General features: G+C 32.1%; 2 protein-coding genes and 1 pseudogene across 4 annotated transcripts; 1 reads left to right on the forward strand and 2 right to left on the reverse strand.

The window, feature by feature from the left end:
• Positions 1-7457: 7457 nt before the first annotated feature.
• On the reverse strand, positions 7458-74658 carry LOC139870753 (uncharacterized; annotated as a pseudogene).
• A 25689-nt stretch (positions 74659-100347) lies between these two features.
• On the forward strand, positions 100348-101447 carry LOC139870754 (uncharacterized). The gene is made up of 3 exons (XM_071858533.1): positions 100348-100523; positions 100643-100789; positions 100880-101447. Exons 1-3 carry the CDS (start codon positions 100348-100350, stop codon positions 101445-101447), a joined length of 891 nt encoding a protein of 296 aa, XP_071714634.1.
• A 5092-nt stretch (positions 101448-106539) lies between these two features.
• On the reverse strand, positions 106540-109674 carry LOC139873137 (DNA-directed RNA polymerase V subunit 5C-like). 3 transcript variants are annotated; one of them, XM_071861071.1, is made up of 8 exons: positions 109374-109674; positions 109160-109247; positions 108543-108719; positions 107824-107917; positions 107383-107570; positions 107086-107168; positions 106925-106985; positions 106540-106841 (listed from the first exon to the last, which is right to left on the reverse strand). In XM_071861071.1, the coding sequence occupies exons 1-5, from the start codon at positions 109391-109393 to the stop codon at positions 107554-107556; spliced, it is 396 nt and encodes a 131-aa protein (XP_071717172.1). In that variant the 5' UTR covers positions 109394-109674; the 3' UTR covers positions 106540-106841; positions 106925-106985; positions 107086-107168; positions 107383-107553. The 3 variants fall into 3 exon arrangements, with proteins under 3 accessions (XP_071717172.1, XP_071717171.1, XP_071717170.1); XM_071861070.1 differs by having other exon boundaries at positions 107687-107917; XM_071861069.1 differs by having other exon boundaries at positions 107383-107917.
• Between the last annotated feature and the right edge of the window lie 34505 nt (positions 109675-144179).

Raw genomic sequence — 144179 nt, forward strand, 5'->3', positions numbered from 1 at the left:
TCACTGCCTGCAAACCTTTGGAATTTGATTGAACCAAAGGACCAATTGGATTGAAACGGTGGACCGAGAAAGTCGAATCGGTGTTTGCCATAAGTAAGTGTACTGAAGAGGACAAAGTGAAGTACGCTACGCATAAATTCACAGGTATTGCGTTAACATGGTGGAATACCTATCTAGAGCAAGTGGGATAAGATGCTGCTTACGCGCTACCGTGGTCAGCATTCAAGCACTTGATGAACGAGAAGTACCGTCCCAGAACCGAGGTCAATAAGCTCAAGTCAGAACTTAGAGGGTTACGAACACAGGGATTCGATATTACTTTGTACGAAAGACGATTCACCGAATTGTGCCTATTGTGTCCAAGAGCGTTCGAAGATGAGGAAGAGAAGATCGACGCATTTGTGAAAGGGTTACCGGAGAGAATCCAAGAAGATATAAGTTCACACGAGCCTGCCTCCATACAAAAGGCATGTAGAATGGCTCACAAACTAGTGAACCAAATTGAGGGAAGAATTAAAGAACAGGCGGCCGAAGAGGCCAACGTGAAGCTAGTCAAAAGAAAGTGGGAGGAAAACGGTGATAAGAGTCACCAATAAAACAACAACTATCCCAACAATCGCAACGTCAATTGCAACTACAACAAACGGCACAACAACAACAACAACAACAACAACTACTACAACAATCATCCCAACAACAATAACAACCGCAACAACAACGACAATCAGAAGCATCTATGCCAAAGGTGTGAAAAGTATCACTCGGGGTTCTGCACCAAATTTTGCAATAAGTGTAAAAGAAATGGTCATAGCGCGGCGAAGTGTGAGGTCTACGGACCAGGGGTTAACAGAACGAAAGGAACAAATGGTGTCGGAATGAGTAATGGTGGAGCAAGTAGTGTCGGAGAAAGTTATGCCAATGTAGTTTGTTATAAATGTGGAAAACCGGGCCACATTATTAGAAATTGCCCGAACCAGGAGAACCCGAATGGACAAGGCCGCGAAAGAGTTTTCAATATTAACGCGGCAGAGGTACAGGAAGACTCGAAACTTTTTACGGGTACGTTTCTTATTGACAATAAATCTGCTTACGTTTTATTTGATTTGGGTGCGGATAGAAGCTATATGAGTAGAGATTTTTGTGCTAAATTAAGTTGACCATTGACGCCGTTGGATAGTAAATTTTTACTCGAATTAGCAAACGGTAAATTAATTTCAGCAGATTATATATGCCGGAATCGAGAAATTAAACTGGGTAGCGAAATATTTAAGATTGATTTGATACCAGTAGAGTTAGGGAGTTTTGATGTAATAGTTGTAGTGACCCGAACTTTTCCATGTTTATATATATATTAAATGAAATTGTTATTTACATGATTAAGTGTTTCCAACATGTTAAGCAATCAAACTTGTTAAGACTTGATTAATTGAAATAGGTTTCATATAGACAATTGACCACCCAAGTTGACCGGTGATTCACGAATGTTAAAACTTGTAAAAACTATACGATGACATATATATGGTTATATATATAGTTAACATGATTTTATTATAAGTATGTATCTCATTAGGTATTTTAACAATGAGTTATATACATAAAAATGAGACTATTAATTTAAGAAACTCGAAAACGATATATATATAACGATTATCGTTATAACAACGTCTTACTAGGTACATATGAATCATATTAAGATATTGATACACTTCGTTAATTATGTTAAATGATAAGTAAATATATTATTAAGTGTATTAACAATGAAATACATATGTAAAAATAAGACTACTAACTTAATGATTTCGAAACGAGACATATATGTAACGATTATCGTTGTAACGACATTTAACTGTATATATATCATACTAAGATATATTATATATCATAATATCATGATAATATAACAATTTAACATCTCATTTGCTATAATAAACAATGGGTTAACAACATTCAACAAGATCGTTAACCTAAAGGTTTCAAAACAACATTTACATGTAACGACTAACGATGACTTAACGACTCAGTTAAAATGTATATACATGTAGTGTTTTAATAGGTATTCATACACTTTTGAAAGACTTCAATACACTTATCAAAATACTTCTACTTAACAAAAATGCTTACAATTACATCCTCGTTCAGTTTCATCAACAATTCTACTCGTATGCACCCGTATTCATACTCGTACAATACACAGCTTTTAGATGTATGTACTATTAGTATATACACTCCAATGATCAGCTCTTAGCAGCCCATGTGAGTCACCTAACACATGTGGGAACCATCATTTGGCAACTAGCATGAAATATCTCATAAAATTACAAAAATATGAGTAATCATTCATGACTTATTTACATGAAAACAAAATTACATATCCTTTATATCTAATCCATACACCAACGACCAAAAACACCTACAAACACTTTCATTATTCAATTTTCTTCATCTAATTGATCTCTCTCAAGTTCTATCTTCAAGTTCTAAGTGTTCTTCATAAATTCCAAAAGTTCTAGTTTCATAAAATCAAGAATACTTCCAAGATTGCAAGTTTACTTCTAAGTTTTCTAAATCCATTCCAATTAATCATCCAAGATCAAGAAACCTTTGTTACTTACAGTATGTTATCTTTCTAATACAAGGTAATAATCATATTCAAACTTTAATTCAGTTTCTATAACTATAACAATCTTATTTCGAGAGGAAATCTTACTTGAAATTATTTTCGTGTCATGATTCTACTTTAAGAACTTTCAAGCCATCCAAGGATCCTTTGAAGCTAGATCTATTTTTCTCATTTCCAGTAGGTTTATCCAAGGAACTTGAGGTAGTAATGATGTTCATAACATCATTCGATTCATACATATAAAGCTATCTTATTCGAAGGTTTAAACTTGTAATCACTAGAACATAGTTTAGTTAATTCTAAACTTGTTCGCAAATAAAAGTTAATTCTTCTAACTTGACTTTTAAAATCAACTAAACACATGTTCTATATCTATATTATATGCTAACTTAATGATTTAAAACCTGAAAACACGAAAAACACCGTAAAACCGGATTTACGCCGTCGTAGTAACACCGCGAGCTGTTTTGGGTTAGTTAATTAAAAACTATGATAAACTTTGATTTAAAAGTTGTTATTCTGGGAAAATGATTTTTATTATGAACATGAAACTATATCCAAAAATTATGGTTAAACTCAAAGTGGAAGTATGTTTTCTAAAATGGTCATCTAGACATCGTTCTTTCGACTTAAATGACTACCTTTACAAAAACGACTTGTAACAGAAAAAGTATTGGTTTATAGTCGGAAATATAAGTTACAAGTTGTTTTTGTAAAGGTAGTCATTTCAGTCGAAAGAACGACGTCTAGATGACCATTTTGGAAAACATACTTCCACTTTGAGTTTAACCATAATTTTTGGATATAGTTTCATGTTCATAATAAAAATCATTTTCCCAGAATAACAACTTTTAAATCAAAGTTTATCATAGTTTTTAATTAACTAACCCAAAACAGCCCGCGGTGTTACTACGACGGCGTATATCCGATTTTATGGTGTTTTTCGTGTTTTCAGGTTTTAAATCATTAAGTTAGCATATCATACAGATATAGAACATGTGTTAAGTTGATTTTAAAAGTCAAGTTAGAAGGATTAACTTTTGTTTATGAACAAGTTTAGAATTAACTAAACTATGTTCTAGTGATTACATGTTCAAATCTTCGAATAAGATAGTTTTATATGTATGAATCGAATGATGTTATGAACATCATTACTACCTCAAGTTTAGTAGGTAAACCTACTGGAAGTGACAAGAAATGATCTAGCTTCAAAGGATCTTGGATGGCTTGAAAGTTCTTGAAGTAGAATCATGACACGAAAACAAGTTCAAGTAAGATTTCCACTCGAAATAAGATTGTTATAGTTATAGAAATTGAATTAAAGTTTGAATATGAGTATTACCTTGTATTAGAAAGATATCTTACTGTAAATAAGAAAGATTTCTTGAGGTTGGGTGATCACTCTACAAGATTGGAAGTAAGCTAGCAAACTTGGAAGTATTCTTGATTTTATGAAACTAGAACTTGTAGAATTTATGAAGAACACTTAGAACTTGAAGATAGAACTTGAGAGAGATCAATTAGATGAATAAAATTGAAGAATGAAAGTGTTTATAGGTGTTTTTGGTCGTTGGTATATGGATTAGATATAAAGGATGTGTAATTTTGTTTATATGTAAATAAGTCATGAATGATTACTCATATTTTTGTAATTTTATGAGATATTTCATGCTAGTTGCCAAATGATGGTTCCCACATGTGTTATGTGACTCAAATGGGCTGCTAAGAGCTGATAATTGGAGTGTATATACCAATAGTACATACATCTAAAAGCTGTGTATTGTACGAGTACGAATACGGGTGTATACGAGTAGAATTGTTGATGAAACTGAACGAGGATGTAATTGTAAGCATTTTTGTTAAGTAGAAGTATTTTGATAAGTGTCTTGAAGTTTTTCAAAAGTGTATGAATACATATTAAAACACTACATGTATATACATTTTAACTGAGTCGTTAAGTCATCGTTAGTCGTTACATGTAAATGTTGATTTGGAACCTTTAAGTTAACGATCTTGTTAAATGTTGTTAACCCATTGTTTATTAAATCAAATGAGATGTTAAATTATTACATTATCATGATATCATGATGTATTAATATATCTTAATATGATATATATACATTAAATGTCGTTACAACGATAATCGTTACATATATGTCTCGTTTCAAAATCATTAAGTTAGTAGTCTTGTTTTTACATATGTAGTTCATTGTTAATATACTTAATGATATGTTTACTTATCATAATATCATGTTAACTATATATATATATCCATATATATGTCATCATATAGTTTTTACAAGTTTTAACGTTCGTGAATCACCGGTCAACTTGGATGGTCAAATGTCTATATGAAACCTATTTCAATTAATCAAGTCTTAATAAGTTTGATTGCTTAACATGTTGGAAACACTTAATCATGTAAATAACAATTTCATTTAATATATATAAACATGGAAAAGTTCGGGTCACTACACTCGCAAGGTTCAACGTGGTCAGATAAAAACGCATCTTTTTCTGCCAACGTTTAAAGTCCACACAAGTGAACTTTTCAGGTTTCTCAGCATGAGAAACAACCGCATTAGGTAGCGGTGCAATAGTTCCACCATTATTTGGGGTAGCATCCGACTGAGACATTCTGAAAAAGAGAATTAATTTCAAAATAGAATTAGTAATCACGAATTCAGGCAGTGTAGCAAATCAAATTCCACATAACATTGTAACCTTCAAAATTTCACATAATTATTTATCCAAGATAAAGTTAATTGGGAATAAGTTAAACAGTATAGATCAAATATAATAACAACAGTCCAACACCACATTAATCTTATACAACCATGTTAGGCCAAAATATCTAGCATATGAATTAATCATAGATTCAAGATAAACATGATATAGTTCTACGCATATCATGTAATCATAAGTACACATATGTAAACATTATAACATAATATTTTATAAAATTGAGGCCACACACATGATAGTATGTTAACATGATCTATTACAACTTATTATATAATATAAACATGTTTAAAATTATAATATCATTAATCAGTAAGCAAATAACATGATAATATGAATTTTAAAATGCATCAGTTAACAAGCATGATTGTAATGTCATATTTTAACTTTAAGTAAAAGTTCTTATCATTATCTTTATCCTATACTCTTATAATTAAATGTAGACACGTGTTGTATGCCTAAAATATCTCATCACTATACAGCTCTAATTCAACGGAGCATATTAATCGCAAATTAAGCATGTTGTCTTTCATCAAAATTTCAAAAAAGCATCAATTATGTGGACCCCACTGTTATTTCATTCATAATTCCAAAATGCAATTTGCCTTTAATCATGCCACGAGCATACTCAACACAAGTTGAAGTACCCATCACATAGAAAATAAAGATTCTTAGCTACTTTCATTCAGAATATAACATCCAATTCACCCGCATATTGGGAATAAAAAGTTAGCAAAACAACACAATTCAATATAATTAGAGTAGCCTAATTGATCAATACACATAGGGGTCTTGGTCAGAATTTCAAGGCGAACATAACAGCAGAAACCGACGGCTAACGGTGGTGGCCAGTGATTATTGACAGCAAAAGACAGTAGTGAACGACGACCGGCGATAGTGAGATTATAAGCATATTAAACAAAAGATCTACCATTGAAGTTCTAAAAGTAGATGCATACACATATTCAACTCTACAAGCCTAATGGGTTGTTTTAAACCTCACTTCAACAACAAATAGGCAAGTTACATTACCTGTTTCAATTCAGTACGTAGATATCTATTTACCAAGTTAATACCAAGTCAGTTTTGCAGATAATCTTTTTAAGTTTGTAGGAATAATATACATACGAAACTGAAAATTACAAGTAACATACAAACATGTTGTGTATTATCATAATAACAAATAGAAAACATGGAAATAGATATGAAATATATAAGGATAAACATAAGCGTAAAACGATCAAACCGAATTGAAGGGTTGAACCGGGCTTGTGTTTGACACAATTCTCTTAAACAGATTCGACGTCTGTTCCCAGGGTACACCGGTTCGAAGCAGAGTGTACTGCCGGACGAGAGCACTTGCCTGAAAAAGAGATCGGAAGCGGGGTGACCGAAGTTGTAGAAGAAGAAGCAGGAAATCAAAGGTAAGAGGGTTATGATTTTTGTTTATGTGTTAGTTGATGCTTATTCTAAATACCAAAGTATGGTATTTATAGTGCAAACACAATCTAAATTGATAACAAAAGATTTACAAAATCACAAGTCAAATCTTTTAGGATCTTAATAAGAAAAGAAAAGATTGACAAAATCTAAGAGAAGATTTACAAAAAATCTTTGATTGATAAATTAAATCTTTTCTTACTTTGCACTTAAACTAACAACTTTGAGACGCGATATTTCATTCACCCTTAACCCATTTTGGATACGCTTTAGTTCGTTTTTAAAGCTCTCCTTAGTGGCTATAAAACCCACTACATAGTCGTTAATATATATCACTTTATTATATATTAATTTGTGTCCAAAAAATTGATGGAACATACTTTCCATCCAAATTTTCCAACAATTTCCCCTAAATCAAAGTTCATCATCCTATAGTTTCTCACTGATGTTACCTTTCCATCTCAGTTTCTAGTACCAAGAATCTCTTGTCTATATATAATAATTACTATTAACTATTAAAAAAGATAATTAGAGTTACTTAATTGCCTCTTCGGAGACCTCCTTCCATGATTCACTGGTGGTAACGGTTGGTCTACTTTTACGGAAATGAAAGTCATTGCATGGAAGATTCACATCTAATCCTTAACCTTCGTCCTTATCTTTTCCATGTTTCTCTAAACCATCCGTTTTCGATTTCACTGCTGGAAGTGGTGTTCGATCCACAAGAAGATCGGTCAACTTGTTTCCGAACATTAGTCTTGTCTAAATCTTGAAGCTCAGCAGCCACTTGCATTTTTTCATTAGTGTCATTACCTGGACATAGTTTGGTATTTGACCTTATATCTTCTGACGACGAAGACAGCTGATCTTGACTCTTTTCTGCATCAAGCTTCTCTTGTTGTGATTCAAGAGCCTTCTCTCTTTCATTATCGGCTACTGTTAATGTTTCTTATTTATCGGTGAAAATAGACCATTAGAAGAAGAATAACCTGGGTTAAAAGGACAACAAACAGGAATCAGACCATGAGCTGCCCACCACGCAGTTGCAGCTGCTACAGCAGCACCTGCAATGGCTGCCACCATGCTAGGATTCTCAAGTTCTCGTGAAAAGGAATCTCCAGAAAAAGCTTGCGTATTTGCTACTACATGCCAGAACGTAGCTGCAAACTTTGCTGCAGCATGGGCAGCGGGATTTTGTAGTAGAGATGACACGACGAGGCTAGAGATTGTCGACGAAGTATCTGTTGCAGGGACGGAGCTTAATGATTAACATAAAGGGGCCGAAATAAGTCAAGCAAAACATATAGTTCATATATACAAATAAAGTATCCATAAAGTTAAAAATCATCAAATATCATTAAATCCAAGTTAACTAATAAAATATTAAAATAAGATTAAAAATACCACTGGAAAATAAAAGTGCATATAAATTGAATTAGTACAATAAAAGTAGGATTTCTCAATAGTAAAAAAATTTTAATGTTGTGCAAGACTAGAGGAAGCTAGAGTGGAATTCTTTTTAGGATATTAAAACCCAAGTATCTCAAAACCTCAAGCCTCAAAGTCGGTAGCTTAATCAGAGGGGCTCAATAGTAGAATTTTTATATCCAGTTTCAAGAAACAGTAAGATTATCATAAGAACAAAAGTTTTGGGGGTGGCCGGAACCCCCTCATGTCTTAACTATCCTCCGTCCTTGATCTGTTGGAAAAATTGGTTAAAAAGTGTTCACCAACTTTGGACACTACTTAATATATGATATGAGTAGTCAATATTAATGATGATTTAGTGGGTTTTGTAGTGCTTTATAACGAACTAAAGTGTGTCCAAAACGGAATAAAGATAATGAGATATCGAGTCTCAAAGTTGTGCGTTTCGTGCAAATTCTAAAGGGCTTTTAAGTTGTCCCACATCGAAAGTGGGAACAAACCAAGGGGATTGATATCCACTATAAATAAAGCCTTTGGAGTTTAGATAAGCATGCTATATGATATGAGTTTCTTTTCAGCTGCAACAAGGTTTCCCCATTTCGGTTACTTTTCAAGCAAGTGTTAAAGTCCGACAGTACGCTACTTCGGACCGGTGTACTCTAGGAACAGACGAAGAATCTGCTTAAGGGAACAAGTCTGGTTCAACCCGGTCGTTTTAATTTTCAGTTAATAATCCCGATCGTTTTAATTTTCTGTTAATAATCTAATTATTTGTTATGTATGCTTATAGTTAGATTATCATGATTGGTGTGATATGTTTACTTATTTCAGTTTCGTATATATTTTACCTACCTGATACGCTTTTAATCGGCTTACTTATCAAACTTGCTTAAACAGATCATATACTGTTCGTAGCCGAATAAATACTTGAATTGTTTATTGTTACACTTCGTTTACATTAAAAGAATGTATAATATTGTATCAATATATCAATATAAAATTATGTGATGACCATTGTGTTTATAATATTGTACTATGCATACATAATTTCTGGATGGGAGATGATCTCAACACACCACTTTTTGATCAATGTACACGTAATTACCTATTTTACTCTTAATTATACTTACAATAATAATATAAGTTAACTCTCTATGGACATAACTGTGATTTTATGAGATAAAAGTGTACATGGATCAAAAAGTCGTTTGTGAGAATCATCTCCCTTTGTAGATACCTTTAAGTTGTTATTATATTATATAACTAGCTTAAGGCCTGCGATTTCGTGGGCACTTTTGTATGGGCATTATCGAAATTGTGATGGTTCCAGTTAAGTAGCTTTATATATAATAATGTTCGTTTGATTACAAAGTAAAAGAAAATATTATAATAATTTTATATATCGAATTGTCCCAATAATAAAACAGTAACTATTATGACCCGATGATTAATATGGATGATGCTTACCAGCATTGATGTTTCTACCAAGAAGCTTGTCCAACTTGTTAAGTGACTACTTCGTAATCATTACAAAAACCACAAGATTAATATATACAAATTACATATACTTCAATATCTGCAGTTTGAGCCTATTGAGGCGACAACAATCGTCGATTTATTGGCGACTTGACTGACTCTTAGAGCCTAATTTAAATTCCAGGCAGGATTTAAAACCCATGAAAATTTGATTCTACTATTTTCATGGCGTCAATTATTATTATTTTTATTTTAGTATTTTTATTTTTAAAAAAAAAATTCCTACTTAAAGGCCGGAGGTCCTCTCGGAAGCAATCTCTTTATCCGTCGAATAAAGAGAGGGGTGACTTTCGCTACTCTTGAGAGTGTTTCACTCTGGGTGGAAAAATAATATAACAACCCTCATTTTTCCATTCTGTAATGACTAAAATACCCTTAGGGTTTTCATTTGTCCCTCTGTGTATTCGATTTAGGGTTATTATCCGCTTACGATTAATGAACTATAATTAATACTCGTATTAAATGATCCTAATTATTACTCTAACCCTAACCCTAAATTTTAAATATAAACCTTAAACCCTAATTCTAATAATACTATTATAATTATTAAATGTAAATATTATGTATTAATTTGTAGGTAATATATATAAAATGTAAATGAATATGTAATTATTTGTATATATATAAAATGTATAAGTTTTGTGCAAAATTATTAAAAGTTATAAAATGTATATATGTATATATATATATATGTATATATATATATATATATATATATATATATATATATATATATATATAAATCGATATATATATATATATATATATATATATATATATATATATATATATATATATATATATATATATATATATATATATGTAAAATAATAAAAAGATAGCAAAATATATATACTTCTAGAGTATTCCATAATATTTAAATATATATATATATATATATATATATATATATATATATATATATATATATATATATATATATATATATATATATATATATATATATATATATATGGAGTCGATCGAATAAAAAAAAAGGGGGAATTAAGTTGTATTTGATTTAAAAAGGGAATGTGTATTTTCTTGGAGTCCAAGTTTTTTAAGCTTATAAATACCCCCATATGTTTTCATAATTTCTCATTCACAAATTGGGAGCTCCTTCAAAACCCTAATATATTTGTAAGATTTTCTTTTCTTTTTATTTTCTTTATTTTTTTGATTTTTTTCTTTCTTTTTATTTCGGTCAGCAGAAACTCAAACTAAAATAAATAAAATTATTCTAAAATACATGATAATTAGCTATATGATTAATAAAGTTTATAAAAAAAATAATTTTTCAGATTTATGAATCGATTTACTAATTTTTGTAAAATTGTTTGTGTTCTATTCGGCCGATGGATAAATAAATATGTAATAAATATATAACGAGTTTTATAAATTATATATTGCGCATGATAATTACTAATAAGTAATATAAGATCTAGAAAAAATAATGTTACTAATTATTAATTTGTTTTTATATTTTTAATTAATTAAAAACAGTTTATTAAGTATATATGTATACGGTATATGTAATTATTTATAAAAAATAGGAAAAAGGCTATATGAATTATATAATTATTTTTCCATTAAAGTGGAGTATCAAACTTAATTATTTAGGTCAGTACATAGATTAATATTGCTTTTGTAAATCGAAAATCAATAAAAATTGGAATAAATAGAAAACGAATATAATAAAAATATATCTACTTATGAAAACTTTTATTATTAATATTCTAAGGTAAAAAATATTTTTATATATTATTTTGGTCGGTAGAATAATTATTTTCATTATTATGTATTCGGTGTATATATATATATATATATATATATATATATATATATATATATATATATATATATATATATATATATATATATATATATATATATATATATGTATAAAGAATTGGATTTAAATAATTTAAACACATAAAAATTATAAAAATAATTTTTACAGAATGTATTTAGTTTATAAAAGTTATTAGAGTTGAAAATTTGAATTATATATTATTATAGATATTTAATCTATATTTACTTATTATTCGGATATGATAAATATAAATAAAAGGATAGAAATTGTGTAAAACATCAAAAATAATAATAAACTTATAAAAACTGTTTAGAACGGTGTTAGGGCTTATAAAAATAATTTTTGAAATTATTGGAATATTATTTATAATTAAATACGAATTATCTAGTAATTAATCTTGTAAAAGGGATAAAATTCATAATAAATATATAGAATAATAATAAAAATATATATAAAATTTTTCTAAGTTTAATAAACTTGTAGGAATTTGTACAAATTATAAAATTATATTTTTGGATCGAATTTATATTTATTCCATAATTAAACTTGTATTAGATGTAAACCGGAAATAAATAAGGAAATAAATACATAAATAAATATTAAATAAGATAAAATCTTATCTAAAGTTTTTATATGATTATCTTACCTATTTTGATGAGTAGAAAAATAAGGGATATTATTTTTAAAGTAATTTAGATATTTACTTAATTTAAAAGTGATTAAAGATAATAATATAATTATAAATTATAAATAAATAAATAAATATAATAATTATATTTAATTATTAATAGAATACTTTGGTTATTATATAATAATTATAAATTTATAATACTAACTATAGTAATACATTATAGGGTAATTATTAATACTTTTATTATAAGTATGATTTAAATAAATATTGAGTCATTAATAAACAAATATGATATAATATATAATAACATAGGTTATGACTTAAATTTAACGTGAAGGTTATATAGATAATGTGCCCTATATACGAACCTCACCGCTACTTACGGCCTAGGGTGGTCCTTGTTACCTTATGGGAACCGTTTGTAGATCTCGAATGCCAAGACTTAGATTCTGGTCAAGAGTCCTGAGCGTCTGGTAACAACAGATCATCAGAGTGACTTATCTGATAGCAATGAAGTTTGAGTAAAGGTGTACAATATAACGACCCATCAAAATCGCCATTGACGGCGCCGTTAACTTAGGTCCCGTTAAGTGGTCATAGTCCCTAAATGAGACGCGTTTGACCAAAATTATGTCGCATTCATTTGAAACGTATATGACTTGCAAAGTTTTAAGTTACCAAACAGTTCGAAAATAAGTTTACAAAACTATCAAGTATAATTGAAATAACTTGCGACATAATATAAGTTGAAAATCACGATTTGCTATAAAAATCGTAAGTATATATGCTTTAAGTTTGAATCCAAAGGTACTATCACTAGCGTATGCATGTATGCTTGACCCCAAGCAAGTAATCAAAGTGTGCGGAAGCATGTATCAAGTAGCCAAGTATGAACCTGAGAAACATATAGAAAACTGTCAACGAAAAACGTTGGTGAAATCATAGGTGTATTTGTAAACGTTGTTTTGAACCACAAGATTTAGTATTTCCATAAAGTTGATTATCCAAATCGTTTGCATTCTAAAAGTACGTTCGGGAGCACCCAATTATCAAGAATTAACTGTTTTGTACCCTGCTACGTAGTGTTAGAACATACACTATACCCGAAAATATATTCCATCCGCTAACGGTAGCGAACCGTCCGAATGAGGGCGCGTCAAGCCCGAATGGATCCACACAACATAAGTTCACGTTTACACCCTACAAGTGTAACTAATGATAATTGAATTGAGGCTTTTTGTTCGAACTCACTGTGGAATGTTTGTTTTCGTACTTGTGTTTAAAGCATAAAAGTATGATACGTATTCTCATCCCATGATTTAAAAGTATAAAAGTTGTTGAAAAGATGGGACTATGATCTCACCGTAGTTGCATGCCAAAGTACTTGTAATTAAACGTTGTGCAATGAAAGTTGTTTAGTTTTGACCTAAACAAGTAAGTTATATCAATACCGGGTAAGACACAAGGTCGGTCGAAATGTGTTCAATTAGTCCTATGGCTCGTTACGACTCGATTATATAGCATGTGAATGGACCCGTTCATATACATTATAAACGATTCACAGTAGTTGATTACATCGCGAGGTATTTGACCTCTATATGATACATTTTACAAACATTGTATTCGTTTTTAAAAGATAAACTTTCTTTACATCGAAAATTGACAGGCATGCATACCATTTCATAATATCCATTATCCAATTATAAATTGACTTAATAGTAATCTTTTATGAACTCAATGACTCGAATGCAACGTTCTTCGAAATATGCCATGAAAAACTCCAAGTAATATCTTTAAAACAAGCAAATGCACAGCGGAAGATTTCTTTTATACCTGAGAATAAACATGCTTTAAAGTGTCAACCAAAAGGTTGGTGAGTTCATTGGTTTATCATAATCATTCATTTTCATCATTTTAATAGATCACAAGATTTTCATTTCCATTTCTCATAAAAATACGTCCCATGCATAGAGACAAAAATAATCATTCATATGGATTGAACACCTGGTAACCGACATTAACAAGATGCATATAGAATATCCCCATCATTCCGGGACACCCATCGGACATGATAAATTTCGAAGTACTAAAGCATTCCAAATTCCAGAATGGGGCTTGTTGGGTCCAATAGATCTATCTTTAGAATTTGCGTCAATTAGGGGCGCGCTAATTCTCAAAATTAGTGATGTTCCTTAATTCTTAGATTACCAGGCTAAAAGGGGCATATTCGGCTTCGATCCATTCAACCATATAATGTAGTTTCGATTACTTGTGTCTATTTCGTAAAACATTTATAAAAGCACACGTATTCTCAGTCCCAAAAATATATATTGCAAAAGCATTTAAAAAGGGAGCAAATGAAACTCACCATACTGTATTTCATAGTAAAAATACATATAACGTCATTGAACAAGTGCAAGATTGGCCTCGAATTTACGAACCTAAATTAATTATGTATATATATGTGTTGGTCAATATTTGTCTAACAAATTAGGTCAAGTCATAGTGTACCACAATCCCAATGCTCAAAACTAATATGCAAAAGTCAACAAAAGTCAATTTGACTCAAACTGATTTCTAAAATTATACATGATTATAATATAGTTTAAATAGCGTCATTTTATATTTTTAAGTTTTTTTAAAAGATTTATTAGAGTAAATAATATAATTCATTTATTAATAAATAAAACTTTATATAAAAACATACTTTTATATATCTTAAGTAATAAAATTTATAAAGTTCATTTAATATCATAAAAAAAAATATTATGATAGGTTTTATTAAAGTAATTATATTATTTGTATTACATATTTATTTGATAAAATAACATTGATAATAATAATAAGTAAAAGTTGTATTATTTTGTAATAATAATTATTATTATTCTATTAATAAAAATATCAATATTTTATTTACTCAAATTGATATTATGATAAAATGATAATTCTAATTATGATAACTTTAATATTTACGATACTTTTTAATATTAACTTTAAAATAATAATTTTATTTAAAATGATAATAATAATGATATTTCATAATAAAATGACATTTCTATTAAAATGATAATTTTTGTTAAAATGATAGTTTTAATATTATCAATACTTTTAGTAATAATAGTAATGATAAAAAATAATAAGAATAATAATTTGATCTAAATTCATATCTTACAATATTTTAATTTCATCATGATACTCATACTCATTATTTCCTAATTGATTCATTTAATAGTTTTTAATCGTCTTTTATGTCACGTTCATTTTAATGATAATAATAGTAATCATAATAATTAAGTGTTACTTATATTAGTTTTAATTATAATAATACTAATAATAATAAATATTATGATAATATTAATACTAATAACTATTTTAATAATAATGATAATACTAATTATAACTTTAATGATAATAACGATAGTAATAATAATGAAATAACAATTTTTAATGATAATACTTTTTATGGATAATGATAATAATAATAATAATAATAATAATAATAATAATAATAATAATAATAATAATAATAATAATAATAATAATAATAATAATAATAATAATAATAATAATTATGTAAAAACTAGAACGATGATAATAACGACGATAATAATAATCATTTTTATTAATAATACCAAATTTCAATTGACTATAACTTCTAATTCGTTCATCGAAATCATTCGATATCTAAATGAAAAGTTCTTAATTTTTCGTTAGCTTTCCAACAACATGCATATCTTATACCTTATCTCAATCGCATATGTAACTAATTCAAGATTCAACATAACCTATCTAACGACAATATCAAAAGTACAAGCATGCATAATCCTATATTCTCGAGCACTAGTTAGGGATACACTATTAATGTGTAAAAATTAAATTATAAGCGCTTACGTATCAATATTGAGATTCAATATTGCAGGAAAGGTACGTAGACGCAACGGAGATGATAAACACTAAATTGACCTCACGAGCATACCCATGAACCATACCCATCACCTCCATAGCTATAACCCATAATTTCCTTAGTCATATCCCACTCGTAAAACTCATTTTTAAAATTAATCAATCAACACTTCGTCGTAGTATTTTATGTATAAATACTAATAATATCGCTCCTAATACTACTAATAATAATCATATGATTAATAATAATAATAATTAATATATATATATATATATATATATATATATATATATATATATATATATATATATATATATATATATATATATATATATATATATATATATATATTTGAGAGAGATCGAGAGATTTTGTGAATGTACACTGAACCGAACTCGACTGATTTATAGCAACTTTTCCCACCAACTACACCATGCGATTGCATGGGTTTAGTGTGGTTAGACCATGCGATCGCATGGCACACCTATCCAGCTCATATCCAGCTTACTAAGGCTGCCGACACACGAATTATAAATATAATTATATAATATATATTTAACCTATAATTATTTATATAATATATTATATTTACGAGCATGGTAAAAATGTAATTTTTGTTCCAAAGTCTCGTATGTTGTCTCTCGACTCATGTCCCACTTTCGGTTTTTCGAATGACGTTTCGTACGCTGAGAAAACTAGCCTTTTACATTTAGTGACTCGTACCCTTATCAAAATATAGTCTTAAATCATTAATAAACAATATTACACAAAGTATAACTTATGCATTTGAGTGTTGTGGTCATTTGCTTCTATAAATCAAAGTCTCGTTTGTTTATTAAAATACGTTTAATAATATTGAAACGTTTTAAATTAACATGTTTGTAAAATATATATATATTCTTACTTAAGAATATAATTTTGTATATCTTATATATAATTGAAATATCTATCTAATTATATTTCAAAGTTCAAAATATTTATGTAATAGAAAATATTATATCGTATCACGTTTTACGTTTTTGAAACAATATATATATATATATATATATATATATATATATATATATATATATATATATATATATATATATATATATATATATATATATATATATATATATATATATATATATATATATAATTTATGATACAAAGCTTTAATTAAGTTTCTTAAAACTTATGAACAATTTATCTTATAAAACGTTTTACTAATAAAGTTCTTTAAAAATTGTTTTTGTTCGTTTGAAACAATATTAAATAAATATGAAAACTTTGTTTTCCAAATTAAGTATATTTAAGAATCATTTTACTAAAAATATTATATTAGAAGAAGTTGTTATATCGTAAAACATTTTAGAGAAGTAAGATTAAATATACTTTTCATAGGTTTCAAGTTTTTAATGTTTGTTGGTGCAACGTGATATAAAGTCCAAAGGTTAGACAAACATACGAAATCACCTTAATGTAAAATGTCGTTACCCAATGTCTAAGTTATTTACATTTCACATTCCAACTTTAAAATGATAGTCATAATAGTTATCTTATTAACATCACGAGGAAAATGTTGTAAGGAATGAATTGAAAATCAAATAGGAATCCTCACTAACTCTTGTCTAGTTCTCGTTAGTTGACACTTTGTTCTTATTTGTAAAATCACTTTACCATTTTCCGAATATGGTTAAAAAGGAAAAGTTTTCTAAATCAAAGTGGACCTCCTAATAGGGACTCGTAATCATAATTCAATGTATCTGATAATTCAATCATTTGATATTATCTTTTAATTCCGTCGATAATTATTTTAAATATATTTTAAAACAACAACGTTCATGTAAAGTATTATACGTCTAATACTTGTTAACGTTTTCAAGTTATAATATATACATATATACATATATAATCATATCCGTTCCTATAATGGTTTGTGAATCTTTGGAATTTGGTCGAGGTTAAATGAATATATGAACACAGTTTAAAATTCTTGAGATTCAACTTACAAACTTTGCTTATCGTGTCGGGAATATATAAAGATTAAAGTTTAAATTTGGTCGGAAATTTCTGAGTTGTCACAGTAGCTACCCGTTAAAGAAATTTCGTCCCGAAATTTGATTGGGATGGTCATGGCTGACAATAAGTATGTTTTCATGACGCATATAAGCTGAAGATTAGGGTTTTATCATCATTGAGTAATATGGATAAAATCATTTAATTTTGTGAAGAGTACGAGTGAAGCTATTACCAAAAGAGTGAAATGAGTAGGTATAGATTGTCATATCTTTTGACGTAGATAGAATTGATTTCCAAGTTCAAGAGATTTGGAGAAAATCTTCGTAATAGTATTTGATTCTTCGATAATCAAGGGAATTAGGATCTGCTTTAAATGTGATCATCTGTTTTGATTTCTTTATCGGATATTTTACTATAAATCCACCTCCTTCGTTTCCTTTTAACTCACACCTTCCATTATTTCTAACTCATACTTTAAAGCACTAATCCAGTTCTGCTTCTTGATATATTCCTAACCTTCATATCGGTCATTCTTCTTTTTCATCTACCACCGGAAGAATCTATTTACTTTTACTATACACTTGGTTTTATAGTGTTTTTAGTTCTCCCGTGTCTTTATATTGCTATATGTATTGATATATACGGTTTATAATTTCTGGGTGGTTGTTGGGTTTTATATCTTTACTTATATTTCGATGTCCCTGCTTCTGTCTCCCATAATCAAAATCATCTCTAGTTAATGCTTTCTTTTATTTGCTGCGATTTATACCCCAATTTCTGTTTCGGAGCTTTGTCCTTTCGTTTCTTCTTCTTGCGAGTAAGTACCACTTATAATGGTCCATAATTTGCAGATATAAATTTCAGAATGAACATTGTTAATGTTCTAAGAAGGAAATGGTAATGGCACAATCTTGTTTTGTCAAATTACCAGAATATCCTGGAAAAGACCGAATCATCAAGAAAATATTTTCTTGATATTTTAGAGGTTAAATAGAATACAAAAGTCGTGTAACATGACACATGATGACGTTATGATCTGTGACTCATCACGTTCCATTTAGAAACTCAGCATGAATTACTGTAATATAATCACGTTGATCAAGTGTCATTATATTATACTAATTCATGCTTCAGCTCCCAACACTACTTCAAAAATATTCCTACTTTAAACTCGAATGTTTCAGAATTTAGAAACTAAAATAGTTTCTTTTATGATGTAATACGGATAGCGCGAAGAGGTAAATGATTTCAGATAAGAATAATTATGAAAATATCTTCAGAAATATGGAGGATATTTATAATGAAAGAAATGATGATATTTTAGGATTTCTAATATCAGAGGATGATGAAGAATATTGTTCGCAGGGGTTTATGATCAGGAGCAAGATATTTGTTAATGACTTCAGTAGATACTGAATCATTTGGATTCTTTGAATGTAGGTTTTGTCCTTGTGATTTGTCCACAGCCTCTTTCATACTTTGCTCAATCCGTTTTCCAGTTCCAAAACTTCTCTTTTTCTGCGCTTTGCCAGCACACTATTCATTATCATCAAACTTTTTACTGTTAAAGTTGTTTTATAATTTTTGCTGCTTCATCAACATTTCAAGAATTATTCCGCAATTCAGGGTGTTTTTCAGAAACTTCACATTCGAAGTATGTAAGCCTTGGAGATAGACGTTATATGTATAACTGTTGGCATCAACATCCTGCGAGATTTCAAAATACTGAATGCTAATTCCCAATGATTCGTATGGAAATTCTCGTTACAAGAGGCAGATGAGTAAATGATGGGGTTTTGATAAATATAATGACTTTTCGGAAAATCTCAGATCATTACGGTTGCTGATAAGTTTTTGCTAATGTGGCGAGATATGAAAGGTTCCCCGTTAACAATGGCAAAAGGGCAACATATATATCAAGATTATGATAAGGCTACTCCGAATGAAAAATCGAAGTTGTCTTGATGGAGCTGTGATAGAATTTTCTACTCTGAAAAGGAATTGCAAAGTTATTTTTGCTAATAAATGCCAAAGGATCTGACACAGATATGTGTTGAATTATGACTTTGGTTTTGAGAGCTTTTTAAGTACATAACTGTGGATAATATGTGGTTGAATCATCATCTCGATTGCTCATTATTTGAAGTGTCTTCAGAAATTTTCGAAGGGTTTGAACACAGATTGTAATCGTTAATATACATTTGATGTTCTAACACAGTTTTGAAGTCAAAGTATATCTTTGAAAGATGTAGGATTCTAAAAGTGATGGTATCGGTTATATCTCGAATTGAATTCTGAGGTTTCAAAATCAGAATATGTAATTAGGTTTGAATGAGTATGGTTGTTTTGATTTCTATAAAGGAATGTATATTATTGTGAAAGTAGGAAGTATAGTTGATAATTTACTTAATCTGATTCGAAGAATGTAACATATTAATTGTGAATATATATATATATATATATATATATATATATATATATATATATATATATATATATATATATATATATATATATATATATATATATATATATATCTCGGGTATTACCTACCCGTTAAAAAATTTCACAATTAATATTTTTGTACATAAAAATTTTATTACAGTCTTTATGAAAATATATATGTATATATTCTCCTTAGATGTAACATAGATTTTAATGAATTAATACTAAATTAAACTCATTCGATTTACGGTTGGAACTAGAATTGAATAATCCCTTGAAGGCTTTAGAGATTACATAAGTATTTCTTCAATAATATTGGAATTATGAATCAATACTTCGTTATTTGTTGAGGCGTGATGTTGGTTTTCGTTAAATTCTTGTGAACTTCGCAAAGTACGAATGATGTTATCTGAAAAGTTTCGGTTACATCGATGATGAAAGTGTAAAATCAAATATATACTAGATTTATTAGGAATTGGAATTTGTTGAATTGAGACAGAGATTGTAGTTAACGATGGTTAAGTTGTGGGCGAAGAACGTACATTATTGCATATTTGTAATATGAATTAACCGAGTAGTTAAGATTCACACACAATGGCTTAGCACGGAAAGATTTATTTTTTATTTCAATATATATATATATATATATATATATATATATATATATATATATATATATATATATATATATATATATATATATATATATATATATATATATATATATATATATAAAATATACATATAATTTCTTCAGCGGGAATGAGTTAATTCTTCATAACTCGTTAATACAATATACGCGTTATTGATTCGTAATGATGTCCACAGTGATTCTTGAACTGACGGAGTTTGTGATGTTACAGGTGTTGTAGATTCTGATGTTGACTGTACTGACGATGCTGGTGACGCTGACGGTACTGTTGATGTTGTTGGTAAAATAAGTTTAGCTTGTTAATCACACACCATTTTTGTCAGGGTTTCTACTCTTCCTTCTATCATTTTGGTTCGCTTAACTGATTTATGGTTAGGGCTAGATTAGATAATCTCTAAGACTTTAGAGATTACATAATCTCCGCGAAATGTTTCTCCAATGAAGTTATGAATTAATACTTCGTCAGTCATCGTTGTTGGTACTCCTTGGTATCTATGGTGCGTATGACGTTGATGCTCGTGGGACAGATTGTGAAGTTGAGGTTTACGACGCTGTTGTAGTTGGAGGTGGTAATGGTACTGTTAGCGTTGATGATGGTGGTACTGGTTAAGCTGATGGTGCTGCTGCTGGTGTTTGTAATCTCTGCACCATATTCTCCAAAGCCACTACCTGAGCGCGAAGCTCGTTGACTTCTTCTATTACACTAGGGTGATTGTCGGCTAGGACGAGCGGATAAATAAAATCTAAAATTTGATGTAATATATAATCTTGACAAGATACTCTGGAAATGGGAGAGAAAATGGTGTTTCGGACTGGTTCACCGGTAAGTGCTTCAGGTTCTTCGTCAAGAGGACAATGTGGTGGATGGAAAGGATAGCCTTCTTCTTGTCTCCAATGATTGAGGAGGCTACGAACCCATCCCCAATTCATCCAGAATAGGTGATGACTGATTGGTTGATCCATTCCAGTCACACTGCTTTCGGAACTTGAGTGAGATTCCATTTCGGAATTCGAGTGACTTGAACTGATGACAAATTCCATTTCGTATGATTGGATAAAGGATTTTTCGATATAAAATGATTTTCCGGCTATCGGGTGATATTCTATTTACATAGGATATCTATATATATAGATCAAAAGATTTCATAGATTACGGAGGAATTTGTGGGATATGTCAGGCAAAGTTTAAAGTAACAGATACGATAAGATATGATTTAGCAGATACGCTAAGATATGAAATTTGTCTATACACTACTCATGCAGTTAATGTACCAAGACGTGTCTAGACTAATAATGATAAGCAGGTAATTTCCTAAGGATGATAAGCAGATGATTTCCGACTAGAAATGATAAGCAAAACTTTTGACATGCAGACACGGTCGAAGTCCGGACTCACTAATGCATCCTAACGACTTATCAGTTAGACACACTAATGCAGACCTGGTTCACTAAGACCACCGCTTTGATACCAACTGAAAGGACCCGTTCATATACATTATAAACGATTCACAGTAGTTGATTACATCGCGAGGTATTTGACCTCTATATGATACATTTTACAAATATTGTATTCGTTTTTAAAAGACAAACTTTCTTTACATCAAAAATTGACAGGCATGCATACCATTTCATAATATCCATTATCCAATTATAAATTGACTTAATAGTAATCTTTGATGAACTCAATGACTCGAATGCAACGTTCTTCGAAATATGCCATGAAAGACTCCAAGTAATATCTTTAAAACAAGCGAATGCACAGCGGAAGATTTCTTTTATACCTGAGAATAAACATGTTTTAAAGTGTCAACCAAAAAGTTGGTGAGTTCATTAGTTTATCATAAGCATTCATTTTCATCATTTTAATAGACCACAAGATTTTCATTTCCATTTCTCATAAAAATACGTCCCATGCATAGAGACAAAAATAATCATTCATATGGATTGAACACCTGGTAACCGACATTAACAAGATGCATATAGAATATCCCCATCATTCCGGGACACCCATCGGACATGATAAATTTCGAAGTACTAAAGCATTCCAAATTCCAGAATGGGGCTTGTTGGGCCCAATAGATCTATCTTTAGGATTCGCGTCAATTAGGGGTGCACTAATTCTCAAAATTAGTGATGTTCCCTAATTCTTAGATTACCAGGCTAAAAGGGGCATATTCGGCTTCGATCCATTCAACCATATAATGTAGTTTCAATTACTTGTGTCTATTTCGTAAAACATTTATAAAAGCGCACGTATTCTCAGTCCCAAAAATATATATTGCAAAAGCATTTAAAAAGGGAGCAAATGAAACTCACCATACTGTATTTCGTAGTAAAAATACATATAATGTCATTGAACAAGTGCAAGGTTGGCCTCGGATTCACGAACCTAAATTAATTATGTATATATATGTGTTGGTCAATATTTGTCTAACAAATTAGGTCAAGTCATAGTGTACCACAATCCTAATGCTCGAGACTAATATGCAAAAGTCAACAAAAGTGAATTTGACTCAAACTGATTTCCAAAATTATACATGATTATAATATAGTTTAAATAGCGTCATTTTATATTTTTAAGTTTTTTTAAAAGATTTATTAGAATAAATAATATAATTCATTTATTAATAAATAAAACTTTATATAAAAATATACTTTTATATATCTTAAGTAATAAAATTTTTAAAGTTCATTTAATATCATAAAAAAATATTATGATAGGTTTTATTAAAGTAATTATATTATTTTTATTACATATTTAGTTGATAAAATAACATTGATAATAATAATAAGTAAACGTTGTATTATTTTGTAATAATAATTATTATTATTCTATTAATAAAAATATCAATCTTTATATTTACTCAAATTGATATTATGATAAAATGATAATTCTAATTATAATAACTTTAATATTTACGATACTTTTTAATATTAACTTTAAAATAATAATTTTATTTAAAATGATAATAATAATGACATTTCATAATAAAATGACATTTCTATTAAAATGATAATTTTTGTTAAAATGATAGTTTTAATATTATCAATACTTTTAGTAATAATAGTAATGATAAAAATAATAAGAATAATAATATGATCTAAATTCATATCTTACAATATTTTAATTTCATCATGATACTCATACTCATTATTTCCTAATTGATTCATTTAATAGTTTTTAATCGTCTTTTATGTCACGTTCATTTTAATGATAATAATAGTAATCATAATAATTAAGTGTTACTTATATTAGTTTTAATTATAATAATACTAATAATAATAAATATTATGACAATATTAATACTAATAACTATTTTAATGATAATAATAATACTAATTATAACTTTAATGATAATAACGATAGTAATAATAATGAAATAACAAATTTTAATGATAATACTTTTTATGTATAATGATAATAATAATAATCATAATAATAATAATAATAATAATAATAATAATAATAATAATAATAATAATAATAATAATTATATAAAAACTAGAACGATGATAATAACGACGATAATAATAATCATTTTTAATAATAATACCAAATTTCAATTGACTATAACTTCTAATTCGTTCATCGAAACCATTCGATATCTAAATGAAAAGTTCTTAAATTTTCGTTAGTTTTCCAACAACATGCATATCTTATACCTTATCTCAATCGCATATGTAACTAATTCAAGATTCAACATAACCTATCTAACGGCAATATCAAAAGTACAAGCATGCATAATCCTATATTCTCGAGCACTAGTTAGGGATACACTATTAATGTGTAAAAATTAAATTATAAGCGCTTACGTATCAATATTGAGATTCAATATTGCAGGAAAGGTACGTAGACGCAACAGAGATGATAAATACTAAATTGACCTCACGAGCATACCCATGAATCATACCCATCACCTCCATAGCTATAACCTATAATTTCCATAGTCATATCCCACTCGTAAAACTCATTTTTAAAATTAATCAATCAACACTCCGTCGTAGTATTTTATGTATAAATACTAATAATATCGCTCCTAATACTACTAATAATAATCATATGATTAATAATAATAATAATAATAATAATAATAATAATAATAATAATAATAATAATAATAATAATAATAATAGTAATAATAATAATAATAATAATTTATATATATATATATATATATATATATATATATATTTGAGAGAGATCGAGAGATTTTGTGAATGTACACTGAACCGAACTCGACTGATTTATAGCATCTTTGCCCACCAACTACACCATGCGATCGCATGGGTTTAGTATGGTTAGGCCATGCGATCGCATGGCACACCCATCCAGCTCATATCCAGCTTGCTAAGGCTGCCAACACACGAATTATAAATATAATTATATAATATATATTTAATCTATAATTATTTATATAATATATTATTTTTACGAGCTTGGTAAAAATGTAATTTTTGTTCCAAAGTCTCGTACGTTGTCACTCGACTCATGTCCTACTTTCGGTTTTTCGAATGACGTTTCGTACGCCGATAAAACTAGCCTTTTACGTTTAGTGACTCGTACCCTTATCAAAATATAGTCTTAAATCATTAACAAACAATATTACACGAAGTATAATTTATGCATTTGAGTGTTGTGGTCATTTGCTTCTATAAATCATAGTCTCGTTTGTTTATTAAAATACGTTTAATAATATTGAAACGTTTTAAATTAACGCGTTTGTAATATATATATATATATATATATATATATATATATATATATATATATATATATATATATATATATATATATATATATATATATATATTCTTACTTAAGAATATAATTTTGTATATCTTATATATAATTGAAATATCTATCTAATTATATTTCAAAGTTCAAAACGTTTAAGTAATAGAAAATATTATATCGTATCACGTTTTACGTTTTTGAAACAATATATATATATATATATATATATATATATATATATATATATATATATATATATATATATATATATATATATATATATATATATATATATATATATAATTTATGATACAAAGCTTTAATTAAGTTTCTTAAAACTTATGAACAATTTATCTTATAAAACGTTTCACTAATAAAGTTCTTTAAAAAATGTTTTTGTTCGATTGAAACAATATTAAATAAATATGAAAACTTTGTTTTCCAAATTAGGTATATTTAATAATCATTTTACTAAAAAGATTATATTAGAAGAAGTTGTTATATCGTAAAACATTTTAGAGAAGTAAGATTAAATATACTTTTCAAAGGTTTCAAGTTTTTAACGTTTATTGGTGCAACGTGATATAAAATCCAAAGGTTAGACAAACGTACGAAATCACCTTAATGTAAAATGTCGATACCCAATGTCTAAGTTATTTACATTCCACATTCCAACTTTAAAATGATAGTCATAATAGTTATCTTATTAACATCAAGAGGAAAATGTTGTAAGGTATGAATTGAAAATCAAATAGGAATCTTCACTAACTCTTGTCTAGTTCTCGTTAGTTGACACTTTGTTCTTATTTGTAAAATCACTTTACCATTTTCCGAATATGGTTAAAAAGGAAAAGTTTTCTAAATCAAAGTGGACCTCCTAATAGGGACTCGTAATCATAATTCAATGTATCTGATAATTCAATCATTTGATATTATCTTTTAATTCCGTCGATAATTATTTTAAATATATTTTAAAACAACAACGTTCATGTAAAGTATTATACGTCTAATACTTGTTAACGTTTTCAAGTTATAATTATACATATATACATATATAATCATATCCGTTCCTATAATGGTTCATGAATCTTTGGAATTTGGTCGAGGTTAAATGAATGTATGAACATAGTTTAAAATTCTTGAGATTCAACTTACAAACTTTTCTTATCGTGTCGGGAATATATAAAGATTAAAGTTTAAATTTGGTCGGAAATTTCCGGGTTATCACAGCATGTGAATCACGTTGTCAAGTTTCATGCAAGATATATGTATAAAAACATGTTAGAACGATTGTATAAGTATTGGTTAAGTTTGACTAAAAGTCAAACTTGGTCAAAGTCAAAATCAAAGTCAACGGGGTCGGGTCGGGTATCCAACAATTTTTCTTCAATTAGTAATCATATATAAACATGTTGGCCAAGTTTCATGTTAATCGGAGTTGCGTAGCATAGTTAGAATTAAACGTGGAATGACCAAGTTGGGCAGAAATCTGCAGTTCATTTGGACGGCGTCCAAAATGAATGGACGGCATCCAAAAGAATGGACGGCGTCCAGCAATGAAGGCCTGGATGGCGTCCAAGGATTGGGACGGCGTCCAAAACAACAGAACTGATGAGTTGCTAAAAATTTTCTAAGTGTCGAGCCAAACTTCAATCAAACACAATTTATGAACCGAAAACACTTAAGACGTATCTTATATCGTTGGAAAGGTATTTTGACAAGGAATACAACTAAACTCATATCATCAATCAAGTTCATCATTTACAACAACAAAAACCTCGTCAAAAGATCGTTAAAAGTCTATTATCAAAGTTTCAATTTCATAAAATGCATTTCATGATTCGGGAAACCAATATACATATACGACATGCCGTTTCATAGGTAATTATGCATACAATACAACTAAAAACTTACCAATAACATTATAAAGTATTTAATGCATCAAAAGTTCATTTTAAAATCTATCAAACCCTAATCAAGAATCACAAAATTGATAATCATGTTAATGTAAGGTTTTCATGTCATCCAACATATCAAAATGAAGCTAATGATGCTAGTAACACTTTTAACACATAAGGTTTAACATCTAACAACATTTAATCAACCAAAATCAAAGAGTTAACTAACCCATTTCAAGTGTTCATGCTTGTTATGTCAAATAACAAGATCGAGCAAATAAATCACATATTCATGTTAGACTCGAGCCATAGACATTAACTAACAACATTTCAAGTCTATAAAATGAATTAGAGAAATCTAGAGTTTTATAAAAGTAACCCAAACAAGATGAAATTAGTATCAAGTTGTAGAGGATGAAGAGAGGATTCCAAATATGTAATCGGATTTGTTGTGAGCTTCCTAGATCCGAATTAGATGATAAATCTCTGATTATGTGAGTTGGGAGTAAAAATGGAAGTATGAGGAAGAGTGAAGAGATGAGTGAATGAATGAGTGGTGGTGGTGGTGGTGGGTTGACTAGATGACCTAGTCAACTAGTTTGCCCACTTGGCAACTTTAGTCCCTCGAGTTTAAAAGCGGGTGCGTGAATTAACCAAACGGATTATTTTAAAAACGCTAGAGTAAACAAGAGATTTTATAATTAAATAACAAAAATATTGGAAACACTTATTAACGGGGGATACGAATTTAGATAACGAAAGATATTATCTAAAAAAAAAGTCGGTGTTAAAATAAATTTAACGGAAAAAGGCAGGATGTTACATTACCTACACCTTAAAAGAAATTTCGTCTCGAAATTTAGTTGGAAGTAGTAGTCATTGTTTCTTCCTCGAAATCTTGCGTTGCCAATTCTACGAATGAGTGAAGGTACTTCCGTGGGCATTCCAACGAACTTTGACGGTCGGGATTTTACGTTATTTTAAAGTTTGGTTTCAAGATTCACAGTTCTCCTAGGAAGTGATGGTTGTCATCGATAGTAAGCTCATCGAAAAAGATAACAAGTTCTTGTTGCGCAAGACACGTCCTTAAGTTTGATACACAGAATGTAGGATGAACGGAATTCGGTTGAGTTGGGAGTTCGAAACGGTAAGCAACGGGCACAATACGCTCCAAGATTTTAAAAGGATCAAAATATCAAGGATTTAGCTTTCCACGTTTCCCGATACGAATTACACCTTTCCAAGGTGAGACTTTTAACATTACGCGGTCACTCACTTGGAAATTGAGAGGTTTACGTCTTACATTGGCATAGTGGCGATCACGGGCCGTCTTGAGCCTTTCTTGGATTTGAACAATCTTAACGGTTATTTCATAAATGAGTTCGGGTCCGGGGATTTGCTTGTCGCCTACTTCGGCCTAACAATTAAGAGAACGACATTTGCGGCCACATAAAACTTCGAAAGGTGCGGCGTTAATACTCGAATGATAATTTTTGTAGTAAGAGAATTCGACTAAAGGCAAGTACTTTTCTCAAGTAAATTTGAAGTTGATAACACAAACTCGTATTATGGTTTCTAAGGTTTGAATCGTACATCTGCTTTGTTCATCAGTTTATGGTTGATGCGCTGTACTTATGTATAAACGTGGTCCCAAGGCTTTTTGTAAGTCTAAAAGTGAAATTAGCATCTCAATCCAAAAAAGGTACATTTCCTTAAGATATATTTGAACAAGCTTTTGTTTCTCAAGAAATTCGCGCCGCGAAAGATTTATCTGTTTCCGAAAACATTCGTTAGGACTATTCACCCTCTTGACGAATACTAGTATAACGTGAAGAGTCTCTCTCTCCATTGAAAATTTAGATAAAAGGTTTCCTTATACGGGGGTACGAGTTTAATGCGAGAGAAGTTTCCGCCTCGATGTGAGCATATCATGCATTTTGTAGTTCGTCGATAAAACTGTGCGTGAACGAGATAGTATACACGTGTAACATATGTTTGAAGTTGAAAGAATTTGCCATTCATTCGGAAGCATAAATATGGTTCGGCAATAATCGAAGGTGTGTCCTTGGTATGGTTGTTATCAATATTCTCGGAGTTTTCGGATGTCTAACAAGGAAAAATAAAGTCATGTACATGGCACATGATGGTGATTAGGTTGATCGAGTCCAATCACCATCACGAGTCATTAGAACTTTGGTATGACTTACCATAATATAACTACGTTGATCGAGTGTCGTTATATTACGCTAACTCATACCTCCATTCCCACATCACTCCATAGAATTAAGTTCGTGTGATCGTAAAGTTTTAAAATGAACAAAGTGTAAGGATGTCTCTAACGTGACTCGTATTGAATCAAAGGAATTTGTGCAACTCTGAAGAAGCGTTTCCCATGGGAAGTGTATAAACGATTGTTCACGTCAATGCGGTTCAAGTCAACCAATAATGTCTTTAGGTACGAAAGGAGTAACGAATTATGATAACGAGTAGTACGCAACCGTAGTGATAAGTATTGATGACGATACTCACCAATAGTAGTGGTGGTAATAAAAAGAAGTGGTAGATAGTGAAGAACACCGGTGTAACATCGGTAGTGGTTAATGATTGCCATAGTGGTGGAAACTTTACAGCACTTGTAGATAGTAAGCCGGGATGGTGGTGAATAACAATCTTGGAGGCAGAGTTCCCGGACTAGTGTGACTAATGAAGTCGTCATCATCCTTGCGTGTATGAATATCGAATTTACGTGTGTTACTATTAAGTGGCAGAATACAGATTCGTATGATGAAAGTTTGGTACCATTAAAAGTTCACCTAAGAAGATTCAAGTATAAATGCACAAGTAGTCAAGTAAGTGCTATCTATAGCAAATGCAAGTCAGAATGCAATGGTTAACTATCCGGTTGTAGTCTAGATTCACTAATGCATCCTAACGACTCTGTCAGACACACTAATGCATATCCTAGTTCTCTACAACCAACGCTCTGATACCATCTGTAACGACCCGTCAAAATCGCCATTGACGGCGCCGTTAACTTAGGTCCCGTTACGTGGTCATAGTCCCTAAATGAGACGCGTTTGACCAAAATTATGTCGCATTCATTGAAACGTATATGACTTGCAAAGTTTTAAGTTACCAAACAGTTCGACAATAAGTTTACAAAACTATCAAGTATAATTTAAATAACTTGCGACATAATATAAGTTGAAAATCACGATTTGCTATAAAAATCGTAATTATATATGCTTTAAGTTTGAATCCAAAGGTACTATCATTAGCGTATGCATGTATGCTTGACCCCAAGCAAGTAATCAAAGAGTGCGGAAGCATGTATCAAGTAGCCAAGTATGAACCTGAGAAACATATAGAAAACTGTCAACGAAAAACGTTGGTGAAATTGTAGGTGTATTTGTAAATGTTGTTTTGAACCACAAGATTTAGTATTTCCATAAAGTTGATTATCCAATTCGTTTGCATTCCAAAAGTACGTTCGCGAGCACCCAATTATCAAGACTTAACTATTTTGTACCCTGTTACGTAGTGTTAGAACATACACTATACCCGAAAATATATTTCATCCGCTAACGGTAGCGAACTGTCCAAATGAGGGCGCGTCAAGCCCGCATGGATTCACACAACATAAGTTCACGTTTACACCCTACAAGTGTAACTAATGATAATTGAATTTAGGCTTTTTGTTCTAAATCGCTGTGGAATGTTTGTATTTGTACTTGTGTTCAAAGCATAAAAGTATGATATGTATATGTTTCACATCCCATGATTTAAAAGTATAAAAGTTGTTTAAAAGATGGGACTATGATCTCACCGTAGTTGCACGCCAAAGTACTTATAATTAAACGTTGTGCAATGAAAGTTATTTAGTATTGACCTAAACAAGTAAGTTATATCAATACCGGGTAAGACACAAGGTCGGTCAAAATGTGTTCAATTAGTTCTATGGCTCTTTACGACTCGATTATATAGCATGTGAATCACGTTGTCAAGTTTCATGCAAGATATATGTATAAAAGCATGTTAGAACGATTGTATAAGTATTGGTTAAGTTTGACTAAAAGTCAAACTTGGTCAAAGTCAAATTCAATGGGGTCGGGTCGGGTATCAGACAATTTTTCTTCAATTAGTAATCATATATAAACATGTTGGCCAAGTTTCATGTTAATCGGAGTTGCATAGCATAGTTGGAATTAAACGTGGAATGACCAAGTTGGGCAGAAATCTGCAGGTCATTTGGACGGCATCCAAAATGGCTGGACAACATCTAGCAATGAAGGCCTGGATAGCGTACAAGGATTGGGACGGCGTCCAAAACAACAGACCTGATGAGTTGCTGAAAATTTTCTAAGTGTCGATCTAAACTTCAATCAAACACAATTTATGAACCGAAAACACTTAAGATACGTATCTTATATCGGTGGAAAGGTATTTTGACAAGGAATACAACTAAACTCATATCATCAATCAAGTTCATCATTTACAACAACAAAAACCTCGTCAAAAGATCGTTAAAAGTCCATTATCAAAGTTTCAAGTTCTTAAAATGCATTTCATGATTCGGGAAACCAGTTTACATATACGACATGCCATTTCATAGGTAATTACGCATACAATATAACTAAACACTTACCAATAACATTGCAAACATTTAATGCATCAAAAGTTCATTTTAAAATCTATTAAACCCTAACCAAGAATCACAAAGTCGATAATCATGTTAATGTAAGGTTTTCATGTCATCCAATATACTAAAATGAAGCTAATGATGCTAGTAACACTTTTAACACATAAGGTTTAACATCTAACAACAATTAATCAACCAAAATCAAAGAGTTAGCTAACCCATTTCAAGTGTTCATGCTAGTTATGTCAAATAACAAGATCGAGCAAATAAATCACATATTTATGTTAGACTCGAGCCATAGACACTAACTAACACCATTTCAAGTCTATAAGACGAATTAGAAAAATCTAGAGTTTTAGAAAAGCTACCTAAACGAGATGAAATTAGTATCAAGTTGTAGAGAATAAAGAGAGGATTCAAAATATGTAATCGGATTTGTTGTGAGCTTCCTAGATCCGAATTAGATGATAAATCTTTGATTATGTGAGTTGGGAGTAAAAATGGAAGTATGAGGAAGAGAGAAGAGATGAGTAAATGAATGAGTGGTGGTGGTGGTGGTGGGTTGACTAGTTGACCTAGTCAACTAGTTTGTCCGCTTGGCAACTTTAGTCCCTCGAGTTTGAAAGCGGGTGCGTGAATTAACCAAACGAATTATTTTAAAAACGCTAGAGTAAATAAAAGATGTTATAATTAAATAACGAATATATTGGAAACACTTATTAACGGGGGATACGAATTTAGATATCGAAAGATATTATCTAAAAAAAGACGGTGTTAAAATAAATTTAACGGAAAAAGGCATGATGTTACATACAACGTCTTGCTAAAGATTATAACCCGAATTTCCTATAATTGGAAAGTTACTAAAAGTGGAAACTTTCCATAAATAGTAACCTTTCAAAAATTGAATTTCTTTTAGAAAACCATCAACATTAGTATAGTTATTATACTTACGTCTACTAGGCAATATCTGATCATACATTCTATCTCTAGGTTGAGATCTCGATCATTTCTGTTTCATTCAATTCATTTCTGTTGTGAATTAACTCTTCTGTGCTACTAAGGTGAACTTCATAGGCCCGCTTTTACATATTTTATTGAATTTTATGAATCTTGGGGTGAGACACATGCTTGCTTTTGAAATGATTTACAATTTAGACACAAGTGCCTAAACTTTTTGATCTGCAACTTCATGAGACTATTGTTAGCTTGTATTCTTACATGCAAATCCCCACCATAATATCGTTAATTGCTGGAATTGAAATGTTGCAAGCTTAATTATTGTGAGTAGGCCTATTGAGAGTGACGTCTCTACCCATTGACCTATCGTCAAGGGGGTACATAATAATGATTACCGACACCCGTACAGTGTCAGGGGTGAATGTTTAGCTCGATATTATAACTCATGGCATATTGATATTTTGATGTTTTAAACTAAATCTTGTGATCTAAACTTATTGATTATTAAACCTATGATGTTCACTCAACCATTGTGTTGACATATTAAGCATGTTTGTCTCATGTGAAGATTAGCTTATGTGCTGCCTTATGTTGCTTGCTAGCTGATGCATTGGAGTCCACATATTTTAGAATTTATCATTTGTTAAACATTTATTACATTTGGATTTATCATGTAAAACATTTTCATTTCCGCTGCTGTTCAAATATTGATTTTATAAAACGTCTCATTTAGAGTCGTTCTCGCTTAGATAAACTTGTGTTGTGATACTGTGAAGTCATATTTACCCCTGGCCCTATTTGGGGGTATGACAAATAACTTGTCTTTATTCTTGGATATGGGAAGGATTGTCTACATCTCACCTTCTCCATACACCACTCATTGTGGTGGTGTTGTTGTTGTTGTTGTTGTTGTTGTTGTTGTTGTTGTTGTTGTTGTAGTACATATACTTCAATAGATACATATTACATATACTTTAATCAATAATAATAGCTAAAATATTTATTTAACTAATTTGAACCATTACCTGTTTCGACTCATTATCAACCCGACCAAACCTGTTTGTTTTTGGACCCGTTCAATAATCTGATATGTTTGTCCTATGACCCATTTCAACCCAAAACCATTTTGACTTGTTACTTAAACCGTCCCAGCATGACCCGTTTACCGTATAATTCAAACATATAGTTCTTTGAAATGGGTCAAATGGATGTAGGGAACCTAAACCACTAATATGTCCTCCTTACATTTCTAAATGACACACACACATTATTACAACTATTCTTTGATAACCCCATAAAACAAACCAAACCCCTTATCAAAATGATAGAAATTAATACTTATCAAAATGATAGAAATTAAAACTACTTTGGCAGGTTTCATTTTTAGCTAAGTTCCTACATTTTAACTGTTTGAGATAAAACTTAATCGAGATCAGTGCTTAAAAGTCAGATGTTGTAATAATTAATTAATATAAAAACATGTCAAAATAACTGTATAAACTAACCACCCTATAACAATACAGTCCAGTATGCTCTCAGTGGTATGCGAGAAGGTATATGACAAGTGTTTGGCACCTTCCTCTGGTGGTGAAGGTTGTGACAACATGACAATGATTTTGGTTAAGTTCAAAAATTGTCCCAATTCTGGTCATTCTGTTTCAGAACAACCTTCTCATGATCAATCACCTAAACCACCTAACAACAAATACAAACCAGAATCGCATTATTTTTCACTACTTTTTTGCATAAAACATCAAGAGTTTTATATTAATGGCTATTACACCATCAAGAACTAACCAAATGAACACACTACACAGTATATAATCCTGAACACACCTTAGACCAACAACTATCATTTTAAAACAAATGGGCTTGTGAAAATGTTCCTGAACACACCTTTGTCTATCAAAATAGATTGAATGTAGCAGAGCTGCAAACAAAAATATATTATATAAAATTTGTAACCAAAACGTATCAGCCAATCAACATGATCACCTAATATGTATACTTATAAGAATATAAATGAACAAAACAATTATTGTTATAAACATCTTTCATAATGTGATGACCCGGGAATTTTCGACCAAATTTAAACTTAAATATTATTTGATTTCGACACGATAAGCAAAGCCTGTTATATTGAGTCTTGAGAACTATATTCATGTATGTAATTACTATTCGACCATTACCGACGGTTCACGAATAAATTGTTACAAATATATATATATATATATATATATATATATATATATATATATATATATATATATACATAAATAAGTGTGTATAGATATAAATATATATATATATATATAAATATAAATAAAAGTATATACATATATATAATAATTTGAATTAATAAAATACATTTAATCAATTAGAATTAAAAATGTAAAAATAATAATTTGAGTAACTAAATTATTGTTAAAAGAAATATATGTATGATATTATCATGACTATATATGATTTCTAATTATTGTAACATATGTATAATGTATAAATAATGAAAATTTAATAAAAAGTTATTATTATGATTATTAAATATTCTTACTTTCATTACTATTAAAATAAATATCAATATTAATAATATTATGATACAAATATGATATTCGATATGTGCAAACTAGTATAGTATTACTATTATAATTTTTTTTATATAATTTTTATTATTTAATAATACGAATTATTATCCTTATCAATACTAATATTAATTATGTCATTATAATTATAATTATCTTTATCATTAAAAATACTAATATCATCATTTTTTATAATGTTTATCAGAAATATTATTATTTATTGTTATTAATAGTAGCATTATTATTATTAAGATAATTATTACTATTATTAGAATTGTTAATATTATTATTATTATTATTATTATTATTATTATTATTATTATTATTATTATTATTATTATGTTCTTATTATTAATAATATTCAGTATTGTTATTATTATTTATTAATAGGATTATTATTATTAAAATTAAGTTTTATATTTAAAATTAAGGAAAAAAGGATCCAATCTGTTATACTTAGCTGTCTAACTGTTATATATGTGACTTACTAACTCTGATTGATTACAAACGATTCCAAACACTTAGATAATCCAAAATCTGTCACAACTACACATCTACTTTTTTTTTTCTTTTCTATTTCTCTGATTATGATTTTGTCGACAATTGAAAATATATAAAATCGATCGTTTGTGTTGTGGAGGGAAGTCAGGTGAATCTTTATTCAACACCATCAATTATCAATTTTAATCACTTCAAATCAGGCGAACAAAATAGAAATTAAAGGTCGTAGCTCTGTTCTTGAGTAATTTTTCAACTACTATGAATTCAAGTGAAATTTTAAATTGTATTAACGTAGTTTTGTTAGAATTCGTTTACTAAATCTTTCTACAAAGTATCAGGTTTCAATTCGTTACATTGATCTTTAATTCTTAAGTCAAACTTTCGCAAATTTAAAAGTCAAACGTCAGTTCATCACAAAATTAGTAAATATGTTGAAATTTCTGTTTCAATTGAGAATTGAGAAAGTTTACAAGAGCGAATTGGAACCTTTTTTTCATGTTATAATTTTCTTCTAAAACGTTCTCAATATTAAAATCAAGGTTTGAGTTCAAGTTTCTCATAAAAACGCTGCAGTAAGAAAATCTGTACATTATGTTTTCTGTTTTTACTAATTCACATACATCTTAAATGTATCTGTTTCTGTTAAACAATCTAAAACAACCTGGTTATTAGTGTATATCATTATACTGGGTAAGGGTCGACTGGAATTTTGATGATGAAGAAAGGGAAGTTAGTTGATACGGGTTATAATTATATGGAACCTATTTTAAATCAGAAAAACACCGCGGATCAGATGGTTGGGTATGTTTACGGGTAGTGAGAGGTCACGGGTTCGAGCTCGGTCTTGGGCATTTCTTTTTAGGAAAAGCTTTAAAGAGGGTATACACTTATTTTTATTTCTATCATTATTATTATTAGTTATTAATGATTAATATGTTTATTATTATTATTATTATTATTATTATTATTATTATTATTATTATTATTATTATGATTATTATTGTTATTGTTATTGTTATTGTTATTAGTGTTAATATTATCATTGTTACTATTATTAGTATTATTATTATTAAGATTATCATAACTTACAATTTTACTACTAGTATAAGTATTATTATTATTATTATGATGATTATGAATATTATCATCTTTTTATTATTAGGAAAATAATGAAATTTACTATATTTTTTATTAAAATTTATATTAATATCATTTTAGAATCATTGTTATTAATATAAGTATTATTATTAAGTAATATGATTATTAATATTACCATTATTAATAAGTTTTCTAATATTATTATTATTAGTATTAACAATATCATTACTAGTATTATTATTATTAGAGTTATTATTATTATTATTATTAGTAAATTATTATTATTACCAAAATTATCTTTTTAAACAGATAATTATTTTGTACATAAAATATACTTATTACATATCTTATAAGAATATTTTACATAACTATATATATATCAAACCTAATAATACTATTTATATAAATACTCATACATAACAAACTATTGAATTTTAAATATAACACTAAACAATTATGTACATAAAGATGGATATATTAATATAACTAAATAAATATTGATTATTATGAATATAAACACAAATTAAATATATAATATATAAATTTAAAATATAATAAATTGTTCAATTACAATTATATGTTTTAATAAATATACAAATGATATAGGTTCGTGAATCCGAGGCCAACCGTGTGTTGTTCAGTTGTTCAATGTCATCATATGTATTTTTACTACAAAATACATTACTATGAGTTTCATTTGCCTTTTTACCCTTTATATTTTTGGGCTGAGAATACATGCGCAATTTTTATAAATGTTTTACGAAATAGACACAAGTAATCGAAACTACATTATATGGTTGAATGATCGAAGCCGAATATGCCCCTTTTGCTTGGTAGCCTAAGAATTAGTAAACCGATCTACTAATTGACGCGAATCCTAAAGATAGATCTATTGGGCCTAACAAACCCCATCCAAAGTACCAGATACTTTAGTACTTCGAATTCGTTTTTATCATGTCCGAAGGATTTTCCAGAATGATAGGGGATATTCTTATATGCATCTTGTTAATGTCGGTTACCAGGTGTTCAATCCATATGAATGATATTTTTGTCTCAATGTATGGGACGTATATTTATGAGAAATGAAAATCTTGTGGTCTATTAAAATGATGGAAATGAATGTTTGTGATAAACTAATGAACTCACCAACCTTTTGGTTGACACTTTAAAGCATGTTTATTCTCAGGTATGAAAGAAATCTTCTGCTGTGCATTTGCTCAATTTAGAGATATTACTTGGAGTCATTCATGACATATTTCAAAAGACGTTGCATTCGAGTCATTGAGTTCATCAAGATTATTATTAAGTCAATTATAGTTGGATATATTATGAAATGGTATGCATGTCGTCAACCTTCAATGTAAAGAAAGTTTGCCTTTTAAAAACGAATGCAATGTTTGTAAAATGTATCATATAGAGGTCAAGTACCTCACGATGTAATCAATTGTAATGTATTCGTCCAGATGGATTAGGACGGGTCACTTCAGTTGGTATCAGAGCAGTGGTCGTAGCGAACCAGGTCTTGCATTAGTGTGTCTAACTAGGAGTTGTTAGGATGCATTAGTGAGTCTGGACTTTGACTTAGTAGTTGTTAGGTTATATTAATAAGTCTGGACTTGAACCTGGTCTGCATGTCAAAAAGTTTTGCTTATCATTTGGTGTCAAAAATTATCTGCTTATCATCCTTAGTCTAGACACGTCTTGCTGCATTGATTGCATGAATAATGTATAGACAAAATTCATATCTTAGCGTATCTGCTAAATCATATCTTATCGTATCTATTACTATAAACTTTGCCTCACATATCTCGTAAATTCCGCCGTAATCTACGAAACGTTTTGCTCTATATATATAGATATTCTATATAGTTAGAGTACCATCCAATATTCAGAGATCAATCCCTTATTCAAATTGTACGAAATGGAATTCGTCATTAGTTCAAGTCCCTCGGATTCCGAAATGGAATCTCACTCAAGCTCCGAAAGCAGTGTGACCGGAATGGATCAACCAATCAGCCATCATCTATTTTGGATGAATTGGGGATGGGTTCGTAGCCTCCTCAATCATTTGAGACAAGAAGAAGGTAGAACCTGAAGCACTTACCGGTTAACCTATCCAAAAAACCATTTTCTCTCTCATTTCCAGAGTGTCTCGTCACGACTACATACTACATCAAATTCTAGATTTCATTTATCTGCTTGTCCGAACCGACAATCACCCCGGTGTGATAGAAGAAGTCAACGAGCTTCGCGCTCGGGTAGTGGCTTTGGAGAATATGGTGCAAAGGTTACAAACACCAGCAGCATAACCATTACCACAACCAACAACAACCGCATCGCAAACCTCAACTTCACAATCTTTCCCACGAGCATCGACGTCTTATGCCCTGTATATACTAAGGAATACCAACAACCACAAACGATGAAGTATTGATTCATAACTTCATTGGAGAAATGTTCTGCGGCAATTATGTAATCTCTAAAGTCTTAGATATTATCTATTCTAGCCCTAACCATAAATCAGATGAATGAACCAAAATGATAGGAGGAAAAATAGAAATTTTGACAAGAATGGCGCGTGATTTACAAGCTAGACTTGTTTTACCAATAGCATCAACAGTACCATTAACATCATCAGCACGGTCAGTGCCGTCAACATCGTCAGAATCAGCAGCACCTAAACATCACAAAATCCGTCAGTTCAATAATCACCGTGGACATCATTACGAATCAACAACGAGAATATTGTATCAATGAGTTATGAAGAATTAACTCAAGCCCTCCGAAGAATTTATATGTATATCTTACATATATATAAATTTTGAAACCATCATAAATCTTTCCGTACTAAGCTATTATGTGTGAATTTTAACTACTTGGTTAATTCATATTACTAATATGCTATGATTACATCCTTTGTCAGCAAACTTAACCATCGTTAACTACAATCTCTGTTTTAAATTCAACGAATTCTATCTCATAATAAATCAAATGTATTATTCAAATATATGTTGATTTTACACTTTCATCATCGATGTACTCGAAACTTTTCAGATGACATCATTCGTACCTTGCGAAGTTCACAAGGATTCCACGAACACCAACATCATGCATCAATAAATAATGAAGTATTGATTCATAATTTCAAATACATTGAAGAAATACTCCGTAAACATTATGTAATTTCTAAAGTTTTAGGGATTATTCAATTCTAGTTTCAACCGTAAATCAAATGAGTCTAATTTAATATTAGCTCATTAAATCTATATTACATCTGAAGAAAGTATACACATATATATTTTCATGAAGACTGTAATAAAAGTCTTTTGTACAAAATATTAATTGTAAAAAAAAATTTAACGGGTAGGTAATACCCGAGAAATATTTAGATTTCACATTAGTAAGTTACACTGTACATTCCTCGAATCTGATTCAATAGTCATTTACTATCCTATTTACATTCATCGATATACGAATCCGTTCACCACAGAATTACCATTTTTATTCAATTTCATATTTTTGAATTTTGACTTCTCAGAATCCAACAAGTGGCATAATGAAGAAAACATTGAACAAAATAAAATTTGTTAGAAACAAACGAATTAACTAATTGAAATATTGTTAAGAATCCACGCTAACTGTTCCTAGCTAATTGTTCCTAGCTAACTGGTTACATTTTATTTACCGCAATTTAATTATCGCAATTTATATTCTCGTAATTTTATTTATCGTCATTTAATTTCTGTTATTTATTTTACGCACTTTAAATACCGGGACACGTATACAAAGTTTTGACATATCATATCGACGCATGTATATATATTATTTGGAATCACCATAGACACTCTATATGCAGTAATGATTGAGTTCACTATACATGGTTGAGGTTGATTCTCAAATAATATATATACTTTGAGTTGTGATCGAGTCTGAGACATGTACACGGGTTATGAAACGTATTATTTAAATTCGAATATTATAAACTATATATGAATTATTGAATTAATAACTGTGGACTGCTAACTGTAAATTACCAACATTGGACAATTAAAATAAATTAAAATATTGATTATAACATATGAAACTAAACAATTCTTCAAGTTTGCCACTTGATTTCATCTTAAACATCATCTGTATTTCGACGATTACAATCTGGGTTCAAACCTTTCATGATTCTTGAAAATACCTCAATCGAGATAATGAACCAACCACACTTCATCTACGGAAGAAAAGATTGATGCATACAGTTATGCACCTGAAAAACTCTTGGAAACTGAGTAAACGTTTAACACATATCTGTGTTAGCTCCTTTGGCGTTGTATTACCGAAAATAACTTTGCAATTCCTTTTCAAATTAACCAATTTTGTCACAGCTTCAGCAAGTCAACTTTGACGTTTCATTCGAAACAACCCTATTATAACGTTGATATATATGCGTGCTCTTTTTTTGTTATCGGGGAACCTTTTATATTCCACCATACTACCAGCAGACATACCTGCAACCTCGTTGCTTTTTGGCTTAAATCTCTCTGATAAATCACTATATTTATTTATTAAAACCCTCTCATATACTCATCCGCATCTTGTAACGAGAACTGCCATACCAATTACCGGGAATTAGCAATCAGGACTTTGAAAACTCACAGCATATCTACATCAACAGTTATATGTATAACATTTATCTCTTAGAATTATGATCTTTCATTCCGAAATTCTGAAAAGCACCCAGTCTGCGAATTAATACTCTGAATTTTGAAAAGTTGAATGAAGCAACAAAAACTGTAAACGACCTCAACAGCTAAAAGTTGATGATAAAGAATTGTATGTTGGCAAAGCTCAGAAAAAGTTTGAAACTGAAAAACTGATTGAGCAAACTACGAAGGAGTCTCTGAACAAATCACAAGACTAAACTTGTACATTAAGAATCCTAATGATTCTGTTTCTGATGAAATCTTTAGCGAATACCTTGCTTCTGACTCCAAACTCTTGCGGACAAATTTTCTTCACCATCCTTCGATATTAGAAATTCCAAGATATCATCGTATTTTTCATTATAAATATTCTCCATATTTTTGAAGATATTTTTATAACTATTCTTATCTAAAATCATTAATCTCTTCGTGCTATCAGTATTACATCATATAGAAACTATTAGTTTCTATATTTTGTAAACTTTCAAGCTTAAAATATGAATGTTATTGAAGTGATGTTGGGAACTGATGCATGAGTTAGTATAATATAATGACACCTGATCAACGTAATTATATTATAGTAAGTCATGCTGAGTTCTAATGGGACATGATGATTCACAGATTATAACGTCATCATGTGCCATGTTACATAACTCTTTCATTCTGTTTAACTTCTGAACATATCAAGAAAGTATATTCTTGATAGTTATATTCTCAGCGATTCGGGTAATTTGACAAATCAAATCGTGCGATTACGTTCTTTCTTGTTTAGAACATTAAGTTCTTTCGAAACTCCATAATTACTAATTCTGGAACATTATCCGCTTGACTTAAAGCCGGGAAGAGAAAGCAAGAGCATGGAGCTCCGAAATATAAAAAGAAATATAAAGCTCAACAATAATACAGAAATTACAAACCGTGGATATTAATACGAAAAGCGATATAAAGACACGGTATAATCAAGAATAGTATCACCCAAGGTAATAGTAGAAGTAAACAGATTTTCTAGTGGAAGATTGAAAAGAAGGATGACAGAAATGATAATTAGAAAAATATCAAGGATTAGAAATGGATTAAGCATTTTCATAATTCTTTTGGATGTATGAACTAAGAAAGAAAGTATAGGAATGGTGAGAATAATGGAACGGAAAAAGTTTAATTTATAATAGAAATATCAGACAGAGTAATCGAGGCAGATCACCGTATTTAATTATAGAGATCTTAATTTCCTCATTCGTCAAAGAATCAAATCTAATCTTTTAGATTTCGAAGGTTTTCTTTATATCCCTTAAATTCCGGAATTCAACCAAGACAACGTCAAAAGTTAAAACGAAATTTCATTTATTCATTTCACTCTTTTGTGATAGCTTCATTCGTGCTCTTCGAATAGTCGAATTATTTTATCTGTATTATTCAATAATGATAAAAATCTATTTATTAGCTCATATTCGTCAGGAAAACATATTTATTGGTAGCCATGATGACCTCACTCAAATTTCGGGACGAAATTTCTTTAACGGGTAGGTACTGTGATGACCCGGGAATTTCCAATCAAATTTAAACTTAAATCTTATTTGATTTCGACACGATAAGCAAAGCCTGTTATATTGAGTCTTGGGAACTATATTCATGTATGTAATTACTATTCGACCATTACCGACGGTTCACGAACAAATTGTTACAAATATATATATATATATATATATATATATATATATATATATATATATATATATATATATATACATAAATAAGTGTGTATATATATAAATATATATATATAAATATAAATAAAAGTATATATATATATATATATATAATAATTTGAATTAATAAAATACATTTAATCAATTAGAATTAAAAATGTAAAAATAATAATTTGAGTAACTAAATTATTGTTAAAAGAAATATATGTATGATATTATCATGACTATATATGATTTCTAATTATTGTAACATATGTATAATGTATAAATAATGAAAATTTAATAAAAATTTATTGTTATGATTATTAAATATTCTTACTTTCATTACTATTAAAATAAATATCAATATTAATAATATTATGATACAAATATGAAATTCAATATGTGCAAACTAGTATAGTATTACTATTATAATTTTTTTATATAATTTCTATTATTTAATAATACGAATTATTATCCTTATCAGTAGTAATATTAATTATGTCATTATAATTATCTTTATCATTAAAAATACTAATATCATCATTTTTTATAATGTTTATCAGAAACATTATTATTTATTGTTATTAATAGTAGCATTATTATTATTAAGATAATTATTACTATTATTAGAATTGTTAATATTATTATTATTATTATTATGTTCTTATTATTAATAATATTCAGTATTGTTATTATTATTTATTAATAGGATTATTATTATTAAAATTAAGTTTTATATTTAAAATTAAGGAAAAAAGGATCCAATCTGTTATACTTGGCTGTCTAACTGTTATATATGCGACTTACTAACTCTGATTGATTACAAACGATTCCCAACACTGAGATAATCCAAAATCTGTCACAACTACACATCTACTTTTTTTTTGTTCTATTTCTCTGATTATGATTCTGTCGACAATTGAAAATATATAAAATTGATCGTTTGTGTTGTGGAGGGGACTCAGGCGAATCTTTATTCAACACCATCAATTATCAATTCTAATCACTTCAAATCAGGCGAACAAAACAGAAATTAAAGGTCGTGGCTCTGTTCTTGAGTAATTTTTCAACTACTACGAATTCAAGTGAAATTTTAAATTGTATTAACGTAGTTTTGTTAGAATTCGTTTAATAAATCTTTCTACAAAGTATCAGGTTTCAATTCGTTACATTGATCTTTAATTCTTAAGTCAAACTTTCGGAAATTTAAAAGTCAAACGTCAGTTCATCACAAAATTCGTAAATATGTTGAAATTTCTGTTTCAATTGAGAATTGAGAAAGTTTACAAGAGCGAATTGGAACCTTTTTTTCATGTTATATTTTTCTTCTAAAACGTTCTCAATATTAAAATCAAGGTTTGAGTTCAAGTTTCTCATAAAAACGCTGCAGTAAGAAAATCTGTACAATATGTTTTCTGTTTTTAGTAATTCACATACATCTTAAATGTATCTGTTTCTGTTAAACGATCTAAAACAACCTGGTTATTAGTGTATATGATTATACTGGGTAAGGGTCGACTGGAATTTTGATGATGAAGAAAGGGAAGTTAGTTGATACGGGTTATAATTATATGGAACCTGTTTTAAATCAGAAAAACACCGCATATCAGATGGTTGGGTATGTTTGTGGGTAGCGAGAGGTCACGGGTTTGAGCCCGGTCTTGGGCATTTCTTTTTAGGAAAAGCTTTAAAGAGGGTATACACTTATTTTTATTTCTATCATTATTATTAGTTATTAATAATTTATATGTTTATTATTATTATTATTGTTATTATTATGATTATTATTGTTATTAGTGTTAATATTATCATTGTTACTATTATTATTATTATTATAATTATTATTAAGATTATCATAACTTACCATTTTACTACTAGTATAAGTATTATTATTATTATTATTATTATTATTATTATTATTATTATTATTATTATTATTATTATTATTATTATTATTATTATTATTATTATTATTATTATTATGATTATGAATATTATCATCTTTTTATTATTAGGAAAATAATGAAATTTACTATATTTTTTATTAAAATTTATTTTAGAATCATTGTTATTAATATAAGTATTATTATTAAGTAATATGATTATTAATATTACCATTATTAATAAGTTTTCTAATATTATTATTATTAGTATTAACAATATCATTACTAGTATTATTATTATTATTATTAGAGTTATTATTATTATTATTAGTAAATTATTATTATTACCAAAATTATCTTTTTAAACAGATAATTATTTTGTACATAAAATATACTTATTACATATATTATAAGAATATTTCACATAACTATATATATATCAAACCTAATAATAATATTTATATAAATACTCATACATAACAAACTATTGAATTTTAAATATAACACTAAATAATTATGTACATAAAGATGGATATATTAATATAACTAAATAAATATTGGTTATTATGAATATAAACACAAATTAAATATAATATATAAATTTAAAATATAATAAATTGTTCGATTACAATTATATGTTTTAATAAATATACAAATGATATAGGTTCGTGAATCCGAGGCCAACCCTGCATTGTTCAGTTGTTCAATGTCATCATATGTATTTTTACTACAAAATACATTACTGTGAGTTTCATTTTCCTTTTTACCCTTTATATTTTTGGGCTGAGAATACATGCGCAATTTTTATAAATGTTTTACGAAATAGACACAAGTAATCGAAACTACATTATATGGTTGAATGATCGAAGCCGAATATGCCCTTTTTGCTTGGTAGCCTAAGAATTAGTAAACCGATCTACTAATTGACGTGAATCCTAAAGATAGATCTATTGGGCCTAACAAACCCCATCCAAAGTACCGGATGCTTTAGTACTTCGAATTCGTTTTTATCATGTTCGAAGGATTTCCCGGAATGATAGGGGATATTCTTATATGCATCTTGTTAATGTCGGTTACCAGGTGTTCAATCCTTATGAATGATATTTTTGTCTCTATGTATGGGACGTATATTTATGAGAAATGAAAATCTTGTGGTCTATTAAAATGATGGAAATGAATGTTTGTGATAAACTAATGAACTCACCAACCTTTTGGTTGACACTTTAAAGCATGTTTATTCTCAGGTATGAAAGAAATCTTCCGCTGTGCATTTGCTCAATTTAGAGATATTACTTGGAGTCATTCATGACATATTTCAAAAGACGTTGCATTCGAGTCGTTGAGTTCATCAAGATTATTATTAAGTCAATTATAGTTGGATATATTATGAAATGGTATGCATGTCGTCAACTTTCAATGTAAAGAAAGTTTGCCTTTTAAAAACGAATGCAATGTTTGTAAAATATATCATATAGAGGTTAAGTACCTCGCGATGTAATCAATTGTAATGTATTCGTCCAGATGAATTAGGACGGGTCGCTGCACATAAACCCTAATTTCAGGCAGGTATTCAAAATTACTTACAATGAAACCTGAAGTATGAAACCAATTAATCTGAATTGCCTATGCTACTAATCCGAAATCGTATTGTGTTCACCGTCAATCACCGCCGATGATCTGTAAAATATAATAATTGGATTGAAAGATGTTAAGTGTGATATTTTTTAATATTTAATCGGTAAAACACATACATATTGAATAATACAAAATACATAATGTAACGACCCAACTTTTTTGACTTTTAATTATATTTATTTCTTTCATGAAAGTGCGTATTTGTGCGTACTGTGTTAGATTATATTCTGGGATCATTAATTATGTTAATTACTTACGTTAATGCCTTACAACGTGTTTTTAAGTACTTAGTTACTTAACGTGATCCTTGATTTCATTTACGACCGTTAGTGTCACTTATTGATTAAAACGAGCTACGAACTTAGTACACGTTAAACTTTTGCCATAATTAGGATATTATGGCTATGTAAACGTAATTGTTACTTATTAATGACAATTACTTGGTTTTATGGTTCCTTAATTATGCTTAAGTGTTTACTAAGGCTTACTAGTTATCTTAATGGACTTAACATCTTAATGGACTTCCATGGCCCAACCTACTCAACTTAGTGGACCACTTAATGGGTTAATTAGCCCATGTAATTAATAATTAAGTCCATGAAATAATGAGACAAGTATTATGCATGCTTATGTACTAATACTTATCCTTTGTTGCATGTCACCCAACATTCCAACATAACTTTGTACTACCACCATGGACCACACCATTCCACCACCACATGAGGCCAAAATGGTCCCCCCCCCTCACACCCACCAAACCGTCGGCCACCATCACCACCCTCACCATCACTTTATTTTTTTTAAAGGCTCAGTTCATTCTCATTTCATTCCATTTCACACACACACACTTCTCTCTACTTTCTCACTCTAGTTTTCTCTCAAATATTTGAAGAATTGTAAGTGTTCTTGATCTCCTTTCTCTTCTTTTTCTTCATCATTTTCGTGATTCATCATCATTATCATCAAAGATTCATGTTTTGTAACTTGAATCTTCATAACTCTTGTAGATTCAAACTTTGTTTTGAAAAATTCAAGAACATGGAGGATTAATGCTTTTTAGCTTTTAATCTTCTTTACTTATGTTAGATCTAATTTCTATAACTTATGATCTCTTTATTTATGTTTAAAGATCAAAATCTATATTTATGATCTTCATGTAACTTGTAGATCCAACACTTTACTTTATGGATCTTCAAGAAAGTTTGAAATACAAGCTTACTAGCTTGATGTTTCTACAAAAAGTTAAGATAAGATCAAAGTTTGTTAACTTATGATCTTCTTTTGTTTGTAGTAGTTTAGATTTGTGACTTGTGTTTTCAAGAAACAAAAGATGCAAGCTTGCTATCTTGAGATCTCATAAGTGTTGTCAGGAATCCAAGCTCTCTAGCTTAGGGTTTCATTTTTGTGTTTGATCTAAGTTGTGTAACTTATGATCTTCTACTTGGTTTAAACAAAAGTTCATTTGATTATGTTCATCTTACTTTACAAGATCTAAGTTTCATAACTTATGGTTGTGTAAAAGTTGAAAGTCTAAGTGTTATGACTTAGGGTTTCACCAAGAACATGATATCTAGACTTTTTAGTCTAAGGTCTTTAATATTTTGCTAAGATCTAAGTTCTATAGCTTAAGGTCTTGCTTATTTAGTTTGATTCAAAGTTTATAGCTTAATAGAACTTGTGATTGTGTTGAAACTAGGAAATTGATGTAACTTTGGTTCATCATCTTGCTCAAACTCTTACATGAGTTGTATTTTGTTTCCTAGTCTTAACTTTGTGTGTTTATGGTTAAACCTTGGTTAAAGTGATGCTAAAACATCAAGAGTTGTACACTTGAGGCTCATATGCATCAAGGATGAGAACCGTGATGAGCATCAAACACCGAGAAACCCAGTAGAGCACTTTCTTTCTGTTTTTCAGGGTCTGCTCCAGATCCTGGGCTTCTGTAAAAGCTGATTTCCAGATAGTTCGGTTCGAGTAGATGAATTTTTGTTCAGGCCTCGCCTAAATCCGATGTACGGTTTAGGATTTATAGCCTTCCGAAAGTCACTACGCCCTTGTAACATTGTGCTGAAATTTCTGACCTACTCGCACTTAAACCGTCGCCATAGTCAAATGAAGATGAGTTAGGTTCTAAAAATTGGTTAGCGGTTGGAGGACTCACATACAGAGCCATGGCCACTGGCCTCATGTCATTTCAGTTTTTATAGAGGTCGTAGCAGCTGAACAAAGTCAGCCTTTGTTTCGGTCTCTATTCTTGATTGAAAACTTACTTTACTTTTTACGTATGATGTTGATGATGATGATTATACTTAAGACTTAACTTACGTACTTTTAAACCCTTTCGTGATGATTTACTGACTTAGTAACTTTTGACCTAGGTTGAGGACCTTTCGGACCGACTTACTTGCTTATTTATCTCGTATCGACTTTTACCGCACTTTCACTGTGAGTTATAGCATCCCTTTTTACTTCAACTATTTTTGGGACTGAGAATACATGCGCTTTTTATGTTTTACTTACTAGGCACGAGTACTTAAACTTTATATATGTGTGGGTTATATAATGGCATAAACTTTCCCCTTAGCTAGGTAACGTTTAGTCATTGGTTTTTGAACCGGGGAATGCGAATCTTAGATATCGATCCATATTGTTTGACATCTCCACTCGGGCTAGTCTCGCTAGCATTTAACGGGTGTTTAATACTTTGTAGACTTACGCACTCGCCAAGTGTACTTTTAGGGGGTGATATTACGTTAAGTTAGTTACCAAGTGCCCACGGTTAAGCATATACTTTTCATACTATTTTGAAATACGAAATCTCGTGGCCTACCTTACATTACTGTTACAATTAAACTATAGCTCACCAACATTCGTATTGACTTTTAAGCATGTTATTTCTCAGGTGCTTAGACGTTTGATGTTTCCGCTATATTAGTCTCGCTGTTAGACTTGCTGTGTAGACTCCCGCTGCTTTTGTTTAGAGATGTCTCTGCATGAAACTTTTACTTTGCATTCACGAACTATGCTACTTTTGAACAATGAAATTGTAATGACCATTGAGTCTCGTACTTATGTTATTGCTTTCTATTCGTATAAGCACTCTATCGTTTGTAAAACATTTGACGTCGGTAAAGACGTTACCCCTTTTTATGAATGCAAACTTATTTTTAAAACAACATATAGTGTTTGACCTTGTAATGATCCTGTTGTAAATATCCCTAATTAAAACATAATGAAATTAAATGTTAAACTGGTTAACATAAAGAATTTCGGAAACCCTGACGATCCATTCCATTTTCACCTCTAACCAACACAATTATTAAATATGAGAAGTGAAACATGTGTTACTTCTTATTACTTCGTATTAAATATCAATTGAAGAGCTGACATAAAATAGAGCTTTAATAACATCATTGATAGAATTGCGACGAACGTCCAAAGCCTAAAAGTAATGATCCTTGCAGCGTGGAAGTCACTTTCAAAGTATTTAAAATCGTCAATTTTACTCAAAGAAGCTAAAAATTTATGTGTGACTGGCGAACATTTGAATGTGATTTTATATATAATATCAATTCGGTAGATCTACTTTCAAAACCCTACTTTACCGAAAGTAGAATCATAACACAAAAATAAAAACAGTAATTCCATTTCATCATCAAATCATAGATGATATAATTGAATCAGATTAAAACATAGACATATACATTCGGATCATCATTATTTGTTACATTAATATTAAAGAATTTCAAATACACATGAATATAGAGAGAGATGTAGAAACATAAACCTTGAAGACGGTCACAATTCTCAGCTTCCTTACGAGCAACATCGAGAACAGAATCAATCAACTCCACACCTTCAGTATAATGACCTTTCGCCCAATTCTTTCGGGCACCGGTCTGCCCTAACAAATATTAAATTATTTAAATAATAATAATACTAATAATAATAATAATAATAATAATAATAATAATAATAATAATAATAATAATAATAATAATAATAATAATAATAATAATAATTAACATTTTAATATAATGGTTTAGGAGGTTTAGGCAATAAAAAATACACTTGAAACAACTTATCATCATTTTCGCAAGTCTTCTATTTAGCTTTTATTCCCAAACTATCTGTTTGACCCGTTAAAGATAAAACACAACCCAAATCGACCTATTCATTAGTAAATGGGTCAAAAATTCCACCTCTTATACAACAAACCATAATATGAAGATGACAATATGTTATACATTTAAAAAAAGTTCATAAAACAGAGCTAAAAACATGCATTAAAAAACAATAGTGCTGTTGTTATATATAAAACATACCAAAATCAAACATATAACCAACTTAGATTAAGGTTTAACTAATTGTTTACTATCAGAAATCCAGCTAACTGCATATATACTACCTTTGTGAGAATCCTCTGAAGACAACTCGCCCTTCTTCTCGGCCGTTTTTCCATCATATAATAGCCCTTGTTTGTCAGAGTTAACAGTGATGAATTTGGTGCCATCGGGAAAAAAACTTACATAATTGACAACATTCGAGCGATCCCTGCATATAAAAGTACCATTAGACACCCCCAATTGTCACGACCCTACTTTTTCCGTTATCTTTTACCATTAATTATTTAACGACCGTTAACTGTTATTCGTGCCACGTCATTTCTATGACCAATATTATTATTTTTGTAATAACATATTAATTATTATGTGTTATGTGAATATTTATATTCATATTTTAAGTTATACGTTTCTACGTGTCGCGGATTTCTATCCGGCGAATCTTTTCGATTTTCAAACCAACGGTCAAGCTTTTGGGATTTTTAAGTCCTAATTATTTTCAATATGATATTTTGATGTCATATGATTATATATAGTGGTTATATATTTTATTCGTCGCGTATTTGTTATCTCTCCGAAAAATCAATCGTGTAGTAGCGTTTTCGCGTTTCGGGCTTCTTTCGGGCATTTGGGCCACAAGCAATTATACATTTTATCAAATTTGGGCAAATGGGGCCCACTCCTCTCAATATTTCGGCCAAACTCCTTTGAAAGGGGGTATTTGTGCAAAATTGGTAACTAGTGACTAAAATGATCAAAAGTCTCATTTTCCTTCATTTCACCCTAATTCCTCATTTTAATTTTCTCCTCTCTTTCTCCTTTCTTTTGAGCTGTCACCTGCACCACCAATAATCATCATCATCTTTTCATTTCAAGCTTGAAGATTTAGGGCTTTCATCATTTTCGGATTCACCGTATCGAGCTCTACGTGTTCATACTAATCGTTTCTTGATTAGGGTATAAACCCTAACCCTAGATTTTTAATTTTTCTTTATTTTCCTATATTTTGATGTTATATTGATAGTATGATGATTACATGTTATTGTATTGATGATTGTATGCATAGAATTGCTCGATTATACATGTTTTCGGTTTGATTGAATTGGTACAGCAGCATTTTCGTTCATTTCTGGTTATGTAACTGATATAAAAGTGAAATTAAAGTATCTAGATGAGTTCCTCTCATTAAGAAATTAATTTTAGACTCCAAATTCATGTCATTTCGATTTTCGGAGCTTAAGATATGATTAAAATGGTATTTTGTTAAGATTGAAATATGAAAACGAATTGAACCAAGTTTGGTCTGACTTTGTGTCCACTTTTAGAGTCTTTAGGGGGTACTAGTGTGTTTGGATTGATGATGGGATGAACTTTCATGTTCGGGTCATCTAAATCCGAGCCACGGATCACCCGTTATGGCTAAAACACGTTTTTGAGCGGATTGAAGATCCAAACTGATTAAGGGCTGTAAGTCACGACTTGTTGACTGTTCTTGGGATGTTCTTGAGCAAACTAAGGTGTTGGGTGGGTTGGTTAGGCGAATATATATATAAGGCTCGCCGAAAACTGATTCTCGGGGCTCAAGTTATGACCCGATGAACTTTTAATTCAAACTTATGGTTATTAATTGTGACTTATGATATAAATAATGAATTTCATTATTAATAAATTACTTATTATATAAAAAGTAATTAATTTAATTTAAGACTTATGATATATATTTATTATATCATTTATTAATTAATTATAATTTAATTAAACATTTAATTAAACTTATGATTAATAATACTTTTATTATTAATAAAAAATACTTATGGTAAGTATTAAACTTATATTATGATATTATTATAATAAGACTTATAATAAGGATTAATTAATTATTTAATTATTATAAGGCTTAGTTATTATTTAATTATAATTTAATTATTAAATACTTATGATTTAATAATTATAATTAGAAACTTATGATATGATTAATAATTCATTATTAATTAATAATACTTATGATATGATTTAAAACTTATTATTAATTAATAATACTTATATTATGATTAATATTTAATTAATTAATTAAATACTTATGTTATATTAATTATATCATTTAAACTTATGTTAACTTTAATAATTCAATTTAATTTAATTAAACTTATGTTATGAAATAATTATACATATATGACTTTAATTAATGTTATAACCTATATTATTATTATAAATTATACTTTTAAAATTAACGTTGACTATGTTTGACCAAGGTTGACTTTTGAGTTGACTTTCGATTGACTTTTACTTTCAGTTGACTTTTATTGATTTTCTAATTAAGGAAACTTCCCTAACTTAAAAACTTTCTAAAAATAGAAACTTTCTAAATATGGAAACTTTCTAAATTTGGAAACTTTTCAAAAATAGAAACTTTTCAAAAATAGAAACTTTCCTAAAATAGAAACTTTCCTAAAATAGAAACTTTCCTAAAATAGAAACTTTCCAAAAATGGAAACCTGCTAAAAATAGAAACTTTTTAAAAATAGAAAGTGTGTGTCCATACGCTGTTCCGATCAAACCGATGCATGTTGAGTGTTGTTCTATGTCTACTTGCAACATGTACAATAGCTATCATACTAAGACTTGACCTAAGTTAGTTATTTATATCGACCTGCTTTATTTATAGGTCGGCGTTGTGATCATTCCTGATCACTTTACTTCGTTAGCTGTTCGCTTGATTGTGTGGTTCCTTCATTTGCTATTAAGGTGAGTTATAGTCCCATTTTTCTATTTAAATCTTTTGGGATGAGAATACATGCAATTTTTTTTATATTTTGGACACAAATGGAGGTTGGTTTAAATTATTCATTGTGAGATGAACAAAAATATTTCCTAGTCTGGTAATTGTAATCACTGGTTTCTACCGGTGAACGCGAATCCTATGGATAGATCTATCGGGTTTGACAACCCCATTTCGAGCTAGTCGCGCTAGCAATTTATAATCGAAATGTTTAGTACTTCGTATTTTGTTGTAGATACACTTGTTCGGTGTATATTATTAATTGTGTTTGGCAATGGTAAATAAATGGTTAAGTGGTTACCAGGTGGCTCACGAAAAATGGAATAATGTTTTTATATGTTTTCTAGCATATAATTTTGTGGTCCAAAAATGAGTTTTTATGTTTTCAAACATAAATTTTTATGGTTTTTATTAAATATTGTTTGCAATATTAAATCTATAATTCACTCAACATTTTTGTTTACAGTTACTCGCATGTTTTATTCTCAGGTTCATGATTGATTGCTTCCGCTGTGCTTAAAGAGTCTGCATATTTATGATGGCAGCTTTTGTTAAACAATAACTTGCATTCTATTTTGATACATTTAATAGTGGATGTTGTTGACTTTGTTTTGGTCAACTTTTAGTTAAGTAATAATGTATGGTTTTTCTAAACTTATATATTTTGATAGGTTTCCTTTATAGGAAATCATTTTTAAATAAATAATGCAAGGTTATTTATTAAATTCATATTGAGTTATGATCAAGCTGTGGGACCAAGATAACGATGGTCGTCAAGTGTACTTTGACGGGTCATTACAGTTGGTATCAGAGCCTTGGTTGTAGGGAATTAGGCTGCATTGATGTCGTTACCTGAGTCAATAGGGTGCATTAGTGAGTCTCGTCTACAGCCCGGCCTATTATATATTATTATATGGATTATTTGTATCGTATTGGTACATATATTGTTATCATACATACATCTCTATTATGTTCTGAATCCGGGAGGAACTCCCATTCCAATTTAAACGTATTCTCCGACTCATGCGAACTTATCCTTATAAGAACACCTCGGGTAGTGAAACCGAGGGATGTCATTCTTGACTTCTAAAATTCTTGACTTTTCTATGTCATCTATTATGGTTATGTATATAATGTTTGAGTTATCTTACGCGAGATGTCATTCTTGACTTCTAAATGCTCGGCATTTCAATGTCAGCTATTATGTTTAGGTATATAACATTCTTGTTATATTACGTGCCTTTGTGCCGTTGTGCCTATGTGCTTTGGTTTTTGAACCGGAAGACGTCATTCTTGACTTTTAGAGATTTTTGGCACTTCGAAGACATTTCTATGTCATCGTTACTCCTATTCGTTACTTATGATGTTTTGTCTCTTGTGCTATCCTTAGCACATTGTTTAAGAAATTGTTTTAGAGAAATTGTATGGAAATTCGAGGTTGATCGCGTGTCTTGACCTCATGTAGTGCTATTGGAATGGAACTATGAATTAGTGAAATATAATGGCGTCAGGCCAACGTGATTATATTACGTTAATTCATAAAGAAGTCCCAATATTGTGACATGAGGAATAGAAAGCGAGTCAAAGAAAAATTTTACACTACTCGTTCAGAAGTTCTGATGTATTACATGGATAGGGAAAATAATCATTATCTTATTTGTTGATATACGAGAAGCTCGTTTTAACTATATTAACTATCTCATGCTCTATCCTTCATAACTCGCTTGTTAGCAACAGCTTCGCTCGGGAACAATTTTGGTCCAAGGACTTATGTCCTGATAATAGTCAAAACAACATTTAACTCATTGGTTTCATGACCTCGTAACATTTGTTGGTCAAATGTCGCACGACGATTCAAGTCCTTTACTCGATCTTCCACGATCTTACTTCAACTTGTAACCTCTAAAATACAGATACTCTATTTATCATCGAGAGTTTTACACATTTGTTTAATTAGGCGGTTCTCACATGATTTATGGGTGAATAGAAGTAATGAAATATTTTGTCATGTATACAATTTATAAAATCATACATGTATGTATGGATTCAAATGAATAAAATTTACCCTTACCTATTTTGGCTAGTATATACTAAATCATACCTTCAAAATTATTTTAAAACCACTCATTTATTGAGCTGTTTGACTAAGTCAATTTGTTTTATATAAAATGGTACACGTTGTACATACTTCTAAATTTACTAAGAACTTCGTTTCGTTTATGTTGTCACATCAAACGTTTAAAGTTTTTTCAAAACTCCTTTGATTGATTTTATCAAATTTTCGCATTACCCTACAGAGTGTTTGGATCACAGTTCTTCTCATCCTCCGTTTAAGGATGAAACTTACCCTTAAGTTCATTGATAGAAACTCTTACACCACTTTGGATTCCGGTTTTACAAAATTTGTAGGAAAGTCTTTGCGCTCATAAAATTTTCCCCTCTTATGGTTGGACATGGCCGAAAATCGGACCGATAAATCAATTTTCTGGGGTACACTCGGTGGTCACCCTATTGTAGAAAAGGCGCTAGGTGGGTTTCTACCCCAACTGTTGTTATAGTGGGTATCATGGATATATATTTCACTAGACCGTTTGAGGAGTTTCTACTCTCAATATTCGCTGTCAACCACAACACCCTCGTAAACATCAATCCTAGGATTCAATACTTTGAGGTGCACGAAATTATTTTTGGAGATTCATCTCACCTGGACGCGGCCATTATTTATAACCTATGATTCGCGTTCTTTTCATCCGCACATAAATTTAAGAATATGGATGAATCCTAGATTTCCTCGCTCACTGTACAATGAAGTTCACTCTCATTGAAATATCACACCTTTCATACGTCTTCCTTTCGGAAATGTAACAAAAATTTACTTTGAAGTCCATGATCCTCGTTATCTCCTTTGAGAGAATTGCCTTATATATATCTATGCCACCAATGTGACTACTCCATATATTTCTTCCTTCATTGTTGCAACTATATTTCATTCGTCCCGGTTCGTCCCCTTGGGGAGTTTCTATTTTGTTGTTAAGAAGAAAGATGGTTCGTTCCGATTGTGTATTGATTATCGCGAGTTGAACGAGCTTACTGTTAAAAACCGTTACCCTCTTCCTAGAATTGATGATCTGTTTGATCAGCTTCAAGGTTCGTCTATTTATTCTAAAATCGATCTTCATTCCGGTTATCATCAATTGCGTGTTAAAGAATCTGAAGTCCCGAAAACTGCTTTTCGCACCCGTTATGGTCACTACGAATTTCTTGTTCTGTCGTTCGGATTGACAAATGCACCTGCTGTGTTCATGGACCTCATGAACCGTGTGTGTAGACCCTATCTGGACACATTCATTGTTGTTTTCATCGACGACATCCTTATTTATTCCAAGAGTGATGAAGAGCACAAAGAACATTTGAAGATAGTGCTTGATCTGTTGAGGAAAGAAGAGTTGTATGCTAAGTTCTCTAAGTGTGCCTTCTGGTTAAGAGAAGTTTAATTCCTTGGATATATTGTTAGTAAACAGGGAATACAAGTTGATCCTGCTAAGATTGAGGCGATTGAGAAGTGGGAGATTCCGAAAATTCCTACTCAGATTCGTCAGTTCCTAGGTTTGGCAGGCTATTATAGAAGGTTCATTCAAGATTTTTCACGAGAAGCAAAACCTCTTACTGCTTTAACGCATAAGGGGAAGAAGTACGAGTGGAAGAGTGAACGAGAGTCTGCCTTCCAAACTCTGAAGAAGAAGTTAATTTCTGCACCGATATTATCACTACCCGAGGGTAATGATGATTTTGTTATCTATTATGATGCTTCGTGTCAAGACTTTGGTTGTGTTTTGATGCAGTGAAAGAAAGTCATTGCTTACGCGTCACGTCAGTTGAAGATTCATGAACAGAATTATACAACCCATGATGTAGAATTGGGAGATGTTGTGTTCGCACTCAAGAATTGGAGACATTACTTATATGGGGTCAAAAGTACTGTGTACACTGATCATGAAAGTCTTCAACACATCCTTGATCAGAAACAGTTGAATATGAGGCAACGAAGATGGATTGAGACGTTGAATGATTATGATTGTGAACTTTTATATCATTCGGGAAGGGCCAACGTTGTGGCCGATGCGTTAAGTCTTAAAGAAAGGGCTGAACCTCGTAGGTTTAGAGCCTTGAATATGACAATTCGAACAAACCTCGCATGACAGATTCTTGAGGCACGACAAGAAGCCTTGAAGGAGGAGAATTTTGTAACGGGAAGGTCCGAGGCTTGAGTAAACAATTAGAGGTACGAACCGATGGTACTCGGTATTTTATAGGACGCCTTTGGGTTCCGAAGTTTGGTGATCTGTGACAACTTGTTTTAGATGAGTCTCATAAGTCTAGGTACTCTATTCATCCTGGTTCAGGGAAGAGGTATCATGATCTTAAGGAGCTGTATTGGTGGCCTAATTTGAAAGCTGATGTGGCTACGTATGTGGCTAAGTATTTGACCTGTGCTAAGGTTAAAGCTGAACATCAGAAACCGTCTGGACTGTTGGTGCAACCTGAGATTCCCGAGTGGAAGTGGGAAAGTATTACGATGGATTTTATTACGAAGTTATCGAGAGTTGCGGGTGGCTATGATACCATTTGGGTGATTGTAGATCGACTCACTAAGTTAACTCACTTTTTGCCGATTAAGGAAACGGATTCGATGGAGAAGCTTACTCATTTGTATTTGAAGGAGATTGTTTCTAGACATGGTGTTCCTGTATCTATTATTTTAGATCGAGACAGTCAATTTGTGCCGAGGTTTTGGTGATCCTTACAGAAAGCCTTGGGAACTAAGTTAGATATGAGCACCACTTATCATCCCCAGACGGATGGTCAGAGTGAAAGGACCATTCAAACGTTAGAAGACATGTTACGAGCATGTGTTATTGATTTTGGTAATGGGTGGGATAGGTATTTGCCACTAGCTGAATTTTCTTATAATAACAGCTATCATGCAAGTATTAAAGCCGCACCGTTTGAAGCTCTGTATGGTTGAAAGTGTAGGTCTCCTGTCTGTTGGAATGAGGTTTGGGATGCTCAACTTACAGGTACAGAAATTATTCATGAGACTACCGAGAAGATCGTACATATTAAGAAAAGATTGAGAACCGCTAGAAGTCGGCAAAAGAGCTATGCCAATAAGAGAAGAAACGATATTGAATTTCAGGTCGGTGATCGTGTTATGTTGAAGGTATTACCTTGGAAGGGCGTAATACGTTTTGGTAAAAGGGAAAGTTGAATCCTCGTTTTGTTGAACCTTTTGAGATTATTGAGAGAGTTGGACCAGTGACTTATCGTTTGAAATTGCCACAAGAACTCAGTACTATTCATGACGTTTTTTCGTGTATCGAATTTAAAGAAGTGTTTGGCCGAGGCCGATAAGACTATTCCTCTGGAGGAACTTCATGTTGATAAGCAACTTCATTTTATTGAGGAACCTGTCGAAATTATGGATCGAGAGGTTAAGACTCTTAAACTGAGTAGGATTCCTATTGTTTGAGTTAGATGGAACGCGAGACGCGGTCCCGAGTTCACTTGGGAGTGTGAAGATCATATGAAGCAGAAGTACCAGCATTTGTTCCCAGATACTGAGTCAACCCCTGCACCTGCTTAAATTTTGGGACGAAATTTCCGTAACGGGAAGGTACTGTCACGACCCTACTTTTTCCGTTATCTTTTACCGTTAATTACTTAAAGACCGTTAACTGTTATTCATGCCACGTCATTTCTATGACCTATATTATTATTTTTGTAATAATATATTAATTATTATGTGTTATGTGAATATTTATATTCATATTTTAAGTTATACGTTTCTACGTGTCGCAGATTTCTATCCGGCGAATCTTTTCGATTTTCAAACCAACGGTCAAGCTTTTGGGATTTTTAAGTCCTAATTATTTTCAATATGATATTTTGATGTCATATGATTATATATAGTGGTTATATATTTTATTCATCGCGTATTTGTTATCTCTCCGAAAAATCAATCAGCGTTTTCGCGTTTCGGGCTTCTTTCGGGCATTTGGGCCACAAGCAATTATACATTTTATCAAGTTTGGGCAAATGGGGCCCACCCCTCTCAATATTTCGGCCAAACTCCTTTGAAAGGGGGGTATTTATGAAAAATTGGTAACTAGTGACTAACATGATCAAAAGTCTCATTTTCCTTCATTTCACCCTAATTCCTCATTTTAATTTTCTCCTCTCTTTCTCCTTTCTTTTGAACCGTCACCTGCACCACCAATAATCATCATCATCTTTTCATTTCAAGCTTGAAGATTTAGGGCTTTCATCATTTTCGGATTCACCGTATCGAGCTCTACGCGTTCATACTAATCGTTTCTTGATTAGGGTATAAACCCTAACCCTAGATTTTTAATTTTTCTTTATTTTTCTGTATTTTGATGTTATATTGATAGTATGATGATTACATGTTATTGTATTGATGATTGTATGCATAGAATTGCTCGATTATACATGTTTTCGGTTTGATTGAATTGGGACAGCAGCTTTTTCGTTCATTTCTGGTTATGTAACTGATATAAAAGTGAAATTAAAGTATCTAGATGAGTTCCTCTCATCAATACATTAATTTTAGACACCTAATTCATGTCATTTCGATTCCCGGAGCTTAAGATATGATTAAAATGGTATTTTGTTAAGATTGAAATATGAAAACGAATTAAACCAAGTTTGGTCTGACTTTGTGTCCACTTTTAGAGTCTTTAGGGTGTACTAGTGTATTAGGATTGATGATGGGATGAACTTTCATGTTCGGGTCATCTAAATCCGAGCCACGGATCACCCGTTATGGCTAAAACACGTTTTTGAGCGGATTGAAGATCCAAACTGATTATGGGCTGTAAGTCACGACTTGGTGACTGTTCTTGGGATGTTCTTGAGCACACTAAGGTGTCGGGTGGGTTGGTTAGGCGAAGATATATATAAGGCTCGCCGAAAACTGATTCTCGGGGCTCAAGTTATGACCCGATGAACTTTTAATTAAAACTTATGGTTATTAATTGTGACTTATGATATAAATAATGAATTTCATTATTAATAAATTACTTATTATATTAAAAGTAATTAATTTAATTTAAGACTTATGATATATATTTATTATATCATTTATTAATTAATTATGATTTAATTAAACATTTAATTAAACTTATGATTAATAATACTTTTATTATTAATGAAAAATACTTATGGTAAGTATTAAACTTATATTATGAGATTATTATAATAAGACTTATAATAAGGATTAATTAATTATTTAATTATTATAAGGCTTAGTTATTATTTAATTATAATTTAATTATTAAATACTTATGATTTAATAATTATAATTAGAAACTTATGATATGATTAATAATTCATTATTAATTAATAATAATTATGATATGATTTAAAACTTATTATTAATTAATAATACTTATATTATGATTAATATTTAATTAATTAATTAAATACTTATGTTATATTAATTATATCATTTAAACTTATGTTAACTTTAATAATTCAATTTAATTTAATTAAACTTATGTTATGAAATAATTATACATATATGACTTTAATTAATGTTATAACCTATATTATTATTATAATTTATACTTTTAAAATTAACGTTGACTATGTTTGACCAAGGTTGACTTTTGAGTTGACTTTCGATTGACTTTGACTTTCAGTTGACTTTTATTGACTTTCTAATTAAGGAAACTTCCCTAACTTAAAAACTTTCTAAAAATAGAAACTTTCTAAATATGGAAACTTTCTAAATTTGGAAACTTTTCAAAAATAGAAACTTTTTAAAAATAGAAACTTTCCTAAAATAGAAACTTTTCTAAAATATAAACTTTCCTAAAATAGAAACTTTCCAAAAATGGAAACCTGCTAAAAATAGAAACTTTTTAAAAATAGAAAGTGTGTGTCCATACGCTGTTCTGATCAAACCGATGCATGTTGAGTGTTGTTCTATGTCTACTTGCAACATGTACAATAGTTATCTTACTAAGACTTGACCTAAGTTAGTTATTTATATCGACATGCTTTATTTATAGGTCGGCGTTGTGATCATTCCTGATCACTTTACTTCGTTAGCTGTTCGCTTGATTGTGTGGTTCCTTCATTTGCTATTAAGGTGAGTTATTGTCCCATTTTTCTATTTAAATCTTTTGGGATGAGAATACATGCAATTTATTTTATATTTTGGACACAAGTGGAGGTTGGTTTAAATTATTCATTGTGAGTTGAACAAAAATATTCCCTAGTTTGGTAACTGTAATCACTGGTTTTTACCGGTGAACGCGAATCCTATGGATAGATCTATCGGGTTTGACAACCCCATTTCGAGCTAATCGCGCTAGCAATTTATAATCGGAATGTTTAGTACTTCGTATTTTATTATAGATACACTTGTTCGGTGTATATTATTAATTGTGTTTGGCAAGGGTAAATAAATGGTTAAGTGGTTACCAGGTGGCTCACGGAAAATGGAATAATGTTTTTATATGTTTTCTAGCATATAATTTTGTGGTTCAAAAAGGAGTTTTTATGTTTTCAAACATAAATTTTTATGGTTTTTATTAAATATTGTTTGCAATATTAAACCTATAATTCACTCAACATTTTTGTTGACAGTTACTCGCATGTTTTATTCTCAGGTTCATGATTGATTGCTTCCGCTGCTTAGAGAGTCTGCATATTTATGATGGCAGCTTTTGTTAAACAATAACTTGCATTTTATTTTGATACATTTAATGCTGTTGACTTTGTTTTGGTCAACTTTTGGTTAAGTAATAATGTATGGTTTTTCTAAACTTATATATTTTGATAGGTTTCCTTTATAGGAAATCATTTTTAAATAAAGAATGCAAGGTTATTTATTAAATTCATATAGAGTTATGATCAAGCTGTGGGACCAAGATAACGATGGTCGTCAAGTGTACTTTGACGGGTCGTTACACCAATCATGCCAAAAGGAAATTTTAACCAACGGAATACTATATCGGGCTATTTTATGATACAAACCTATGTGACTGCTTGAACTTAAATGTTGGTCCTTCATATAAATTAACTAAAAAGTCCTCTTCACATGAGACGATGCGAAATGGTCTTGTTGGCTTGAACGCACAGCTTAGGACTCTTCTAGAATGCCCGTCAAATTCTCCAACATTCCTTTCGGAATCCCACCTGTTTAAGATTGTTAAAATGAGTGCACTCCAAATTAGCAAATTGAAAACTAATTATTAAAACGTGAAAGAAATCGAGTGGGCAATATCTACTACGTATTGTGCGGGCTGTTACGAAGAAATCCTCCTCTAAAGACGTATTAGAATTGAGTAGTGATGCACAGTAGTGAGTAGTAAAGCGTGGAGGTGTTAGTAGTGACGAGTAATACTTAGTAGTGGTAAGTAGTAATGATTAGTATTGAGTAGTAGCAAGTAGCAATGGATAGTAGTAAATACTAAAGTCTTATTTAGTAATGACAAGCAGTGAGAAGTAGTGATCAGTCGTGACTAGCAGTGAGAGACGGGGTTGAGTAGTAGTTAGCAGCGTTAAACAGTGCTGAGTAGTGGTATGAGATGACGAGTGTGTTCAAGTAGTGTCTGAGTAGTGACAAGTAATGATCGGTGGTGATAAACAGTGTCGAGCAGTGATGAGTTGGGTCAAGATTACAAGTTACTTACAAGTTATATTAACAATTAATTTGCACATGGTAAGTTTCTGCTCACATTTGAGATTACACGGTTTGTTTTCAAAACGTTGTTTATCCATGTAACCTACTTGATTCAGCCCCAATTCCTTATTTTGCGATGTCGGAACTTCTATATGAGTTACCGTAATGTAATCCCGGTCATCACATTACGCTATCTCACATTTCCATTCGACATCGCTCCATAAGTTCAAGATGGGAAAGTCAACTTAATTTAGTTAAACCTCCCGTCACGGGTACGTATGTGGTTCATAGTATAGCGCTTAGTTCAAGTCCATATCATATGGATATAGGGTGTATATGTACGTTAATGTGTAGCCCTACACGTCGTATTGTGAGCAAATAGTGCAGGTATGATGTGTAAAAGTCATCCAAGACACACGGCTATAGACTACACTTCACTAATACGCCCTACGGTTAGACACACTAATGTATCCTAGTTCCCTATAGCCAAAGCTCTGATACCATATGTAACACCCCGTCAAAAATCCCTCTAACGGAATGTTAACTCTGGTCCTAGTGCTTGGCTTGACTTCTATGTAACAGTAATATTCTACAGCGGAAGCAATTAATACCTGAGAATAAAACACGCAAAATGGATCAACAATAATGTTGAGTGAATCTACAGGTTTTAGGTAAACAATACAGTATGTTTAAGAAATAATATTTCAAAAACGTTTATTAGTGGAAGACCACCAAGGTTTAACGTTAAAAGTTTGTAGACAGCACCGTATCCCGTTTCAAAAGTTTGTTGACACTACCATGTCAAGTTTCAAATATCTGTAGACAATACCATGTCAAGTTTTATCTCATTTTGTTCGTAAACAATAGTTTTACATAACATTGTATAGTATTTGAAAAATAGTTATCAGAAAATAGTTTAGTTTCCTTGATCGCGAGATTTTACAAGTACAACTCCAAGTTGTAAAACGTTTGCATAATCTGAGCACCTGAATACTAGCGATGACCCGAGTATGGAAACCACTATACCCGCCTTTACCTAATAAAAAGTTATACACTTATTCGAGTGTATCTAATGTTCAAAGTAAATGCACCACAGTTAATATTGTAGGGTAAGGTTGCCAACCTAACGGATCCGTCCATCGAAATTGTGCTTACACTGATGGTATTAAAAGTATTCAAGCTAGAGGCTTTGTGAACAACTCAATATGCATATATAGTACTCATGTCAATACAAAAGCATTTGATAATGTAAGTATAACAGCGTGTATTCTCATCCCTAAAAACATGTAAAAAGTGGGACTGTAGACTCACCTTTGAATAAAGCTCGGATTGAAAAGTGGACAATTAACTTGTACGAATTATAGCCGAGTAATGCAAACTAAGTATACGTATTTAGGTTGGTCAATAAATATATCCTAAACAAATGTGGTTTCATAGTATAAGTTGTCTTATTGCTCGACTCGACGCGTTTCAAAGTAAAAGTCAACATACAATCAACTAGTTCATGCAAGTCAAACAAAGTCAACCGAAGTCAAACCGAAAGTCAAAGTTGGTCAAAGTAGTCAAATAAAGTCAAAATCAGTAGGTGCATGTCAAATGTTGGTCAACATGTCAAACCTAAGTCAAACAACACGTTTTGGATCATAAATGGTCAATTTCACAATTTCAGTTTATCATTGTGCACAAAGTTCATGTACATGTAGCAAACTTAGCATGTTATCTGATAGTACAAAATTCAAGTAAACACGGAAAACTCCAGATCATAAGTATACTCAAAATCTATTCCAAAAAGTCTGGCCAGGGTCTCATACGATAAATAAAAGTCAGGTATCAGAAGGGGTACATTTATGGTTTGTCAAGTCAGTTTCTGACCGCGCACTGATTTCGTTTTGGCTATAATCGGAGTTAGGGACATGCAATTGACACAAGGTCAGTGGCCATAGTTCAAGGACAAGTCAAAATAACACATATCAAAATTTGTGCAATTTGTTTTTAGCCAATTTGTACAGTTTATTCGTGCAAGTTGAATGTTCAATTTTCAGCTCAATTCAGAAGTTACACAAAGTATGACACTAGTTTGCCCAATGAATAAGGTTTAAGAGGTTGCAATAAACTGAGCATATACCAAATAATATATAAAGATTCATATTCCAGAAGCATACATGCTATTTCAATAAACACAAACCACAGAGTATAAAACAGAGAGCAAGTTGCAGATTCGATTCTAGTTTAGCTAGTCACATTCGCACACAATTATCCGAAGATCTAGATACAGTTAGCTTATGATATCTACATGAAAGGTGAAGTAATTTTTGTGTACATTTCAAATATATAAATATTTCATCACCAAAAATCAACACATTTTATCATACAAGGCTGTTTTCATGCAAGTGCTGTATAATTCCACTTTTACACTAAATCAAGCATAGCTCAAGTTATACATAAGCAAACAACATGATATCCTAGTGTAACTTGAGTGTTTTTAAATTATCTTTCCAGTGGTATAAGTTTCACAAGCCAATTCGTGGTCTATCAAACCCAGATTTTTGATTACACAACAAAAACAAAACGTTAATTCAAATGGATATAACTTGATCATCCGGAAACGAAATCAAGCGAATCCAAAGCCTAAAATCAATAGTTTTTAGCAAGGATTATAATTATATCATAATAATTAACATTTGACAAAGTCAATTTTTATGTATACATACAAATCAAATTCTGTTTTTAACCCTAACGCATCAAACGATCAATTTAACGATACCAATCAACGATAACGCGTATAGACTTGAGCAATTGACAACATAAACTATGAAACATCAATAAAATCTTATTTTAAAAGTTTGGGTTCATGTGATTATACCTTTGATAAACAAATTAAATACACCAACGCGTAGAGGACGATGTGAATTTCAACGTTCGTGTAGAAGGTTTTATCTAATTGTGAAAATTGAAGTGATGGAATGATGATGGTTGGGCGATGATGGGGAGGAAGAAAAGAAGCAGTCGACTGAATTAAAAATTAGGGTAGGAGATGTAGTGACCCGAACTTTTCCATGATTATTCCATGATTATATATTAAATGAAAACTATATTTGCATGATTAAATGTTTCCAACATGTTAAGCAATCAAACTTGTTAAGACTTGATTATTTGAAATGAGTTTCATGTAGACAATTGACCACCCAAGTTGACCGGCGATTCACGAACGTTAGAACTTGTAAAAACGACATGATGATATATATATGGACATATATATGGTTAACATGAGATTAGGATAAGTAAGTATCTCACTATGTATATTAACAATGTGTGATATACATAAAAAATGAGAATATTGAATTATGAAGCTCGAAACGATATACATAACGATTATCGTTATAACAACGTCTTACTATATACATATGTATTGTATTAAGATATTGATATACTATATTTAACATGATAAAATGATAATTAAGTATATCATTGAGTGTATTAACAATGAACTATACAAGTAAGATGAGACTACTAACTTAAGGATTTCGAAACAATATATATACGTAACGATTATCGTTGTAATAGTATTTTAACATATATATATTGTTGGAATTCATCATATTAACAAGTTTCATATAAGTACATGTCAAAACCGATTTCAACATTTAAGCGGAAGCATTTTATAAACAAATTAATATGAAGTTAACCTTTTTATTTGAATTCCATGAATGCATCAAGTCATGAAATTATGCTTACAAATAATAACTAGGAAGTAAGAATGTATTTACCTCCTCAAGTCAATTGAGGGTGTGTATGAAGAACAAAGTGATGAACAATGTGTAAAAGCCCAAGCTTTTGATGCACCAACACTACCCTTAATGTAGTTAGGCTTTAGAACCTTAGTGAACTAGTAAACCAAGCTTCAAACCCACTTGTTTCTTCTACCAAAAAACCGGACAGCAGCTGCCCAAATGATGATGACGAATGAAGTCTCAAAATGATGAAACCTCAAGGAGAAATACCCCAAACTTATCACCAACACCTTGAAATTTAGTTAGGATTTTATTACACTAGGAAATGAGTTTTTATTTTCACTCAATACTCCTTCTCTTACTCTAAAAAGGTCGGCCAGCTGCAGCAGAATATGAGAGAGGAGTCTTTTTAATTACTTGATTTTTTTGAATGCATGTAGAAGTCCAACTTTGGTACAAGATACAAGCATGCTTATTAGGACTTGTGCCACCTTAAACTTAACAAAAAAAAACAAGGCATGGGTGTGTTTCTTGGGCACAAAAACCGTCCACCCATGGGGTGGTCAAAAGAGTTTTTAATTTTTATAAAACATGTTATTTTTATACATGTAATAAAACCCATGAACATTTGTTAAGTTAATTTCCTTTTATAAACCATTTTATAAAATATAACACAACTTAATTATTTAAAACCTATAAATAATTAAATCCTCATCATATAAATTATCCAAATAATTTATCTCAAGTAATAATATTTTAGAAAACCGATTTTCTAAAATCCAAGCGTCGCGTATACATTTAATGATCCATTCATTAAATACGATTAAGGTGTCGGCAAGCTTGTTATTGGGTATGACCCGACTTGGATCATAACATATTAGCCGCATTAATTTAAATATGTCTCTCGGGCATACGAAAAACCTTCATATATATGATGTTAAGATATATTCATACACCATGTTATCATGTTAACATAACAATTTAACATCTCATTTAAGTATAATAACCATGAATTAATTACATTTAACAAGATCGTTAACTTAAAGGTTTCAAAACAACACTTACATGTAACGACTAACGATGACTTAACGACTCAGTTAAAATGTATAAACGTGTAGTGTATTTAGATGTATTAGTACACTTTTGAAAGACTTCAATACACATATCAAAGTACTCCTACTTAACAAAAATGCTTACAATTACATCATCATTCATTTTCATCAACAATTCTACTCGTATGCACCCGTATTCGTACTCGTACAATACACAGCTTCTAGATGTATTTACTATTAATATATACACTTCAATGATCAGCTCTTAGCAGCCCTTGTGAGTCACCTAAACATGTGGGAACCATCATTTGGCAACTAGCATGAAATATCTCACAAAATTACAAAAAATATTATAAATCATTCATGAATTATTTACAAAAAAACAAACTTACACATCCTTTATATCTAATCCATATACCAACGACTAAAAATACCTATAAACACTTTCATTCTTCAATTTTCTTCATCTAATTGATCTCTCTCAAGTTCTATCTTCAAGTTCTAAGTGTTCTTTAAAAATTCTATAAGTTCTAGTTTCATAAAATCAAGAATGCTTTCAAGTTTACAAGTCTACTTCCAAGCTTTCTAATCCATTCCAAGTAATCATCTAAGATCAAGAAACCTCTGTTATTTACAGTAGGTTATCATTCTAATTCAATGTAATATTCATATTCAAACTTTGATTCGATTTCTATAACTATAAACTATCTTAATTCAAGTAAAAATCTTACTTGAACTTGTTTTTGTGTCATGATTCTACTTCAAGAACTTTCAAGCCATCCAAGATCCTTTGAAGCTAGATCAATTTTTGTCACTTCCAGTAGGTTTACCTACTAAACTTAAGGTATTAATGATGTTCATAACATCATTCGATTCATATATATATAACAATCTTATTCGAAGATTAAAACTTGTAATCACTAGAACATAATTTAGTTAATTCTAAACTTTTTCGCAAACAAAGTTAATCCTTCTAACATAACTTTTAAAATCAATTAAACACATGTTCTATATCTATATGATATGCTAACTTAATGATTTAAAACCTGGAAACACGAAGAACACCGTAAAACCGGACATACGCCGTCGTAGTGAAACCGGGGGCTGTTTTGGGTTAGAAAAATAAAAACTATCTTAATCTTTGAATTGGAATATTTTCTGGAAAAATGATATTTCATATGAATATGATACTATATCCAAAAATCATGGTTAAACACAAAGTTGAAGTATGTTTTTCAAAATGGTCATCAAGATGTCGTTTTTCGACGGAAATGACTACCTCTTTAAAAATGACTTTTAACCTGTATTTCCGACTATAAACTTATACTTTTTCTGTTTAGTTTTATAAATTTCAGTTCATTATGAAACCATAGCAACTTGAATCACTTAATACGGATTTGAAACGAAAAATTGACGGGTAAAACAAAATTGGATAAATTTGCTAGTTTTAGCTACGAAAATTTTGTAACAAATCTAGACTAACCATAACTTAACTAACTTATATTGTATTATACATGTATTCTAACATATATTATTTAATCTTGGGATACCAATGACATGTATACAATGTTTTGACATATCATATCGACCCATCTATATATATATATATATATATATATATATATATATATATATATATATATATATATATATATATATATATATATATATATATATATATATATATATTATTTGAAACAACCATAGACACTCTATATGCAGTAATGTTTGAGTTAGCTATACAGGGTTGAGGTTGATTCTAAAATAATATATATACTTTGAGTTGTGATCTAGCCCGAGACTTATATACACTGGGTCGTGGATTGATTCGAGATAATATATATTGATTTATTTATGTACATCTAACTGTGGACAACTAGTTGTAGATTACTAACGTTGGACCGCTAACTTAATAAACTTAAATCATTAAAACGTAATAAAAAATGTTGTGAATATATTTCGATCATACTTTGATATATATGTATATATTTGTTATAGGTTCGTGAATCGATCTGTGGCTAAGTCTTAAATTTCCGACGAAGTAAAAAATCTGTGAAAGTGAGTTATAGTCCCATTTTTAAAATCTAATATTTTTGGGATGAGAATTCATGCAGTTTTATTAATGTTTTACAAAATAGACACAAGTATGCGAAACTACATTCTATGGTTGGATTATTAAACCGAATATCGCCCTTCAAGTCTGGTAACCTAAGAATTAGAGAAATGGTCCCTAATTGACGCGAATCCTAAAGATAGATCTATTGGGCCTAACAACCCCCATTCAGGTTATGGATGGCTTTAGTACTTCGAGATTATTATACAGACGAGAGGCTCTGTTTGAGGATATTCTATGAATTAAGTTAATGTCGGTTACCAGGTGTTCAACATATGAATGATTTTTATCTCTATGCAGTTTGCGAAATGCCTGATATGAGATGTGTTTATAAAAATAAAATATCTTGTGGTCTATTATTATGATTGATAATTATATAGGTTAAACCTATAACTCACCAACATTTTTGATGACGTTTTAAGCATGTTTATTCTCAGGTGATTGTTAAGAGCTTCCGCTGTTGCATACTAAATTAAGGACAAGATTTGGAGTCCATGCTTGTATGATATTGTCTAAAAACCGCAATCGAAAGTTTTCTTTGTTGTAACATAATATTTATTGTAAACCATTATGTAATGGTCGTGTGTAAGTGTGATATTTTATATTATAATTACTTGATAACCTAGGTTATGTCCTTTAAACCTTTGTCGATAAAATAAAGGTTATGGTTTATTTTAAAAACGAATGCAGTCTTTAAAAAACGTCTCATATAGAGGTCAAAACCTCGCAACGAGATCAATTAATATGAAACGTTTATAATTATTATGAACGGGACATTTCAGGAGATTATGCAGTTTAGGTTTAACACATACAATTTATATTAGGCCAGTGGCGGAGCCAGGATTATAAGTGGATGGTGTCATAAAATAGCAATGAAATGTATTATGTCGCAAAATTATTGAAAAACTGCGATCGAGTACAAAAATAAAAAAGTTACTTTCTTTCAATCACAATTGTCCCCTACGATATTTCATTCGTTGGAAACGATTCATAATTGTTTCATCTTTAACACTAGCAAGCGTTTCTCTTTCTATGGCACCAAGAATACAACCATTTAAAAAATCATCACTCATTCGATTACGCAAATCTGATTTCACAAGCTTCATTGTCGAAAAACACCTCTCTACTGTCGCGGTTGCAACGGGCAAAACCAAAGCAAGCTTTAATAACCGATAGACATAACGAAATGAAATGTTTTTTTCAGTTTCAACCATCAATCTAGCAAGGTCGCTAATCCCATTTAGTTTGGCAAATTTTTCATCACGACGCATAACCACATAGTAGACATCAAGTTCACGCTTAAGATGATCTCTATCAGCTTGACTAAAATCCATTGGATACATCTCACTCAACTTCATTAACTTAGATGCATCAAACATAAAAAATGAATTACGTGGGCTCAAAGCCGCCATATTAGTAAGCAATTCGGTACTTACCTCGCTAAACCGATCACCAAACTCTTGAATTATCATATCCAAAACCGTAGTAAAAACATCAACCTTGAAGTAATGTTGATTTGTAATATTCGCTTTTCGATTTCTTGAAACAACATATACTTCTTCCATTTTCAAAATTTCAAGATCATATTTTTGACAAAATGAATATACATCCTTCAATAATTCATCAAACCCGTTCTCTCTAAATTCTTGCAATGAAAACTTCGTTCCCTCCACCAACGAAACCGCTTCTATGATATTTTGATCCTTTCTTTGAAGAGCTCGTGACAATGTGTTCGTGAGTCCTAAAATGTGCAACATCATATGCAAATAGAACACAAAATCAAAGGTTTCAAAATAGGTTAGAATACTGGATGCTTGACGCTGACTCAAAGGATTATCACCATCCTTTTTAACATATTGAAGAACCTTGACAACTTCAAGAAATAAAGGTTTCAAACTTAACATCGTTTTATGATGAGAACCCCATCTTGTATCTCCTGCTCTTACAAGAGAAAGTTCTTGATTTTTTCCGCTTCCCGTTTCAACTTCACCTTTAGCAATCTCTTCTGTGATTCTATCTTTATGAGCATCTCTGATCATATCTTTTCGTTTACATGAGGCACATACCACATTTACCACTAATGATAGTTTATCAAAGAAATCCCCAACCCCCTCATGATGTTTTGCAACTGCCACAACCACTAATTGGAGTTTATGAGCAAAACAATGTACATAATAATCTGAGCTATTATCTTTTAAGATCAAAGCTTTTAAACCATTAAACTCTCCACGCATATTGCTTGCTCCATTGTAGCCTTGACCTCTTACTTATTAATTTATAAAAAGTTAGGAGAGTCACAATAAATTTGCAAAATAACATGTAAGAGATAAATATAAATAACTTCAACGTCTTACCTGTTTCAAACTCACTTTATGCTCAGCAAATAAGGAATCAATTGCAGACTTCAAAGTTAAAGATGATGTGTCTTTCACATGAAGAACGCCAACAAATCTCTCATTAACAACCCCACATTTATCTACATATCTCAAAACCACGGCCATTTGTTCCTTTTTAGACACATCACTAGACTCATCAACTAACAAGCCAAATACATCATTACCAATTTCTCCAAATATAGATGTAAGTATTTCATTTGCGAAACATTCAACAATGTCTTTCTGAATGTCAGGTGAAGTTAATTTACAGTTCTTAGGAGCTTTTATCATAGCTTTACGAGCATCATTATTTTGACTTGCAACTAATTTCAATGTTTCCAGAAAAATTCCTCTATATATAGAGTTTTCACTCTCATCGTGACCACGAAATGGTAATGCATTATGCATTACATATCTAACAACATCAATTGAACTCTGTAAATGAATTCGGTACTCTTGCTTCTCAATATCAGATTGCTTATTCAGAGCAACAGCTATGGATTGCTTTGGCTTCATCAAATCTTCACATTTTAGACGTGCTCTATTGTGAAAGCTATTTACATCACCCTCATGAACACTGAATCTATTTTTTTGTTCCAGTTGCAAAATCCATCAGTCACAAATGCATCACTCCCACATTGTTTGTCTACATGATCTCTACATAAGTAATACAACAAACAAAATGCCTTGTCCGCCTTTACACTATACTCTAACCAACAATATTCATCAAACCAAGCTAGGACAAAACGTCTATTAGCGGACCCTACTTTTTTTGCTGGACACACATGACCACGTGGTTGAAAATGTCCTCTTTGCAAATAAAGCCTCCTGATTTCATCTCTTTGATTAGGGTCATAGTATAATATATTTTTTCTGTCTGCGAGATCCCAAGGAAGATTAGTTATATCAATTTCTTTTGGCAATGAAGGAATAGAGTTAGATCTTGGTATTTTGTTGGAAACATTTGCACTTGAAGGTTCTCCTTCATCGGATGATTTTCTTTTTACAAATTTATCTAGCGTGCCTTGCATCTCTATATATGACATTAAATAGATTGTACAAATAAGCAACATAATTACATAAACAATTCATGATATGATGAATTGATGATAATATCAAGTAAACCAAGATTATCAAGCACTCAAATTGAATTTAAGCATAAAAGTAATAAACTTATAAACCCTAAAATTTTAGATAGCAAAAAAAGTATAAAAAAATATGAGTAACATATATATTATTAATTATTGATACCTGATATGAAATTAAAAACTTAATTGAAAATTGAGAGTTCTATACCTCTCCTTCACTGACGAGTGACGACGATCCAAGTCTCCAACTTGAGCAAAGTATAAACAAACAAATGTATTGTATGATAATATGAATAAAAGTATAAAACTCTAGGTCTAGGCAATTTATTTTACCCCGGGCGACTATTTGTATTAGTCCCTATTAATTTAATATAATTGGGCTACCTAATAAACAATTGAACTCTCCTTTAAAAATTTAAGTGTAAGTGTATTAAAGAGTGGGTCGTGAGGTTTATTTTTATGGGATTCAGGGATGCAAGGGAATGTGGGGTTGGTGGCATTTATTAAGATACCACAAATTCTGCCTATAAAATTAGATATACTACTAGCTTGTTTTTTTTTTCTTTGGTGTCATTTGAGCACACGGTGTTACATATACCTCTGCTACTGTATTAGGCCCTAATTCCTCTACTTAACACTTAAGTCCCTCAAGTTGCAAAATTTAAAAAATAAAATAAAAGGGGTGGGGATGGGCAATCGGCCGAATGGCCTAAGGGAGTGTCTCCCGGGCTCGTGTTTACAAAAAGCGCGTACTCGTGGCTAGTTTCAAGTGTCGTTTAGACGTACCAAAGGCTCGGAACGCTAAACCGATCGTTAAAACGCAACCAAACGTTTAATTTATTAAAAACCCAATAAATTAAATATTTTTTAAAAAGTTAATAATTATTAAAATAATTATTAAAATGAACCCGAGCGTTTCGTTGCTCAAAAAGTAGTTATCCAAACCGTATCGTTTTTATCGTATTTCTTTATCTGAAATATTTATTCGAAATAATACTAACCCATATCAATTAGTGTAACCCTCCAAGGATCAAGTATGTATTTATTACACATAAATACACAAAAGTCAAGTAATCGCCGTTAAATAAACTAACGGAAGGTTAACGGAAGTAACGGAAAAAGCAGGGTTGTTACATTACCCACCTGTTATTGAAAATTTCATCCCGAAATTTTAGTGATCGTCCGCTGAAGTAGTTTCCTCGGGAAACAGTTGCGGGTATTTCAGTCTCATCTGATCTTCACGCTCCCACGTGAACTCTGGTCCTCTTCTTGTGTTCCACCGAACTTTAACGATAGGAATTCTGCTTTGCTTCAACTATTTAACCTCACAGCCCAAGATTTCGACAGGCTCTTCAATGAAATGAAGTTTGTCGTCGATACGCAGTTCCTCTAATGGAATAATCAAATTCTCGTCGGCTAAGCACTTCTTTAGATTGGATACATGAAAAACGTCGTGTATACCACTGAGTGCTTGTGGCAGTTCTAACCTGTAAGCTACCGGTCTAACTCTTTCAGTTATCTCGAATGGTCCAACATATCTAGGACTCAATTTACCTCGTTTTCTAAACCGTACGACACCCTTCCAAAGTGATACCTTAAGCATAACTTTATCACCAACTTGGAATTCTATGTCCTTCCGTCTAACATCGACGTAACTCTTTTGATGACTCCGAGTCGTTCTCAATCATTCCTGAATCTGTAGGACTTTCTCAGTTGTCTCCTGAATAATCTCAGGACCTGTCAACTGACTATCCCCCAATTCGCTCCAACATACAGGAGATCTACACTTCCTTCCGTACAACGCTTCGAAAGGTGCAGCTTTAATGCTCGCATGGTAGCTGTTATTGTATGAGAACTCAGCAAGTGGTAAGTACTTATCCCATCCATTTCCAAAATCAATGACACTTGCTCGCAACATGTCCTCGAAAGTCTGAATAGTTCGTTCGCTTTGGCCATCTGTCTGGGGGTGATATGCTGTACTCATATCTAAACGGATCCCCATTGCTTTCTACAATGACTGCCAAAACCTGGAAGTGAATCTGCTGTCGCGATCGGATATAATAGATATAGGCACTCCATGCCTAGAGACGACTTCCTTAATGTAGATCTGAGCCAACTTCTCCATTTTATCAGTTTCTCTTATCGGTAAGAAGTGTGCAGACTCAGTGAGACGATCCACGATAACCCAAGTAGTATCGTAACCTCCCACTATTCTCGGCAATTTCGTGATGAAGTCCATTGTAATACCTTCCCACTTCCACTAGGAAATCTCTGGTTGAGTTAATAAACCTGATGGCTTCTGATGTTCAGTCTTGACTTTAGCGCAAGTCAAGCACTTACCGAAATAGGTAGCAATGTCAGCTTTCAAATTTGACCACCAATAAATTACCTTTAAATCTTAGTACATTTTATCTGATCCCGGATGAATTGAGTACCTTGACTTGTTTGCTTCCTCCAATACTAGTTCTCTCAATCCACCAAACTTTGGTACCCAGATTCGATTAGCAAAGTACCGTGTTCTGTCCTCCTTGATGTCAAATTTCTTATCCATTCCTCTGAGAAATTCAAAATCGACATTTTCTTGCTTCACGGCCTCTCGTTGTGCTTCGCGGAGCAGTGATGTGAGATTCGTACGGTCAACTATGTTAAGCGCTTTAAGCCTGAGGGGTTTCTCTCGCTCTTTTCTACTTAAAGCGTCCGCCACGACATTCGCTTTTCCCGGATGATATTGAAGTTCGCAATTATAATCGTTAAGTGGTTCCATCCAACGTCGTTGTCTCATGTTTAGCTGTTTCTGATCGAGTATGTGCTGTAAGATCTTATGGTTAGTAAGGATTGGTTCCATACGGGTAGTGTCTCCACATTTTAAGTGCAAACACAATAGCTCCTAATTCAAGGTCGTGCGTAGTGTAGTTCTGCTCGTGAATCTTTAACTGTCGTGATCCATAAGCAATAACTTTATCTCGTTGCATAAGCACGCAGCCCATTCCTTGACTTGAGGCATCACAATAAACAACAAAATCTTCACTTCCCTCGGGTAGGGACAATATCGGTGAGGTTGTTAACATCTCCTTTAACAACTGGAATGCAGTTTCTTGTGGTCCTTGTAGCGACCCGGCAAAATCGTCATTGACGGCGCCGACTACTTAGGTCCCGTTGCGTGGTCATAGTCCCTATATGAGACTCGTTTGACCAAAATTATGTCGCATTCATTTGAAACGTACAAGACTTGCAAAGTTTAGTTTACAAACAATTCGACAACAAGTTTAAGATTACAAAAATTGAAAAGTATAAATGAAATAACTTGCGACATAATATAAGTTGAAAATCACAGTTGCTATAAATAGCGTAAGTATGTATGCTTTAAGGTTTAATCCAAAAGTGCTATCACTAGCGTATGCATGTATGCTTGACCTCAAGCAAGTAATCAAAGTGTGTGGAAGCATGTATCAAGTAGCCGAGTATGAACCTGAGAAACATATAGAAAACTGTCAACGAAAAACGTTGGTGAAATCATAGGTGTATTTGTAAACGTTGTTTTTGAACCACAAGATTTAGTATTCCCAAAACGTTGATTATCAAAATCGTTTGCATTCCAAAAGTATTGTTCGCGAGCACCCAATTATCAAGACTTAATGTTTCCTTCCATAGAACCCCATCACAATAGTGTTAGAACATACACTGTTTCTCGAAAATATATTTCATCCGTAGACGGTAGCGAACCGTCCGAAATGAGGGTTTGTCAAACCCGTATGGCCACACAATATAAGTTCTCGCTTACACCCTGCAAGTGTAACTAATGATAATCGAATTGAGGATTTTTGTTCTAACTCGCTGTGGAATGTTTGTTTTCCTTGTACTTGTGTTCAAAGTATAAAAGTAAGTAGTACAAAATGTAACAAAGTATATTTCTCAGCCCACAATTTAAAAGTATAAAAAGTTGTTGAAAAGGTGGGACTATGATCTCACCTCGAGTGCACGAGTATAAATGTACTTCACAAAGTAAATGTGTGCATGAAAGTTGCTTAGCCTTGACCTAAACAAATAAGTTGTATCAATTAACCGGTTACGACACAAGGTCGGGTGAAATGTGTTCAATTAGTCCTATGGCTCGTTACGACTCGATTAAGTAGCATGTGAATCAAATTATCACGTTTCATGCAAGATACAAGTATAAAAGCGAGTTAGAAAGATTGTATAAGTATTCAGTTAAGTTTGGCTAAAAGTCAAACTTGGTCGGGTCAAAGTCAACGAAAAAGTCAACACGTTCGGGTCGGGTTCCGAACTATTTTTCTGAGGTTTTTAATCATATATAAGCATGTTAGGACAAGTTACATGTGAATCGGAGGTCCATAGCGTGCCAAACATTTTTTGAAATTTGACAAAGTAGGTCAGAACCCAAACACGGCTATTGCCGCGCCGCGGCCAGAGGTGTCGCGCCGCGACATTAGGCGTGGCCTGGTACCTGGTCAGTTTCAAAAGTTCAAGTCTTGATCCAAAATTCAATTTAGTACAAAACGCAAACCGTAAACACTTAGAATACGCATCTTATATCATTGGAAAGCTCTTTTGACAAGGAATACAATTAACTACCTTTCACAAGCAAAAACATCAATTACAATAACCGAAAACTCGTCAATTGATCAAGAAAGGTTTATTTTCAAAGTTTCAAGTTCGTAAAACGTATTTTATGATTCGGGAATCCAATTTACACATACGATATGCCGTTTCGAAGGTAATTAAGCATACATTGCATCTAAACACTTACTAACAACATTAACAAGCATTCAACGCATCAAAAGTTCATTTCAAAGTCTATCAAACCCTTACCAAAATTCACAAAAATCAATATTCATGTTTTTGAAGTTTTCTTAATCAACCTACGCATCAAATTGAAGCTAGTGATACTAGTAACACAATTAAAACATGAACTTTAACAATTTAACAACATTAACTCATCCAAAATCAAAGATTAAGCACACCCATTTCAATTGTTCATACTAGTTACTCAAAACAACAAATCGAGCAAGTAAATCATATATTCATGCTAGACACGAGCCATAGACACTAACTAACACCATTTCAAATCAAAAACACGAATTTAGAGAAAATCTAGAGTTTTAGAAATGTTACCCAAACGAGATGAAGTTGGTATCAAATTGTAGAGGATGAAGAGAGGATTCCAAATACGTAATTTGTTTTGATGTTGGCCTCCTAGATCGAATTTAGACGATGAATGATTGAATTGGGTAAATGTGTGTGTGTTCTTGCTAGAGAGAAAGAGAGAGAGATGGAGATGATTGAATGGTGGTGATTGGGGTGGACTAGTTGACCTAGTCAACTAGTTTGCCCCGTGTCAATTTTAGTCCCTCGAGTTTAGAAGCGGGTGCGGGATTTTACCGAACAAATATTTTGAAAACGCTCGAGTAAACGAGTGATGTTATAATTAAATAACGGAAATATTATGAACGTTAGTCAACGGAAACTACGAATTTAGATAACGGAAGATATTATCTAAAAAAAAGACGGTCGTTAAAATAATTTAACGGAAAAATGCGGGATGTTACATTACCTACACCTTAAAAGAAATTTCGTCCCGAAATTTAGTTGGAAGTAGTAGTCGTTGTTTCTTCCTCGAGATCTTGTGTTGCCAATTCTACGAATAAGTGAAGGTACTTCCTTGGGCATTTCAACGAACTTTGACAGTCGGGATTTTTTTTTTTTTTTTTTTACATTGGTTTAAAGTTTGGTTTCACGATTTACAGTTTCAACCGGTCCTCCTAGGAAGTGAAGTTTATCGTTGATAGTAAGTTCGTCGAAGAGGATAACAAGTTCTTGTTTCGCAAGACACGCCTTTAAGTTTGATACACAGAATGTAGGGTGAACGGAATTTGTTTGAGTCGGAAGTTCGAAACGGTAAGCAACGGGTACAAAACGCCCCAAGATTTTAAAAGGATCAAAATATCGCGAATTTAGCTTTCTACGTTTTCGACACGGATTACACCTTTTCAAGGCGCGACTTTTAACGTTACGCGATTTCCCACATGGAATTCGAAAGGTTTACGTCTAACATTGGCATATCTCCTTTGGCGACTACGGGCCGTCTCGAGCCTTTCTCGGATTGGAACGATTTTAAAGGTTACTCCATGAATGAGTCCAGGTTCGGTGACTTGATTATCATTTACTTGGTTCTACAAAAGGAGAATGACGTTTCCGGTCATATAAGATTTCAAAAGGTGTGACGTTAAGACTTGAATGATAACCATCGTTGTAAGAGAATTTGGTTAAAGGCAAAAACTTTTCTCAAGTAAATTTGAAGTTGATAACGCAAACTCGTATTATGGTTTTCAAGGTTTGAATCATGTGTTTGCTTGGTCCGTCGGTTTGTGGATGATACGCGGTACTCATGTTTAAACGTGGTCCCGAAGCTTTTTGTAAGGCACTCTGAAATCTAGAAGTGAAATGAGAATCTCGATCCGAAACGAGGTACATTTCTTTAAGGTATATTTGAAAGAGTTTGTTAGGACGTGAAAACGTTTGTTGGAACAAGTTTCTGTTTCTCAAGAATTTCGCGCCGTGGAAGATTTATCGGTTTCCGAAAATGTTCGATAGGACTATTCACCCTCGAGGCGAATACTAGTATAATGTGAAGAGTCTTTCTCTCCATTGAGAATTTAGATAAAATATTTCCTTAAACGGAAGTACGAGTGTAAGGCGAGAGAAGTTTTCGCCTCGATGTGAGCATACCAAGCATTTTGTAGTTCGTCTATAAAAACTATAAGAAAACGAGATAGTACACACGTGTAACATATGTTTGAAGTCGAAAGAATTTGTCATTCATTTGGAAGCATCAATATGGTTCGACAATAATCGAAGATGTGTCCCGGGTATGGTTGTTATCAGTATTCTCGGAGTTTTCGGATGTTCAAACAAGAAAAATAAAGTCATGTACATGGCACATGGTGGTGATTAGGTTGATCGAGTCCAACCACCATCATGTGTCATTAGAACTTTGGTATGACTTACCGTAATATAACCACGTTGATCGAGTGTCGTTATATTACGCTAACTCATACCTCCATTCCCACATCACTCTATAGATTCAAGTTCGTGTAATCGTGAAGTTTAAAATAAACAAAGTGTAACGACGTCTCTAACGTGACTCGTATTGAATCGAAAGAATTAGTGCAACTATAAAGAAGCGTTCCCCGAGGGAAGTATATAAATGATTATTCACGTCAATGCGGTTCAAGTCAAACAATAATGTCTTTAGGCGCGAAAAGAGCAACGAATCATGATAACGAGTAGTACGCAATCGTAGTGATAAGTAGTGACGACGATACTCAACTAGAGTAGTGATGGCAGTAACAAGAAGTGGTAGATAGTAAGGTACACCGGTGTGACACCGATAGTAAGTTGAAACGGTGGCGAATAACAATCTGGGAGACAGAGTTCCCGAACAAGTGTGACTAATGAAGTCGTCGTCATCCTTACGGGTATGAATCCTGAATTTACGCGTGTTACCAGAAAGTTGCAGAATACGAGTTCGTATGATGAAAACTTGGTACCATTAAGAAGTTTGCCTAAGAATGATTCAAGTATAATGCACAAGTAGTCAAGTAAGTGCTATCTATAGCAAATGTATGTCAGAATGCAATGGCTAACTATCCGGTTGTAGTCTAGATTCACTAATGCGTCCCAACGACTCTGTTAGACACACTAATGCACATCCTAGTTCCCTACAACCAACGCTCTGATACCATCTGTAGCGACCCGGAAAAATCGTCATTAACGGCGCCGACTACTTAGGTCCCGTTGCGTGGTCATAGTCCCTATATGAGACTCGTTTGACCAAAATTATGTCGCATTCATTTGAAACGTACAAGACTTGCAAAGTTTAGTTTACAAACAATTCGACAACAAGTTTAAGATTACAAAAATTGTAAAGTATATATGAAATAACTTGCGACATATAAAAGTTGAAAATCACAGTTGCTATAAATAGCGTAAGTATGTATTCTTTAAGGTTTAATCCAAAAGTGCTATCACTAGCGTATGCATGTATGCTTGACCTCAAGCAAGTAATCAAAGTGTGCGGAAGCATGTATCAAGTAGCCGAGTATGAACCTGAGAAACATATAGAAAACTGTCAACGAAAAACATTGGTAAAATCATAGGTGTATTTGTAAACGTTGTTTTTGAACCACAAGATTTAGTATTCCCATAACGTTGATTATCAAAATCGTTTGCATTCCAAAAGTATTGTTCGCGAGCACCCAATTATCAAGACTTAACGTTTCCTTCCATAGAACCCCATCACAATAGTGTTAGAACATACACTGTTTCTCGAAAATATATTTCATCCGTAGACGGTAGCGAACCGTCCGAAATGAGGGTTTGTCAAACTCGTATGGCCACACAATATAAGTTCTCGCTTACACCCTGCAAGTGTAACTAATGATAATCGAATTGAGGATTTTTGTTCTAACTCGCTGTGGAATGTTTGTTTTCCTTGTACTTGTGTTCAAAGTATAAAAGTAAGTAGTACAAAATGTAACAAAGTATATTTCTCAGCCCACAATTTAAAAGTATAAAAAGTTGTTGAAAAGGTGGGACTATGATCTCACCTCGAGTGCACGAGTATAAATGTACTTCACAAAGTAAACGTGTGCATGAAAGTTGCTTAGCCTTGACCTAAACAAATAAGTTGTATCAATTAACCGGTTACGACACAAGGTCGGGTGAAATGTGTTCAATTAGTCCTATGGCTCGTTACGACTCGATTAAGTAGCATGTGAATCAAATTATCACGTTTCATGCAAGATACAAGTATAAAAGCGAGTTAGAAAGATTGTATAAGTATTCGATTAAGTTTGGCTAAAAGTCAAACTTGGTCGGGTCAAAGTCAACGAAAAAGTCAACACGTTCGGGTCGGGTTCCGAACTATTTTTCTGAGGTTTTTAATCATATATAAGCATGTTAGGACAAGTTACATGTGAATCGGAGGTCCATAACGTGCCAAACATTTTTCAAAAATTGACAAAGTAGGTCAAAACCCAAACACGGCTATTGCCGCGCCGCGGCCAGAGGTGTCGCGCCGCGACATTAGGCGTGGCCTGGAACCTGGTCAGTTTCAAAAGTTCAAGTCTTGATCCAAAATTCAATTTAGCACAAAACGCAAACCGTAAACACTTAGAATACGCATCTTATATCATTGGAAAGCTCTTTTGACAAGGAATACAATTAACTACCTTTCACAAGCAAAAACATCAATTACAATAACCGAAAACTCGTCAATTGATCAAGAAAGGTTTATTTTCAAAGTTTCAAGTTCGTAAAACGTATTTTATGATTCGGGAATCTAATTTACACATACGATATGCCGTTTCGAAGGTAATTAAGCATACATTGCATCTAAACACTTACTAACAACATTAACAAGCATTCAACGCATCAAAAGTTCATTTCAAAGTCTATCAAACCCTAACCAAAATTCACAAAAATCAATATTCATGTTTTTGAAGTTTTCTTAATCAACCTACGCATCAAATTGAAGCTAGTGATACTAGTAACACAATTAAAACATGAACTTTAACAATTTAACAACATTAACTCATCCAAAATTAAAGATTAAGCACACCCATTTCAATTGTTCATACTAGTTACTCAAAACAACAAATCGAGCAAGTAAATCATATATTCATGCTAGACACGAGCCATAGACACTAACTAACACCATTTCAAATCAAAAACACGAATTTAGAGAAAATCTAGAGTTTTAGAAATGTTACCCAAACGAGATGAAGTTGGTATCAAATTGTAGAGGATGAAGAGAGGATTCCAAATACGTAATTTGTTTTGATGTTGGCCTCCTAGATCGAATTTAGATGATGAATGATTGAATTGGGTAAATGTGTGTGTGTTCTTGCTAGAGAGAAAGAGAGAGAGATGGAGATGATTGAATGGTGGTGATTGGGGTGGACTAGTTGACCTAGTCAACTAGTTTGCCCCGTGTCAATTTTAGTCCCTCGAGTTTAGAAGCGGGTGCGGGATTTTACCGAACGAATATTTTGAAAACGATCGAGTAAACGAGTGATGTTATAATTAAATAACGGAAATATTATGAACGTTAGTCAACGGAAACTACGAATTTAGATAACGGAAGATATTATCTAAAAAACGACGGTCGTTAAAATAATTTAACGGAAAAATGCGGGATGTTACAGTCCTGTCCACTCATACTTCTTGCCCTTATGAGTCAACGCGGTTAATGGTCGGGCAATCTTAGAGAATCCTTCAATGAATCTACTGTAGTAACCAGCTAGACCCAAAAATTGCCGGATCTGAGTTGGCGTCTTTGGAGTTTCTCAATTCTTAACCGACTCAATCTTTGCTGGATCGACTTGTATTCCATTGGCCCCTACAACATGGCCAAGAAATTGTACTTCTGGTAACCAAAAGTCACACTTAGAGAACTTTGCATACAACTGCTCTTTTCTAATCATGGTCAATATCGATCGTAGATGCTGTTCGTGCTCTTCCTTGTTCTTGGAGTACACCAATATATCATCAATAAACAAAATGACGAATTTATCTAGGTATGGCTTACACACACGGTTCATGAGGTCCATGAACACTGTTGATGCGTTTGTCAAACCAAACGGCATCACTGTAAACTCATAATGTCCATAACGTGTTCTAAACGCCGTCTTCGGGACATCAGCTTCTTTGACTCTCAATAGGTGATACCCGGATCTCAAATCAATCTTCGAATAACAACTAGATCCCTGCAGCTGATCAAATAAGTCATCAATCCTCGGTAGCGGATACCGATTCTTGATTGTCAACTTGTTCAATTCTCTGTAGTCGATACACAATCTCATCGACCCATCCTTCTTTTTAACAAACAAGACCGGAGCTCCAACTCGGAAATTCATGGTTATATGACCCACCTTCTAGTACCTGTCACATTAGGGCATTACAACCCTGATGTTCTTCACCATGGGAAGCTCTTATAGTTCTAAAGGTGCAAATCCGTATATTGTACGCGTAACGGGTGCAGCTGCTGGCACCAAATCAATCCGAAATTCGGCTTCACGGTGGGGTGGACGTGTAATCCCAGGACAATCTCTAATAGTCGGGACATATTCGGTTCTCCTAAATGTCGGCTCATCTTTACTTACATGTGCCAGAATTACGAGATATTCTCATCTCATGTACTTCTGGACCTTCGGGTAATTAGTGTAACATGATGGTGTACTAATATCCTCTCCATACACCATTACCGTAGGTGAAATGAATTCGAATAGCCTTCTAATCGTAGCTTCCTTGGTTGTATCATCAGATAACCAGTTTGTTTCAACCACGAGGTTAAAACTTCTCAGTTTAATAGTTCTATAGAGTACACGTTGTCTAAGGAAGGTACATGGTTATAAACGTTGTGACCAAATTCTCTAGTGTTAAAGCTTCTATTAGCACCTGTGTTGACAACATATATAAACAGTATGATTGATGAGTGAGAACAATCTCGTGACGAATTTCATGGAAAACGAAAATGAACAAGGTGTAATGGCAACTCAAACAAAATCTGATAGTTAATCGAAAAGGGTTGGTACAAACTCCCAGACGGGTGTGTCTCGCAGTAACAGATGAAGTGTAGTTCGCGTCGATGTGTTCAAAGTTGGTTGGTAATGTTTGTGGGTATAATGAAAATGATTGTAGCTTAAGAATAGTATGTTGGAACAGAATGAGGAGGGATATGGTAACGAGTAGTATTAATAGTAGCAATGAGTGATGGCGTTAGCGATAAGTAGCGATGGGTTGTGATAATCAGTGATGATAATAGTGACGTATAAGTTATTAGATAGCATGCTCGTATCATAAGTATATACACATGTATTCTAATGCACCCAATAAGGCATAATGGTCATCAGTCGGTAGGCTCGTGTTGGAAAACAAAATCATGAATGGCAGGTGGCTGAATGATAGGTAAGTTGGAAATCGAGTGGGCAATATCTACTACGTATTGTGCGGGCTGTTACCAGGAAATCCTCCTCTAAAGACGCATCAGAATTGAGTTGTGATGCACAGTAGTGAGTAGTAAAGCGTGGAGGTGTTAGTAGTGACGAGTAATACTTAGTAGTGGTAAGTAGTAATGAGTAGTATTGAGTAGTAGCAAGTAGCAATGGATAGCAGTAAATACTAAAGTCTTATTTGAAGGTTTTCGTATGCCCGAGAGACATATTTAATTAATGTGGCTAATATGTTATGATCCAAGTCGGGTCATACCCAATAACAAGCTTACCGACGCCTTAATCGTATTTGATCTTAATGAATGGATCATTAAATCAATACGCGACACTTGGATTTTTGAAAATCGGTTTTCTAAAATATTATTACTTGAGATAAATTATTTGGATAATTTGTAAATTAAGGACTTAATTGTTTATAAGGATAAACAATACATTGTGTTATATTTTATAAAAGGTTTATAAAATAAATATGTATGTAACTTAACAAGTCATGTTTTTTTATATACAAGTTTTATAAAAATAAAAGGGTTATTTTATATAAACCCCATGTGAAGTGGAATGCAGATTTGGGGACTCCAAGACAAGCATCCCATGCTTGTTTTGTTACTTTTAACATAACACAAGTATTAAGGTACATGGGTATCAAGTCCTTGACTGAAGAGAGAATACATAATACATCCATACATGCAAAAACACTCTCTTTTTCAAACTTGCTGCATTCTGGCCGAATTTTGGAGCTAGAATAGAGAGTCCTTGAGCTTGTTTGGAAGTTTATCTTCAAGTGTCAATAAATCCTAACCATAGTATTAGGTGTTGGGTAAAAGTTTGGGGTATTATCTCTTGAGGTTTCATAGTTTTGAGGCTCCATTCACCATCATCTTTCTAGTTGCTGCTGATCAGAATTTTGGGTGCAAATAAAAGGGTTTTAAGCTTGGTTAATTAGCTAGTTAAGTGTCTAAATCTTAACTAACTTAAAGGGTGGTGTTGGTTCATCAAAGGATTAGGGTATTTCACACTTGAGGGTTCATTTTAAAGCTCCATTCTTCAACATCTTCATCATCACTTACAAGCTTGGAGTAGGTATAAACTCTTTACTTGCTTGTAGTTTGTAAGCATACTTCATAACTTGATCCTAATTGGGATTTAACTTTAATTGGTTAAAGATTAACAAGTTTAAATGGTAATAACAACATGCTTCCGCTTTAATTTGATTCTTAAAAGGTTTTATGTATCATGAAACTTGTTAAATCCCAACAATGGTATCTAGAGCCGAAGTTGTTGAAATATGCTTCGAGATGTTTTTTTAAACCCGCTAGATTTTTGCATTTTATGAACATGCATGATAGTAGAATGCAAAAATTTTCGGTTTTGGGTGGGTGTATGTTTTGGCCGAATTTGGGAGACCCAAAAGTGGGTTTGGGTTCTTCCATTTTGGTCATATTTTGGTTGTATGTAAATGTTCACAATCTAAGCCTTGACCTTGTGTTTGGTTGATTGCTTATTTGGTTGATTAATTATTCATTTGGTATGTAATATTAATTATTCTTTTGGCATGTAATTTATTCATTCATTTGTTATGTAATTTATTTTATATTTGGTATGTAAAATAGATTAGGTTGTATTTCATTTTCTAGAGAAAAATGTATTAGGATATATTTTTTGTAAAGAGAATGAAGATGCACAAGATGGAGCAAAGGAAGAACACATGCATTTGGATGCAAGATTAAGTGGGAGATTTGAAATCTCCTACTTTATGTTATAACCCTTACCGGTGGCATTTGTTTTCGGCTAAACAAATGTCTACCAAATTGGCTTGATTGTGAACATATTTGTTTTGCATGCATGGTTGTTTTTTGTATGATTGTGAATTGCATGTTTGTGTGCTACAAGTTAATCACACAAGTAAAACAACAAGCAAAATGGCAATTTAATTGGTTAAATTAAACATTATTAACAACATGCAAAACGACAATTTAAATGGTTAAATTAAAATGGCAAAAGGACATTAATAAACGGTTAATAAGAATACATAATAAATGGTTATTAAAACACATATAAAATGGTTTATATCAAATCATGTAATTGGCTTAATTACAAGACATGAAAATGGATTTTCATACAAACCATACACTAAATGCATGTTGGTGTATGGTGTAAAAGTATTCTCAAACTAGAATTAATGAAAACTTAAAATCCCTTATTAACAAGGCAAACAAGTTAAACGCCATCCTTTTGTGTGACACTTAAAAATATTAGGGAACTCATAATGGGATAAAGGTCACCTAACCGTTATGAGCAAACTAATATGATTAAGGTAAATTTGGAACACTTGTGGGATAAAGGTCACCTAACCACTTGTATGTTAGATTTACACGTTTACACAAGTAGGATGACTTGATTTGGGAATCATGAACTTAGGGTCACCGAAGCATGAGGAACAAATAGGCGTTGATGGGATAAATATGCCATGCAAAAGGATTGCATGATTCCATAACTTAGAAGTTGCAAAAGGATTGCAATTGTCATACAATGACTACCTAGCTAAATCAAATGACGGATAAAGGTCACCTAACCGAAATTTGGTTTACCGTTGGTTTCTAAAATTTAATAAATATTAATTAGATTTAAAGGGTATTGATTGTTAAATTAAAATTGATACTTAAACAATTTTGTTAAATTTTGTAGATGGCCGCCAATAACAACAACATTCCAAACACACCAATCAACTTTAACAACCTATCGTTGAGGTCAATCCTCGAAAAAGAAAAACTCAACCATACGAACTTCATGGATTGGTTCCGCAATCTAAGAATTGTCCTCAAACTTGAGGATAGGGCATATGTGTTGGAAGACCCCATTCCCAATCAACCGGACGAGGATGATACGGAAGGCATGGCCCATTGGGAGAAATATTGCACCGATTCGTTGCAAGTTTCTTGCCTCATGCTTGGGACTATGATACCCGAACTCTAAAAGGACTTCGAGCATCATAGTGCATATGACATGATCACACAGTTGAAGGAGATGTTCCTTCAACAAGCTCGTGTCGAGCGCTTTGAAATGGTCCGAGCGCTTCATGCATGTCGGATGGATGACTCCCAATCCGTTTCATCTTATGTCCTTAAGATGAAAAGCCTTATTGATCGAGCAAACCGTCTAAATTGCAACGTGTCTAATGAATTAGCCACGGACCTTATTCTCAACTCATTGTCAAAAAGGTTTGACACATTTGTAATGAATTACAACATGAATGGTTGGGATAAAAGCATTGGCGAATTACATGCCATGCTTAAGACGGCCGAAGCGAGCATGGGTAAAAGGGCTTCACCCATGTATATGATCAATGAAGGCGGGTCCAAAAACAATAACACTTCTAAGCCGAAGGTGGCTAAGAGGAAAGGACCCACCTACCAAGGCAAGGGCAAGGGAAAGGGGAAGATGGTTACCCCAACCAATAACAACAAGAAGTAAAAGGTTGCCGGAAAGGCTAACCCCAAGGAAGATCCGTGCTTTGGTTGCGGTGAAATGGGTCACTGGAAACGCAATTGCCCGGTCTACCTAAAAGAGTTGAAAGAAAAGAGGGATGCAGGGCAAACCTCAGGTAATGTATATATGGTATACATTGAGCTTAGTATTACTTCTTCTAATACATGGGTATTAGACACAGGATGTGGAACTCATATTTGCAATTCTTTGCAGGGGTTCAAAAGAAGTGATAAAGAAGCGGGAACAACAAGTCTCTTCATGGAAAATGGAGCAAGGGTGCAAGTGAAAGCTCAAGGAGACTTTGTTTTGAAGCTACCAAGTGGTTTGGAGCTTATTTTGAAAAATGTTTTGTATGCACCCGATTTATCTCGAAACATTATTTTTGTATCCCGTTTGAAACAATATGGTTTTAATCTTAATTTCATTAATGATGATATCCATGTTTCTTTAGATAATGTGTTCTATTTTAAGGCTTCACCTTCGAATGGTATTTATGAATTGGTTCATGATGACACATCATACAATAGCTCAATGTTTCATGCAAACACCAAGAAACTCAAAAGAGATTTGAGTGATTCCTACTTATGGTATTGTCGCCTTGGTCACATAAACAAGAATCGAATGCATACACTTCAAAAGAATGGCCTTTTGAAATCAAATGAACTAGACTCGTTTGATGTATGTGAATCTTGTTTACAAGGCAAAATGACTAAAGCACCTTTCAAAGGGACCTATGAAAGGGCTAAGGACTTATTGGGATTAATACATTCGGATGTATGTGGACCCTTTAAGCCCATAACTAGGAACGGTGAAAGATACTTCGTTACTTTCATTGATGACTTCAGTCATTTCGGATATGTCTACTTATTAAGACACAAGGACGAAACTTTTGAAGCATTCAAGGAATATCAAAACGAAGTACAAAATCAACTCAATAAGACAATCAAGGTACTTCGTACCGATAGAGGAGGTGAATACCTAAGCGATGCTTTCCAAGATCATCTTAAAAGTTGTGGGATTATCTCGCAACTTACTCCTCCTGGAACACCCCAACTTAATGGAGTTTCCGAAAGGAGGAACCGAACCCTAATGGATATGGTTCGATCTATGATGGCTAAAACCTCATTACCTCTATCATTTTGGGGTTATTGTCTATGCTCCGCGGCTCGTATTTTAAATACGGCCCCAACCAAGAAAGTGGAACGAACTCCTCATGAGATGTGGTTTGGAAAACCTCCATCTCCATCATACTTAAAGGTATGGGGATGTGAAGCTTATCCTAAGCGTTACGTCCCTAATAAGTTGAATGCTTGATCCACGAAGTGTATCTTCATAGGATATCCCAAGGATGATATGGGATATTATTTCTATGATCCTTCCGAGCAGAATGTATTTGTTGCTCGGAAGGCGGAATTCCTTGAAACTAAGTTCCTAATGGAAGGTAATAGTGAAAGGAAGATAGATCTTGAAGAGGTTTAAGATCAAGTAGATGATACACAATTGGTTGACACTAGCACTCAACATGAAAATGTTGAGAATGATCAAATGGATGATCAAAGTATACAAGATGTTCGCAAATCTAGTAGGATTAGTAATCCTCCTGAGAGATATGGGTTTCTCATGGATGATTGCTATGTGGTTGATTTGGATGAACCAACTAACTACCAAGATGCTTTATCAAGGATTGATAAAGATAAATGGCAGAAAGCCATGAACGCTGAGATGCAATCCATGTATGACAACCAAGTTTGGGAACTAGTTGTACAACCTGCTAGCTCCAAGTTAGTTGATTGTAAATGGATTTTCAAGATGAAAACCGACATGCATGGAAACTTAAATACATATAAAGCCAGACTTGTAGCAAAAGGTTTCACTCAAACTCAAGGGGTTGACTATGATGAAACCTTTTCGCCTGTGGCAATGCTAAAGTCTATTAGGATATTATTTGCCATTGCTGCTCATTATGATTATGAAATTTGGCAAATGGATGTCAAAACCGCTTTCCTAAATGGATATCTTGAGGAAGATGTCTATATGGTTCAGCCTGAGGGTTTTGTCGATCCGAAACATCCTAACAAAGTATGTAAGTTAAAGAAATCAATCTACGGATTGAAACAAGCATCTAGAATGTGGAATCATCGTTTTAATGAGGAAGCCAAGAAATTTGGCTTCATTAAAAATGGTGATGAAGCTTGTGTATACAAGAAAGCTAGTGGGAGCACTATCATGTTCCTTGTATTATATGTGGATGATATATTGTTATTTGGAAACGATATTCCGACAATGCAAGGTGTTAAGACTTGGCTGAAAAGCTGCTTCTCCATTAAGGATCTTGAAGAAGCACAATACATTTTGGGGATTAGGATCTACAGGGATAGATCCAAGAAATTGATAGGTTTGAATCAAAGTTCATACATTGAAAAGATCTTGAAAAGGTTCAAGATGGAGAACTCTAAGAAAGGTTTGGTACCTATTCAAAGAGGAACGCTCCTTAGTTCATCTCAGTGTCCCACCACAAAAGATGAACAGGAAAGAATGAAGAAAGTCCCATATGCGTCTGCTATTGGGTCAATCATGTATGTAATGATATGCACTAGATCGGATGTGTCATGCGCTCTTAGCCTGACAAGTAGATACCAGAATAACCCAGGAAACAGTCATTGGATTGCTGTTAAATGTATATTGAAATACCTTAGGAGGACTAAGGATATGTTTCTAATATATGGGTCTGGTGAGGAGGAGCTCACTGTGAAAGGTTACGTGGATGCGAGTTTCCAAACTGATCGTGATGATTCTCGATCACAATCCGGTTATGTCTTTACATTAAATGGAGGTGCGGTCTCTTGGAAGAGTTCAAAACAGGATGTTGTTGCATTATCCACTACAGAGTCGGAGTACATTGCCGCCTCATTGGCAGCTCAGGAAGCTACATGGATGAAGAAATTCATCGATGACTTAGGAGTAGTCCATTCCATTCAGGACCCTCTAGAGATCTTTTGTGACAACGAGGGTGCGATTGCTCAAATCAAGGAACCTCGTGCTCACCAAAAGACCCGTCACATTGAGCGGAGATTCAACTACATAAGGGATGAAGTTGAAAAAGGAAAGATATGTATTCGCAAAGTTCACACAGATCTTAATATAGCGGATCCTCTCACGAAGCTCTTACATGGAGCAAAACATGCAGGACATGCTTGTGCATTAGGGCTTCGATATTCTAGTGATTGGTCATGATCTGTTTTAAGTATTGTAACGGAACAAAATTTGTTCAAACTCATTAATATAATTATGGTGTTAATTTATTAATCATGAGTCAGGTTCCTATTTTGCATATTTTATCCATGAATAAGCTATTATTCTAAATTCCGTAGTCGATCACATTTGTGGGAGCAAGTGTGAGGTTTAGACTATTATGAACTTGGATTGGTATACATTCACAGAATGAATGTGGGGCAAGGTTGCAACCAAGGTTCATAGATATTTGTGGGATACAAATATTGGAAGACCCGCCCTCAATATTTACTGAATGGAGCCTTTGTGGTTGATCATGTGTAATCTTGAGTAAAGGCGAATATCATTGTATCCTCTGACCTGAGATACATATTGGGTTTGGATATTTATCGAGTATTGTGCCTTGATTCTTTCCTTCGCTATTCTGAAATATGGTAGTTCATAAGGAAGAGCTCAGGTATAATGCAAGGTATATATTTAGGACATATGTAGTCAAGATGGAATTTGTCCCTCTTATTCGTTGAGAGTCAGATGTCTAAGGCCTGTAAAGTTAAATCTAAAAGAGAGTGATCACTCTGTATCTCTTGGATTTAACATGACATCTAGGACGAAAGGATGTGATGAAAGATTCACCTATTCATATTCGATATGGGAACTCGAAAGGGATGATGTTATTGAATGGCACAAAGTCATAACATATTGGGGGTGATGGACGGTCGTTAGGTGGTATCCATCACTTGCATTAATTTCTTATGTTTCTCGTGCAAGTGGGAGATTGAAGGTTTTCGTATGCCCGAGAGATATATTTAATTAATGTGGCTAATATGTTATAATCCAAGTCGGGTCATACCCAATAACAAGCTTACCGACACCTTAATCGTATTGGATCTTAATGAATGGATCATTAAATCAATACGCGACACTTGGATTTTTGAAAATCGGTTTTCTAAAATATTATTACTTGAGATAAATTATTTGGATAATTTGTAAATTAAGGACTTAATTGTTTATAAGGATAAACAATACATTGTGTTATATTTTATAAAAGGTTTATAAAATAAATATGTATGTAACTTAACAAGTCATGTTTTTTTTATACAAGTTTTATAAAAATAAAAGGGTTATTTTATATAAAACCCATGTGAAGTGGAATGCAGATTTTGGGACTCCAAGACAAGCATCCCATGCTTGTTTTGTTACTTTTAACATAACACAAGTATTAAGGTACATGGGTATCAAGTCCTTGACTGAAGAGAGAATACATAATACATCCATACATGCAAAAACACTCTCTTTTTCAAACTTGCTGCATTCTGGCCGAATTTTGAAGCTAGAATAGAGAGTCCTTGAGCTTGTTTGGAAGCTTATCTTCAAGTGTCAATAAATCCTAACCATAGTATTAGGTGTTGGGTAAAATTTTGGGGTATTATCTTTTGAGGTTTCATAGTTTTGAGGCTCCATTCACCATCATCTTTCTAGTTGCTGCTGATCAGAATTTTGGGTGCAAATAAAAGGGTTTTAAGCTTGGGTAATTAGCTAGTTAAGTGTCTAAATCTTAACTAACTTAAAGGGTGGTGTTGGTTCATCAAAGGATTAGGGTATTGAACACTTGAGGGTTCATTTTAAAGCTCCATTCTTCAACATCTTCATCATCACTTACAAGCTTGGAGTAGGTATAAACTCTTTACTTGCTTGTAGTTTGTAAGCATACTTCATAACTTGATCCAAATTGGGATTTAACTTTAATTGGTTAAAGATTAACAAGTTTAAATGGTAATAACAACATGCTTCCGCTTTAATTTGATTCTTAAAAGGTTTTATGTATCATGAAACTTGTTAAATCCCAACATTATTTAGTAATGACAAGCAGTGAGAAGTAGTGATTAGTCGTGAGTAGCAGTGAGAGACGGGGTTGAGCAGTAGTTAGCAGCGTTAAATAGTGCTGAGTTGTGGTATGAGATGACGAGTGTGTTCAAGTAGTATCTGAGTAGTAACAAGTAATGATCGGTGGTGATAAACAGTGTCGAGCAGTGATGAGTTGGGTCAATATTACAAGTTACTTACAAGTTATATTAACAAATAATTTGCACATGGTAAGTTTCTGCTCACATTTGAGATTACACGATTTGTTTTCAAAACGTTGTTTATCCAAGTAACCTACTTGACTCAGTCCCAATTCCTTATTTTGCGATGTCGGAACTTCTATATAAGTTACCGTAATGTAATCCCGATCATCACATTACGCTATCTCACATTTCCATTCGACATCGCTCCATAAGTTCAAGATGGCGTAGTTAACTTAATTTAGTTAAACCTCGCGTCACGGGTACGTATGTGGTTCGTAGTATAGCGCTTAGTTCAAGTCCATATCATATGGGTATAGGGTGTATATGTATGTGATGTAATGTGTAGCCCTACACGTCGTATTGTGAAGCAAATAGTGCAGGTATAATGTGTAAAAGTCATCCAAGACACACGGCTATAGACTAGACTTCACTAATGCGCCCTACGGTTAGACACACTAATGTATCCTAGTTCCCTATAGCCAAAGCTCTGATACCATATGTAACACCCCTTCAAAAATCCCTCTAACGAAATGTTAACTCTGGTCCCAGTGCTTGGCTTGACTTCTACGTAACAGCAATATTCTACAGCGGAAGCAATTAATACCTGAGAATAAAACACGCAAAACGGATCAACAATAATGTTGAGTGAATCTACAGGTTTTAGGTAAACAATACAGTTTGTTTAAGAAATAATATTTCAAAAACGTTTATTAGTGGAAGACCACCAAGGTTTAACGTTAAAAGTTTGTAGACAACACCGTGTCCCGTTTTAAAAGTTTGTCGACACTACCATGTCAAGTTTCAAATATCTGTAGACAATACCATGTCAAGTTTTATCTCATTTTGTTCGTAAACCACAGTTTTACATAACGTTTTATAGTATCTGAAAAACAGTTATCAGAAAATAGTTTAGTTTCCTTGACCACGAGATTTTACAAGTACAACTTCAAGTTGCAAAACGTTTGCATAATCTGAGAACCTGAATACTAGCAATGACCCGAGTATAGAAACCACTATACCCGCCTTTACCTTATAAAATGTTATACACTTGTTCGAGTGTATCTAATGTTCAAAGTAAATGCACCACAGTTAATATTGTAGGGTGAGGTTGTCAACCTAACTGATCCGTCCATCTAAATTGTGCTTACACCGATGGTATTAAAAGTATTCAAGCTAGAGGCTTTGTGAACAAACTCAATATGCATATATAGTACTCGTGTCAATACAAAAGCATTTGATAATGTAAGTATAACAACGTGTATTCTCATCCCTGAAAACATGTAAAAAGCGGGACTGTAGACTCACCTTTGAATAAAGCTCGGATTGAAAAGTGGACAATTAACTTGTATGGATTATAGCCGAGTAATGCAACCTAAGTATACGTATTTAGGTTGGTCAATAAATATGTCCTAAATAAATGTGGTTTCATAGTATAAGTTGTCTTATTGCTCGACTCGACGCGTTTCAAAGTAAAAGTCAACATACAATCAACTAGTTCATGCAAGTCAAATAAAGTCAACCGAAGTCAAACCGAAACTCAAACTTGGTCAAAGTAGTCAACTAAAGTCAACATCGGTAGGTACATGTCAAATGTTGGTCAACATGTCAAACCTAAGTCAAACAACACGTTTTGGATCATAAATGGTCAATTTCACAATTTCAGTTTATCGTTGTGCACAAAGTTTATGTAAATGTAGCAAACTTAGCATGTTATCTCATAGTACAAAATTCAAGTAAACACGGAAAACTTCAGATCATAAGTATACTCAAAATTGATTCCAAAAAGTCTGGCCAGGGTCTCATACGATAATTAAAAGTTAGGAATCAGAAGGGGTACATTTATGGTTTGCCAAGTCAGTTTCTGACCACGCACTGATTTCGTTTTGGCTATAACCAGAGTTAGGGACATGAAATTGACACAAGGTCAGTGGACATAGTTCAAGGACAAGTCAAAATAACACTATCAAAAGTTGAGCAATTTTTGTTTAGCCAATTTGTACAGTTTATTCGTGCAAGTTGAATGTTCAGTTTTCAGCTCAATTCAGAAGTTACAAAAAGTATGACACTAGTTTGCCCAATGCATAAGGTTTTGGAGGTTGCAATAAACTGAGCCTATACCACATAACATATAAAGATTCATATTACAGAAGCATACATGCTATTTCAATAAACACAAACCACATAGTATAAAACAGATAGCAAGTTGCAGATTCGATTCTAGTTTAGCTAGTCACATTCGAACGCAATTATCCGAAGATCTAGATACAATTAACCTATGATATCTACATGAAAGGTGAAGTAATTTTTGCGTACATTTCAAATATGCAAAGATTTAATCACAGAAGTCAACACATTTTATCATATAAGGCTGTTTTCATGCAAGTGCTGTATAATTCCACTTTTACACTAAATCAAGCATAGCTCGAGTTATACATAAGAAAACGACATGGTATCCTAGTATAACTTGAGTGTTTTTAAATTATCTTTCCAGTGGAATAAGTTTCACAAGCCAATTCGTGGTCTATCAAACCCAATTTTCTGATTACACAACAAAAACACAACGTTAATTCAAATGGACATAACTTGATCATCCGGAAACGAAATCAAGCGAATCCAAAGCCTAAAATCAATAGTTTTTCGCAAGGATTCTAATTATATCATAATAATTAACATTCAACAAAGTCAATTTTGTCATGAATGACTCCAAGTAATATCTCTAATATGAGCAAATGCACATCGGAAGATTTCTTTCATACCTGAGAATAATTATGCTTTAAAGTGTCAACCAAAAGGTTGGTGAGTTCATTTGATTCCCTTTTACTCTTTACATTTTTGGGACTGAGAATACATGCGCTGTTTTTACAACTGCTTTATTAAATGCTTTTGAAATATAGTTTTGAACTGAGAATACATGAACTGCTTTTATAACTGTTTTACGAAATAGACACAAGTAATCGAAACTACATTCTATGGTTGAATTATCGAAATCGAATATGCCCTTTTTATCATGTCCGAAGTTGTCCTGGAATGATAGCAAATTTATCGAGTCCGAAGTTTTCCCGGAATGATGGCGAATTTATCATGTCCGAAGTTCTCCCGGAATGATGGCGAATTTATCATGTCCGAAGTTGTCCCAGAATGATGAGGATATTCTATATGCAACTTGTTAAGGTCGATTACCAGGTGTTCATTCCATATAAATGATTTTTATCTCTATGTATGGGATGTTTATTGGAAATGAAAATCTTGTGGTCTATTAAAATGATAGAAATGAATGATTACGATAAACTAATGAACTCACCAACCTTTTGGTTGACACTTTAAAGCATGTTTATTCTCAGGTATGAAAGAAATCTTCCGATGTGCATTTGCTCATATTAGAGATATTACTTGGAGTCATTCATGACATATTTCAAAAGACGTTGCATTCGAGTCGTCGAATTCATCAAGATTATTATTAAGTCAATTATAGTTGGATATATTATGAAATGGTATGCATGCCGTCAATTTTCGATGTAATGAAAGTTTGTCTTTTTAAAACGAATGCAATGTTTGTAAAAGGTATCATATAGAGGTCAAGTACCTCGCTATGTAACCAAATGTAATGTATTCGTTCAGATGGATTAGGACGGGTCATTAAAGTTTTTCTGTATACATACAAATCAAATTCGGTTTTTAACCCTAACGCATCAAACGATCAATTTAACGATACTAATCAACGATAACGCATATAGACTTGAGCAATTGACAACATAAACTATGAAACATCAATAAAATCAGATTTTAAAGGTTAGGGTTCATGTGATTATACGTTTGATCAACAAATTAAATACACCAACGCGTAGAGGACAATGTGAATTTCAACATTCATGTAGAAGGTTTTATCTAATTGTGAAAATTGAAGTGATGGAATGATGATGGTTGCGCGACGATGGGAAGGAAGAAAAGAAGTAGTCGACTGAATTAAAAATTAGGGTAGGAGATTATGCAGTTTAGGTTTAACACATACTATTTATATTAGGCCCTAATTCCTCTACTTAACACTTAAGTCCCTTAAGTTGCAAAATTTACAAAAAAAAAAAAAGGGGGTGGGGATGGACAATCGGCTGAATGGCCTAAGGGAGTGTCTTCCGGGCTCGTGTTTTGCAAAAGCGCGTACTCGTGGCTCGTTTCAAGTGTCGTTTAGACGTACCGAAGGCCCGGAACGCTAAACCGATCGTTAAAACGCAACCAAACGTTTAATTTATTAAAAACTCAATAAATTAAATATTTTTAAAAAGTTAATAATTATTAAAATAATTATTAAAATGAACTCGAGCGTTTCGTTGCTCAAAAAGTAGTTATCCAAACCGTATCGTTTTTATCGTATTTCTTTATCTGAAATATTTATTCGAATTAATACTAACCCATATTAATTATTGTAACCCTCCAAGGATCAAGTATGTATTTATTACACATAAATACACAAAAGTCAAGTAATCGCCGTTAAATAAACTAACGGAAGGTTAACGGAAGTAACGGAAAAAGCAGGGTTGTTACACTCGCCGTTGAAAGGCGACTATATTAGCGCGGCGTCGTTGGGCCGCCGTTCAGTGACCGTGCTCTAATTTTTCATCCGACGACTTCCACAAGAACGTGTATGTAGCCATTATTTTGTTTCCAACGGATATATTTGCATGCATATTCAGTTTTTTATTATTATTTTTTCCATTTTCAATCCTATATATACCACACTCCACATCTAAACAAATACACATTAAACCATTCAACACACTCAAATATTACAACACACTCCATATTACAACCTACTACAAAAAATGAATAACTTGTATCTTAACGATTACGATTTTGAAGATGTTATGGAACTAGCAAGTGCGTACAATCCGGAGCGACAACTAGAAATGCTTGATTTTATAGATGCCAACGAAGAAGAAACTTATGAACCTATCCCAAGAGCTCCAAGAAGATATTTTCAGAGAGATCGGCAGGAAGGGCTACACTATTGTGAAATGATTACTTTTTCGACACACCTACATTCCCCGAAGATAAATTCCGAACACGTTTTCGAATGAGCAGTCGACTGTTTAACCGTATCTCCACATGTATACTCAGTTATTCTCAAGAACCTATTCCTTCATACTTTAAATATTTTCATCAAAGACGGGATGCAACCGGTTTACTCGGGTTTACTGTTTATCAAAAAATTACATCGGCTATACGACAATTAGCATACGGTGTTGCTCCCGATATTTTTGACGAGTATTTTCATATTGGTTAAAGCACAGTGTATCCGTGTTTAGAAAATTATTGCAAAAGTGTTATACATTTATTTTCGAGCGAATATTTAAGAAAACCGAATGCCTCCGATGTTGAACGTTTAACTAGAAAACATGAGGAAATCCATGGTTTTTCGGGCATGCTCGGTAGTCTAGATTGTATGCATTGGGCTTGGAAAAATTGTCCAGTTAGTTGGAAAGGGAAATACACACGAGGCGATCATGGTCACCCAACAATAACGTTGGAAGCGGTCGCCTCGTATGATTTATGGATTTGGCACGCTTACTTTGGACCGGCTGGTTCAAATAATGATATCAATGTGTTAAACCAATCTGATTTATTTAAAGAGTTGCTTGAAGATAGATCTCCACCGTGTAACTATACGGTGAATGGGTTGAGTTTTACACGGGGCTATTATTTAGCGGATGGCATATATCCGAATTGGTCGACACTTGTGAAATCGTTCAAAAGTACGATTGAACCAAAATTATCCAAATTCAAACGCTACCAAGAGGCATCAAGAAAGGATATCGAACGAGCATTCGGTGTACTTCAGGGTCGTTGGGCAATCATTAAACATCCTGCACGACAGTTCTATATCGAGAAAATCCAAAGCATTATGTATACGTGCGTGATTTAACACAATATGATAACTGAAGATAATGGTCGAACATTTTGTGGGTTAAAGGAGGATTATCAGCCTGTTCATCGTTCATTATCAATACGAGAACAGTTTGATACACAACTCCGAATGGACAAAGAACTACGTCATTCTACCATCCATCGTTTTCTCCGAGATCAGCTTATCGAACACATATGGAATTTACCACCGAATGTGCGTATCAGATATAACCCAACATCAGGACCTTTCACAATTCCCGAGCATGTCAATAACAATGAAGAACCAGAACCTTCGGGAACTAATAACCAAGATGAAGATGAGGACGAAGACGACGTCGAGTGCGAGGACGAAGATGAAGACGAGTACGAGGACGAAGACGGCGAGTAGTTTAATTTTTATTAAATGTAATTTTATATTTCGAATTTTTATTTATATTTGTTTTTAATAATAATGTAATGTTTAATTAATAAAAAAATTTAAAAAAAATTTATTCCATGACATTGCGTCATGGATGTTAGCGTTTAGTCTTTGGTATGTCATGGGATGAAGGAGGAGAGAATGTGCTTGATCAAACCAAAATCGTTAAGTGTAAATGGATTTCGGGTTTGAGTGCTTAATTTGGGAAAAGAGTAGGTTAATTGTTTTAACTCCAATAATTGTGCAAACCCCGATTTGGAATCTGAATTCCAAGGGCGTAAAACAACTAATTGAATTAACCTTATTCGATCGGAATCGAATAAGTTAATATCTTAGCGTAGATTAACTCGGATGGTGATCGGAGCACCGATCGGAATTAAATTAACGACTGGAGTGACGTTGTCGCCATTGATTTTGGCAGAGTAACGTTTATGCATCCAGTGTTGTCCAAATGAAGGATTTCATTTGTGTATTTATAGATGTTATGGAGGGAATGATGACGTGGCCCATGTCTCTTTCATAGTTGTAACAAACTTTGTCAATCCCGAGGGGTGATATGGCACCTGTCCCTTTCATGAGGAGTAACAGATCCTAACGAACTTCCCTAGATTTGCGGGCTGACGTGGCATGCGGCTTGCTTGCATGCTTGTTCCTTGATCAAGTGGTCACTCCGGGGTTCCGGGACAACGTGCTTGTCCCGGGAGTGCCTTCATGTCGGTTTGGAAGACCGAGACGGTGGTGTCGGTGGGTTAATTCCGGTTAAGGCATCACGGTGCTCTCAGTCTAGCCGGGTGGGTCTCGCCTAAACACTTGCCAAGTGTTTCTTCACGGTCATGATTGTGATGACTGGTTTTGCGGTGCCTGGTTATGATTATCTCGAACGGTTGTGTGATACCGGTTGCGTGTATGTCATCCAGGTTCTTAGCTTTGCCATTTGTCCGTCATGGTGGAATATCCGGGAAGACGTCAGACGGATGACGAGAAAAGGAGTTGGCAATCCGGGACGCGTAGTGCCGGGCATAGTTTTTGCCGAAATGCTTGCCTATTTTGAGACGGGTCATTATGCGTAGCATTAGTGCTGATGTGGTGCTGATGTGTCATTCACTTTATCCATGACATTGCGTCATGGATAAGAGTCCTCGAATTGGAAGAGAAATGTAGGGTTTTTTTGAAGGACCCTATTTTCTGATTTTTAGCCCGCCTCTTTTCTTGATTTCAGGAGCAAAATAGTAATTGTAATTTATTTTTTAAAGACTTCATCTATCTAACTATAACTTCTATTAAATCTCTAAAATGATGATGTTATCATTTCACAATTTAACTCTTCATTTTGTTAAAACTTGTCATTTATAAAAATATGGATGATGTCATTAATCTTATTAAATTTAGAATTAAAATATAATTATTTACTAAAAATCTATCTATATTATCTAATAAATCTCTATAATTATAATGTCATAACTAAGAATTATTCAAGTTTAAACAAAAATTAAAAAAAAAAAAGAAAAAAATTCTAAGACTCACATCAGGATGTTATTAAAATAATTGTATTTAATAATAATATTAACATATCAATTGTATAATACATGAAGCATTATGTACAACCTTATGATAAAACACCTCCATATCATATGTACAATATTTAAAGCATTATGTACACTCTTATAATAAAACACTTCATGACCGTATGTACAATATGTGAAGCATTATATACAAACTTATGATAATATACTCTTATGATCATCTCTACAAACTTTGTAACAATTTGAACAATCTTTTACAAAACACCTTACGAACATATGTACAAACTTTGAAGCATATTGTATAACCTTTATATAATAATTGTAGTATAATTTTTTAAATAATTTCAAGAGACATTTGTTATTACTAATAATTATTATTAAAAATATAAATACTTATTATTCAAATACGGGTTCTCTCTACGAGATTAATGACGTTGCATATTTATGCGAAATACATATCTCAATAAAAAGTTGTAATGTAGGCTTTTATGATAAAGAAAATAATAATTGTAATGAAAATTGGAAGAGAATTGTGGGAGAATAAATGTAGTTCATTTAACCTGACTAAATTAAGTACATCAATATGTTTGTAAAAAAAACGAGAAGTTTCTTAGTCAGGATCTGTGGTTCCACGGGTCATTAAAGTAAATACTTTTAACATCTACATTCAATTAAGACCTAAAACCTATCATTAAATTGTTTCATTTAAACAACTTCATGATTCCAAGGGCCATTTCACTTGTTAAGGTGATTTGTCTAATCTAATAGTCATTATTTACTCTAATTTTATTAATGGATGGCTAAGATTGATTTATTTACTTTTGAATGACTATTATCCTTTTCTTATTATGTGTAGTAAGTATAGATATAGATATAGATATAGAAGTATAGATATAGAAGTATAGATATATATAATTGCTGATTTGGTTATAATTTTTCTGTATGCTATTATCACCGATTAGTTTATACCGAATAATACTCCGACTAATTTTCTATGTTATATTTGTTGCAACGTATGATCGGATTGGTGATGTATTGATAACACGTATGCAATATGTTCTCGTATTCATTTGTTGCAGCGATTAATGTATTAACTAGATTTAAGAGCTCATGCGTTGCACGGCGACTCTTAATCAAACAAACTGGAATCGTAATATGTTATATCAATTAACGATATAATAAGGACAATATCATAAGTTTTGTTGTAAATAAAATAAACATGCAGTTGTAATATTAATGTATTACATTTTTTTTATAAAATGCTTTTCAAACAACATTATAACACAAGTAAAAGATGTTAACAAAAGTATAGAAGCTATGAGAAGAAAATTAAACCACAAAAAACACCTACAAAACAAAATGAAATTGCCATGAATACAACACCATGAACTAGAAACAAAGGCTGTGAAAACCATATATAAAACTGATGGGTCGCACATACTTTAGCTGAAGTGACCCATTAAAAAATCGTGTATTGTCCATACCAAAGAGACGTAACACAAACACTCCCATTAAAAGTAGACTTGTTAGCATATAAGCATGACAGGGTTAAATGAGCCCATTAAAACTAAATGTCTTTCTTCTCGGCTTCACTTTCCGGCACATACACATTATTAAACACATCTACAAATTAGCATATAAACACGACACGGTTAAATGAGCTCGTACTGTATATAACATATGTAAAAACTTGTTTAAATGAGCCCATATAAGTATATATGCATTAGTAAAATATAGCTACATTAACTTGTAAAATATAGCTATAGAAGTTGTAAAATAACATATCTTGCTGAATGAGCCAATTAATTATATTATATTATACTTATATACTAAACCTCCTCTCATTTTTGGTCGTTTTAGTCGTTTCAGTTTAAACGAGTTGTCGTTTTGAGTTTACGTTCACACTACAAATGGTCCTCCAACTTTCGCACAAATTACACAACAACCCCTCAGCTTTACACTTTTTTCAGCGGTAAAAAACATAAATTTATAATTTAATTAAAATAAAAAAACCTTACTCCACCCGAATTTATAACGGGCCCTATCTTCTCGCTCGGTGCGAGTTAAATTTTTCCGAGGCCACCGTTCAACTCGGAAAAATCTCACGAACCCAACGGGACTAACTATATGCAAAACGGACATCGTTAAAAAACCACTAAATAACGGGCCCTATATTCACGCTCGGTGCGAGTTAAATTTTTCCGAGACCACCGTTCAACTCGAAATAATTTTACGAACACAACGCGACTAACTATACGCGAAACGGACATCGTTAAAAAAATAAATATTTAGGGTTATATTACATACATATATATACATATACAACACGACTAACTATACGCGAAACGGACATCGTATATCCAAATTGGACCGCGCGTCGAATACAACCGCAGCAACGCGCGGTGGAATTTTTTCTAGTTTGTAAAATATAGCTACGTTAAATGAGCCCATTAACTTGTTAAATATAGCTACAAAAGTTCTAAGATGATTTTGAAAATAATATATCTTGCTGAAGATCAGTTAGGAGATTTATTCGATAAAATCACACTATGGGATGAATAGAAGTATTAACGTGATTGCAGTACTTCATAATTCGACCACGTTGGTATTGATATTGACTTGGGCAAAGGGTCATGTCCTAGGTGATCTTTTTCCAATGTAACACAAATTTGGGCAAACGGGTCAAAGGGTTCAAATAGATAACCAAAACACTTTACACATTATAATACAACTATATAAGAAAAAAGTGAATCGAGAATGGTACCAAATCATATGCTTGAACAGCGAGAGCAACCTTCTCGTCAAAAATTCTAACTACGTGTTTTCGCTCAACCACTACCAAGATTTGAAAGTTGAGCCAACTTTACCTAAAAGTCACTGGTATAAAGTTGAGCCAATTTTAAGTCATATTAACTGTACAACATTAGAGAAACACTATCTTGATGCTGAAAACTTTGGAGATGGAGATGTTGATACTGATAAACAACATTAAGAAGGTTTGAACACTTCAATAACATTAAAGCCATAAAAAGTGGGTCAAAACTAATGTACAACAGCCAAAAATATATAATACAAATAAAATATATCTGAAATGATATTCCACCAAAACATATATAGATTTTTTAGGTTTTCCATACTTTGAGCATTGATATTGAACTTCTTCCTTGATATCTAAATAAAAATCTTGCTCGTCTTGTATAAATATATAAGTGTATAGGAGATTTAATAACAAATGGAAGGAAGTGAGATGTGAATTTACACAACTAACCTCCAATTCAGGATCAAACATGTTTTTCAACAATAGACATTCACTGGTAACACCAATGCTCTCTATGGATGGAACCGTAAAAGTTGGAACCGAAAGAGCTACAGACGACATTGATGCAAGGCCAGGAATAGGAACAACCCCTGATGCTGGTGGTAGTGGTAGGCCCATACAATTAGTGGGTGGGACCCTCATTGGGCAATAACACTGCAAAAATTATAATCATTAGACTTTGATCACAATATATGTTACAGATTAAATAAAAGTGTAGTTGAGAATTCATATTGGACCTTGGTGTGGTTCCACTACGATCCAGCTTCTGTATTAGAAGTGCCCGAGAATGTTCAAAGACTGGAAGTCGAGTATAAGTTACAATCACAACACTGAAGTGAAATGATATTTACAAATCAGAATGAGTATGTAAAGAATAAGACAGATTGAGGTTGCTAACCAAGCCACCACCATTATCATCGTAGAAATCACCAGGGTTAACACCCATTCCTTGCATTCCAGATTGATCATAATAGCATACACCTGCATTTGTAGTTATATTGTTAAGATTAATATGAATATACATATACATAAATATAATCAAGAGATAACAAATAATACGACACAAAAAATAATGTATTGCCACCTACTGGTGTTACTTCAAGAGGTGTTCAAATACTTTGCAAAAAATTCATAAATAAATTTGTGAATACAATTTACAACTTATAATATAAAAAAACTGCTATATAAGCATTACCTAATATCAAAAGCAAAGAACCAAATAATTCATGTAATAATGGTCAAGTCGAAACATGGATTTCCGATTGCAATATACAACTCGCATGGCAGAAAACGGTCTGACATTTAACTTATTTATGTCATTAAAATTATTCCTTCATCATTCGACCACCAATCTCCAATTGTCCATTCAAACTCTGGTCAGACCTGACATTTATATTTCACATAATTATTCGACATTTATAATCAGTTTTGTTAAGGTGAAAAGTGGAAATAAAATAAAGAATAGATAAAATAGTATACTCATAGACATTTATGATCACCTTCTGATGTGGTGATTTTTGTATGCAAGTGACGATGAAGAATTATTCGATGGATATGAATCAAAAGAGTTGACTGATTTTGAGTAATATATTTCTCGTAACAATTCAGATTACATAGCGATAAGTGATAAACAAACCGGTAATTTTACTGTTATACGTGAACTTCACCACCTGTTTCTTCTCGAGTCCATAGTATCTTGCAAAAGCATCACTCTCCAACATATACGGAAGCTAAAAAAACAAAATCTTATGTTAGAACAATAAACAGGCATACCGAATATCATTAAAGTTATTTGTTGGCCCTTTTATAGTTCAAAAAGATAGTTGATAATGTTACCTGCTTGTCATATAGTTTATATTTCATAAGCAACTGTTAAATTCCCTTCAATAGACAATATTTCATTTTTCAGCCCAACAACATGTGTTGTGATGTTTACAAACAGTTCTGTAATCTAAAGACACGATTTCAATGCATGAGAATTTCAGCAATGATCACTAAAAAAGAGTACTTGATGTAAAGGTTTGCCCAACAGTATGTACAAAGTTACATATCCAAAATGCCAAATATGATTGGATGAAAAAAGAAGTTATCTTAAAGAATGAGATGATAAAGTTGTGCCCTGTAGCATAATTTTGTGCTTGTAATTATTCTGTTCATTTTGAATGTAAGAACTAAAAGTTCTTCTTTCTATCTAAATTTACCATATTACTTGTTGTAATGCCAATATTTACTCAGAAAAGACAGAAAATAAACACCTTAAATGAGAAAAATTAAATAACCCACCATTAATAGATTGGGACACTTCATTCAACAATTAGTTACAGCACTAATCAATAGAAAGATTTGAAATCTTACTAGGGAAAATTCCACTTTGACTTGGCATGAATCAAACTCTTTTCGAGCATAGTGGTTCATTTTGACCTGCAAAACAATAATAATATAGTGCACGCTCTCTTTGTTCATGACATTGAGTAGAATTCCTATAGCTTTTGCTTTGTTTATCTCCTCTGGCCCACAGATAATAACCAGAATCTGAAACATATCAAACTTATTAAGCTTACCAAGCAGAGTTAGAGAGTTACATGAAAGATGCATTGCACTACGATCCTCACATATAAAAAAAGCCAAATTATTACCATAGCTTTAGGGCTAGTTTTAACATGATATCATAAAAAAAGCAGACAAGTAACCATGAGTTACATTATAGTAGTATCTTCTATTGTTTCATTATAACAAACACTTTACATTGTTCAATAGAAAAAGTAGCACCATCGATTGGAATAATATCTGCATACAATACTCCATTTGGGCTCAAACATTTTTATATATTGATACATATTAAGTATTAACCTACACATTACATGAAGCTCGAAAAGCATTTATTTGAACTCACTAATTATACTCTAAGTTCTAGATTCATAGTAATATATAAAAACCTCATTCAAAAATGTTGAAATAAACAGAACCATTACCTTTTTAGAAGGTTTGGAGGATAACAAAACGCAAATACGGAGCTGATCCGAATCCGGCTGGTCACCAAGGCAAAAACGGGACGAAACTCTAAGAGCGATTGATTATTCCGCAAAAGAAACATAATAAAAAGAATCAAATAATCAAATTATAAAATAGTGCATGATTATTAACATTAAATCGGTTGATGATAAACAACGATTTATATTCGCATACCTCAAATAACACATTTGCATCACGTCATTAAACTCGAAATCGTTAATTAACAGGTATAGTAAACCCTAATCGAATCAGCGGATTGCTAGTGTTAGTTCAAATCTCGTCGTCACGCCGAACGTATGATTGATAAACGACGATTATAAAGTGGGGTTTGAAACCCTAGAAAACGAAACCAATTCAGGGAGAAGTAGAAGAACGAACATGTTTTTTTTATCCCTAATTGATGTTTGAGGGGGGAGAGAGAGAGAGAGAGAGAGAGAGAGAGAGAGGCGGAACCCTAAAACTGATTGAAACTGCTTATTTTACCAACTCGTAATTTCATAGGGACATGTGTAAATTTGTAATTTATTTAATATTATTGATGATTATTGAAGATTAATTAGAGACTAGTTTAATACCCGCAACCTTGCGGGATAAAGACAAAATACTAATCAGGTAAAACATTATGATATCGGATATACGGAGTATAATACTTTATGTATTTATGCACTACTAACCAACGTATTCACATCTTCTAATGAAATTGTAATTCTTCACTCATTATTGCATGGTAGTTTATAGACTATCATAATAAAATATATCATATGTTTGTCATATAATTGTTGTTATAGATATAGATTTGTATATTAATTATAGTTTATCGACCAACTAATAAATAAATGTGCCCACATATGCTAAAAGAGCTTCCTGACTTTGTACGGAACAACACCAACATTCATAGAGGTTACAATAAAAATGGAACCCAATAATTGACTTTTGAAGTTAGCATTGATATGTTTATATTGTACATGATTCGGTATATATAAATATTAGACTTGTTGATTGGCGTTAAATAATGACTCTGCTATAATATTGATAAATTGATAAATTGGTGTTAATATATATATATATATATATATATATATATATATATATATATATATATATATATATATATATATATATATATATATATATATATATATATACATGTGTGTGTGTGTTTTGATATTAGATTATACGAATATTTTGTGAATAGTTGTTTCCGAACTTTTATAACATAGACTGCTTTGTGAATAGGGATGGCAATGGATGTTCCATCCATGGACATCCACCCGATCCGATACATTTATAATGAATATGGTTGATGTAAATGGACGATTAACGGATATGGATATGGATATGGATGGTCTAAATATTTCGTGGATCGGATATGAATGACAATTTATCATCCACGGATATATCTATTATCACCCTAAATACATCTATATATTCATATATACGTCTTAAAATATATGCATATACATCTACATATTGATATACATATACATATAACTTACAAATTCTTAAATTATTAACAAAAATAACGGTTGTGATAGTCACAATTATTAAATTGTTACTAACAATATTCAAAGTCACATATTTAAATTAGTTTAAACGTATATTTACTTATATTGTTACATATTTTGCTCAATTAAATTCACAATCGGTGACAAATTACAATCAAAACATATGTAACAAATCAAAAACACAAAGATCAAATATTTATATTTGTTAGAGTCTATATAAATTTGATATAATCGTCCTTAGATTAACATTTCATTTGATATCCAACGGATATCCATTAACCCGCTTAATCCATCGGATATGGATATGGACGGATGAACTAAAATTAAATGGATATGGATATGGATGAGGAAAAGTTAAATGGATATGGATGTGGATATGACATCATCTGATCCATATCCGATCCATTGGCATCCCTATTTGTGATATGAGTTTGTTCAATTAATAGTTTTTAAAGTATATAATAATACGAGTATTTTATAATATGTCCACTGTAGTTACTATTATTATCGGGATAAAGTGGAGGTTCGAAAATTACCATATTAACTATTGAGGAATATTCATTTGAATTCATAAATTAAGTTGAGATTCAAGGGACCAATGAGAGTGTGACATGTGGTACGAAAATCACATGTGATCGAAACCCGAAATTTTTTTTTAAAAAAAATTTCGAATTTTTTTTTTTACGAATTTTTTTTTTCGAATTTTTCTTTACAATCACATGTGATTGAATTACACAATCACATGTGATTGGATTTGACATGCATAATCACATGTGATTGGGTTTACAATCACATGTGATTGACATGAATAATCACATGTAATTGTAAAAAAAAATTCGATAAAAAATGTTGAACAAAAATTTAAAAAAAAAATTAGAAAAAAAAAAATTTCGAAATTTTTTTTTTGAATTTTTTTTTCAATCACATGTGATTTTCGCGCCACATGTCGCGCTCTCATTGGTCCCTTGATTTTCAAGCAAATTAATGGATGTAAGTGATTACAACTCATTAACTATTAAACAAAAATGATGAATAGTATTAGAGGCATTTTCGTCTTTTCATCTTTTTTTTCCTTCCTTTATTTTAAATAACACCATAAACGCCCCCCACACTTTGTTCAAATTTTAAAATCGGCCCCCAAAACAGGGGGTTAAAGTGTCAAATCAAAATTTTCATAAAATATCTCAAATAAACTCCACTTAAATATTCAACGTGTCATATCTTCTCGCTCGCAACGAGTTAAATTTTTCCGACACCATCGTTAAACACGAAATAATTTTACGAACACAATGTCACTAACTATACGCAAAACGTTTTAAAAAAGCTAAATATTTAGGGTACTTTTCATATACTTTGATTTTTGACTCGCAGGCTCCGTAACTAAACACGATAAAATACATTAAAAATCGAACCCCCGGCGCGAAGCGAGGGTTCGACAACTAGTTGAATTCATTACATACAATGATATATTCGATAAGAATAGAAGTTAACTTTTAAAAATTTTTTATCTATATAATTTATATACATTGTGATTGTGATTATAGATAACAATAGTCTAAATTTGATGTTATAATCATTATATGGTTAAAAGTTTAGATTTTTTGTGAATTCATGATGATTAATTGGGGTGACTTGACTTATGCTACTAGTACTATTACTAGTACGATTGCTGACCTGAGAAGTTCACATGTGTGAACATTATGAGTTGGCAATAAACGATGTTCTTTTATCTGATTACACTGAACCATGCGAGGTTCTTGGCTGAACCATGCAAAGTTCTTGGCTGAACCTTGCGAGGTTCTTGGCTGAACCTTGCGAGGTTCTTAGCTGAACCTTGCTGAAATGCCCCGTTCATATCGATTATGAACGTTTCATATTAATTGGTTTCATTGCGAGGTTTTGACCTCTATATGAGATGTTTTTCAAAGCTTGCATTCGTTTTAAAAAAAAAACAACCATAACCTTTATTTTATCGACAAAGGTTTAAAAGACGTAGCCTAGATTATCAATCAATGATAATCTAAAATATAACGTTTTCACACCAACCATTACATAATGGTTTACAAAATATATTACAAATCATGAATCCCGAATGCAAGTTTTAATATAATATAATCATGCTGACTTCAAAATCCTGACCAAGATAGCATGCAAACAGCGGAAGTCTTTTAATAATCACATGAGAATAAGATATGCTTAAAACGTCAACAAAAATGATGGTGAGTTATAGGTTTAATCTATATCATAAATCATATTAATAATAGGCCACAAGATTTCTTTCGTAAGCGTACAGGAATAACCATCTGTAAAAATCATTCATATGATAAGTTGTCTGGTAACCGACATTAACAAAAATGCATATATAATATCCCCAAACGTACAGGAATTACCATCTGTATATACAAGTATCATCTGTATAAAAATCGAAGTACTAAAGTATTCCATTTTCCAGAATGGGGGATGTTGACGCCCGTAGATCTATCTTTAAGATTCGCGCTAATTAGTGCGTACACTAATTATTAAGTTACCAAGCAAAAACAGGGATATTCGGCATAACAAATCCATCATAGAATGTAGTTTCATTACTTGTGCCTATTTTGTAAAACATTTATAAACTGCATGTATTCTCATCCCAAAAATATTAGATAGTAAAAATGGGACTATAACTCACTTTCACAGATTTTCAATTCGTCGAAAAATAGACTTGGCCACCGGTCGATTCACGAACCTATAACAAAATATATACATATATCTAATCAAAATGCTCCGATCTACTTTGATCTTTGCTGATAGCTTCGATCTTTGCGGGTTCAACTTTGATACCCTGATCGCTCATGATATGACCCAGAAATTGGACTTCCTTCAACCAAAATTCACACTTGGAGAATTTAGCATAAAGTTGCTCTTGTCTCAAGAGTTCCAACACTAGTCGAAGATGTTGTTCGTGTTCTTCTTCACTTCTGGAATAGATGAGGATATCATCTCTGAAGACGATAATGAATTTGTCAAGGTATGGCTTGCATACACGATTCATGAGATCCATAAACACAGCAGGTGCGTTGGTCAAACTGAATGGCATCACAAGAAACTCATAATGACCATAACGAGTTCGGAATGCAGTCTTAAGTACATTGCTCTCCTTCACCCTCAACTGGTGATAACCTGATCGTAAATCGATCTTAGAGTAAACGCTTGATCCTTGCAGCTGATCGAAAAGATCGTCAATCCTAGGAAGGGGATACCGATTCTTGATCGTCAACTTGTTGAGTTCGCGGTAATTAATATACATGTGAAAAGATCCGTCCTTATTCTTTACAAACAAGACAGGTGCGCCCCAAGGCAATGAGCTTAGATGGATAAATCCGTGGTCTAATAGTTCTTGCAGTTGACTCTGTAACTCTTGCATTTCGGAAGGTGCGAGTCAATAAGGTGCGCGAGCTACAGGTGCAGCTCTTGGCACTAGGTCAATCTGAAACTATACTGCTCTTGGTGGGGGTAATCCTGAAAGTTCTTCTGGAAAGACGTCTGGAAATTCGTTCACAATTCGCACATCATCTACGCTTTTCTCCTCGGTCTCCAACTTCTTCACATGCGCTAAGATAGCAAAACGCCCTTTTCTCACAAACTTCTGTGCTTTCATACAACTAATAAGGTTCAGCATCGGGCTACATCTCTCTCCGTAAACAATCAATGGTATACCGTCTTCGCGAGGTATACAAAGAATCTTCTCTCCACAGATAACTTCGGCTTTTACTTTGGACAACCAGTCCATACCAACTATCACATCAAAGCTTCCCAACTTAATGGGTATCAAATCAATCTCAAAATCCACTCCAGCTAAGTTTTTTATACCTCCTCAGCCAATTTGGTCAACCTTCTCAAGTTTCCCATTGGCTACCTCTACAAGCATACTCACGTCCAAGGGAACTAACGACCAATCTATCCTAGAGCAAAAGTGTCTACATACATAACTCCTATCGGCACCAGTATCAAACAAGACAGAAGCTAATAGTTTATTGACAGTTAATGTACCTGTAACCAAGTCAGGATCCTCACGGGCATCTCTGGCATTCATGTTGAAGACTCTTCCACGTGCTGGCCCGCCATTCTTCTTCTTGTTAGGACATTCATTCTTAAAGTGACCCTACTGACCGCATTCAAAACACTTCTTCGGCCCATTTAGATTTGTTCTCACAGCTGGGGTGGTAATCTTACAGCCTTTGCTGATGTGTCCAGTTCTCTTACACTTTTCACATACCACGTTGCAGTATCTGTAGTGACCCGAACTTTTCCATGTTTATATATATTAAATGAATTTGATATTTACATGATTAAGTGTTTCCAACATGTTAAACAATCAAACTTGTTAAGACTTGATTAATTGAAATAGGTTTTATATAGACAATTGACCACCCAAGTTGACTGGTGATTCACGAACCGTTAAAACTTGTAAAAACTATATGATGACATATATATGGATATATATATATAGTTAACATGATATTAGGATAAGTATGTATCTCATTAAGTATATTAACAATGAACTACATATGTAAAAACAAGACTACTAACTTAAGGATTTCGAAACGAGACATACATGTAACGATTATCGTTGTAACAACATTTAAATGTGTATATATCATATTAAGATATTTTAATATATCATAATATCATGATAATGTAATAATTTAATATCTTATTAGATATAATAAACAATGGGTTAACAACATTTAACAAGATCGTTAACTTAAAGGTTTCAAAATAACATGTACATGTAATGACTAACGATGACTTAACGACTCAGTTAAAATGTATATACATGTAGTGTTTTAATATGTATTCATACACTTTTGAAAGACTTCAAGATACTTATCAAAGTACTTCTACTTAACAAAAATGCTTACGATTACATCCTCATTCATTTTCATCAACAATTCTACTCGTATGCACTCGTATTTGTACTTGTACAATACACAGCTTCTAAATGTATTTACTATTGGTATATACACTCCAATTGTAGTGACCCGAACTTTTCCATGTTTATATATATTAATTAAGATTGATATTTACATGATTAAATGTTTCCAACATGTTAAGCAATCAAACTTGTTGAGACTTGATTAATTGAAATATGTTTCATATAGACAATTGACCACCCAAGTTGACCGGTGATTCACGAACGTTAAAACTTGTAAAAACTATATGATGACATATATATGGATATATATATATAGTTAACATGATACTATGATAAGTAAACATATCATTAAGTATATTAACAATGAACTACATATGTAAAAACAAGACTACTAACTTAATGATTTTTAAACGAGACATATATGTAACGATTATCATTGTAAAGACATTTAATGTATATATATATCATATTAAGAGATATTCATACATGATAATATCATGATAATATAATAATTTAAAATCTCATTTGATATTATAAACATTGGGTTAACAACATTTAACAAGATCGTTAACCTAAAGGTTTCAAAACAACACTTGCATGTAATGACTAACGATGACTTAACGACTCAGTTAAAATGTATATACATGTAGTGTTTTAATATGTATTTATACACTTTTGAAAGACTTCAATACACTTATCAAAATACTTCTACTTAACAAAAATGCTTACAATTACATCCTCGTTCAGTTTCATCAACAATTCTACTCGTATGCACCCGTATTCGTACTCGTACAATACACAGCTTTTAGATGTATGTACTATTGGTATATACACTCCAATGATCAGCTCTTAGCAGCCCATGTGAGTCACCTAACCCATGTGGGAACCATCATTTGGCAACTAGCATGAAATATCTCATAAAATTACAAAAATATGAGTAATCATTCATGACTTATTTACATGAAAACAAAATTACATATCCTTTATATCTAATCCATACACCAACGACCAAAAACACCTACAAACACTTTCATTCTTCAATTTTCTTTATCTAATTGATCTCTCTCAAGTTCTATCTTCACGTTCTAAGTGTTCTTCATATATTCTACAAGTTCTAGTTACATAAAATCAAGAATACTTTCAAGTTTGCTAGCTCACTTCCAATCTTGTAAGGTGATCATCCAACCTCAAGAAATCTTTGTTTCTTACAGTAGGTTATCATTCTAATACAAGGTAATAATCATATTCAAACTTTGGTTCAATTTCTATAACTATAACAATCTTATTTCAAGTGATGATCTTACTTGAACTTGTTTTCGTGTCATGATTCTGCTTCAAGAACTTCGAGCCATCCAAGGATCCGTTGAAGCTAGATCCATTTTTCTATTTTCCAGTAGGCTTATCCAAGGAACTTAAGGTAGTAATGATGTTCATAACATCATTCGATTCATACATATAAAGCTATCTTATTCGAAGGTTTAAACTTGTAATCACTAGAACATAGTTTAGTTAATTCTAAACTTGTTCGCAAACAAAAGTTAATCCTTCTAACTTGACTTTTAAAATCAACTAAACACATGTTATATATCTATATGATATGCTAACTTAATGATTTAAAACCTGAAAACACGAAAAACACCGTAAAACCGGATTTACGCCGTCGTAGTAACACCGCGGGCTGTTTTGGGTTAGTTAATTAAAAACTATGATAAACTTTGATTTAAAAGTTGTTATTCTGAGAAAATGATTGTTATTATGAACATGAAACTATATCCAAAAATTATGGTTAAACTCAAAGTGGAAGTATGTTTTCTAAAATGGTCATCTAGACGTCGTTCTTTCGACTGAAATGACTACCTTTACAAAAGTGACTTGTAACTTATTTTCCGACTATAAACCTATACCATTTATGTTTATATTCATAAAATAGAGTTCAATATGAAACCATAGCAATTTGATTCACTCAGAACGGATTTAAAATGAAGAAGTTATGGGTAAAACAAGATTGGATAATTTTTCTCATTTTAGCTACGTGAAAATTGGTAACAAATCTATTCCAACCATAACTTAATCAACTTGTATGGTATATTATGTAATCTTGAGATACCATAGACACGTATACAATGTTTCGACCTATCATGTCGACACATCTATATATATTTCGGAATAACCATAGACACTCTATATGTGAATGTTGGAGTTAGCTATACAGGGTTGAGGTTGATTCCAAAATATATATAGTTTGAGTTGTGATCAATACTGAGATACGTATACACTGAGTCGTGGATTGATTCAAGATAATATTTATCGATTTATTTCTGTACATCTAACTGTGGACAACTAGTTGTAGGTTACTAACGAGGACAGCTGACTTAATAAACTTAAAACATCAAAATATATTAAAAGTGTTGTAAATATATTTTGAACATACTTTGATATATATGTATATATTGTTATAGGTTCGTGAATCAACCAGTGGCCAAATCTTACTTCCCGACGAAGTAAAAATCTGTGAAAGTGAGTTATAGTCCCACTTTTAAAATCTAATATTTTTGGGATGAGAATACATGCAGATTTTATAAATGATTTACAAAATAGACACAAGTACATGAAACTACATTCTATGGTTGAATTATCGAAATCGAATATGCCCCTTTTTATTAAGTCTGGTAATCTAAGAATTAGGGAACAGACACCCTAATTGACGCGAATCCTAAAGATAGATCTATTGGGCCTAACAAACCCCATCCAAAGTACCGGATGCTTTAGTACTTCGAAATTTATATCATATCCGAAGGGTGTCCCGGAATGATGGGGATATTCTTATATATGCATCTTGTTAATGTCGGTTACCAGGTGTTCACCATATGAATGATTTTTATCTCTATGTATGGGATGTGTATTGAAATATGAAATCTTGTGGTCTATTATTATGATTTGATATATATAGGTTAAACCTATAACTCACCAACATTTTTGTTGACGTTTGTGACAACCCGGAAATTTCCAACCAAATTTAAACTTTAATCTTTATATGTTTCCGACACGATAAGCAATATCTGTTAAGTTAAATTGCAAGAATTTTAAACTACGTTCATACATTCATTCAACTTCGACCATGTTCCAACGATTCACGAACCATTAAACGAATATGATTATATATGTATATGTGTATATATATTATAACTTGAAACGTAAACAAAATATTAGATTAAATACTTTATATGATTGTATCTGTTTCAAAATATTTATCAATGGAATTAGAAGATAAGATCAAATGATTGAATTATCAGATATATTGAATTATGATTACAAGTCTCTGTTGAAAGGCCCACGTTGATTTGAGAAATCTTTCCGTTTTAACAATATTCGAAAAATGGTAAAGTGATTTATAAATAAGAATAAATTATCAATCATTGAGAACTAGACAAAGGATAGTGGAAGATTGAATCTCATAAAGACTCGATTGATCTATTTAGTTTCAAACGTACAAAAACGTTTTCAGTTTAAAAAGAACTTTATTATTAAAACGTATATAACTTTTATAAATATCTAGAACCACTTTTGACAACTCATTACTTAACTAGTATGATAAAGATAACGATATTTATATTTTATTTTATTAAATATATATAACGATTTAAATTAATATTATATATATTTATACGCGTATTATACGTACATAGTTTTATACTTTTACTATACTTAAACTTTACCTTTACTTTATTTTTACTTTACTTTAACTTTAATAATTCACTTTAATAATTCATACTTTAATAATTCACTTTAATAATTCATACTTTAATAATTCACTTTAATAATTCATACTTTAATAATTCACTTTAATAATTCATACTTTAATAATTCACTTTAATAATTCATACTTTAATAATTCACTTTAATAATTCAAAAATCTATTATAAATAGAATTCAACAGGTTTCATTATTTCATAGAAACTTGAAAATATTTTTCTCTAAACTCTCTCAATCGATTTACATATATATATTTACTCCGTATTATTTCAAGATATTATTAGTATACATAAAATATTACGACGGAGTGCTGTCCGAGTGATTTCGAAATTGTTTTTCGAGTAGGATAGGATTAAGGAAATTATGGGTTATAGCTATAGAGGTGATTGAGTATGGTTCATGGGTATGCTCGTGAGGTCAATATAGTGTTTATCATTTCCGTTGCATCTACGTACCTTTCCTGCAATATTGAATCTCAATATTGATACGTGAGTACTCACAATTTAACTTTTACATACTAATAGTGTATCCCTGACTAGTGCTCGAGTATTTAGGATTATGCATGCTTGTACTTTTGATATTGCCCTTAGACAGGTTAGGTTGAATATTGAATTAGTTACACTTGCGGTTGAGATAAGGTATAAGATATGCATGTCCTTGGAAAGCTAGCGAAAAATCCTTTAGATATCGAATGGTTTCGATGAACGGATTAGAAGTTATAATCAATTGAATTTTCTATATTTTTATTAAAAATGATTATTATCGTCGTTTTTATCGTCGTTCTAGTTTTATCTTATTATTATCATTATTATTATCTTTATCAATAAAATGGATTTATCATTAAAAATTGTTATTTTTTTTTTATTATTACTATCGTTATTATTGTTAAAGTTATAATTAGTATTATTATTATTATTATCCAATTATTATTATTATTATTATTATTATTATTATTATTATTATTATTATTATTATTATTATTATTATTATTATTATTATTATCATTATTAATATATATATCATTATTTAAAAATGGATATTGTCATTGTTATTATTATTATTACTATATTATCATTAAGATAATTATTAGTATTATCGTTAAAAATGTTATAGTAACTATCATTATTAATATTAGTGTAATTAAAACAAATATTTGTAACACCTAATTATTTTGATTACTATTATTATCATTATTATGAACACGATATAAAAGACGATTAAAAGCTATTAAACGAAACGATTAGGAAATAATGAGTAAGAGTATCATGATGAAATTAAAATATTATAAGATATTGATTTAGATAAAATTATCGTTCTTATTATTTTTATCATTACTATTATTATTAAAAATATCGTTAGTATTAAAACTATCATTTTAACAAAAAATATCATTTTAATAGAAATGTCATTGTTACTATAAAATATCATTATTATTATTATTTTAAATAGAATTATTATTTTAAAGATAATATTAAAAATTATCGTAAATATTAAAGTTATCATAATTAGAATTATCGTTTTATCATAATGTCATCTTAGTAATTATAAATATTGATATTTTTATAATAATTATTATTATTACAAAATAATACAACTTTTACTTACTATCATTATAGATATTATTTTATCAAATAAATATGTGATACAAACATATTTTACTACGTGTAATAACTTACTTTAATAATACCTAACATATTATCTTTATGATATTAAATGAACCCTATAAATTTTATTACTTAATATATATAAAAGTATATTATATTATATAAATTTAATATAAAATTTTATTTATTAATAAATAAATTATATTATTTACTCTAATAAATCTTTTAAAAATATTTAACAATATAAAACGACGATATTTAAACTATATATTAATCATGTATAGATTTTGGAAATTATTTTGAGTCAAATTTACTTTTGTTGACTTTTGCATATTAGTCTCGAGCATTAGGATTGTGGTACACTATGACTTGGCCTAATTTGTTAGACAAATATTGACCAACACATAATTATATATAATTAATTTAGGTTCGTGAATCCGAGGCCAACCTTGCACTTGTTCAATGACGTTATATGTATTTTTACTACGAAATACAGTATGGTGAGTTTCATTTGCCTTTTTACCCTTTATATTTTTGGGACTGAGAATACATGCGCTTTTATAAATGTTTGACGAAATAGACACAAGTAATTGAAACTACATTCTATGGTTGAATTATCGAAATCGAATATGCCCCTTTTTATTAAAGTCTGGTAATCTAAGAATTAGGGAACAGACACCCTAATTGACGCGAATCCTAAAGATAGATCTATTGGGCCTAACAAACCCCATCCAAAGTACCGGATGCTTTAGTACTTCAAAATTATATCATGTCCGAAGGAGGATCCCGGAATGATAGGGGATATTCTTATATGTATCTAGTTAATGTCGGTTACCAGGTGTTCACCATATGAATGATTATTTTTTGTCTCTATGCATGGGACGTATATTTATGAGAACTGGAAATGAAATTCTTGTGGTCTATTAAAATGATGGAAATAAATGATTATGATAAACTAATGAACTCACCAACCTTTTGGTTGACACTTTAAAGCATGTTTATTCTCAGGTGTTAAAGAAATCTTCCGCTGTGCATTTGCTCATTTTAAAGATATTACTTGGAGTCTTTCATAGCATACTTCGAAGAACGTTGCATTCGAGTCATTGAGTTCATCAAAGATTATTATTAAATCAATTTATAGTTGGATAGTGGATATTATGAAATGGTATGCATGCCTGTCAATTTTTGATGTAAAGAAATATTGTCTTTTAAAAACGAATGCAATGTTTGTAAAATATATCATATAGAGGTCAAATACCTCGCAATGTAATCAACTATTGTGAATCGTTTATAATGTATATGAACGGGTCCTTTCAGTTGGTATCAGAGCGGTGGTCTTAGCGAACCAGGTCTGCATTAGTGTGTCTAACTGATAAGTCGTTAGGATGCATTAGTGAGTCTGGACTTCGACCGTGTCTGCATGTCAAAAGTTTTGCTTATCATTTCTAGTCGGAAATCATCTGCTTATCATCCATAGAAAATTACCTGCTTATCATTATTAGTCTAGACACGTCTTGCTACATTAATTGCATGAGTAGTGTATAGACAAACTTCATATCTTAGCGTATCTGCTAAATCATATCTTATCGTATCTGTTACTTTAAACTTTACCTGACATATCCCGCAAATTCCTCCGTAATCTATGAAATCTTTTGATCTCTATATATAGATATCCTATGTAAATAGAATACCACCCGATAGCCAAAAAATCATTTTTATATCGAAAATCCTATATCCAATCGTACGAAATGGAATTTGTCATCAGTTCAAGTCACTCGAATTCCGAAATGGAATCTCACTCAAGCTCCGAAAGCAGTGTGACCGGAATGGATCAACCAATCAGTCATCACCTATTCTGGATGAATTGGGGATGGGTTCGTAGCCTCCTCAATCATTGGAAACAAGAAGAAGGCGATCCTTTCCATCCACCACATTGCCCTCTTGGCGAAGAACCTGAAGCACTTACCGGCGAACCTGTTCGAGACACCATTTTCTCTCTCATTTCCAGAGTATCTCGTCACGATTATATACTACATCAAATTCTAGATTTTATTTATCCGTTCGTTCCGACCGACAATCATCCTGGAATAATAGAAGAAGTCAACGAACTTCGCGCTCGGGTAGTGGCTTTGGAGAATATGGTGCAGAGATTACAAATACCAGCAGCAGCACCAGCAGCATAACCAGTACCACCATCATCAACGCCAACAGTACCATTACCACCTCCAACCACAACCGCGTTGTAAACCTCAACTTCACAATCTGTCCCACGAGCATCAACGTCATACGCACCATAGATACCAAGGAGTACCAACAACAATAACTGACGAAGTATTAATTCATAACTTCATTGGAGAAACATTCCGCGGCGATTATATAATCTCTAAAGTCTTAGAGATTATCTAATCTAGCCCTAACCATAAATCAGTTAAGCGAACCAAAATGATAGAAGGAAGAGTAGAAACCCTGACAAAAATGGTGTGTGATTAACAAGTTAAACTTGTTTTACCAACAGCATCAACAGTACCGTCAACGTCACCAGCATCGTCAGTACAGTCAACATCAGAATCAACAACACCTATAACATCACAAACTCCGTCAGTTCAAGAATCACTGTGGACATCATTACGAATCAATAACGTGTATATTGTATCAACAGGTTATGAAGAATTAACTCATTCCCTCTGAAGAAATTATATATATTATATATATATATATATATATATATATATATATATATATATATATATATATATATATATATATATATATATATATATATATATATTTTGAAATAAAAAAAATAAATCTTTCCGTGCTAAGCTATTGTGTGTGAATCTTAACTACTCAGTTAATTCATATTACAAATATGCAATAATGTACGTCCCTCACCCGCGACTTAACCATCGTTAACTACAATCTCTGTCTCAATTCAACAAATTCCAATTCCTACTAAATCAAGTATATATTTGATTTTACACTTCATCATTGATGTAACCGAAACTTTTCAGATAACATCATTCGTACTTTGCGAAGTTCACAAGAATTTAACGAAAACCAACATCACATCTCAACAAATAACGAAGTATTGATTCATAATTTCAATATTATTGAAGAAATACTTATGTAACCTCTAAACCTTCATGGAATTATTCAATTCTAGTTCCAACCGTAAATCGAATGAGTTTAATTTAGTATTAACTCATTAAAATCTATGTTACATCTGAGGAGAATATATACATATATATTTTCATAAAGACTGTAATAAAATTCTTATGTACAAAATATTAATTGTGAAAATTTTTTAACGGGTAGGTAATACCCGAGAGATATATATAAATTCACAATTAATATGTTACATTCTTCGAATCAGATTAAGCAAATTATCAATTATACTTCCTACTTTCACAATAATATACATTCTTTCATAGAAATCAAAACAACCATACTCATTCAAACCCAATTACGTATTCTGATTTTAAAATCTCAGAATTCAATTCGAGATATAACCGGTACCATTACTTTTAGATTCCTACATCTTTCAAAGCTATACTTTGACTTCAAAAGTGTGTTAGAACATCAAATGTATACAAACGATTACAATCTATGTTCAAACCCTTCGAAAATCGCTGAAGACACTTCAAATAATGAGCAATCGAGATGATGATCCAACCACATATTACCCACAGTTATGTACTTAAAAAGCTCTCGAAACCAAAGTCATAATTCAACACATATCTGTGTCAGATCTTTTGGCATTTATTAGCAAAAATAACCTTGCAATTCCTTTGCAAAGTAGCAAATTATATCACAGCTCCAGCAAGACAACTTCAATTTTTTCATTCGGAGTAGCCTTATCATAATTTTGATATATGTGATTACCCTTTTGTTACCGGAGAACCTTTCATATTCCACCACATTAGCAATAAGCTTACCAACAACTTCACTGATCTTGGGCATTCTGAAGAATCTCTATATTTATCGAAACCTCATCATTTACTCATCTGCCTCTTGTAACGAGAATTGTCATACGAATCATTGGTAGTTAGCAATCAGTATTTTGAAATCTCACAGCATGTTGACGCCAACAGTTATACATAACGTCTATTTCCAAGGCTTACATACTTCGAATGTGAAGTTTCTGAAAAACACTCTGAACCGCGAACTAGTTCTCGAAATGCTGATGAAGCAACAAAAAAACTGTAAACGACCTTAGCAGTAAAAATTTTGATGATAAAGATTAGTGTATTAACAAAGCTCAGAAATAGAGAAGTTTTGGAACTGGAAAATGGATTGAGCAAAGTATGAAGGAGGCTGTGGATAAATCACAAAGACTGAACCTGCCTTCAAAGAATCCAAATGATTCAGTGTCTGCTGAAGTCATTAACGAATATCTTTCTCCTGACACTAAACCCTTACAGACAATATTCTTCATCATCCTCTGATATTAGAAATTCTAAGATATCATCGTATCTTTCATTATAAATATCCTCCATATTTCTGAAGATATTTTCATAACTATTCTTATCTGGAATCATTTATCTCTTTGCGCTATCTGTATTACATCAAAAAGGAAACTTTTTAGTTCCTATACTCTGTAAACCTTTGAGTTTAAAATATGAATGTTTTTGAAGTAGTGTTGGAAACTGAAGCATGAGTTAGTATAATATAATGACACTTGATCAACGTGATTATATTACAGTAATTCATGCTGAGTTTCTAAATGGAACGTGATGATTCACAGATCATAACATCATCATGTGCCATGTTATACGACTCTTGTATTCTATTTAACCTCTAAAATATCAAGAAAATATTTCTTGATGATTCGGCCTTTTCCAAGGTATTCTAGTAATTTGACAAGTCAAGATCGTGCCATCACAATTTCCTTCCTAGAACATTAACAATGTTCATTCCGAAAATCATATTTGTGAATTCTGGACCATTACAAGCGGTGCTTAATCGCAAGAAGAAGAAACGAAAGGACAAAACTCCGAAATAGAAATTGGGGTATAAATTGCAGCAAATAAAAGAGAGCATTAACTATGGATGACAATGATTATAGAAGATAGAAACAGAGACTTTGAAATATAAGGGAAGATATAAAGCCCAACGACAAACCAAAAATTATAAACCATATATATCGATGCATATAGCAATATAAAGACACGGGAGAACTAGAAACACTATAAACCCAAGAGTATAGTGGAAGTAAATAGATTCTTCCGGCGGTAGATGAAAAAGAAGAATGACCGATATGAAAGTTATAAGTATATCGAGAATCAGAACTGGATGGAGCATATTGATGAATACTTTAAAATATGAGTTGAGGGGGAAAGAATAGAAGGTGATGAAACATGACTAGGAACTTAGAAATCAACAGATTTAACTCACACAATGACGGAATAAGTGAATCAAACCCTCTAGTGAATAGGTTAAGCTTTTTGTGATTAATTTAGTCATACCACAACTAAATCAAGTGTGATTAGATCAACACCTAGAGCTATTATTCACCACCTGGGTGATTTGGGTTGAGAGAGAATCGGAGGAGCTCACCAGATCTGAGTGTGTGTAACAAATGAGAGGCTTAACCTAAAATTGAAGAACATAAGACTTTATATACCCCTGCTGTTGACTCACCCGTACGATTCATCCATCACACATACGAGTTGGCTTCATCAGCCGTACGGGTGATCACTCACTCGTGTCTTCTCATTTAGGTTGTAATTGTAACTTAGCTCAGCATCAACCGTGCGTATGAGCCTATCAGCCGTACGAGTGAGGCTTCACTCGGACGTCTGACTAAGTCTAACATAGTCAAACATCCACATCTCGTTCCTGCAGTTGCTGTAACCACATACAAACACGGATAGGATAATAACGAACGATCATGGTGGCCTGTAAACTGTTGTACCTGCAATGGACGTGGGTAGATGTCTAGGAACTGCATAAAATGCATCAACAGAAGGTGTGAGTTGTAAGGAAACGAAGGAGGTGAATTTATAAGAAAATCTCCTACAGAACAATTAAAATGGACGATCGCATTTAAAGCGGATCCTAATTCCCTTGATTACCGGAGAGTCAAATCTTATTAAGAAGATTTTCTTCAAATCCCTTGAAATCTGGGAATCAATCATATCTACGTCAAATGATAAGATGAATCTACACTTACTCATTTCACTCTTCTATGTTAGCTTCATTCGTACTCTTCATATAAATGGATTGTTTATCCAAATTATTCGCTGATGATAAAACTCTAATTTTCAGCCCGTATGCATCATGAAAACATACTTATTATCATTCACGACCTTTCCACTCAAATTTCGGGACGAAATTTCTTTAACGGGTAGGTACTGTGACAACCCGGAAATTTCCAACCAAATTTAAACTTTAATCTTTATATGTTTCCGACACGATAAGCAATATCTGTTAAGTTAAATTGCAAGAATTTTAAACTACGTTCATACATTCATTCAACTTCGACCATGTTCCAACGATTCACGAACCATTAAACGAATATGATTATATATGTATATGTGTATATATATTATAACTTGAAACGTAAACAAAATATTAGATTAAATACTTTATATGATTGTATCTGTTTCAAAATATTTATCAATGGAATTAGAAGATAAGATCAAATGATTGAATTATCAGATATATTGAATTATGATTACAAGTCTCTGTTGAAAGGCCCACGTTGATTTGAGAAATCTTTCCGTTTTAACAATATTCGAAAAATGGTAAAGTGATTTATAAATAAGAATAAATTATCAATCATTGAGAACTAGACAAAGGATAGTGGAAGATTGAATCTCATAAAGACTCGATTGATCTATTTAGTTTCAAACGTACAAAAACGTTTTCAGTTTAAAAAGAACTTTATTATTAAAACGTATATAACTTTTATAAATATCTAGAACCACTTTTGACAACTCATTACTTAACTAGTATGATAAAGATAACGATATTTATATTTTATTTTATTAAATATATATAACGATTTAAATTAATATTATATATATTTATACGCGTATTATACGTACATAGTTTTATACTTTTACTATACTTAAACTTTACCTTTACTTTATTTTTACTTTACTTTAACTTTAATAATTCACTTTAATAATTCATACTTTAATAATTCACTTTAATAATTCATACTTTAATAATTCACTTTAATAATTCATACTTTAATAATTCACTTTAATAATTCATACTTTAATAATTCACTTTAATAATTCATACTTTAATAATTCACTTTAATAATTCATACTTTAATAATTCACTTTAATAATTCATACTTTAATAATTCACTTTAATAATTCAAAAATCTATTATAAATAGAATTCAACAGGTTTCATTATTTCATAGAAACTTGAAAATATTTTTCTCTAAACTCTCTCAATCGATTTACATATATATATTTACTCCGTATTATTTCAAGATATTATTAGTATACATAAAATATTACGACGGAGTGCTGTCCGAGTGATTTCGAAATTGTTTTTCGAGTAGGATAGGATTAAGGAAATTATGGGTTATAGCTATAGAGGTGATTGAGTATGGTTCATGGGTATGCTCGTGAGGTCAATATAGTGTTTATCATTTCCGTTGCATCTACGTACCTTTCCTGCAATATTGAATCTCAATATTGATACGTGAGTACTCATAATTTAACTTTTACATACTAATAGTGTATCCCTGACTAGTGCTCGAGTATTTAGGATTATGCATGCTTGTACTTTTGATATTGCCCTTAGACAGGTTAGGTTGAATATTGAATTAGTTACACTTGCGGTTGAGATAAGGTATAAGATATGCATGTCCTTGGAAAGCTAGCGAAAAATTAAGGACTTTTCCTTTAGATATCGAATGGTTTCGATGAATGGATTAGAAGTTATAATCAATTGAATTTTCTATATTTTTATTAAAAATGATTATTATCGTCGTTTTTATCGTCGTTCTAGTTTTATCTTATTATTATCATTATTATTATCTTTATCAATAAAATGGATTTATCATTAAAAATTGTTATTTTTTTTATTATTACTATCGTTATTATTGTTAAAGTTATAATTAGTATTATTATTATTATTATCCAATTATTATTATTATTATTATTATTATTATTATTATTATTATCATTATTAATATATATATCATTATTTAAAAATGGATATTGTCATTGTTATTATTATTATTACTATATTATCATTAAGATAATTATTAGTATTATCGTTAAAAATGTTATAGTAACTATCATTATTAATATTAGTGTAATTAAAACAAATATTTGTAACACCTAATTATTTTGATTACTATTATTATCATTATTATGAACACGATATAAAAGACGATTAAAAGCTATTAAACGAAACGATTAGGAAATAATGAGTAAGAGTATCATGATGAAATTAAAATATTATAAGATATTGATTTAGATAAAATTATCGTTCTTATTATTTTTATCATTACTATTATTATTAAAAATATCGTTAGTATTAAAACTATCATTTTAACAAAAAATATCATTTTAATAGAAATGTCATTGTTACTATAAAATATCATTATTATTATTATTTTAAATAGAATTATTATTTTAAAGATAATATTAAAAATTATCGTAAATATTAAAGTTATCATAATTACAATTATCGTTTTATCATAATGTCATCTTAGTAATTATAAATATTGATATTTTTATAATAATTATTATTATTACAAAATAATACAACTTTTACTTACTATCATTATAGATATTATTTTATCAAATAAATATGTGATACAAACATATTTTACTACGTGTAATAACTTACTTTAATAATACCTATCATATTATCTTTATGATATTAAATGAACCCTATAAATTTTATTACTTAATATATATAAAAGTATATTATATTATATAAATTTAATATAAAATTTTATTTATTAATAAATAAATTATATTATTTACTCTAATAAATCTTTTAAAAATATTTAACAATATAAAACGACGATATTTAAACTATATATTAATCATGTATAGATTTTGGAAATTATTTTGAGTCAAATTTACTTTTGTTGACTTTTGCATATTAGTCTCGAGCATTAGGATTGTGGTACACTATGACTTGGCCTAATTTGTTAGACAAATATTGACCAACACATAATTATATATAATTAATTTAGGTTCGTGAATCCGAGGCCAACCTTGCACTTGTTCAATGACGTTATATGTATTTTTACTACGAAATACAGTATGGTGAGTTTCATTTGCCTTTTTACCCTTTATATTTTTGGGACTGAGAATACATGCGCTTTTATAAATGTTTGACGAAATAGACACAAGTAATTGAAACTACATTCTATGGTTGAATTATCGAAATCGAATATGCCCCTTTTTATTAAAGTCTGGTAATCTAAGAATTAGGGAACAGACACCCTAATTGACGCGAATCCTAAAGATAGATCTATTGGGCCTAACAAACCCCATCCAAAGTACCGGATGCTTTAGTACTTCGAAATTATATCATGTCCGAAGGAGGATCCCGGAATGATAGGGGATATTCTTATATGTATCTAGTTAATGTCGGTTACCAGGTGTTCACCATATGAATGATTATTTTTTGTCTCTATGCATGGGACGTATATTTATGAGAACTGGAAATGAAATTCTTGTGGTCTATTAAAATGATGGAAATAAATGATTATGATAAACTAATGAACTCACCAACCTTTTGGTTGACACTTTAAAGCATGTTTATTCTCAGGTGTTAAAGAAATCTTCCGCTGTGCATTTGCTCATTTTAAAGATATTACTTGGAGTCTTTCATAGCATACTTCGAAGAACGTTGCATTCGAGTCATTGAGTTCATCAAAGATTATTATTAAATCAATTTATAGTTGGATAGTGGATATTATGAAATGGTATGCATGCCTGTCAATTTTTGATGTAAAGAAATATTGTCTTTTAAAAACGAATGTAATGTTTGTAAAATATATCATATAGAGGTCAAATACCTCGCAATGTAATCAACTATTGTGAATCATTTATAATGTATATGAACGGGTCCTTTCAACGTTTTAAGCATGTTTATTCTCAGGTGATTATTAAGAGATTCCGCTGTCGCATACTTAAATAAGGACGAGATTTGGAGTCCATGCTTGTATGATATTGTGTAAAAACTGCATTCAAGAAACTTATTTTGTTGTAACATATTTGTAATGTAAACCATTATGTAATGGTCGTGTGTAAACATGATATTTTAGATTATCATTATTTGATAATCTACGTAAAGCTTTTTAAACCTTTATTGATGAAATAAAGGTTATGGTTTGTTTTAAAATGAATGCAGTCTTTGAAAAACGTCTCATATAGAGGTCAAAACCTCGCAACGAAATCAATTAATATGGAACGTTTTTAGTCAATAAGAATGGGACATTTCAGTTGGTATCTGAGCGTTGGTCTTAGAGAACCAGAATTTTGCATTAGTGTGTCTTATCGAGTTTGTTAGGATGCATTAGTGAGTCTGGACTTCGACCGTGTTTACTTGAAAAATGATTGCTTAACAAATTTTGTTGGAAACTATATATTTTAACATGTGAATATTATGTGATATATTAATCTCTTAACGCGTTTGATATTATGTGATAGATGTCTACCTCTAGAACAAGTCCCATTGACTCACCTAATAATAATGAAGAGTCAAATGTAAATTGGAATGATTCGTGGACTAATTCACAAGTTCTCGAAGAGGAACCGGAAGAAGAGTCGGAACCGGAAGAAGAATCGGAACCGGAAGAAGAATCGGAACCGGATGAAGAAATAGAACCGGTGGGGGAAATAATAAAACGGTTAAGTAAAAGAAAATCCTCAACTAACCGACCAAGGTTAATTATGGTCAATGGTGTTTCTGCCAAGGAAGCAAAATATTGGGAGGATTACCAATTCTCCGATGAATCGGATTCCGACGAGAATTCCGATGATGTTATAGAAATTACCCCAACTGAATTTAAAAAGGCAAAAGAAAATAATAAGGGAAAAGGCATAAAAATAGAGAAATCTAATTCCAACCCCGATGAACTTTATATGTATCGTCAACCCCCGAAGTCCTTAAGTTGTAACAATGACCCGGGAACCTTTAAACCACCAGGTTTTTCTAAACCAATGTGGAAAATGACGGCTCGTATTAGGGGAACATCATATATCCCTAGAAACTTGGCAAAACGAACCAAAACCGAAGAAGAAGAAGAAACAAGCGAGTCGGAATAAGATAGTTGTATTCGTGTGGTGTAATATATGTAATATAGTGTGCTTATGCTTTATGATATATGTAAAAATTGCTTGTATTAATAAGTATTTTTTTTTATGAATCTAACTCTTGTCTATTTTACAGTATAAAAACACAAAATGGATAGACAACCCAATATTTTAAGAGACCTACCCGGAGACATGATTGATGAAATCTTGTCTAGAGTCGGTCAGAATTCTTCGGCACAACTATTTAAGGCGAGATCAGTTTGTAAGACATTCGAAGAACGTTCCAAGAATGCCTTGGTTTATAAAAGGCTTTCGTTCAAAAGATGGGGGATATCACATTGGGAAATCCATAAGTTACGATGTGTTTACTTTGACGCATATATTGCGGGGAACCCAAATGCTATTTTACGCAATGGGTTAAGAAATTATTTTGACTCAATATATTCGAATATTGGACTTCGTGATTTAGAAAAAGCGGCTAACATGCAACATAAAGAAGCATGTTTTGCTTACGGATTAGTAATGTTCGCTTCTCACCAAAGTGAGAACAAGAACATCGGGCTACAACTATTAAACAAAACGTTCCCACAAGTGACGGAGTCGGTAATTGGGGTAAGAAATGAGGTTTTTAGATTGTTACGGGACTGTTGGACATTACGTAACCCTCGTCCCTTTGACGACGTTACAACACGCTGTCTTATCAACGGCCATAACGGTTATGTTCCACAAGACCAAGGATGGGAAATAATCCTAGTAAAACCAGAATGCATGACTTGTTTCTGGACGTATGAATTACGTGTCTTTATTGCCTTTGCTGAACGACTTGTGTACTAGCTAGAATTATCTTCACAACCATCTTGTATCAAATTTATTGTGTGCTATATTTCATGCTATATGTAAAATAAGCGGTATTGTAAGTTTGTAAAATATTGTGTAAAAGTTTGAACGTGAAATATTATTATAATCAATTTTTCATATAGAATTGTAGTAGTTGAATTGTATATTAGCTACTAAGTATGAACTTAACGGGTAGGTACTACCCGAATTTAAACTTATAAAACGCTAATATGAAGAAAAAGCTTTTATAAATGAGTTCATATTATGCTACAAAATACTATTAACTACTCTTAATATTCTGTATGATTAACTTGTTCCATTTGACTATTTTGAAGGAAATGGCACGGACTACTCGACACACCGTGAATATGACTGAAGAGGAATTCCGTACTTTTCTAGCTTCAAACATAGCCGCAGTACAAGCTGCACTACATACCAACAATAACCTTGGATCTAGCAGTACAGGTAATCGTGTAGGATGCACCTACAAAGAATTCACTGCCTGCAAACCTTTGGAATTTGATGGAACCGAAGGACCGATCGGATTGAAACGGTGGACCGAGAAGGTCGAATCGGTGTTTGCGATAAGTAAGTGTACTGAAGAGGACAAAGTGAAGTACGCTACGCATACCTTCACAGGTTCTGCGTTAACATGGTGGAATACCTATCTAGAGCAAGTGGGACAAGACGATGCGTACGCACTACCGTGGTCAGCATTCAAGCACTTGATGAACGAGAAGTACCGTCCCAGAACCGAGGTCAATAAGCTCAAGACAGAACTTAGAGGGTTATGAACCCAAGGATTTAATATTACCACGTACGAAAGACGATTCACAGAATTGTGCCTATTGTGTCCGGGAGCATTCGAAGATGAGGAAGAGAAGATCGACACGTTTGTGAAAGGATTACCGGAAAGAATCCAAGAAGATATAAGTTCACACGAGTCCGCCTCCATACAACAGGCATGTAGAATGGCTCACAAACTAGTGAACCAGATTGAAGAAAGAATTAAAGAACAGACTGCTGAAGAGACCAATGTGAAGCAAGTCAGAAGAAAGTGGGAGGAAAACGGTGATAAGAATCACCAATACAACAACAACAGCAATTACAACAATAATCGCAACAATTATCCCAACAATCGCAACATCAATCGCAACTACAACAAACGGCCCAACAACAACAACAACAACAACAACAACAGAAACTACAACAATCATCCCAACAACAATAATAACCGCAACAACAACAACAATCAGAAGCAGCTATGCCAAAGGTGTGAAAAGTATCACTCTGGGTTGTGCACCAAATTTTGCAACAAGTGTAAAAGAAATGGTCATAGCGCAACAAAGTGTGAGGTCTACGGACCAGGGGTTAATAGAACGAAAGGAACAAATGGTGTCGGAATGAGTAATGGCAGAGCAAGTAGTGTCGGAGCAAGTTATGCCAATGTAGTTTGTTATAAATGTGGAAAACTGGGCCACATTATTAGAAATTGCCCGAACCAGGAGAACACGAATGGACAAGGCCGCGGAAGAGTTTTCAATATTAATGCGGCAGAGGCACAGGAAGATCCGGAGCTTGTTACGGGTACGTTTCTTATTGACAATAAATCTGCTTACGTTTTATTTGATTCAGGTGCGGATAGAAGCTATATGAGTAGATATTTTTGTGCTAAATTAAGTTTTCCATTGACGCCTTTGGATAGTAAATTTTTACTTGAATTAGCAAATGGTAAATTAATTTCAGCAGATAATATATGTCGGAATCGAGAAATTAAACTGGTTAGCGAAACATTTAAGATTGATTTGATACCAGTAGAGTTAGGGAGTTTTGATGTGATAATCGGTATGGACTGGTTGAAAGAAGTGAAAGCAGAGATCGTTTGTTACAAAAATGCAATTCGCATTATACGAGAAAAAGGAAAACCCTTAATGGTGTACGGAGAAAAGGGCAACACGAAGCTACATCTTATTAGTAATTTGAAGGCACAAAAACTAATAAGAAAAGGTTGCTATGCTGTTCTAGCACACGTCGAGAAAGTACAAACTGAAGAAAAGAGCATCAATGATGTTCCCATTGCAAAAGAATTTCCCGATGTATTTCCGAAAGAATTATCGGGATTACCCCCACATCGATCTGTTGAATTTCAAATAGATCTTGTACCAGGAGCTGCACCAATAGCTCGTGCTCCTTACAGACTCGTACCCAGCGAGATGAAAGAACTGTAAAGCCAATTACAAGAACTTTTAGAGCATGTTTTCATTTGACCAAGCACATCATCGTGGGGAGCTCCTGTTTTGTTTGTCAAGAAGAAAGATGGTACATTCAGGTTGTGTATCGACTACCGAGAGTTGAACAAACTTACCATCAAGAACCGCTACCCACTACCGAGAATCGACGACTTATTTGATCAACTACAAGGCTCGTCTGTTTATTCAAAGATTGACTTACGTTCCGGGTATCATCAAATGCGGGTGAAAGAAGATGATATTCCAAAGACTGCTTTCAGAACACGTTACGGTCATTACGAGTTTATGGTCATGCCGTTTGGTTTAACTAATGCACTAGCTGTGTTCATGGACCTTATGAACCGAGTGGGTGGACCATACATTGACAAGTTTGTCATTGTTTTCATTGATGACATACTTATTTACTCAAAGAATGACCAAGAACACGGTGAACATTTGAGAAAGGTGTTAGAAGTATTGAGGAAGGAAGAATTTTACGCTAAGTTTTCAAAGTGTGCATTTTGGTTGGAAGAAGTTCAATTCCTCGGTTACATAGTGAACAAAGAAGGTATTAAGGTGGATCCGGCAAAGATAGAAACTGTTGAAAAGTGGGAAACCCCGAAAACTCCGAAACACATACGCCAGTTTTTAGGACTAGCTGGTTACTACAGAAGGTTCATCCAAGACTTTTCCAGAATAGCAAAACCCTTGACTGCATTAACGCATAACGGGAAGAAATTTGAATGGAATGATGAACAAGAGAAAGCGTTTCAGTTATTGAAGAAAAAGCTAACTACGGCACCTATATTGTCATTGCCTGAAGGGAATGATGATTTTGTGATTTATTGTGACGCATCAAAGCAAGGTCTCGGTTGTGTATTAATGCAACGAACGAAGGTGATTGCTTATGCGTCTAGACAATTGAAGATTCACGAACAAAATTATACGACGCATGATTTGGAATTAGGCGCGGTTGTTTTTGCATTAAAGACTTGGAGGCACTACTTATATGGGGTCAAAAGTATTATATATACTGACCACAAAAGTCTTCAACACATATTTAATCAGAAACAACTGAATATGAGGCAGTGTAGGTGGATTAAATTATTGAATGATTACGACTTTGAGATTCGTTACCACCTGGGGAAGGCAAATGTGGTAGCTGATGCCTTGAGCAGGAAGGACAGAGAACCCATTCGAGTAAAATCTATGAATATAATGATTCATAATAACCTTACTACTCAAATAAAGGAGGCGCAACAAGGAGTTTAAAAAGAGGGAAATTTAAAGGATGAAATACCCAAAGGATCGGAGAAGCATCTTAATATTCAGGAAGACGAAACCCGGTATAGGGCTGAAAGGATTTGGGTACCAAAATTTGGAGATATGAGAGAAATGGTACTTAGAGAAGCTCATAAAATCAGATACTCAATACATCCTGGAACGGGGAAGATGTACATGGATCTCAAGAAACATTTTTGGTGGCCGGGTATGAAAGCCGATGTTGCTAAATACGTAGGAGAATGTTTGACGTGTTCTAAGGTCAAAGCTGAACATCAGAAACCATCAGGTCTACTTCAACAACCCGAAATCCCGGAATGGAAATGGGAAAACATTACCATGGATTTCATCACTAAATTGCCAAGGACTGCAAGTGGTTTTGATACTATTTGGGTAATAGTTGATCATCTCTCCAAATCAGCACATTTCTTGATAATAAGAGAAGATGACAAGATGGAGAAGTTAGCACGACTGTATTTGAAGGAAGTCATCTCCAGACATGGAATACCAATCTCTATTATCTCTGATAGGGATGGCAGATTTATTTCAAGATTCTGGCAGACATTACAACAAGCATTAGGAACTCGTCTAGACATGAGTACTGCCTATCATCCACAAACTGATGGGCAGAGCGAAAGGACGGTACAAACGCTTGAAGACATGCTACGAGCATGTGTTATTGATTTCGAAAACAGTTGGGATCGACATCTACCATTAGGAGAATTTTCCTACAATAACAGCTACCATTCAAGCATTGAGATGGTGCCGTTTGAAGCACTTTATGGTAGAAAGTGCATGTCTCCGATTTGTTGGAGTGAAGTGGGGGATAGACAGATTACGGGTCCGGAGATTATACAAGAAACTACCGAGAAGATCATCCAAATTCAACAACGGTTGAAAACCGCCCAAAGTCGACAAAAGAGCTACGCTGATATTAAAAGAAAAGATATAGAATTTGAAATTGGAGAGATGGTCATGCTTAAAGTTGCACCTTGGAAAGGCGTTGTTCGATTTGGTAAACGAGGGAAATTAAATCCAAGGTATATTGGACCATTCAAGATTATTGGTCGTGTCGGACCAGTAGCTTACCGACTTGAGTTACCTCAACAACTCGCGGCTGTACATAACACTTTCCACGTCTCGAATTTGAAGAAATGTTTTGCTAAAGAAGATCTCACTATTCCGTTAGATGAAATCCAAATCAACGAAAAACTTCAATTCATCGAAGAACCCGTCGAAATAATGGATCGTGAGGTTAAAAGACTTAAGCAAAACAAGATACCAATTGTTAAGGTTCGATGGAATGCTCGTAGAGTTCACCTGGGAGCGTGAAGATCAGATGAAGAAGAAATACCCGCATCTATTTCCAGAAGATTCGTCAACACCTTCAACAGCTTAAAATTTCGGGACGAAATTTATTTAACGGGTAGGTACTATAGTGACCCGAACTTTTCCATATTTATATATATTAATTGAGATTGATATTTACATGATTAAATGTTTCCAACATGTTAAGCAATCAAACTTGTTACGACTTGATTAATTGAAATACGTTTCATATAGACAATTGACCACCCAAGTTGACCGGTGATTCACGAACGTTAAAACTTGTAAAAACTATATGATGACATATATATGGATATATATATATAGTTAACATGATACTATGATAAGTAAACATATCATTAAGTATATTAACAATGAACTACATATGTAAAAACAAGACTACTAACTTAATGATTTTTAAACGAGACATATATGTAACGATTATCGTTGTAAAGACATTTAATGTATATATATATCATATTAAGAGATATTCATACATGATAATATCATGATAATATAATAATTTAAAATCTCATTTGATATTATAAACAATGGGTTAACAACATTTAACAAGATCGTTAACCTAAAGGTTTCAAAACAACACTTACATGTAACGACTAACGATGACTTAACGACTCAGTTAAAATGTATATACATGTAGTGTTTTAATATGTATTTATACACTTTTGAAAGACTTCAATACACTTATCAAAATACTTCTACTTAACAAAAATGCTTACAATTACATCCTCGTTCAGTTTCATCAACAATTCTACTCGTATGCACCCGTATTCGTACTCGTACAATACACAGCTTTTAGATGTATGTACTATTGGTATATACACTCCAATGATCAGCTCTTAGCAGCCCATGTGAGTCACCTAACCCATGTGGGAACCATCATTTGGCAACTAGCATGAAATATCTCATAAAATTACAAAAATATGAGTAATCATTCATGACTTATTTACATGAAAACAAAATTACATATCCTTTATATCTAATCCATACACCAACGACCAAAAACAACTACAAACACTTTTATTCTTCAATTTTCTTCATCTAATTGATCTCTCTCAGGTTCTATCTTCAAGTTCTAAGTGTTCTTCAAATATTCTACAAGTTCTAGTTACATAAAATCAAGAATACTTTCAAGTTTGCTAGCTCACTTCCAATCTTGTAAGGTGATCATCCAACCTCAAGAAATCTTTGTTTTTTACAGTAGGTTATCATTCTAATACAAGGTAATAATCATATTCAAACTTTGGTTCAATTTCTATAACTATAACAATCTTATTTCAAGTGATGATCTTACTTGAACTTGTTTTCGTGTCATGATTCTGCTTCAAGAACTTCGAGCCATCCAAGGATCCGTTGAAGCTAGATCCATTTTTCTCTTTTCCAGTAGGTTTATCCAAGTAACTTAAGGTAGTAATGATGTTCATATCATCATTCGATTCATACATATAAAGCTATCTTATTCGAAGGTTTAAACTTGTAATCACTAGAACATAGTTTAGTTAATTCTAAACTTGTTCGCAAACAAAAGTTAATCCTTCTAACTTGACTTTTAAAATCAACTAAATACATGTTCTATATCTATATGATATGCTAACTTAATGATTTAAAACCTGGAAACACAAAAAACACCGTAAAACCGGATTTACGCCGTCGTAGTAACACCGCGGGCTGTTTTGGGTTAGTTAATTAAAAACTATGATAAACTTTGATTTAAAAGTTGTTATTCTAAGAAAATAATTGTTATTATGAACATGAAACTATATCCAAAAATTATGGTTAAACTCAAAGTGGAAGTATGTTTTCTAAAATGGTCATCTAGACGTCGTTCTTTCGACTGAAATGACTACCTTTACAAAAATGACTTGTAACTTATTTTTCCGACTATAAACCTATACTTTTTTTGTTTAGATTCATAAAATAGAGTTCAATATGAAACCATAGCAATTTGATTCACTCAAAACGGATTTAAAATGAAGAAGTTATGGGTAAAACAAGATTGGATAATTTTTCTCATTTTAGCTACGTGAAAATTGGTAACAAATCTATTCCAACCATAACTTAATCAACTTGTATTATATATTATGTAATCTTGAGATACCATAGACACGTATACAATGTTTCGACCTATCATGTCGACACATCTATATATATTTCGGAACAACCATAGACACTCTATATGTGAATGTTGGAGTTAGCTATACAGGGTTGAGGTTGATCCCAAAATATATATAGTTTGAGTTGTGATCAATACTGAGATACGTATACACTGGGTCGTGGATTGATTCAAGATAATATTTATCGATTTATTTCTGTACATCTAACTGTGGACAACTAGTTGTAGGTTACTAACGAGGACAGCTGACTTAATAAACTTAAAACATCAAAATATATTAAAAATGTTGTAAATATATTTTGAACATACTTTGATATATATGTATATATTGTTATAGGTTCGTGAATCAACCAGTGGCCAAGTCTTACTTCCCGACGAAGTAAAAATCTGTGAAAGTGAGTTATAGTCTCACTTTTAAAATCTAATATTTTTGGGATGAGAATACATGCATATTTTATAAATGATTTACAAAATAGACACAAGTACGTGAAACTACATTCTATGGTTGAATTATCGAAATCGAATATGCCCCTTTTTATTAAGTCTGATAATCTAAGAATTAGGGAACAGACACCCTAATTGACGCGAATCCTAAAGATAGATCTATTGGGCCTAACAAACCCCATCCAAAGTACCGGATGCTTTAGTACTTCGAAATTTATATCATATCCGAAGGGTGTCCCGGAATGATTGGGGATATTCTTATATATGCATCTTGTTAATGTCGGTTACCAGGTGTTCACCATATGAATGATTTTTATCTCTATGTATGGGATGTGTATTGAAATATGAAATCTTGTGGTCTATTATTATGATTTGATATATATAGGTTAAACCTATAACTCACCAACATTTTTGTTGACGTTTTAAGCATGTTTATTCTCAGGTGATTATTAAGAGCTTCCGCTGTCGCATACTTAAATAAGGACGAGATTTGGAGTCCATGCTTGTATGATATTGTGTAAAAACTGCATTCAAGAAACTTATTTTGCTGTAACATATTTGTAATGTAAACCATTATGTAATGGTCGTGTGTAAACAGGATATTTTAGATTATCATTATTTGATAATCTACGTAAAGCTTTTTAAACCTTTATTGATGAAATAGAGGTTATGGTTTATTTTAAAATGAATGCAGTCTTTGAAAAACGTCTCATATAGAGGTCAAAACCTCGCAACGAAATCAATTAATATGGAACGTTTTTAATCAATAAGAACGGGACATTTCACCAATGATCAGCTCTTAGCAGCCCATGTGAGTCACCTAACTATGTGGGGACCATCATTTAATATCTAGTATGAAATATCTCACAAAATTACAAACTAATGGAGCCTATATGGAGACTAGCAATTCACGTGAATGAGAGGTACCACAAACACATTCACTTTGCAATTTTCTTGAATCAAACTACTCTCTCTCAAGTGTTCTTCCTTTGTTCTAAGTGTTCTTCATCATCTTCAACAAAATCTAGCTCAATCTAGTTCATAAATCCATACATAAGCCAAGTTATAAAACCACTACTCAAGAACACACCAACAACACTTCCAAGTTTGCTAACTTACTTCCAATCTTGCAAATCCAATTTGAGTGATCATCCAACCTCAAGAAATCTTTCTTATTTACAGTAAGATATCTTTCTAATATAAGGTAATACTCATATTCAAACTTTGATTCAATTTCTATAACTTTAACAATCTTATTTCGAGTGGAAATCTTACTTGAACTTGTTTTCGTGTCATGATTTTGCTTCAAGAACTTTCAAGCCATCCAAGGATCCTTTGAAGCTAGATCTATTTTTCTCATTTCCAGTAGGTTTATTCACAAAACCTGAGGTAGTAATGATGTTCATAACATCATTCGATTCATATATATAAAACTACCATATTCGAAGGTTTAAACTTGTAATCACTAGAACATAGTTTTGTTAATTCTAAAGTTGTTCGCAAACAAAAGTTAATCCTTCTAAATTGACTTTTAAAATCAACTAGACACATGTTATATATCTATATGATATGCTAACTTAATGATTTAAAACCCAAAAACACGAAAAACACCGTAAAACCGTATATACGCCGTCGTAGTAACACCGCGGGCTGTTTTGTGTTAGTTAATTAAAAACTATGATAAACTTTGATTTAAAAGTTGTTCTTTTGGGAAAATTATTTTTCTTATGAACATGAAACTATATCCAAAAATCATGGTTAAACTCAAAGTAAAATTATGTTTTCCAAAATGGTCATCTAGACGTCGTTCTTTCGACTGAAATGACTACCTTTACAAAAATGGCTTGTAACCTGTATTTCCGACTATAAACTTATATGTTTTCTGTTTAGATTCATAAACTTAAGTTCAATATGAAACCATAGCAACTTGAATCACTCAAAACGAATTTAAAACGAAGAAGTTATGGGTAAAACAAGATTGGATAATTTTGCTTGTTGTAGCTACGTGAAAATTGGTAACAAATCTATATTAATCATATCCTTGCTAACTCATATTGTATTATACATGTATTCTAATATATTATGTAATTTTGGGATACCATAGACACGTATGCAAATGCTTTGACATATCATATCGACCCATGTATATATATTATTTGGAACAACCATAGACACTCTATATGCAGTAATGTTTGAGTTAGCTATACATGGTTGAGGTTGATTCCAAAAATATATACTTTGAGTTGTGATCTAGCCTGAGACGTGTATACAATGGGTCGTGGATTGATTCAAGATAATATATATCGATTTATTTCTGTACATCTAGCTGTGGACAACTAGTTGTAGGTTACTAACGAGGACAGCTGACTTAATAAACTTAAAACATTAAAAAATATTAAAAATATTGTAAATATATTTTGAACATACTTTGATATATATGTTCATATTTGTTATAGGTTCGTGAATCAAACAGTGGCCAAGTCTTACTTCCCGACGAAGTAAAAATCTGTGAAAGTGAGTTATAGTCCCACTTTTAAAAATCTAATATTTTGGGATGAGAATAAATGCAATTTTATAAATGTTTTACGAAATAGACACAAGTAAATGAAACTACATTATATGGGTAAATGATCGAAGCCGAATATGCCCCTTTTTAGCTTGGTAGCCTAAGAATTTGGGAACAGACCCCCAAATTGACGCGAATTCTAAAGATAGATCTATCGGGCCCAACAAGCCCTATTCTGGAATTTGGAATGCTTTAGTACTTCAAAATTATCATGTCCGATGGGTGTCCCGGAATGATGGGGATATTCTATATGCATGTTGTTAATGTCGGTTACCAGGTGTTCACCATATGAATGATTTTTATCTCTATGTATGGGATGTATATTGAAATATGAAATCTTGTGGTCTATTATTACGATTTGATAAATATATAGGTTAAACCTATAACTCACCAATATTTTTGTTAACGTTTAAAGCATGTTTATTCTCAGGTGATTATTAAGAGCTTCCGCTGTTGCATGCTAAAATATGGACAAGATTTGGTGTTGGCATGTTTGTATAATATTGTTTAAAACTGCATTCGAGATTTACTTAGTTGTAACATATTAATATTGTAAACCAATATGTATTGGTAGTGTGTAAGTGTGATATTTTTAGATTATCATTTCTGGATAATCTAGGTGGAGTCCTTTTAACCTTGTCGATAAAATAAAGGTTATGGTTTGTTTTAAAAACGAATGCAGTCGTTGAAAAACGTCTCATATAGAGGTCAAAACCTCGCAACGAAATCAATTAATATAGAACGTTTATAATCAATATGAATGAGACATTTCAGTTGGTATCAGAGCGTTGGTCTTAGAGAACCAGAATTTTTGCATTAGTGTGTCTTACCGAGTTGTTAGGATGCATTAGCGAGTCTGGACTTCGACTGTGTTTTTCTTTAAAAACGATTGGTTAACACTTTTGTTGGAAACTATATATTATTAACATGTAATTATTATGTGATATATTAATCTCTTAACGTGTTTGATATTGTGTGATAGATGTCTACCTCTAGTACAAATCCCATCGACTCACCTAATAATAATGAAGAGTCGAATATATTTTGGGAAGATTCACAAATTCCCGAAGAGGAACCGGAAGAGGAGGAACCGGAAGAGGAGGAACCGGAAGAAGAAGAGGTTCCGGAGGAAGAAA

The sequence above is a fragment of the Rutidosis leptorrhynchoides genome, chromosome 10 (assembly GCF_046630445.1).
Source record: "Rutidosis leptorrhynchoides isolate AG116_Rl617_1_P2 chromosome 10, CSIRO_AGI_Rlap_v1, whole genome shotgun sequence".
Taxonomy (NCBI): Eukaryota; Viridiplantae; Streptophyta; class Magnoliopsida; order Asterales; family Asteraceae; genus Rutidosis; species Rutidosis leptorrhynchoides.

What these genes read in the sequence shown, in the direction of transcription:
- LOC139870754 (XM_071858533.1), top strand. Translation starts at nt 100,348, where the DNA reads ATGAATAACTTGTATCTTAACGATTACGATTTTGAAGATGTTATGGAA. An exon ending in CAGAGAGATCGGCAGGAAGG is followed by an intron (nt 100,524 to 100,642) that starts GCTACACTATTG and finishes ATGTATACTCAG; the next exon opens with TTATTCTCAAGAACCTATTC. An exon ending in GCTCCCGATATTTTTGACGA is followed by an intron (nt 100,790 to 100,879) that starts GTATTTTCATAT and finishes CGAATATTTAAG; the next exon opens with AAAACCGAATGCCTCCGATG.
- LOC139873137 (XM_071861070.1), bottom strand. Translation starts at nt 109,393, where the DNA reads ATGCAAATGTGTTATTTGAG. An exon ending in CCTCCAAACCTTCTAAAAAG is followed by an intron (nt 108,720 to 109,159) that starts GTAATGGTTCTG and finishes GATATGTTTCAG; the next exon opens with ATTCTGGTTATTATCTGTGG. An exon ending in TCAAAGTGGAATTTTCCCTA is followed by an intron (nt 107,918 to 108,542) that starts GTAAGATTTCAA and finishes TTGTTTTTTTAG; the next exon opens with CTTCCGTATATGTTGGAGAG.